The 144179-nt window shown below is 47.7% G+C and overlaps 1 protein-coding gene across 2 annotated transcripts; it reads left to right on the top strand.

Annotated features, from left to right (window-relative positions):
- The first annotated feature begins 30696 nt into the window (after positions 1-30696).
- On the top strand, positions 30697-137872 carry shisa10.1 (shisa family member 10, tandem duplicate 1). Of its 2 annotated transcripts, XM_038812645.1 has the most exons (5): positions 30697-31021; positions 55843-55897; positions 121506-121624; positions 129144-129452; positions 137311-137872. In XM_038812645.1, the coding sequence occupies exons 1-5, from the start codon at positions 30958-30960 to the stop codon at positions 137451-137453; spliced, it is 690 nt and encodes a 229-aa protein (XP_038668573.1). In that variant the 5' UTR covers positions 30697-30957; the 3' UTR covers positions 137454-137872. The 2 variants fall into 2 exon arrangements, with proteins under 2 accessions (XP_038668573.1, XP_038668574.1); XM_038812646.1 differs by lacking the exons at positions 30697-31021; positions 55843-55897 and adding an exon at positions 80933-81191.
- Positions 137873-144179: the final 6307 nt, after the last annotated feature.

Raw genomic sequence — 144179 nt, 5'->3', positions numbered from 1 at the left:
TCTTTAATGAGCTGGTTGTTGTCAGCAAATGGGGGATGAGTGGTTAGGTGGGGAGGGGGGAGGTTTCTGCATAAAGAAGGGACAGGTGGAGCTGGATTGAAGTGTAGTTTTATAAAAATTGTTTAAATCTCTTTGTCCTTTTTGTTAGTTGTAAAATTGAAACTTTCTTGAATAAATATATTTTAAAATTAAACATAATAATAATCTTTATTAGGCTTACATTAACACTGCAATGAAGTTATTGTGAAAATCTCCTAAGTCGCCACACTCCGGCGCCTGTTTGGGTACACGGAGGGAGAATTCAGAATGTCCAATTCACTTAACAGCACGTCTTTCGGGACTTGTGGGAGGAAGCCGGAGCACAGACACGGAGAGAATGTGCAGACTCCGCACAGACAGTGACTTATTGTATATATATATATACATACAAGGGCAAGCAAAGCTCCTAATACCGATGCCTGAGGAACACCACAAACCTTCCTCCAGCCCGAAAACTATCCACTGACCATTACTCTCTGCTTCCTATTGGGGCTTTTAAAACAAAATAGGAACTGAAAACCAGCTGGAAACCTTTGAAACTGCCCGAGGTCTGAAACAGCCCTTCCCGTTCTGGCAGTTCATGATGATTGAGGCAAAAGGGCACATGTCAGACTAAACCCAGTCACAGGAAGCTGGGCCGTTTTGAGAGCTCGGATGGAGATTTCTGCCTGCAGCTCCTGCAATAGAGGCACAGAGCAACCACATCAAGGATGCCAACACTTTCATGGTGTTGCCTTCAGAAAAGAAATACATGTCTATTTTTTGTTTAAACACCCTAAAGTTCAATCCTTATTTGTTTTCTCGTTCCTTGCTTCAGCAGATACCTTAAATCAGATTATGTATTTTCTCTCGCTTATCTTTAATTGGTGCATACGTTAGTCTGTCAGGGTTCAGTTTATAATTTTAATGAGAAAATATAATTATGCAAAAGGAGAACAATGACCTTTAAAAAGGGAACATTTCATTCCCTTTTAGCCAGCATAGAAAACAGCTTAATTAAGATTTCCTAGTTTTCAAAATTAAAATCAGTGTATAAGCTATTTAACGCTGTTGTAGCCCCCAAGAGACACATGGGGACGACCCGATTGATCGCCCTGTGGGGATTGTGACTACAAGCTCCCCCGCTGAGCGGCGGAGGCCCCCAACAGCGGGGCTTGTCAATTTCACCCGATAAAATCCAGCCCAGAAGGGAACCGATGACACCAGATGGTCGCGGCTGATCGTAGCCGTGCTCTCTGTTGTTGTACGGCTTTACTTTGCCACAATACTTTGCCTCGTGACCACAATATTGGTGACAACGACAAAATAGATCTACAGGTGGCACTGCTGGGCATCCAGACCACGACTGCATCTCACTACAGAGGAGTGAGGTTAATGCTGATTTTAAAATGCCGTTCTTCTGGAGGCTCGATGCGTTTGACACGAGTATAGAGACTGGGTCCAGTGCCCTGAGTGAAGGCATAACTTTTTCGGGGCAAATGCCATTATAGGGGACGACTGCCAGAAGGTGATTCTCCTGACCGCCTGTGGGGGCCCCCATTTTTAGCATCAAAAAAGAACCTAACCTACCCAACGTTCCCAAGCTCCAAGATGTTTGAAGAATTAGTGCCGCTCGTGGCGAACCAATATGGCCCCCAAATCGTTGGTCATTGTCCAAAGGTACCGGTTCAATATGGCCAAGAGAACCCCAGGAGAATCCGTTACTGAGTTTCTGGCACGGTTATGGCAAGCTGGCTGAACACTGTAATTACAGGCCATCCCTTTTGTAGATGTTGAGAGACCACCTTGTGTGCAGAGTTAACAATGTGGCAATCCAGTGGAAATTACTGGCTGAACCATTTTTGGACTTGAAAAGGGCCAGGGAGATCTCCCTCTCACAAGACAACGTGGAGAAGGAGGCCTAGGAGCTCCAGGGCACGTCAGAAATGGAGGTAAATAGCATTGGACACTCTCCATGAGAAGAACGGCATCCCCGAAGAACAAATCCCATGGGTCACCCAGACCTTGCGTGAACAACGTCAGGGCCCGACTAGTTGGCCAAGGGAAACTACAGCCAGGCAAGACATCTCCCCTGAAAGAGGACTCTCAGAGGTTCTGCACCTATGGTTGGAGGAACTGCAGGGACGAGGGACATTAAATCAACCAACAAGCGCTTATAATAGCGGTTATAACAGCTTTGGGGCTGGTTTAGCACAGTGGGCTAAACAGCTGGCTTGTAATGCAGAACAAGGCCAGCAGCGCAGGTTCAATTCCCGTACCAGCCTCCCCGAAAAGGCACCGGAATGTGGCGACTAGCGGCTTTTCATAGTAACTTAATTGAAGCCTACTTGTGACAATAAGCGATTATTATTATTATTATTATGGAAAATGACATGGGAGCTGCGGTCTCAGTGATAGGATGACAGACACTCCAAAATATCAGAATGGGAATCCCAATGCTTAAGCCTGAGGGACACTAAGGTGTGTTTGGCAACATACATGAGAGAACTGTTGGCCATCGTGGGCATGATAATGACCCCAGTTAGCTACAAACAGCAGTCCATTTGGTTGCCATTGATAGTAATACAGGGACACGGGCCTAGTCTGCTGGACCATGACTGGCTGCGGATGCTCCACTTGGACTGACAGGAGACTTTCAGGATGGGCACTGAGACATTATTTGCGTTCATCGGGAAATATCCAGAAGTCTTCCAGGGTGACCTGGAAAAGATAAAGGGTACCGTGGTCAAGATTTATGTAGGCCTTGAAGCCCAACCACGGTACTTTAGGGCCCATCCAGTTCACAATGTCTGAAGTTAAAAACTCACCACTATTCTTAGAATTCCCCCTATACCAAAAAAGGCCGACATTCTAAATGGTGAACAGGGATTCTCATCCCTGACACATGTACAGGCTTAGGTGGGTGCTATTCAGGTCAAACTATATTTTCAAGTTATCCCCCGGTATAACCCATACCCTCACAGAAGAATTTTACCAACTTACCATTTAGTAGCATCGATATCCTGGGCCCTGCATTGCTAAGTAAGTAAAGTAGGCTTTGTAATAACTACTGTTTCAGGGTAAAGCTTTTAAGTTATTTTATTATTATTTTTTTTTTCATTTAAAAGATGCAATCGCTGTCTTTACAGAAAAGTAAAAAGATCTTGCTTCTGGATTCTCCTGGTTGGTTGAAGAGACCTTCAGGCCCAACTTGACAATGAATCTTCTTTTTAAAATCTGGTCTTCTTTCGATGTATTCGCTGTTCTGCTCGGTTGCTATGCTCTATCTTTCCCATGTACCGAGATGTGAGAGCTGGCTCTGCGCTGACTCTGAGCTGACTCTGCCTCCTCTTTAAATTCTGGTCTTCCTTAGATTGTATTTAGCTCGGCTACTTTGCTCTGTCCCTTTCCCATGACCGAGCTATGAGAGCTGACTCTAAGCTGACTCTGCTTGCTTCTCTTGTTCCTTCTCTGCCTACCGTCCCCTTTCTCAGGGTTTATATATTTAAATTTTTATGACTTTATTGTAAAGTAACTTTTATTTCACTTGGATTGTAAAAGGTACCTTTAATCAAAATTTTTCTAACACGACTAAGTATTCATTTGAGCATGACCTCAGCTCATAGATCTCTGATTACATTGTTTCCTTTATGATGTTCAAAAATGCTTTGATTTCAAAGGTGGTGTGACTTTTGATTCCTGTCATTTCTATAGTTTTATTATGAAATGAAATGAAAATCGCTTATTGTCACGAGTAGGGTTCAATGATGTTACTGTGAAAAGCCCCTAGTCACCACATTCCGGCGCCTGTCCGGGGAGGCTGGTACGGGAATCGAACCGTGCTGCTAGCCTGCTTGGTCTGCTTTAAAAGCCAGCGATTTAGCCCAGTGAGCTAAATTATTATCAAATTGTGTCCGCAGCTCATAATTTTGACTTTGATTTGGGTCTAATTTGTGTTCTCGTAGACACGTTGTCTCCAGCTTTCAATATTCACCTGATGTCAGCAAAATTTCACACCTAGAATTGTCACCTAATTCAACTGAACCTCATCCATTCTTTTCCAGCTGCTTACTTAACTTCAATGAAGGTGTGAAATATTGCTTTTAGCTTTATACTAAAGATTCAATTGGTGGTGAGTTTAAAAGACTTGCCTCACATTTAAACATTTGTCACCTAATTCAGCTGAACCTCATCCATTCTTTTCCAGCTGCTTACCTAACTTTAAAAGGGGGTGTGAAACATTGCTTTTAGCTGTATACTAAAATTCGCTGATTGTGTCTTGAAAGACCTTGTTTTGTTTGCTGAGCCTGCTTGACCAAGGCTGTCTGCATTTTACAATCCTCTCCTGGCAGCTGCTGTTAACGCTTCGTGGGATTTTTCCCTACATTCTCTCATGTTTCTTAAATCAGGTATTATCAGACTTGCATGTTTCAAATTACATATCTTTCCATATTTTCAAATACATGTCTCACTGACAAAGGTAGAGGATGAGCTCAACTGTTTGGAAAGCCTGGGAATCATTTGGCCGGTACTATTTGCGGAGTGGGCAGTGCCTGTGTCCCAGTGCTGAAGCCGGATTAACCCTATGTGGGGATTACAAGCCAACAGTGAACAAGGCCTCTCGTTTGGAAAAATTCCCAATACCACGAATAGAGGACCTCTACCTCCACGAATAGAGGCACACTCTTTCTAAACTTGACCCGAATCATATAAATCTCCAATTGGAGCTGGAAGTGGCCTTCATTAAATAAGTGACAATTAATACCCATAGGAGCCTTTACGAATATACAAGGTTGCTGTTCGGGGTATCATCAGCTTGTGCGATATTTCATTCCACCTGATAATTTAGAATGGCACCCTGGTCTCTTCCTACTGCAGTAATTGAAGGTGAGTGAGGCTTCAGCCGGGCGTACCTCGCCAAGGCCAGAAAAAAAGAGTCCCGTTTGATGGTGGGGTCATTCTCGGCACTGCAGACAGTGAGAAGCGCCCCACTAAACGTGCCCAAAACTGGACTCTGTTTCCTCCCGTCAAATCACGCCCAAAGTTTCTTTTCCCTTCAAATGAACATGTCCAAAAGTATTTTATTTGTCCACAATTCTATAAAAGCTTTTGGACTAACATGACACTCTTTGAATCCGCCAAGGGTATAACCTGCATTTGTCACCCACAAAAGCTGAATATCAGATTTGTTGCAGTGACGACTTATCTTTTAATTCAAACAAGCGTGTCACTTTCAATACTACACAATCCAGATTTTCAATAACAACAAATCCCTATCATTAAACCTGTTTTCGAAAAATAAGTACACTTTTTTAAATTCTTGGAGGCGGGGGTGTAGCGGTATCGTCACTGGACTAGTAATCCAGAGACCCAGGGTAATGCCCTGGGAACCCAGGTTGGAGTCCCACCTACGGCAGATGGTGGAATTTGAATGAAGCCACTCAATTTAAGGGCAATTAGGGATGGGCAATAAATGGTGGTCTAGCCAGCCACATACTGTAAAATAAAACAAAATCTGGGACAGAAGGATGTGCTGCACACTAGCTGATTTGGCTGTACCGGTTTTGGGCCAACAAGTCTTCCTTTTGGAATATTTATAAGTGCAAGACACAATTTGGATTAGTTGCCTGTATTTATTTGGCACTTTCACCCAGGCTGCGAATGTACAAGTATAAATATTGCTTTATTCATGCAAATTTGCTTTACATCAGAGGTACGTGTTTGTACTCTTTAAATCAGATTGAACGCACACATTTGAGAAGTCACTATTTATTGATGCAATGTAGTAGACCACCTGATTAATTATATTGGAGTCCAAATACCCAGATACACTAGTTATAATTTAAATAACAACTTTTAGACATCGTCCAGCATTTACCAATGCAAAAAGGAATGTTGCAAGATATTGTGAACTGTACTTAAAGGTGAAGGTTGCTTGCGTCACATCAGTCTTTGTCAATACCAATTCTTAAATCAGCTCCTGTCTTCAACCCAAATAATGTTTACAACATTTCTGGAACTTTAACCCTCCATCGGTGTTGTCCCCTGTGAGTTTATTAAGTGCCACTTGTGCACGAACCTTACCCTCAACTGCACTTAGTAACATTTTGAAATGATCTTTACGCACTAATTGAAATAATCTCTAAAACTGGTGCAAACCAGAGTTAGTTTTTAACAAATAACAGCAAAATTCTGTGGATGCTGGAAATCTGAATCAAAAACAGAAAATGTCGGATAAAGTCAGCAAGTCTGACAGCATCTGTGGAGGGAGAAAGAGAATTAACATTTTGAATCCATATGAAGAGAGGTAGAAATGTAATAAATTGTAAAGTTTGGAGAGGTGGGTGGAGGAGGTAGGGAAGAAGAGAAGGGCAGGGATAGTCTGGAGCAAAGGAGAGATTGACAAAGGTGTCAAGGTCAGAAGACAAAGTGGGGGTGTTAATTGTGGCAAAAGGTAAAGTAGTAGAATGTGTTAATAGAGGAACAAAGGTCTGTGCTCAGTGGGAGCAAAACTGAACAACACAGGACAGGTGGCCATGTGGGGGAGGGGTGGCCAAGGTAAACAAAAAACAAAAGGGAGGGTCAAGATACAGGGGGAAGTTCACAGTCTGAAGTTGTTGAACTCAGTAGTGAGTCCAGAAGGCTGTAATGTGCCTAATTGGAAGATGAGGTGTTGTTCTTCCAGTTTGTGTTGGGCCTCACAGCAGGCCGAGGACAGACATTTGGCCATGAGGGCAAAATGTTGAGTTGAAATGGCAAACAACTGGAAGATTACATTCCTTACAGCTTGTAATAACTTCAAGAATTGGTTCCACTAGCTAATTTATCAGAAACAATGATTTATTCCTACGCTAAACAATTATTTACAGAGTTCTTTAAAATCACCTTTCCATTCTCAGCTCTAGGATCCAACTGCTGGGACAAGTCCCAACAGGTCAGAGTGCATTCCCAACTCCCCTCCCTGATTGGGCGAGTGGGTCACATGACCCCTCCCTCAAGGAACATCCCTTCAAGGGCCCAGCTACTACATCTTTAGTGAGCCAAAGTGATTTGAGTAAGCTGCCCAGAGGGAACATTTTTCTGCTGAACAGTTGGAGGCCGAGACTGTGGTGCCAGACTGAAGGTTTGCCTTGGGAGGCAAATGCTCTTGTGCTGAGCTTGCAAAGGACACATGATCAGTGAACAATGCGTTTTCTTGTTGAATCTTAATTTGAATTCCTCTACTTTGTAACTTGCATTTTTGCATGTGTACGTGTGTGTGTTGCAACAGTCGGGACATGCATTTACCTTTTAAAATATTTTAACATCTTTACCTGTGTGAGTTGTTGGCACAATAAAAACGAACCTCTTAGGTTTTTGAATTCAAGAAACCTATTGAACTGGGTTATTTGCAATCAACACATAATCGCTTCAGTGCATACATTGAATTAGCACTTTCATCCTTATCAATTTTTTAAATATTTGTTATGGCCAACCGAGGTGTGGGTAAAGAGGAGTTCTGGCACCTTTCCTCTGGATTTTTGTTCTGGATGGAACACAAATCTTTGCTCTTGGAGTCTTTTATCTTGCCAATATTGCACACAGGATTCTCCATTTGGGAAACTGAGGGCAGGACTCTCCGTTTTGAGGCTATGTTTGTGTAATCCACCTCTTCACTCACCTGATGAAGGAGCTACACTCTGAAAGCTAGTGATTCCAAAAAAAACCTGTTGGACTTTAACCTGGTGTTGTAAGACTTCTTACTGTCCTCATGGATGGGTGATAAATGCTGGCCTTGTCAGCAACACCTACAATGCATGAATGGATTAAAACAAAACACAGACAGCTACATTGTACCACATTATTAAAAATCATGGACTTAAAGATTACCCAGATCTCCCTTTACCAGTATAACTTTTGCTCAGTATTTGTGCTTCCTAGCCCTCAGTTGACCCAATATCATTGTTAACTCACAGGAAGTTGGAACCCAACCCTAAATTTTGGAAATCCAAATTCTACGTCCCTCTTTAATTTTCTGCCCTCTAATGGCTACTACTGTGTTTACATTTATCCTGATTAAACGATTGGTTTCTCTATGCAGCTTGTGTTCATGTCTTGAATAAAATGTTGCCTCACTCTCCCGAGGCACGCTAAACCATCTCATGTTGTGTTGTCATCAGGTAACTGAGCACGTCTGAGAGATGTCCTTCTGTGCATCTTCACTATGTGTTTCTACATGCTATTCACCTCACATGCAATGGATTACATTTGTAAACACAGACCCAAGATCATGTCATTTATGACATTAGATACAAGCCATTCTTGGGCTTTCAGGTTATCGTATCAATAGCTCAGGGGTTGTGTGGAGATCTTTGCTTGTTCCCTCCTCTATGGTCCCAAAGTACCGGGTAATGGTCAGGTTGTCCAATCCAGTTTTGTTACCATTCAGTATCGGTAAAGACAAAAACATTTCCGACTGAAAGTTCCCTTCCCTGATTTTCTCTCAAATGCACTTTGATGAATGGTTTGATATCTTTTGGTGGATTAGACCATGAGATGTAGGAGTAGAAGTAGGTAATTCGGCCCATTGATTGTGCCCCCATCGATTGTGCCCAAGTTTTAATCATGATGCACTCCTGAACCCCTTCAAATTGTTTCTGAATCACCCATCATAAGCAGAAAAAATGATTTTAGAAAGATTCCCATTTGGTGATATAATTTTCTTGTTTATATCTTACAGCTTCAAGCACTTCCTCTGATCCAGGTTTACAATTCCCAACAATTACCATTTCATCTCATTCATAACCACTGTCCATTGGCTTATCATCATTAGACTGGTCTTGAAATATCTGGCCGATAACAACCGACCTCTGGAATGTCACATGAGAGAGAGAAAGATGTGCTGGGGAATATCCACTACCCCCTCCTCCCCGCCTGCGCCCCACCTCACCATCACCACCTGTGGAACTCCCCATGTCAGGATTGGATGGCAATTTCCCTGGGTGTTCAAAATTCCATTGGGAAAATACCCTGCAGTGGGAACCATCTGATTCTCCAATTTAAATTGCAGTCTTTGGATGCTTCTGTATGTTCCGTATGTCTTACAGGAGTAATTACACAGGAAAGGTGAGAACATTTAGAACCATTTTGAACTCCTGGATAACTATAATACTGATTCCCCTCACCAGCCCCCCTCCACCCCCAGAGGACCTCTGAATATCCCCCACCGCTGACTACACCCTTCCCCCGACTACCACCTTAACCATTCCAACACCCACTGACTACCTTTCTGACCCTCCACTAGACCCCCCTGATGAACCCCCACTCTTCCTGACTACCCGCCTGCCCTCTCAATTAACCCCCGACTATCCCCATCTCCCCGACTTCCCTCCCGAACTCCCAACCCCCGGCTGCCTTCTGGACCCCCGACTACACCACCCCTCAACCGCCCAACTGTCCTCCTGACCCCTAGCTAACCTCACTGACCACCTCTCGCACTGACCACCCTCACCTCTGACCAGCCGCATCCTCTTGACCACCTGATCTTTTCAATGACCACTCAATGCTCCCAATGACCACCCGACCCTCCCACCAATGACCATCTGACCACCCCAAATGACCACCAAACCCCTCCACTGATCACCCAACATCAAATTACTTAACCTCAGGGCAGTATGGTGGCGCAGTGGGTTAGCCCTGCTGTCTCGCAGCGCCGAGGTCCCAGGTTCGATCCCGGCTCTGGGTCACTGTCCGTGTGGAGTTTGCACATTCTCCCCATGTTTGCGTGGGTTTCGCCCCCACAACCCAAAAGATTTGCAGGTTAGGTGGATTTACCACGCTAAATTGCCCCTTAATTGGAAAGATTTGGATACTCGAAATTTTTTTTTAAACTCTGTTTCTCTCCACAGATGCTGCCAGACCTGTTGGGTTCATGTTACTGTTTTTATACTATCGAGTATCATGCAAACAAGATTGTTAAACAAGCTGAAGTCACTTCATGTTATAATCTAAACCAGTGTTTTTCAAACTTTCTTTACGGTGAGCCATTTTTCAAAATGGCCACCTCTCGCGACCCACGCCACATTCACAATAGATTCTCCACAGTTACTTTTCAAAACATCATGTCCATTGTTGGCACTTCTGTATTATTAAATGTAAAAAAAAATTGTAAATGAAAATGTATTTTCTATTTTTGTTGTTATTTGATATCTAAATAACTTGTAATAAAAATCTCTGCACACATCAGTGTGCAAGGCTTTTGATTGCAGACTCCTGAGGCTTTTGAAGGGGGAATGAGGAAATTCTTGGAAACACGCCGTAATTTTGGGCTGTTGGGGAAGGAAGGTGACTCACAATTGATCGCAAAGTCAGTCTCACTGAGAGAGCGACAGATCTCAGAAAGTGAGTGGAAAGTGGCTCCCCATTTTAACTACACATCAAAACCCTTGTGCACACACAGCACAACTTTAAACGTAGATCTGATCGACAAGGTTAAGAGTAACTGAAACTCAATAGACATCAACAAGATTAACTGTCGCAGAAATTGAACCAACACTGACAACGTTAATGGTAACAGAAATTCACCATTAATTGGCAATGGTAACAGCGGCAGAACTTAAACGTGCACCTGATTCAGAACGTTAAACCTGAAGTCGGTCTCTTTTGTGATCATTGACACCCTGCTTCCTGTGAGCTGTACTTGAACAGATACATTTTCCCTCTGACAGAGATGGATGGATGGAGTTCCCAAACCCACTCCCGTCGCCCCAGAGCCGGGTTCAGAATGGTGCAAACATGGATCAGTTTTGTCACAATGGACCAAATGAAAGGTGGGCAGATCCCCACAGGAAACACAAGAATTATCTGTGAAAGCCTGCATATGTGGCAGTGCTCCAGCTACGAGTTACTGACTGGGGCACTTGTGGAAACATATTCCAGTCAGCAGTCACTTGGTATTGGTTGGGAGTTGCAGGCCTGGTAAAAATGAGCGCGAAGCACTGCTGCAAACTAACTTTGTGCAGAAGGATTATCTGCAGGAAATGAATTTAAAGATAAATGTTTTTTTTTTCTTTTAAACTCTTCAATTGTAGGTGCGGGCATTGACTAACCTGGCTGAGCAGCAGAAGTGGCAGTGGCTGCTGGAGGCTGTGTTGGTGGCAGTGACTATAAAAGTGACCCAGGGCGGCAGAAGATCGATGGCACTGGCCTCTATATCGGCCTCATATGGCCACGCACTGCACTGTAGCCAGAATTCACCCAAGGTGAAAATTGCCTTCTCAAACCGTTACAGTCCGTGTGGTGTACGTACAGCTCGGGTGCTGTTAAGAAGGGACCACATTAAACAATCCACCCTGTAAATCCAAATGTGGACACAAAATCAGTGCTAACAATGGACCATTGCTCATGTTGCGCACAAAGAAAAAACCTGTTAACAGGTACAACACCCTGAACACATGCACATGCACAGGTACTTTGTAGGAAACAGCACCTCAAGACCCCACGTTAGTGCGAAAATGAAAATGAAAAATGAAAATGAAAATCGCTTATTGTCGCGAGTAGGCTTCAATGAAGTTACTGTGAAAAGCCCCTAGTCGCCACATTCCGGCGCCTGTCCGGGGAGGCTGGTACGGGATATGTTAGTAACAAATTTAAGATTTGATGACTTCCGGTGGCAGCGATGACGTTGGAAGCCGCACATTTGGGAGCTCCCGATTCAAACGGACTTTTCGGCTCTTTTTAGATCCCAAAACGGAATTTTTTCGACGTCTCCCGGTGGGGGAAGGTGTGGTGATTAACTTTCTCCACATTTCATGACTCGAACTCGGAGTGGAAAGGGGGAAAAAATGGCAGCAGCTCCCCAGAAAAAACGGGGGAAGGATTCCAAGATGGCGGCCGGCGGAGCACCAGAGGAGTGGAGGCTGTGGCCGCCGGAGCAGCAAGCTGCTCTCCTGCGCTGTTTTGCAGATTTTAAGGCTGAGGTGCTGAGCTCTCTGCAGGAAACGAATAAAAAGCTTTCGGAGATTCAGACGACCCAGGGTGCTGCCATCCAGGCGCTGCAGGTGCAGGCCGCTGAACGAGAGGAGGAGGCCGTGGTCCTCGTGAGTAAGGTGGAGGGGCACGAGGCACTCCATAAGAAATGGCAAGACCGCTTCGAGGAGCTTGATCACCGCATGAGGCGGAAGAATCTGAGGATCTTGGACCTTGCGGAGGGGCTGGAGGGGTCGGATCTGACAACCTACGTGGCCACGATGCTGAACTCGCTAGTAGGGGCAGATTCTTTCCATCTGCCCCTGGAGCTGGAGGGAGCCCACAGAGTACTGGCCAGGAGGCCTAAGGAGAATGAACGCCCACGTGCGGTGCTGGTGAGGTTCCACCGGTTCAGTGATCAGGAGTGTGTGCTGCGCTGGGCCAAGAGGGTGAAGAGCAGCAATTGGGAGAATGGGGTAGTGCGGATCTACCAGGATTGGAGTGCGGAGGTGGCTAAGCGGCGGTCCGGGTTTAATCGGGCGAAGGAGGTGCTCTATAAGAAGAAAATAAAGTTTGGAATGTTGCAGCCTGCGCGCTTGTGGGTAACTTATTTGGAGCGGCATTATTATTTTGATTCCCCGGAGGTGACGTGGGCCTTCGTGCGGACGGAGAAGCTGGACTCGAACTAGGGGTTGGGGGTTGCGGGGTCGGTTGTAATGCTTTATTGCTGGTTTCTGCTGTTGCTGTGTTTTTTCTGTACTTTTGTAATTTTTATATGGTTATTTATTGGGGTGTTGTTCTGTTTTTTTTTGTTGGGGGGCATTGTTTGAGTTTTGTATTTTGCGGCGAGGGGTTGGGGGGTTTGTTGTTTTCTGTATAGGGTTGGGGGTATGGAGTGGGGCTGGTATTTGGGAGCTGCGTCAGAAGGGTGTGGTGGGGCAGTGCGAAAGCGAGGGGTTTCCTCTGGTTTCCTGCGTTGCGGGGCTGGGGGGTGGAGATGATGACGGGGGGGCGGGGCCTTAACTGGTTCCTCCCCGCGCTGTAGCGGTGCCTTGAGGAGTGACAGGATGGGGAATGATCCCACTCTGGGAGGGGTCGGGGTTTTGGCGGGAGTTTCCGGGGTCAGCAGAAGTTAGCTGACTCACGGAAGTACAATGGAGGACGGTTCGCGGCTAGGAGGGTTCCTAGCCTGGGGGGGGGGGGGAGGGAGGGGGTGAAAGGGGAATACCGGATTGCTGCTGGCAGGGTCAGGAAGGAGCTGGTGTGGGCCGGGGAGACAGAGGTGAGGTGTTGTCGCCGTGGGGATTGGGTCGGGCGGGGGGTGCTGGCCTGGGGCGGACAGTCGACGGGCTATGGCTAGTCGACGGGGAAGGGGGGCGGGACGCCCATTCTGATCCGGTTGGTCGCCTGGAATGCGAGGGGACTGAATAGGCCGGTGAAGCGGTCTAGGGTACTTGCTCATCTGAGGGGGCTAAAGGCAGGTGTGGCAATGCTTCAGGAGACCCAACTGAAGGTGGCGGACCAGGTCCGTCTGAGGAAGGGGTGGGTGGGGCAGGTTTTCCACTCTGGGTTGGATGTGAAGAACCGGGGAGTGGCGTGGGGAAAAATGTGTCGTTTGAGGCATCTGAGGTGGTGGCGGATAAGGGGGGTAGGTTTGTTATGGTAAGGGGAAGGCTACAGGGAGAGAAGGTGGTACTTGCTAGTGTGTACGCCCCAAATTGGGATGATGCAGGCTTTATGAGGCGTATGCTGGGACGTCTGAGGCGGGAGGTCTGATTATGGGGGGGGGGGACTTCAATACGGTGTTGGATCCTTCACTGGATCGGTCCAGTTCAAGGACGGGTAGGAGGCAGGCGGTGGCCAAGGTACTGAGGGGGTTTATGGACCAGATGGGAGGGTTGGACCCGTGGAGGTTTGTGAGGCCGAGGGCACGGGAGTACTCTTTCTTCTCCCATGTACATAGGGTTTACTCTCGGATAGACTTCTTCGTGGCGAGTAGGGGACTGATTCCGAGAGTGGAGGAGGCCGAATATTCGGCCATTGCAATCTCCGACCCCGCTCCGCATTGGATGGAGTTGGAGATGGGGGAGGTGCGGGACCAGCGCTCGTTGTGGCGGTTGGATGTGGGGTTGTTGGCGGAGGAGGAGGTGTGCAGGAGGGTCCGGGCAAGTATTGAGGGGTACCTCGAGGTGAATGATACGGGGCAGGTCCGGGTTGGGATGGTCTGGGAAGCCGAACAGGGAAAAGATGGAGAGGAGGGCCTTAATGACGGTCGATGTGGTCATGTCGGGGCAGGGAATGGCGAAGGGGAAGCGGGAGAATTCGTCAATTACCGCCAGGAAGTAAATGTTGCGGTTGTTAGAGGGAAGGGGCCCCTTGAAGTCAATGCTGAGACGTTCGAAGGGGTGGGATGCTTTGATCAGGTGTGCGCGCTCGGGGCGGTAGAAGTGCGGTTTGCACTCGGCGCAGATGTGGCAGTCACGGGTTACTGTCCTGACTTCCGCAATGGAGAAAGGCAGGTTGCGGGCCTTAATGAAATGGTAGAGACGGGTCACCCCTGGATGGCAGAGGTCCGCGTGGAGGGAGCGGAGGCGGTCTATCTGCGTGCTGGCGCAGGTACCATGGGACAGGGCATCAGGAGGCTCATTGAGCTTCCCAGGACGATACAAGATCTCATAGTTGTACGTGGACAACTCGATCCGCCACCGTAAGATCTTGTCATTCTTAATCTTGCCCCTTTGTGCATTATCAAACATGAAGGCTACTGACCGTTGGTCTGTGAGGAGGGTAAACCTCATGCCAGCCAAATAGTGCCTCCAATGTCGCACCGCTTCGACTATGGCCTGGGCTTCCTTTTCCACAGAGGGGTGGCGGAGTTCGGAAGCCTGCAGGGTTCTGGAGAAGAAGGCCACGGGTCTGCGCGCTTGGTTCAGGGTGGCCGCCAGACCAGGAAGGGGAGGGACTCATCGATGGCGCGCATCGTGGCCTTTGCGATGTCTGCTTTGATGCGGCTAAAGGCCTGGCAGGCCTCTGTCGACGGCAGGAAGGTCGTGGTTTGAATGAGGGGACGGGCCTTGTCAGCGTAATTGGGAACCCATTGGGCGTAGTAAGCGAAGAAACCCAGGCAGCGTTTGAGGGATTTGAGGGTATTGGGGAGAGGGAGTTCCATCAGGGGCGCATGCGTTCGGGGTCGGGGCCTATCACTCCTTTACGCACTACGTAGCCAAGGATGGCTAGACGGTCGGTGCTAAACACGCACTTATCCTTATTGTATGTGAGGTTAAGGAGTTTTGCGGTTTGGAGGAATTTCTGGAGGTTGGCGTTATGGTCCAGCTGATCGTGGCCGCAGATGGTGACATTATCAAGATACGGGAAGGTAGCCCGTAATCCGTACTTGTCGACCATTCGGTCCATCTCCCGTTGGAAGACCGAGACCCCATTTGTGACACCAAATGGAACCCTGAGGAAGTGGTAGAGGTGCCCATCTGCCTCAAACGCGGTGTATTTGCAGTCACTCACGCGGAGGGGGAGCTGGTGGTAAGCGGACTTAAGGTCCACAGTGGAGAAGACCTTGTATTTCGCGATATCATTTACCATGGCGGAAATACGGGGGAGAGGATACACGTCCAGTTGCGTAAACCGGTTGATGGTCTGGCTATAGTCGATGACCATCCGGTTTTTCTCCCCAGTCCCGACCACCAGCACTTGGGCTCGCCAGGGACTGTTGCTGCCCTCGATGACCCCTTCCGTCAGCAGCCTCTGGACCTCGGACCTGATGAAGGATCGGTCCTGGGCGCTGTACCGTCTGCTCCGTGTCGCGACGGGTTTGCAATCGGGGGTGAGATTAGCAAACAAGGAGGGGGAGTCCACTTTGAGGGACGTGAGGCTGCAGACAGTGAGGGGGGGGTATAGGGCCGCCGAATTGGAAGGTCAAGCTCTGCAGGTTGCACTGGAAGTCCAGTCCTAGGAGTGCCGATGCGCAAAGGTCAGGGAGGACAAGGAGTTTATACTTTTTAAAAAACCTGCCCTTGGACCGTGAGGTCCGCGATGAAGCACCCGGTGATGCGGACGGAGTGCGAACCTGAGGCTAACCCAATTTTGTGTTTTACAGAATGGACAGGGAGCGCGCAGCGTCTTACCGTGGCAGGGTGAACGAAGCTTTCCGTGCTCCCGGAGTCCAGCAGGCAGCCCGTCTCGTGGCCGTTGAGGTAGATCAGCGTTGTCGTTTTGGCGAGCGCGCGTGGACGTGACTGGTCGAGCTGAATGGCCGCGGGCCGTGGTGAAAATGCGTATTCGTCGTCGTCGTCCGAGTAGATGCTGGAAGAACCTTGTGTGCCAGTTCCGGAATGTGGTGCCCAGGATTCGCACGTGGAGTCGGGGCCCCAAGATGGCGGCGCCCAGGACCCGCACGTGGGGTCGGCGCACCAAGATGGCGGCGCCCGTGGGGCCCTCGTGGTTGCTGGGGGCGTGGGTTAGCGGTGCCTGCGAGCCGACCGGAGCGGCTGTGAGCGGGGGCAGAGAGGCGCGCAGGCCAGGCACCGGGGGCGGCGAGTGGAGAGCAGCACGGTGTGCTGGAGGGCCCGGAAGAGAGAGCGAGGCACGCAGGCCGGGCGCAGGGGCCCGGGGGAGGGGGGGGGGGGGGGGAGAGAGTTGCGCAGCGTCCAGGAGGGGACCGGGATGGCCCGGAGGAGAGAGAGAGACGCGCAGGCCGGGCACAGGGGCCCGGGGGCGAGGGGGAGAGTGTTGTGCGGCGTCCAGGAGGGGCCAGCAAGGGCCCGGAGGAGGGGGAGGCGCGCAGGCCGGGCGCAGGGGTCCGGGGTGGGGGAGAGATTGGCGCTGCGTACTGGAAGGGCCAGCAAGGGCCCGGAGGTGGGGATCCCTGGTCGCTGCGCGGAACCGCAGCGACCGTTTTGGCCTGGCAGACAGTGGAGAAGTGGCCCTTCTTCCCGCAGCTCTTACAGAGGGCGGAGCGGGCTGGGCAGCGCGGGTGAGGGTGTTTTGCGAACCCGCAAAAGTAGCAGCGGGGCCCCGTGGACTTGTCGGGGTGTCCCGCGGCGCAGGCCGGAGGGAGGTCGGGAGCGACGGATGGCAGTGCGGAAGCATGCCAGGAGGTCCAGGGCGCTGCAGCGCGGCTGGGGACATAGACGCGGGCGTTTAGATCGGCGACCTCCAGGGAGGTGGAGAGAGTCCGTGCCTCAGTTAAGCTGAGGTCGTCTTTCTCCAGCATCCGCTGGCGGATAGCGGGGGACTGCATCTCAGCCACGTAAGCGTCTCTGATCAGCAGTTCCATGTGCTCCGTAGCTGAAACTGCGAGGCAGGAGCAGTTCCTCCCCAGGATGGCGAGGGCCTGGTAAAATAGGTCTGATGACTCACCGGGGAGCTGTTGTCTGGTGACCAGCAGATGTCGGGTGAATACTCTGTTGACTGGTTTAAGGAATTGTCCATTCAGCTTTAGCATGGCGGCATCGTAATCTTTCTCCTCCTTGATTATCGCGTAGGCTGCTATACCCACGCTGGAGTGAAGGACATGCAGCTTCTGTGCCATGGTGGGGGAGCTGGTTGCAGACTCCAGGTGTCCTTTGAGACATGCCAGCCAATGTTAAAAAAGTTCTGCAGAGTTCGGAGTTTGCGGGCTGATGCGGAGGCATTCGGGCTTGATCCGGAACTCCATCTTCAAAAATCTAGCTTATTAAATTGATGAGCCATCAATTGCACGAGAGACGAGTTGCTACACAAAAGTTAGGCTTTAATAAGCTAGAACTTAGCCCTGCGGTCGACTACAATAAAATGGACGACCGCCGGGCGTTCTGACTATTTATACCTCGGTATGGAGGCGTGGTTAACTCAGCATCTCGTCCAATCGGAGAGCCGTCACATGACTGGTCTCAACCAATCGGTCGAGAGGCACATGACCGACCAGGGCCAATGGTAAGCCGGTGTTCTGCACCAATGGCAGACAGCTATGCAAATCATACCACCACATGGACCTAGTGGGCCCCTTGCTGGTGCGGACACTTAATGAGGCGTGGGAAGGGGGGACTTTACCCCCGACGATGCCGCGGGTGCTGATTTCTTTAATTTTAAAGAGGGACAAGGACCCCCAGCAGTGTGGTTCATACAGGCCCATATCTCTCCTTAATGTGGATGCCAAGGTGCTGGCAAAGATCCTGGCCACCAGGATAGAGGACTGTGTGCCAGGGGTTGTACACGAGGACCAGACAGGTTTTGTTAAGGGAAGGCAGCTGAACACGAATGTGCGGAGGTTGTTGAATGTCATCATGATGCCGGCGATTGAGGGGGAGGCTGAGATAGTGGTGGTGCTGGATGCGGAGAAGGCCTTCGATAGAGTGGAGTGGGGGTGCTTATGGGAGGTGTTGGGGAGGTTTGGATTTGGTGAAGGGTTTATTAGATGGGTGAGGCTGCTATAGGAGGCCCCGATGGCGTGCGTGGCCACGAATGGGAGGAAGTCGGAGTACTTCCGACTTTACCAAGGGACCAGGCAGGGTTGCCCCCTGTCGCCCTTGTTGTTTGCATTGGCAATCGAGCCGTTGGCGATGGCGTTGAGGGATTCAGGGAGGTGGAGGGGTTTGGTGCGGGGTGGGGAGGAACACAGGGTGTCGTTGTATGCCGATGACCTGCTACTGTATGTGGCGGACCCGGTGGGAGGGATGCCGGGGGTGATGGAGCTGCTAGCTGAGTTTGGGACCTTTTCAGGCTATAAACTAAATCTAAGCAAGACTGAGGTGTTTGTGGTGCACCCTGGCGACCAGGAGGAGGGAATTGGTAGGCTCCCGCTTAGAAGGGCAGGGGAGAGTTTTAGGTACCTGGGGGTACAGGTGGCCAGGGACTGGGGGACTCTTCACAAGCATAATTTCACCAGGCTTGTGGATCAGATGGAGGAGGAGTTCAAGAGGTGGGACGTGCTGCCATTGTCGTTGGCGGGGAGGGTGCAGTCCGTCAAAATCACGGTGCTTCCGAGGTTCTTGTTCCTCTTTCGGTGCCTGCCCATCTTCATCCCCAGGGCCTTCTTTAGGAGAGTGACTAGCAGTATTTTGAGCTTTGTGTGGGCACATGGGACTCCGAGAGTGAAGAGGGTGTTCCTGGAGCGAGGGAGGGATAGAGGCGGGCTGGCGCTGCCCAACCTTTTGGGGTACTATTGGGCGGCCAATGTGTCAATGGTGCATAAATGGGCGATGGGGGGGGGGGGGGGCGGCGTGGAAAAGAATGGAGATGGCGTCTTGCAGAGGTACGAGCCTGGGTGCCCTGGTAACGGCGCCGTTGCTGCTCTCTCCTTAGAGGTATACCACGAGCCCGGTGGTGGCGGCGACTCTAAGAATCTGGGGACAGTGGAGATGGCATAGGCGGGAAACAAGGGGCTCGATGGAGGCTCCATTAGGTGGAAATCATCGGTTCATCCCGGGGAACACTGATGGGGGATTTAGGGGGTGGCAAAGGGTGGGCATCAGTAAATTGAGGGACCTGTTTATTGGCGGGAAGTTTGCGGGCCTGGGGGAACTGGAAGATAAATTTGGGCTCCCCCAAGGGAACATGTTCAGATACTTGCAGGTAAAGGCGTTTGCTAGGCGACAGGTGGAGGAATTTCCTTTGCTGCCCTCGCGGGCGATGGACAGAGTGCTTTCAGGGGTGTGGGTCGGAGAGGGGAAGGTGTCTGACATTTATAAGGTAATGCAGGAGGTGGAGGAGTCGTCAGTGGAGGAGCTGAAGGCTAAATGGGAGGGGGAACTAGGGGAGCAGATAGAGGATGGGACTTGGGCGGATGCCTTGGAGAGAGTCAACTCTTCCTCTTCCTGTGCGAGGCTTAGTCTCATCCAATTTAAGGTGCTGCACCGGGCCCATATGTCTGTGACTCGGATGAGTAGGTTCTTTGGGGGTGAGGACAGGTGCACCAGGTATTTGGGGAGTCCAGCGAATCATGCCCATATGTTCTGGGCATGCCCGGCACTGGAAGAATTCTGGAAGGGGGTGGCGGGGACGGTGTCGAGGGTGGTTGGATCCAGGGTCAAACCAGATTGGGGACTCGCGATTTTTGGAGTTGCGGTGGAGCCGGGAGTGCAGGAGGCGAAAGAGGTCGGTGTTCTGGCCTTTGTGTCCCTAGTAGCCCGGCGGAGGATCTTGATGCAGTGGAAAGATGCGAGGCCCCCAAGTGTGGAGACCTGGATCAGTGACATGGCGGGATTTATAAGATTGGAGAAGGTCAAATTTGCCCTGAGAGGACCAGTACAAGGGTTCTATAAACGGTGGCAGCCCTTTTCTGGACTTTCTGGCTCAAGATAGGTATCTTGGTCAATAGCAGTAGCAACCCGGGGGGGGGGGGGGGGGGGGGGGGGAAAGGAGGGTGTTCTTAATTGTTTCTATTTTCTTTTTCTATGGTTATTTAACTTAATATTGTGTTAATTAAGTTGTTGTTAATATGTTTTGTTGTTCATTGAGGATGGGCGAATGTTTTATAACTGTTACCATTATTGTTACTGTTGGTATTTTATTGCAGTTCGTTGTTAGATAAATACAACATTTTTCAATAAAAATTATTTAAAAAAAAAACAAATTTAAGATTCAATCTTAAGGCTTGTGGGAGCATTGCTCGAAGAATGCATGTTTTATTACAGCTACAAAATAAGTTATCACAGAAAAAGAATTGAAATATTTACAGCACAGTAAAAGTGAGGTACAACCTATCAACATCTGTAAGGTTTCAAGGTGATTAGATTCAAAATAGTTTTGTGGGAGTATGTCCAGTTTTGCTCTGAGTACATTTTAACTAAACTAGGCTTATATTTTCCTTAAATTCATTAAATTACACTTCTATTATGGAAACTTGAACTTGCTTATGTACTTTAATGTCAATAGATTTCAATGTTTTCTGAAACAAAGTAGTCTCCTAACCATTCTCATAAATTCCCAGATAGGCAGGCAGTCAAACAACGTTTTTCATGCTGTGCTCCCATAATACAAGATAACCACAGGAGACAAAGTGTCTCCCGGTGTAGGTGCACAAGGACAGTTACACAAAGTGCTGACAACTTTGAATTTTAAAGGCCTATTAGAATCAGAGAAACCCGCAGCACACCCAGAGGCCTTTCAGCCCATCGCGTCTGTGCTAGCTCATCAAAAGAGCCATCCTGCTTTGTCCCACATCTCCTGCCTTTTGTCTACAACCCTGTAAGTTCCTCATCCTCAGATACCTGTCTAACTTTTATTTTGTAAATTATTTATCGGATCAGTTTCCACCACCTTTTCATATGGTGCATTCTAGATCTTCGTAACTCTTCAAACGAAAATATTTCCTCTATAGACATATTGCCAAAAGGGTAAATTACCACCTTTCTCCTGACATCAGTTCCTCCTGCCACCCTTCAAATTCCCAACCTCCCTCCCACCACCAAATCACTGGCTAACACTTCGCACCCTCCCCACATCTGATCTTCCGTGCTTGTTTCTCAGAAGCCCCTGGCACCCACGAGCAGAATTTCTTCGTGTCCAGGTGTGGTGCCCACACATGCCATGTGCTATAGATGCCCCGGCCCATCACGTGTCTGGCTCATGATAGGACACCGAGAGAAATTCAGGAGGGGGTGTCAGCGACATTTCAGCGAGTGCATAGCCAATTGGAGGTGTTCCAAAGGCTACGGGCACAGGAAATGATACCAACAATGAGTGGCCCCAAAGCCAAGATTGCTAGCATGGTGACCTCACTGGAAGGCCTGGAGCACGATGTCCGTGCTTTGAGTGGTGGTCCCAAAGGCATGGCTCAGCCTGTGATGATCATTGCTGAGGGCCTCAACATCATGTTCCAATCGCTGATGGTCATGTCCCAGACATGGAATGGACATTGCCGAGTGAAGAGGGTAATTTGGGCATCTTTCGATATTAGGTATTCCACTGCCACCAATTTAAAAACTCTAGTTCCATTATTTACAGGAGAAGTTAAAATCTTCAGTTCTGACTGCCAATTGTATAAGTTACCACAAGGACACAATCTGTCAGTGGGGGCCAGCTTCCAGACAGAAACGCTACAGGTGTTGAAACGCAATGTCTGAATAACAATGTGGGACAGTCTACCATTTGCTCTGGCTCCAGGGTGTCTGCTGATATTGATAGAAAGGGATGATGAATAGCATCCATACCTCGAGATGAGCCATTAAACAGCAGGGAGGAAGGTGATTAAAAGGCACATCCCAGATATCGGACCACCCATATCACTAATTGCAAGTCAACACCTTTGATATGATTGGTTAAATATTTTCAGATACTATGCATCATGCAACTTTAATCAATAGTCATGATTGGACATAGAGGTGGCGCAGCGGTTAGCATTGCTGCCGCACAGCGCCGAGGCCCCAGGTTCGATCCCGGCTCTGGGTCACTGTCCTTGTGGAGTTTGCACATTCTCCCTCGTGTTTGTATGGGTTTTGCACCCACAACCCAAAGATGTACAGGGGAGGTGGATTGGCCATGCTAAATTGCCCCTTAATTGGAAAAAATTAATTGGGTACTCTAAATTTTTTTTTTAATTATTTGACATAGATTTTTTCTTTTAGTTTTTCCAATTAACGGGCAATTTAGTCTGGCCAATCCATGTACCCTGCACATCTTTGGGTTGTGGGGGTGAGACCTACACAGACACACTGTGAATGTGCAAACTCCACACAGATAGTGACCAGGTGCTGGGATCGAGGCCTGGTCTTTGGCACTATGAGACAGCAGTGCTAACCACTGTGCCACCATGCCGCCCTCCTGACTGGACATAGATAACTAATAACAAATGATTGACAGATGCCAATTTCTTGTAACCAAATCTCAAAGTGCATCTGTCTGTACCATTCTGTGCTCTCTCTTGTGTCCCTACTTGGAATGCCAATAACGTCGACACCAAGGAGCAGACAATGGGGAGCCGCCAGGACTGGCAGAGCCAGGTGGCTCAGAGGCCTCTGGAGCTCATTCAAGCTGCCCCTCCATCCCATGAAGACCCCCAGAGCCCAATGGGTGCCGTCAGAGAGGAGGAAGCCCTGGAGACCAACCGGGGGACTGCCACCAAGGAGACAATGGCAGTCTCCAATTCTTCCGACCACCAAAGATCAAGAAGAGTGAGGAGCACTGAGTGAGCACGGGGGTGGGGGGGGGGGGGGGGGGGTGGCATCACTATCTGTAGCTAGGGGAAGTGGAAATATGTGACAGTAAAAAAACAAGCTGTCACCATGGGATGGTCCTCAAAGATGGGGGGGATCTCTGAGACTCCCAAGATATAGCTGTTATGCAGGCTCCCTAGGAAGGATGCACACACGTGCATTATCCAGAGGCAGTGGTCGCACATGGGTTGAACATTCAGGGAGTGGAACCCTTTCCAATTTATGAAGGGCACTCCCTGATAATCCAATGCGCGTAAGGTGACATGGGTGTCATCAATTACCTTCTGGACCTGGGGCATCCTGGTGATGGCAACAAATCCTGAAGCGGGACATCTTGAAGGCCGTGTTCCAGCTCAAAATTAATAAAGTCTCATGCCCGGGCATACAGGGCATCCATGCCCCCAGGGATGCACTTGTGGGCTGTCGCCTGGAACATGCCGCACAAGTCTTTGCTCGAACATTGGAATGAACCAATTGTGCAAAGGTTCAGGGCTGTGCGGTGACTTTCACGGCCATCGGGAGTGGGTGTCCTCCTCCTCCATGGGGTGCTAAGTCCACGAGGACGTGGCACAGGTGCCTCACTGTCTCTTTGTTGAGATGGAGTCTCCTGCAGCACATGCTGTCTGTTATCTCCTCAAAAGACCAACGATGCCTGTTGGGTTGTTGCTGCCATCCCCTTCTCGGTTCCTCCCCGGCCTGATGGGCGGCTGAGTCTTCAGGGTGTGCGATGGACCCCTGCATATGGGGTGCCGCCTCCAGCCTGCATCGATGCTGCTGCCTTCTCCGGTGTCTAGCCGCCTCGGCTGCGACCAATACCACAAGGGCAACCTCTGTAACAATATTATTATTTTAGAATTAGAATTGGAATTAGAACATTACAGTGCAGTACAGGCCCTTCGGCCGCGATGTTGTGCCGATCTGTGAAACCACTCTAAAGCCAATCGACACTATTCCCTTATCATCCATATGTCTATCCAATGACCATTTGAATGCCCTTAGTGTTGGCGAGTCCACTACTGTTGCAGGCAGGGCATTCCACACCCTTACTACTCTGAGTAAAGAACCTACCTCTGACATCTGTCCTGTATCTATCTCCCCTCAATTTAAAGCGATGTCCCCTCGTGCTAGACATCACCATCCGAGGAAAAAGGCTCTCACTGTCCACCCTATCTAATCCTCTGATCATCTTGTATGCCTCAATTAAGTCACCTCTTAACCTTCTTCTCTCTAACGAAAACAGCTTCAAGTCCCTCAGCCTTCCCTCATAAGATCTTCCCTCCATACCAGGCAACATTCTGGTAAATCTCCTCTGCACCCTTTCCAATGCTTCCACATCCTTCCTATAATGCGACGACCAGAACTGCACGCAATACTCCAAATGCGACTGCACCAGAGTTTTGTACAACTGCAACATGACCTCATGGCTCCGAAACTCAATCCCTCTACCAATAAAAGCTAACACACCGTACGCCTTCTTAACACCCTCTCAACCTGGGTGGCAATTTTCAGGGATCTATGTACATGGATACCGAGATCTCTCTGCTCATCCACACTACCAAGAATCTTACCATTAGCCTAGTACTCTGTCTTCCTGTTATTCCTTCCAAAATGTATCACCTCACACTTTCCAGAATCGCTAACACCTCCTCCTTATGAACCTCAAGCCCTTCTCGTCTAGTAGCCTGTATCTCAGTATTCTCCTCGACAACATTGTCTTTTTCCTGTGTGAATACTGATGAAAAATATTCATTTAGCACCTCTCCTATCTCCTGGGACTCCTCGCACAACTTCCCACTACTGTCCTTGACTGGCCCTATCTTACCCTAGTCGTTCTTTTATTCCTGACATATCTATAGAAAGCTTTAGGGTTATCTTTGATCCTACCTGCCAAAGACTTCTCATGTCCCCTCCTGGCTCTTTTTAGCTCTCTCTTTAGGTCCTTCCTAGCCAACGTGTAACTCTCAAGCGCCCGAACTGAACCTTCACGTCTCATCTTTACATAAGCCTCCTTCTTCCTCTTGACCAGTGTTTCAACTACTTTAGTAAAGCACGGTTCCCTCGCTCGACCACTTCCTCCCTGCCTGACAGGTACATACTTATCAAGGACACGCAGTAGCTGTTCCTTGAACAAGCTCCACATTTCCATTGTGCCCATCCCCTGCAGTTTCCCTCCCCATCGGATGCATCCGAAGTCTTGCCTCATCGCATCATAATTGCCTTTCCCCCAGATATAACTCTTGCCCTGCGGTATATACCTATCCCTTTCCATCACTAAAGTAAACGTAATCGAATTGTGGTCACTATCGCCAAAGTGCTCACCTGCCTCCAAATCTAACACCTATCCTGGTTCATTACCAAGTACCAAATCCAATATGGTCTCGCCTCCCGTTGGCCTATCTACATACTGTGTCAGGAAACCCTCCTGCACACATTGGACAAAAACGGACCCATCTAAAGTACTCGAACTATAGCGTTTCCAGTCAATATTTGGTAAGTTAAAGTCCCCCATAACAACTACCCTGTTACTTTCATCTGTGCAATCCTTTCCTCCACATCTCTGGAACTTTTCGGAGGCCTATAGAAAATCCCTAACAGGGTGACCTCTCCTTTCCTGTTTCTAACCTCAGCCCATACTACCTCAGTAGACGAGTCCTCATCAAACGTCCTTTCTGCCACCGTAATACTGTCCTTGACTAACAATGCCACTCCTCCCTCTCTTTTACCACCTTCCCTGAGCTTACTGAAATATCTAAACCCTGGCACCTGCAACAACCATTCCTGTCCCTGCTCTACCCATGTCTCCGAAATGGCCACAACATCGAAGTCCCAGGTACCAACCCATGCCGCAAGTTCACCCACCTTATTCCGCATGCTCCTGGTATTGAAGTAGACACACTTTAAACCACCTTCCTGCCTGCCGGTACACTCCTGCAACTTTGAAACCTTACTCATGACCTCACTACTCTCAACCTCCTGTATACTGGAGCTACAATTCAGGTTCCCAATCCCCTGCTGAACTAGTTCAAACCCTCCCGAAGAACATTAGCAAATTTCCTCTCCAGGATATTGGTACCCCTCTGGTCCAGGTGTAGACCATCCCGTTTGTAGAGGTCCTACCTACCCCAGAAGGAGCCCCAATTATCCAGGAATCTGAAACCCTCCCTCCTGCACCATCCCTGTAGCCATGTGTTCAACTGCTCTCTCTCCCTATTCCTCGTCTCGCTAGCATGTGGCACGGGTAACAACCCAGAGATAATAACTCTGTTTGTCCTAGATCTAAGTTTCCACCCTAGCTCCCTGAATTCCTGCCTTACATCCCTATCCCTTTTCCTACCTATGTCGTTGGTACCTATGTGGACCACGACTTGGGGCTGCTCCCCCTCCCCCTTAAGGATCCCGAAATATCTGTAAGGAATTGGAAAGGGAGATTCCAAAAATCAGTTAAGGCTTCCACACCAGGACCCTCAAATCCCCCCAAGCCTATCCCACCTTTACGTGTCCCACCTTTTCTCAAAGTTCCATCCACCAAGCCAGTTGTGCTGGAAAACCTCGCTCTGCACATTCACCCCGGCCACATCAGGAGCCCCGAGATCCCAGCCCCTAGCCGAGAACATTAGGGAGACCGTGCTCAGGTGCCCTCCCCTGATCCACACATTCACCCTTTAGTCGCGAGGATGTCTCCAGCCTTAAGGCCCAGCTCTTGAGTGTTTGATTGTTGGCTGCTGCCGCTATGTTGCTGCTGCTTCTGGAGTTCAGGCAAACTGTTCAGGTTTCGAGGTTTAATTGAAATGTGATGCAATAATCATCATCTGAGACATGGCACATGTACCCCGCGAGAAGTCACTTGAGAATATTTTGTTTATCAAATGGTCAACAGCAACAAAGATTTGAAAATCAACTACGTAACATTCCACGTATCACACTAATCATTAAACAACAAGGAAACATCACCGCTCCATATTGGTGCCAAAACAAAGCTATATCAGCTCTTTTTCATTTGGATCAATGTCATGCACCAGATCCCACAGCTTCATCTTGCTTCAAACCGGATTGCCTTCTGGACTCATTCATCCCGCTGCCCCTTAGCCCGGTGTTCCAGGACCCAGGTATCTTAGAAAAGAATTGTCCTTCTTTCAGGCTACAGAAAAAGTAGGAAACAGCAACATCAGCCTCCGGGCACCCGCAGCTACAAGCAGGAGCAAGCAGCAAACACAACCCCTGGCTGTGAAGTACTCTCACAACTAACAAGGCCAATTCTTCATTAGCAATAGCCGTTCCTGACACTATTTTGGAAGTGCTCTGCTATAAAATCTTGGATAATGGATTCTAGAATTTTCCCTACTACTGACGTCAGACTTACTGGTCCATAATTCCGTTTTCTCTCCACCTCCCTTTTTAAATAGTGGAGTTACATTCGGTACCCTCCAATCTGCAGAAACTGTTCCAGAGTCTATAAAATCTTGGAAGATGACCACCAATCCATTCACTATTTCCAGAGCCACTTCCTTAAGTACTCTGCGATGTAGATTATCAGACCCCAAGGATTTATCGGCCTTCAATCCCATCAATTTTCCCAACATTATTTCTCTACTAACATTGATCTCCTTCAGTTCCTCCCTCTCACTAAACTCTGCGTCCCTCAGAATTTCTGTTTCCTGATTTGTATCCCAGCTTCCAGCCACCAGCCCAGGAGCGACCCCCAACCTGGGAAGCTTCAGCCCCCGACCAGGCCCAGTCCCCCTGAAGGGTCCTGCTCCGGGCACTGGGGGAGCAGCTCTAGTGTCATTGAGCTGCAGGCTGGAAAATGGAAATGGCTACTCACCTTCCCAATCCCTCTCAGCAGCATTGCACCAGCTTCACGTTTTTAAAAATGAGTACCAAATGACGCCCACGTGATTACTCGCTGGGGTGCCAGTTAATTCCTGGGAGGCCATTGCATTCAACTTCAATCTCGCTAATGAGATGGAAATGAATACAAATGAGGGTTAATGATCTGCTCACCATACTTGGGTGCGATCTGGAACTCGCCATCGGGAGTCAGCCAGTTAGATATCAAATTGATTCGCGTCTGGCGTCAATCTCGATTTTGCCGTTTTCCACCATTCAAATGGCGTGCTGATCTGTGCAACGCGCAATGCAATAGCACCAAAATCTTTATACTTGTGGAACTGCAAATTGTGTTGTTGGTGTTTGCATCAGAATAATTAACATCAAATGTTTCTGCCCCGAGGATGCAGGGAAGTGTAGCCACCTGGGGTGGCCACATCCCGATTACAAAATGGACACTTTGCAAAGAGTGCAGGGAAAATGGACAATGCTGAGAAAATAAGCAGGTGCAAGGTTTGTCTGTTGATTGGAGCTGTAGCTCCCAGACAAGACCGATACTGCAAAGCCATTAGCATACTAATGAGCCATCTCCGGGGACAAAAGAGAAACATTTAGGTAAACGATACTAAAGCAGACATCCTGGTGCCAGAGGAGACTAGAACAAAGCAGGCCAACGGCCACCTAGGACCCGTCCAGCAATCAGGGCACCCACCCCTTTATTGGAGGAAATCGATACCGATGATCAGGATACGGTCCAATTAATTGGGACCAAGTTCAAGGACCGTCCAAAAGCGCACAAAGCCCCCTTCGGGTATAAGAAGAAGCTCCCAAGAGAGAATCGCCCTTCTTGACCTTGGCTCTCAGTGACGAGAGGCCTGCCTAGCAGCTGCACCAGAACAAGTAAGTCCAAAGCCAACGCATGCTATGGGATAGACGCTCCTAGCTACTATTCTGTACCAGCTCGACCCCAGCAGCCTCAGAACCAGACTATGGCCATTGTTCCTTTGACTGAGTGGGCACCCGAAGCTAAGTATAGGCTTTAGTAGTAGTGATAGTTTAGTTGGTAGAGTTTGTGCATGAGTATAATTGACTGTGTGTGTAAATAAATGAGCATTGATTTTGAACTTACTAACTGGTGTATCGAGCCTTTGATCAGTATTCGGTTTTGAAGCTTGTGGCAGTATCGAAAGATACCTGGCGACTCTTGAGCAAACGTAATTAGAATTAAGGAAGGCAATCATATTAACCGTCATAAACAGAGCCAATTAAAGAGAGAACACAACGAGCAACAGAAGCAGCTGAAGATGGTTGACAATGCTCAATACCATTCGGAACTCCTCAGATACAGAAGCAGTCCATGCTCACACGCAGCAAGTCCTGGACAACATTCAGGCTCAGGTGGTAAGTGGTATGTAACATTCGTGCCAGACATCCATTAAGCAATGACCATCTCCAATAAGAGAGAATCTAACCATCTCTCCTTGACATTCAATGGCATTACCATGACTGAATTCCCTCACTATCAATATCCTGGGGACTGCTATTGACAAGAAGATTACCTGGGTTACCAATATAATTTCTGTGGCGAGGAGACCAGGTCAGAGCCTTGGAATTCTACAGCAAGTAATTTACCTCCTGACTTCTCAATGTCTGCAGGACAGAAATTGGAGTGTGGTGGATACTCTCTACTTGTCTGGATGAGCAGAGCTTCAACAACACTTAGGAGCTGAACACCCTCCAGGACAAAGCAGTCAGCTTGATCAGCACTCCATCCACCATTTTATATGTTTATTCCCTCCAACACTGATGTACAGGGACAGCATTGTGGATCCTCTACAAGATGCACCCTAGCAACTGCCTCAGTCCTGCAACCTCTACCACTTAGAAGGACAAGGGCAGCAGGTGCATGGGAACAGCACTGCCTGGAGCTTCCCCTCCAGATCAAACACGAACCTGACTTGGAACCGTATTGCCATTCCATCACTGTTGTAGAACTCAAAATCCTGGAACACCCTGTCCAACAGCACTGTGGGTGTACCTACACCAAATGGACTGCAGCTGCTTGGGCGGTTCAACGCCATTCCCCTGATGAACGACAACCATTGGGTCCTGACAACGAGTCTCAGATCCCAAGACCGAGAGGGATGCCTGACCGAACTGTCTGCCCTTCTTACGCAGCTTTACTCAAAGAACAAAGAACAAAGAAAATTACAGCATAGAAAATTTCAGCCCTCCAAGCCTGCGCCGACCATGCTGCCCACCTAAACTAAAATCTTCTGCACTTCTGGGGTCTGTATTCCTCTATTCCCATCCTATTCATGTATTTGTCAAGACGCTCCTTAAACGTCACGCGGCTGGATGTCCCTGGAGAGGAAGCATGCGGTGTCCACGGGCACACACGAGGATTTCCCTGCTCGGTGGGCACCACAGGGGTTGGACTGCTGTTTCAACCCCGGGTCTCACATTTTGATCTCATGTTCTTAAGTTTCCGTTCCTCTTTTTCCTATTTTTTTGCGCCATTTATCTTTTAGGAGTGGCCCCTCAGTTAATTTCTGTTCTTCTATTTAGTTGAGTGGGCCCTCAAAATCCAACATTCTCACACCCCAAGAACGAATACAACAAAAAAACAATTTGCAGAGTCAAGAGGTGATGCGATCTGCTTCATTGCGGCTGCCGGCGATCAGCGTCGATTTGCTGAGCAAAATGAGATTGCAATGCTGGCGGGTGAGCTGTGGGAGGCGGTGTGTGAACTTTGCAGATGTTTCTGGAGAAGCCCTTCAGGGATGACTCACGAAAGGCTCCTCTCATGACTGGAAGCGAGTTCACCAGCCGAAGCCTGTGGTTCTCTCAAGCTTGGTGGTTCCGCTCAGCCCTCTTTGTGTAGCTGGCAAAGGGCAGAGAGGTGCGTGCCCGTTCAGCGGTGATTTGGCGGCAGAGGTGTTGTGCGCTGGCTGGGTTTCGGCTGTGTGCCCTTTAAGGAGCTGGAACTGTGAGAAGTTGAAGGGGTTGATCTGACTAAATGGCGCCTACATGCCTGTTCACTGCCAGCGTCCTGTGGTGTTCACTGATATTTATACCTCTCGGTGAGTTTTTAATGTCTAAAACATCCGCTTGTGATTAATAATACTCCACGTCGCCTCGCAAACTCTTTATCAGCTTGTCAAGAGGCGGGGTAATGCGGGGTTTTATTTCCCTGCTTTTAAGATGTTTAACTTTCTCTTTTCTAGTTGACTCAATTAATGAATTGATTTCGTTTTTTTTTAACCTCATCACTTCCTCTCCTGAATCTGGGTCATGCTAGAACATTTATCTTTAAAAATAAATGTGGTTGCCAAAATAGCTCAGGAAATGTGCCGATTCTTACAGATCACGGGGGGGGGAGGCCTTCCGTCCACTCCAACTGGACTGAAATCTTAACCAGGCCACGGGAAATGTCTGCCCCCGTCCAGGATTGTCATGTGTTGTGATGGCCCCTGTAGCCAAATTGCCAACACGTTCATGCCCGGGCTCCCTGCGCAAATGTGACCACTTGGGCGAGGCTCTGAACCGCGACAGCTGCCTCTACTTTTCTACTTCTCCATCCGCAGGATGTATTTGTTGCAAAATCCTCAAATTGTTTGGAGATGATGTCCAAATAGCAATTTGGCCAGCCTGAGCTCCAAGCCAGGAATGGCCTTTGTCCAGAAGCCAAGTTAAACAGCTGCATGTTTCTATCAATGTGATGGGGTCACATGCATTAATGTGAACTGTGCTATAACACAGGTAGTATGCTGCTGACTCACCAGTGAAATCTCTTGGCTGTTTTAATTTCCTGGCTTTCAGTAAATTGTTGAGTTAGCATCCAGAGTCCCGAATGCCTGCTTTATTACCATGTGCTTTTCCTTTGTAACTAAAATAAATGTTTAATCGCGCTTTTTGATTTGTCCCAGTGTTGCTGAGTTAAATAAAATTAAATGAAAAATGAAAATCGCTTATTGTCAAGAGTAGGCTTCAATGAAGTTACTGTGAAAAGCCCCTAGTCGCAACATTCCGGCGCCTGTCCGGGGAGCATGTTCAACTCTGCAACTTTTGACGTTCTTGCTCTCAGTGTTGAGTCTCTGAGTTCTGTTTATCTCTTCCCACTTGGTAATATAGTTCTGTTCAATTCTGTCATGATTTTGCATTCAATAATGTGTCCAATGTAAATGTAAGGAAATAATATGCAGACTTTTTTGCCACATCAAAATCCTTTATATTCAGTGAGCGTCTTAATAGATAAATGGCATAAAAAATCCCCTATATAATCTTTATTATTGTCACAAGTAAGCTGACATTAACACTGCAATGAAATTACTGTGAAAATCCCCTAGTCGCCACACTCAGGTGCCTGTTGGGTACACAGAGGGGGAATTCAAAATGTCCAATTCATGTAACAGCACGTCTTTTGGGAGGAAACCGGAGCGCCCAGAGGAAACCCCCGCAGACATTGGGAGAGCGTGCAGACTCCGCACAGACAGTGACCCAAGCTGGGAATCAAAACTGGGACCGTGGCTCTGTGAAACAACAATGCTAACCTCTGTGCTGCCCCAAAATCCCCAATATATTCAGTAAATAACCAAGTTGGGTGGGCATTGCATGTGAAAAAAATCGCTTATTGTCAAAAATAGGCTTCAAATGAAGTTACTGTGAAAAGCCCCTAGTCACCACATTCCGGTGCCTGTTCAGGGAGGCTGGTACGGGAATTGAACTGTGCTTCTGGCCTGCCTTGGTCTGCTTCCAAAGCCAGCAATTTAGCCCTGTGCTAAACCAGCCCCTAACCAGCTTCCTGATCAGCAGTATGTAAACCAGGGGCTGGTTTAGCACACAGCTAAATTGCTGGTTTTGAAAGCAGACCAAGGCAGGCCAACGACACGGTTCAATTCCCGTACCAGCTTCCCCAAACAGGTGCTGGAATGTGGCGACTAGGGGCTTTTCACAGTAACTTCATTGAAGCCTACTCGTGACAATAAGCAATTTTCATTTAATGTGATCAGGAAAATAACATTTTTGCCTCTAGCGCCTGAAATTTTATATAATCTGTGCTCAAAATAATATTCACCCCCCCCAACCACCCCACCCCACCCGCTCAGTGCAAGATTTAACATGGAAAAAAACTACCCAAAGTTTGGCACAACTTTAAAAAAACTAATTCACGGGTTGTGGGCCTCTGCTGGCTAGGCCAGCATTCATTGCCCATTCCTGATTATCCTTGAGAAGGTGGCGGTGAGCTGCTATCTTGGTGCAGTGTGAAAATTAAGAAAAGCATTTCATTTTGGCAAAGTAGAGAGTGGTTTACTGTGTAGCTTGCCACACAATACCTGATTTTGCCCCTTGGGCATCTGTGGCTTCAGATGTCCAGACCCTTTGCTCTGAAATACCCACCATTAATCTCTCTACTGCTCCCTTGTTTAAACCTACCTCTTTGATCAAGCTGTTGGCTCCCTGCCCTAATATCACCTTTGGCTCAGTGTCCAGATGTTGCCTGATAGCCCTGCTGTAAAATGCCTTGGAATATTTTACTCTGTTAAAGGTGCTCGATAAACAAAGGCTGTTGTTAGTCCATGTGGACACTGGGGAATACGTTTGGAAATTGAATTTACTTCCGAGTACTGGCTTCCCTCAACTTTTTTTTAAAATTTAGAGTCGCCAATTCATTTTTTCCAATTAAGGGTCAATTTAGCGTGGCCAATCCACCTAGCCTGCACATCTTTGGGTTGTGGGGGCGAAACCCACGCAAACACGGGGAGAATGCACTGGCTTCCCTGAACTTGATCAGAAAAAAAACCCTATAGTTTTCAGAAGAAAAGGATATTATCTTGAAATGTTCCTCTAAATTGCCGAGGACACATCAACATTTGGAAATGTTTTGTTTCCTTGCTTTGCTCAGGTGAAGGAAATACAGCCTGAGTGAGTGAGACACAGCCAGAGTAGGAATTGAAACTTGGTATTTTGGGCAGTGTGGTAATTCGGCGCGGAGTGGGAGGAGGTGCTGTTTCCCTTTTTGTTATGTTTTGTTTCCTTCATTTGGCTTTGTAACTGGTAATCAGCAGGGAGAGTGCATATCAGTTATATAAATGTGGTCACACCCAAGGTGCAGGCAGAGAAATGGGTGACCACCAGAACGGGCAGGCAGTCAGTGCATGAATCCCCTGTGGTTGTCCCCCTCTCGAACAGGTATACCCCTTTGGATACTGTCGGGGGGATAGCCTTTCAGGGGAAAACAGCAGCAGCCAGAGCAGTGGCACCACGGCTGGCTCTGATGTTCAGCAGGGAGGGTCAAAATGCAGAAGAGCAATAGTCACAGGGGACTCTATAGTCAGGGGCACAGATAGGCATTTCTGTGGATGTGAAAGAGGCTCCAGGATGGTATGTTGCCTCCCTGGTGCCAGGGGGTCCAGGATGTCTCAGAACGGGTAGCAGCGATCCTGAAGGGGGAGAGCAAACAGGTAGAGGTCGTGCTACATATTGGTACTAACGACTTAGGCAGGAAGGGGGATGAGGTCCTGCAGCAGGAGTTCAGGGAGCTAGGCAGAAAGTTAAAAGACAGGACCTCAAGGGTTGTAATCTCGGGATTACTCCCTGTGTCATGTGCCAGTGAGGCTAGAAATAGGAAGATAGAGCAGCTAAACACGTGGCTAAACAGCTGGTGTAGGAGGGAGGGTTTCCGTTATCTGGACCACTGGGAGCTCTTCCGGGGCAGGTGCAACCTGTATAAGAAGGACTGGTTGCATCTAAAGAAGCATAAATATCCTGGCCGCGAGATTTGCTAGTGTCACACAGGAGGGTTTAAACTAGTATGGCAGGGGGATGGGCACCGGAGCAATAGGTCAGAAGGTGAAAAAATTGAGGGAGAACTCGGAAATAGGGCCACTATGGCTCTGAGGAAGAGCAGACAGGGTGATGACTGGTGGCCTGAAGTGCATATGTTTTAATGCAAGAAGTATAACAGGTAAGGCAGATGAACTTAGAGCTTGGATTAGTACTTGGAACTATGATGTTGTTGTATTTACAGAGACCTGGTTGAGGGAAGGACAGGATTGGCAGCTAAACAAGGCAAATTCCGCGATCCTTGGATAACGAGGGATATTGTAGGCCTCGTCAAAAAGAAAAAGGAAGCATTTGTCAGGGCTAGAAGGCTGGGAACAGACGAAGCCTGTGTGGAATATAAGGAAAGTAGGGAGAAACTTAAGCAAGGAGTCAGGAGAGCTAAAAGGAGTCACAAAAGGTCATTGGCAAATAGGGTTAAGGAAAATCCCAAAGCTTTTTACACGTACATAAAAAGCAAGAGGGTAGCCAGGGAAAGGGTTGGCCCACTGAAGGACAGGGGAGGGAATCTATGTGGAACCAGAGGAAATGGGTGAGGTACTAAATGAATACTTTGCATCAGTACTCACCAAAGAGAAGGAATTGGTGGATGTTGAGTCTGGAGTGGGGTGTGTAGATAGACTGGGTCACATTGAGATACAAAAAGACAAGGTGGTGGGCGTCTTGAAAAATATTAAGGTGGATAAGTCCCCAGGGCCTGATGGGATCTACCCCAGTATACTGAAGGACGCAAGAGAGGAAATTTCTGAGGCCTTGACAGAAATTTTGGGCAGCACGGCAGCATGGTGGTTAGCATCAATGCTTCACAGCTCCAGGGTCCCAGGTTCGTTTCCCGGCTGGGTCACTGTCTGTGCGGAGTCTGCACGTCCTCCCCGTGTGTGCGTGGGTTTCCTCCGGGTGCTCCGGTTTCCTCCCACAGTCCAAAGATGTGCGGGTTAGGTGGATTGGCCAGGCTAAATTGCCCTTAGTGTCCTAAAAAATAATGTTAATGGGGGTTGTTTGGTTACTGGTATAGGGTGGATACGTGGGCTTGAGTAGGGTGATCATTGCTAGGCACAACATTGAGGGCCGAAGGGCCTGTTCTGTGCTGTACTATTCTAAAAAAAAAAAAAAAATCTTTGGATCCCCACTGTCTTCAGGTGATGTCCCGGAGGACTGGAGAATAGCCAATGTTGTTCCTTTGTTTAAGAAGGGTAGCAAGGATAATCCAGGGAACTACAGGCTAGTGAGCCTTATGTCAGTGGTAGGGAAATTACTGGAGAGAATTCTTCGGGACAGAATCAACACCCATTTGGAAGCAAGGAGTCATATTAGTGAGAGGCAGCACGGTTTTGTGAAGGGGAGATTGTGTGTCTCTAACTTGATAGAGATTTTTGAGGAGGTCACAAAGATGATTGATGCAGGTAGGGCAGTGGATGTTGTCTATATGGACTTCAGTCAGGCCTTTGTCAAGGTCCCTCTTGGCAGACTGGTACAAAAGGTGAAGTCACACGGGATCAGAGGTGAGCTGGCAAGATGGATACAGAACTAGCTAGGTCATAGAAGGCAGAGAGTAGCAATGGAAGGGTGCTTTTCTGATTGGAGGGCTGTGACTAATGGTGTTCCGCAGGGATCAGTGCTGGGACCTTTGCTGTTTGTAGTGTATATATAAATGATTTGGAGGAAAATGTAACTGGTCTGATTAGTAAGTTTGCGGACGACACAAAGGTTGGTGGAATTGCGGATAGCGATGAGGACTGTCAGAGGATACAACAGGATTTAGATCGTTTGGAGACTTGGGCAGTGAGATGGCAGATGGAGTTTAATTCGGACAAATGTGTGGTGATGCATTTTGGAAGGTCTAATACAGGTAGGGAATATACAGTGAATGGTAGAGCCCTCAAGAGTATTGACAATCAGAGAGATCTTGGTGTACAGGTCCACAGGTCACTGAAAGGGCCAACACAGGTGGAGAAGGTAGTCAAGAAGGCATACGGCATGCTTGCCTTTGTTGGCCGGGGCATTGAGTATTGGCAAGTCATGTTGCAGCTGCATAGAACCTTAGTTAGGCCACACTTGGAGTATAGTGTTCAATTCTGGTCGCCACACTACCAGAAGGATGTGGAGGCTTTAGAGAGGGTGCAGAAGAGATTTACCAGGATGTTACCTGGTATGGAGGGCATTAGCTATGAGGAGAGGTTGAATAAACTTGGTTTGTTCTCAGTGAAACGAAGAAGGTTGAGGGGTGACCTGATAGAGGTCTACAAAATTATGAGGGGCATAGATACAGTGGATAGTCAGAGATTTTTTCCAGGGTAGAGGGGTCAATTACTAGGAGGCATAGGTTTAAGGTGCAAAGGCAAGGTTTAGAGGAGATGTACGAGGCAAACATTTTACACAGAGGGTAGTGGGTGCCTGGAACTCGCTGCCGGAGGAGTTGGTGGAAGCAGGGACGATAGTGACATTTAAGGGGCATCTTGACAAATACATGAATAGGATGGGAATAGAGGGATACAGACCCAGGAAGTGTAGAAGATTTTAGTTTAGACGGGCAGCATGGTCAGCGCAGGCTTGGAGGGTCGAAGGGCCTGTTCCTGTGCTGTACTTTTCTTCGTTCTTTATCTGTTCACACATCTTGCTTTTAAATAGTTCCCTTCACAGACTAAAACATCCCAATGTGCTTTGCAAGAGCAATTATCAAATGAAACTTGACACCGAGGCTCATAAGGAGATTATAGGACTGTTGACTAAAAGCTTGGTCAAAGGGAGAGATTTACTGACAAAGATCTTACAGGAAGATCTCAGGACTTGGAATTGAAACATTTCTCAGTTCATTTGTGCCGGGTTAGTCGGGGAGTTTCCTGCTGGCTCTGCTGGCGAGTTTCCCAGCTATTCAATTGGGGAGTTTCTTCCCAGTTTAACCCACACTTAGCACTGGGGAACTCGGAGATCAGGCTGCCATTTTGAAAGAATGCCTGATCTCTAAGTGAGCTTGTGGCTCTCCCACACCCCCTACCCATGGACACTATCACACACACCCCCAAGTGAGGACACCCTGGTATGGGATGTCTGGGGTTTCCCCCCTCTTCAGGCCTCCTCAAGTTCCCTTACAGTACCCCCTCCCTTCCAGGACCCTCACCTAACCTCCCAAAAGGCCCTGGGTATCTGTCCTGCACACCTCCACTCTTAAAACCTCCACCACCCTCCTTTCATGGGCATGGCCTCCCAGGCCCTTGGCAGTGCCACACTAGCACCTGCCAGCTTGGCAGTGCCACATTCCAGGGGGAGGGCTAGGGGGCCAATCTGGACTGACCCTGACCACCCAGGGGTCTCCGATGGTCTGGGAGACGGCCTGGGAGACCCCACGGGTGCTGTACCTCCTGGTCCTCGTTTGAGTGGACCAGTACTGAATGGTGCCTGGATGTGACCTCACTATCTGACTCTGATGACTCGCAGCACCTGGGTGAATCCCGCATGGCTGAAGACTGCTTGGAAGCCCACTAGAGGGCTGTCCTGGCATTCACCGACCAAACACCGCGTTAATGCAAGGGTGCAACGTGGCTGGTGGATCGCGCCCTTAGAATTTCTTTTAGCACTGGGGAGCTGCACTTGGGAGCTGAACTCCGAGATCGGGCTACTATTTTGAAAGGGTACCCCAATCTCTCAGTGAGCTTCTGGGTCCCCCACACCCCCTACCCGTGGGCAATATCACCCCCACCCACATGGGCATGACCTACTTCTGTGAGGTTCATTTTGTCATGCACTAAGTTTCGAATGACGCTTCGCGGTAACTGGGTAAATCTTGCAAGGTGCAGAGACTGCCAGGAAGCCCATGAGGGGGCTCTCCAAGGCTTCTCTGGTCTTGTGCTCTCACTCAAGTGCAACACAGCCAGAGAATCACATCCATAGTGTTCAACACTGGTCGCCACACTACCAGAAGGATGTGGAGGCTTTGGAGAGGGTACAGAAGAGGTTTACCAGGACGTTGCCTGGTATGGAGGGCATTAGCAATGAAGAGAGGTTGGATAAACTTGGTTTGTTCTCACATGAACAAAAATGGTTGAGGGCTGAACTGTTAGAATCTACAAAATCATGAGGGGTATGTGATGTACCATCAATTGGACGCGAGACATGATGAAGATCCAAACTGTGGCTTTAATCAGCTAGTTGTTAGCTCGGTGGTCGACTACAGAGAAAAGCCGACCGCTGGGAAACCTGGGTACTTATACCCCGCCTCGGATGCGGGGTCTACTTGCCTCTCGACCAATTGGTGAGCAGTCACATGACTAGTCCCAGCCAATCAGACGAGAGACACATGACCAGCCAGAGCCAATGGGAAACCAATGCTCTGCACCAATGGCAGTGCTCCCACTCATATCGCTACAGTATGGGCGGAGTGAATAGTTGGAAGCTGTTTACCAGGGTGGAAGAGTCAATTAATAGCAAACATAGGTTTAAGATGCGAGGGGCAAAGTTTTTTACACAGAGGGCAGTAACTCGCTGTCGGAGGAGTTGGTGGAAGCAGGTACCATCTTTGAAAGTGGCTGCAAAAGTGGACAAGGTAGTTAAGAAAGCATAGAGAATGCTTGCCTTCATTGGATGGGGGATTGAGTATAAAAACTGGCAAGTCATGCTGCAGTTGTATCGAACCTTGGTAAGGCTGCACATGGAATAATGCACCCAATTCTGGTCGCCACATTACCAGAATGATGTGGAGGCTTTGGAGAGGGTGCAGAGGAAGTTTACCAGGACGTTGCTTGGTTTGGAGACTGTTAGCTATGCGGAGAGGCTGAATAGACTCGGACTGTTTTCATTAGAACGACGAAGATTGAGGGGTGACCTGATAGAGATGTACAAGATTATGAAGGGCATGGATAGAGTAGATGGGCAGGCATTCTTCCCCAGGGTGGAGGTGTCAGTCACTAGGGGGCAAAGTTTTAAGGTCCGTGGGGCAATGTTTAGAGGAGATGTGCGAGGCAGGTTTTTTTTGCACAGAGTGTGGTGAGTACCTGCAATGCGTTGACAGGGGAGGTTGTGGAAGCAGATACGTTAACGGCGTTCAAAAGCATCTTGACAAGTACATGGATAGGATGGGTATAGAAGGATACGGCACTCGGAAGTGCTGAGCATTTTGGCCGAAGGTGGTATCATGACCGGTACAGGCTTGGAGGGCTGAAGGGCCAGTTTCTGTGCTGTACTTTTCTTTGTTCTCTGGGAGAGAAGTGGAAAGGTTTAGGACTGGAATTCCAGAGCTCAGGTCCTCGGCAAAAGACATGGCTGCCAATAATGGATAGAAGAAAATGAGGAATGTGCAAGAGGTCAGAATTATAAGACTGGATAGATTACAAAGGGTCGTAGGCCTGGTGCCAGTGACTGGGATGGATTTCTGGACAGATTGGAAAACAAGGGTAAGAATTTCAACAAAGTGGTATTGCTGGACTGGGAGAGCCAATGTAGGTGACTGAGCAAAGAGGTTAAGAATTGAATCAACTAAAGTTTGGAGGAAAACCATTGCTGGTTTACTGGTAACATAACGATGGTCTAAACCTGAGAGTCTGAGCAACCTTCTTGTTGATGCTGTTGCAGAAATTAATTTTGCCATTTTTGGGAGGTCATGAGCAAAATGAAACATGAGCAATCAACTATCAGAGGCACAGGTGGCGCAGTGGGTTAGCACTGCGGTTTCACGGCGCCGAGATCACAGGTTCGATCCCGGCTCTGGGTCACTGTCCGTGTGGAGTTCTGCACTATCTCCCTGTGTTTGCATGGGTTTCGCCCCCACAACCCAAAACAAAATATGCAAGCTAGGTGGATTGGCCACGCTAAATTGCCCCTTAATTGGAAAAAATGAATTGGGTGCTCTAAATTTAAAAAAAAAAACTAGCAGAGGCACCATTTTTCTGACTTAACATTGTGGGACTCCTAGAGCGGATGGGGGCTGAACTTTAATGCTCCAATCCATTTGTGGTTTCTTTTTCTATTCCTTCATGGGATCTTGGCATCACTGGCCTGCATTTATTGGCCATCCCTAATTGCCCTTGGTCAAAGAGCATTCAAGATTCAATTGTTTTTTTAAAATAAATTTTATTCAAATTTTCAACAAATTTTAACCAACAAAACAAAGAAAAACAGTAACCCCCCCCCCCCCAATATAAAAGCAATAAATTAACAAAAATAATGAGCATGAAACCATGAAACCACACACCCATCCCCCCATAGCGAACAAGTAACCCCCCCCCCCCCGGGTTGCTGCTGAAGTTGACCACCCCCTAATGCTCCGCCAGGAAGTCTAGAAACGGCTGCCACCGCCGGAAGAACCCTTGCACCGACCCCCTTAGGGCAAACTTGACCCTCTCCAGTTTGATGAACCCAGCCATGTCGCTGATCCAGGATTCCGCGCTTGGGGACTTTGCATCCTTCCACTGTAAAAGAATCCTGCGCGGGGCTACCAGGGACGCAAAGGCCAGAATACTGGCCTCTTTCGCCTCCTGCACTCCCGGCTCCGATGCCACCCCGAAAATTGCGAGCCCCCAGCCTGGCTCCACCCTGGAGCCAACCACCCTTGACAAGGTCCCCGCAACACCCCTCCAATGCTGGACACGCCCAGAACATGTGGGTGTGGTTTGCTGGGCTCCCTGAACACACGCCTACCACAGCTGTCCTCTCCCCCAAAGAACCGGCTCAGCCTGCAAGACTTAATTGTTGTCGGTCTGAAGTCACATGTAGGCCAGACCAGGTAAGGATGGCAGATTTCCTTCCCTAAAGGGCACTAGTGAACTAGATGTCTTTTAAAAATGAAATTCCAATTAAGGGGCAATTTAGCGTGGCCAATCCACCTACCCTGCACAACATGGGTTGTGGGGGTGAGACCCACACAGACATGGCGAGAATGTGCAAACTCCAAACGGACAGTGAACCTGGGCGGGGATCGAACCGGGTCCTCGGTGCCGTGAGGCAGCAGTGCTAACCACTGCGTGACCGTGCTGCCCCATCAGACGTATTTTTAAAACAATCGACAATGATTTCATGGTCATCATTAGGCCTTTTAAATTCCAGATTTAGTGATAATAGCACTAAGCCACCACATCTGTCAGCCCATCAGGAATCCGGAAGCTTTTTAATGGCTTGGAAGCTTTTAGTGCATTTTTAATACAGCCACGACACTAGCACCTGACCTCCATTTTATCTGACTACTTTGAGTGAACAGGCGAGATGGTGACAAGCAGAGGCAGTCTATTCCAGCTGAACAATTTTAAGTAAACTGTACAAGGATCAGAGTATTCCGACAGAGCAAGAAGGTACAGGAATTGAGCTACCATAGCTAGGCAGCATTGAGCCTCAGTGATGCGCCTCCCGACAGTGTGCAGCATTCTATGAAAACAAGGGGAAGAAGCCTGTTTCCAATCACAAACAGGGAAGCGGCTCAGGAGATCAGCAGCAGGAGCGCTGTCCCATAATCGTGAATATTATGTCGCAGGATGTTCACTGACTGAAACAGGCCTGGAAAGGTGAGTGACCTGGAACATTTAATTGTGTTCTGATGTGCATCTAACTTCTTCACCTTCCCTTCTCTTACACCTTACGCACCTGAAGAAAAACAGTAACCCCCCCCTCCCCAATATAAAAGCAATAAATTAACAAAAATAATGAGCATGAAACCACACACCCATCCCCATAGCGAACAAGTAACCCCCCCCCGGGTTGCTGCTGAAGTTGACCACCCCCTAATGCTCCGCCAGGAAGTCTAGAAACGGCTGCAAGAAACCTTACCTGAAGACCGTCCCTTTCTGTCGAGTCACACCTTCACATCCCTGAGCTGACCAACCACGGCTGACACTCGCTCTCTTCTTATTGTAATACCACACATGTCTCTCACAGTGACCCTCCAGATCATTCCACAGCTCATTGAATTGTTCCAAACAGGTACAGAAAATAATCATTGAGGATAGTGGAATCATGGCCATTATATCTGGAGAACTAGAATACAAGGGATAGGAGTCATGTGCCAATTATATAAAGCCCTGGTTAGACCACACCTGGGTACTGGGTGCAGTTTGGATACCACACCTGAGGAAAAATATATTGGCCTTGAAAGGAGTGCAGTTTAGGTTTATTGAATGATACCTGGTCTCCGAGGGTTAAACTATGAAGACACAGTACACAAACTAGACTGTGTTCCCTAGAATTTGGATGGTTAAGGGATGATTTGATTGATGTTTTCAAGTTATTAAGGGGAACAGATATGGTAGATAGCAGGGCCAAGAGAGATTTGTCTTCCCAGCAAGAACTGTACTGGGAGTGATATGCTGCTTTGTGCACAACTATATCAATGGTTAATAAATTTAAGTGCATTTATCTCCGATGTCCTCAATTCCTAAAATACACCATATAATAATAAAAAAATAGGTGGGAAGGCAAGTGGAGAGGCTGGCACTACGTATACAAAGGGATCTGGACAGGATAGGTGAGTGGGCGAAAACGTGGCCGATGGAATATAATGCAGGAAAATTTGAAGTTATGAACTTTGGTAGGAAGAATAAAGGAGCTGAATACTATTTAAATGGAGAAAGACTGCAGCACAGAGGGATTTGGAGGTCCTTGTGTGTAGATCACAAAAAGCTAGCATACAAGTTCAGCCGGTAATTTGGAAGGCAAATGGAATGGTGGACTTTCTTTCAAAGGGAATGGAGCATAAAATTCGGGAAGTGCTGCTAAAACTGTACACGACACCAGTTAGACCACACCTGCTATACTGTGAACAGTTTTGGTTCCCATATCCAAGGAAAGATATACAGGCATTGGAGGCTGTCCAAGAAGATTCACGAGGTTGATCCTGGGTAGGGAGGAATTTTCTTATGAGGCGAGATTAAGCAGTTTGGGATTGCATTCATTGGAGTATAGAAGAATGAGGAGCAATCTTATTGACATATATAAGATTCTCGAGGCTTGACAGGGTAGATGCTGAGAGGTTGTTTCCTTTTGTGGGATTGTCTAGGACCAGAGGGCATAATCTCAGAGTAAGGGGTCGCTGAGGTAGACAGAACTGGGGCTGGTTTAGCACAGTGGGATAAACAGCTGGGCTTGTAAAGCAGAACAAGGCCAGCAACACGGGTTCAATTCCTGTACCAGCCTCCCTGAACAGGCGCCAGAATGTGGCAACTAGGGGCTTTTCACTCTAACTTCATTTGAAACCTACTTATGACAATAAGCGATTTTCATTCATTTTGAATCAGTAACGGAATCGAGGGTTGTGGCAATGAGGGGGGAAAGTTTTTTAAGAATAAATTTGGAGTACCCAATTCATTTTTTCCATTTAAGGGGTAATTTAGCGTGGCCAATCTACCTACCCTGCATATCTTTGGATTTGGGGGCGAAACCCATGCAAACACGGGGAGAATGTGCAAACTCCACACGGACAGTGACCCAGAGTTGGGATCGAACCTGGGACCTCGGCGCCGTGAGGCAGCAGGGTGAACCACTGCACCACCATGTTGCCCTTGGAAAGTGGAGTTGAGCTTTATTATCAGATTAGCCATAACTCATTGAATGGCAGAGCAGACTAGATGGGCGGAATGGCCTACTTCTGCTCCTATGCCTTACGGTCTTATAACATTTCTTTCAAAGCTCTATTATCACATCCTGACCATTTTTGCCTGCCACCTGCCAAGTGGCTTTCTACTTTGTGAAAAATAGAATGGGTCAAACCTAAGCAGTACATGAAAAGTGATGGATTTTTGATCATGAGATTGCTTTGTGCTGGGGACTAGGGGGTATCCAATGTGTTCTGCATATTGTGTGCCAATTGGCTGCAGTGCCACAATTTAATTGAAGCATGCCTGAATTAAGTTATCTTGGACATTCTTGGCAGCTACTCTGTTGCTGCTGCTACCCTATGAAGACACAAAACTTTCAGCACCTTCCTCCTGTTGGAGTTCCAGGGCAGGATTCTCCCATTCGGCGGCAGAGTGTCCACGCCGTCGGAAATGCCGTCGCGTTTCACGTCAGCGTGAATGGGCCAATGGGAGTACCGATTCTGGCCCCTACAGGGGGCCAGTATGGCGCTGGAGCGGTTCAGGCAGCTCCAGCCCCCCAACCCGGCGCGAACTATGCACAGCGCCAACCCACGCATGCGCAGTGGCACCAGCGTCAGCGAGGACATGCGCAGTGGTGCCGGCGCCAACCTGCGCATGCGCGGTGGCCACCCTCAACGCGCCGGCCCCGACGCAACATGGCGCAGGGGTTCAGGGACTGGCGTGTAAGAAAATAGGTGCGGGTAGCGAGAGGCTGGCCTGCCCTGCCCTCCCCCGGGTCTGCCCCCCCCCCCCCCCCTCCCGACCCTGCACACAGAGTTCCTGTTCCTGCCAGCTGCGACCAGGTGTGGACTCTGCCATTCTGGAGCATCCTGTTGCACGTTTTACTTGAGTGTATTACTCGTTTATTGGAGTGTATTAACACGCCTCCGTTTAAAGGCCGTGTGCTTAACACTACTACAGCTCTGTGTATGTATTTTCAGCTCGGAGTCGCCAGGTGCCGTATTTAGACACCTCACAAGTATTTCAAGGTCAGGTTCAAAGTAATAAAACTATACACCGATTAGTAAGTTCAAACAATTGATATTTATTATACAAATATAATAAATATGCATGCATACGCTAAAGACTAATACTTATTTCTACTATTTAAACGACTAAATACTTATCTAAGTAGGAACCAGCAAGGTCAGGGGACAAGGCCTTTGTTCCTTTCCGGACTGCACCTTCTGTTCTCTAATAGTCGGCTAGAGTAGAGGTAATGCCGGGGTCACGTAGCGAGCGTCGTTTGGCACTTACTGAACGATGGCTGGTGCTCAACGGCCGGTGATGAAAGACAGGATCTGGAGGCTGGAGTCGGAGTCAGAACAGCAGTCCAAGCCGGAGCACAAAAACAGCTCTGGGCCGGAGTCAACAGCAAGCCGGAGCAACAACAGACAGAACTATGTGCGGGGTCTACCTTTATAGGTCCCCCAATGTCCGTGCCTCTTCGGGGCGGGCCTTTTCCTGCCATGTATCGATTGGGTCATTTCCCAATCGATATCTTACAAACCCCCCAATCTGAGGGTCTCTTCTCGATGGGTGGGGCGGTCTCTAGGGTCTTTTGTGATGGATACTTCTGGTGCCGTTTCGTCTGGGCGTCCACTCAAAGTATCCATTCAAACTCAAATGTTGCTATTGTGTGGGCCCAGATCTGGATCGCCTCATTACTATGCAAAGCGTTGTTGCCATTTACACCTTTGGTTGAGATCTTGCACCTGGCCATAAACTGGTTTTGTACGTGCAGAATGCTAATTAGCCTTCTGCAGACTGCTTGTCCTGCTAAGGCTGTTTTCTCCCTGCAGCCTTAGCAGTTCTCCATTTTGGTAGCCCAGTGTCCATCTTAGGTGGCTACAGTCCGCGTGGCCCCTCCGGGCCAGAGAACCGGAAGCCCGGCCGCGTAGAGCGACCCGCAACCGGCGCCGAGCCAAATACGCCGGCGCCAATGGCACCGATTCTCCGCACAGGGAGAATCGCGTACCGGTGTTCGGGCGGCATGGCGTGGTTGCGGGGAGTCTCCGGCCCGGCGCGGTGCTGGGAGAATCCCGCCCTCAATCCTTACTGGTGCTTAATGTTATGCAAGGTGCAGCAGACCATTATAGTTCTGGATTCCCTGCATAATATGAAAGGCCACCCCCCAGAAGCGCATCTTCAGGGCGAAACGGTGGCACAGTGGTTAGCACTGCTGCCAAACAGCTCCAGGGTTCCAGGTTTGATTCCCCGCTGGGTCACTGTCTGTGCGGAGTCTGCATGTTCTCCCCGTGTCTGCGTGGGTTTCCGCCGGGTGCTCCGGTTTCCTCCCACAGTCCAAAGATGTGCAGGTTCGGTGGATTGGCCGTGCTAAATTGTCCCTTAGTGGCTAAAGGTTAGGTGGAGTTATTGGGTTATGGGGATAAGGTGGAAGCGTGGGCTTAAGTAGGGTGCTCTTTCCAAGGGACAGTGCAGACTCGATGGGCTGAATAGCCTTCTGCACTGTAGAGATTCTATGATTTTGCATCCCAATGGTTTTCTCTCCTCACAACTGTGGTGGGTGGTCACGTAGCTTCTTGTTGTACCAAGTTGCACAGTTGTTGGCTCCCTGTACCTGTGCAAATCTAGCCAAAGTGACAAAACTGAGTGCACACTTGTTTTTCCCCAGATGAGGATTTCCTGGAGTTCTGCTTTAATTAAGTCATAGCTATTTTAAAATTGAGTAGGAAAACTAGTACCAATACAAAGTAGATTGTGGTCTTGAAATCTCTTGACGATGCCCAGTTTAAGAAGAATGCAATACTCTGATTGGTTGATTCGACCTCACAGCACCAGGGACCTGGGTTCGATTCCGACCTCGGATGACTGTGGTGTTTGCACATTCTTCCCGTATCTGGGTGGGTTTCCTCTGGGTGCTCTGGTTTCTTCCCACAGCAGGTTAGGTGGACTGGCCATGTTAAATTGCTCCAAGATGGGGTTACGGGGATTGGGTGGGGGATTGGGCCTGGGTAGGGCTCTCTTTTGGAGGCTCGGTGCTGACTCGATGGGTCAAATGGCCTCCTTCTACACTGTACGGTTTCTGTGATACCACAAATTTCCCAAAGGATCTTCCGCTGCTGCCTGCCATGGCAAACGGGGAGACCCGCTGTTGGTTTGCATCACACTAATGGGATGTAGATGAAGGCAGGACCACTCACGCCCGATTCTCAGCAGCATCAGCAAGAAAATACGCCGGTGCGAAACATGTCCAGAACAACATGGCATGCGGACATTGGGCCTCACATGGGGCTGCCTCGTGGAGTGCAAAATGGAGGCTGCCAGCAACCCTGGATCCCAGAATACCACAGCAGTGGGTGGGAGGAGCACCTACAGACGGACCTTCCAAATTCATTGTCTTGTTGGAAGTCCATCTTCCAGCCTCAGAATGTTCTTGTAGATCCACCTTCTTTCTTCAATATTGGGTCAGTGATATTGAGCGCCTCTTCAATATGGCATCTGGATAGAATGATGGGACTACGCACCATCAGGTTTGTCCCGCTATGGAATACGGTGCAAAACACCTGGTTGCATGATTAATGTGGCCGGGGCCGGAAGATTTGGCATGTTTTCCTGCCGACCTCTGCAGCGATTCCGACCCCGCCACTGAATCTAGCCCCCAAATAGGAGAATTCCAGCCGCATAATTCAGCACGGCAGCACCTCTGACCAATAGCTTCATTTGAGGCAAACACAGGTTAAAATGTGGTGATATGCATCACTGTAAATAAACAGGGGGTTAATGTAAATACACTTAGACTAGATAAACACTAGAGGGAGCACCAGATACATCATGACACTCAGGCATTCAATCAATAGGCCAGTAAGATAGGACACGACCAATGGGCAGCCAAGACACACCCAGAGGTGACACTACCACAAGGGTCTACCCATGTAAAAGGACAGAGCACGCATGCTCTTTCTCTTTCCAGTGGAGACACTTAGTGAGTACAGACAGGGTTGATTGAAACACATCACACCCACACGTGGATTGGAGCAGACTGGTTAGTTAGTCTGAGTAGCTATAGCAGGATTAACAGGAGAGTCGAATCCAAGTAGGAGAATCGTTAACAGTTTAATAAATGTGTTAAAGCTAGCTCCAAGTCTGAACCTTCCTTTGTCAGAGTGTACATCAAGGAAGCAGCTTATGCTACGTCAAGAGTGTAACAAAACATAGAAAAGGATGCGATACCTGCAAATCTCCTTTCCATGGTCAGCCTCATCATGAACCTGCAGACTGCCAGGATTATCCTATCATTTTTAAAGTTTCTACAAAATTTAGCAGCGGGCTTAATCAGGCCTATGGAAGTACTTATTTTAAAAATACAAACAACTTATAACCATACCTCTGAGAAAATTCCAGGATTTGGAGCATCAGAGGGGGCGGGGGGAGCGTTGGGGAGGGAGATCGACAACATAATTAGTAAGGTGAAGTATTCGCCACTCTGTCCTTCAGTGATTTTTTTTGTTCAGAAGAAATAGTTTAATGATTTTAAGATAACTTTTGGAAGGAGAAGCATATGCCTGGATTCTTGAATTATGGGCTTTATCAGAGCTGCTGTTTTTCAACTTGTACAATACAGGAAGTGGGTCTGCTCAAAGTTACTTCCTGCATTTTGGAAGCAACAAAATGGCCTGACAAGCACCCTGCAATTGAATTTGGGCGGGGGCGCATAGTGTGTAATTGAAGACTTGTCCTGGCATCAGACTTAACTGCCAGATGCTAAATTACATCCTTTTTAAAAACTTGCTATTAGTCTTTCCTCCTGTTTTCTCGGTATTTGACTCCATGTGGAGTTGCAGATTGGGGGGGTGGGGGGGGGGGGGGGGGAGGGGAGGGGGAGAAAACTTTTAATGGACTCAACTGTGATACTCTCCCAGGCACCATCTGTGACAATTCACACCTCACGCAGTGCTGGCTAACTGGCTAAATAAGTGTTAATTTTTATGGCTCCCCTTTCTGGACCTCGATCTTGCGTGATTTGTGTGCACAGCAAAGCTGCAACATTGCAGAGTTCAGACTTTTCTAAACCGAGTGAAATGTTTTGCAGGATTTCTTGTGGGGTAGGTTTGTGGACCTGCTGTGAATACCCATACTGTAGAATCATCCAATGTGACATTTGTACTCGGAAGTCCCGGGTTAATCTTCGTTTTAACGTTTTTCTATTTGCACTGCAGTTTTCTCTGCTGTGTTTCGACTACAGTAAGATGGCCACAGAGCGAACCCCTCACCCTTGATTGGTAATCTGGAGTCCCAGAGTTTTAATCTTGCATGCACGGATCACCATTACCCTAAAAAGCAATGAAGACCATAAACGCTTGGTAATGGATATTTTATTCACCACCGGAAAGATAAAATGCAAATAATAAAAACTGCAAAGTGAGAGAAATGTTCCTACACCAAAGGGGCTGTGAATAGCAGGCATGCTGTATCCTCTCTGATGAGGACCATCCTCAGCATATCCTAACAAAGTGTATTTTTGTGATTTGTGAATTAGAGCTGAACATAAGGTTCCAGATTCCTTCTCATTCTAAACCGTGGAACTCTTGAGTCTCTGATTCATGCAGCCGCATGTGGTGGAGATTGCAGATTTGTGTTTGAACATGTCTGCACCAGGGTTCTTTGTGACAATGCACTTACCTTGACTCTTGTTTGCTTCCAGGCAGGGAGCAGGAGGGATGGAGGTGGTGGTGTAATTAATACTTAGACAATTGAAAGAAAGCAAATCAATCCCAGTCAAAGTTGAGACAACACCATACATGTGGGAGGGCATACATAAGTTCCCATTAGTCAAGTGTCTCCATGACAGTGCTTTTTCTGTATTTTCTGTCAATTTTACTTTTGAATCAATGCATCTGCAATATTCTACAATCTCCTTATCGGGGCCTCACAAATAGTTTGTGCCATAACCATATATTACGCTGGACAGTTAACTCTGCCCAAGGTGGTTAGGTTAGGTTCAGCTGGCACAGGGATTATATGTTGATCTTGTGATTAAGTTGATCTTTTCTCTACATCTTAGTTATGACTGTAACATTACATTCTGTAGTCCCTCCTTCCTTCCCTATGTACGATATGCATTGTCTGTGCAGCGTGCAAGAAACAACACTTTTCACTGTGTACTAATAGATGTGACAATAATAAATCAAATAAAAATATGTGCTGAACCATCCAACTATTGTTGCTTGGTGAACGAGGGAGTCAAAAGTTGTCAACATCACAGAAACTGCCTATTTTGATTTCCGTAGCACCACTCAACCTTGACCCAATTCTCAGCCCACCTGTTGCTGAAACACTCATTCGTGCTTTTGTTACCGTTACTATTCCAACGCACTGCTGGCCTGCTTTCCAGATTCACTCGGTAAACTTGAGTCGTCCAAAATGCTGCATGTGCCCTCCATCAGATCAAGGTTCCGTTCATCCATCACCTCTGTACTCACTGACCTACTTTCACTCCCGCTAAGCAATGTCCCCATTTTAAAACTCCCCGCCGTTTTCAAATCCCTCCCTGTAATCTGCTCCAGCCCCATAACCAGTCCGAGAGCCCACGCTTGTATACTTCTTGCCTGGTCAGCATTCTGACTTTTAGATCGCTGGCCGCTCTGCCTTCAGTTACCTCAGACTGAAACTCTGGAATCTCCTCACTTAACCTCTCTGCATATCTACATCTCTGTTCCTCTTTTAGGGCACTCCTTAAAAATCCCCCTCATGACAAAAGCTTCTGTCTTCCCTAATATCTCATTATGTGGCTGGGAGTCCAATTCTGAGAAGCTCCTTGAGACATTTTAGTCTGTTAAAGGTGCTATCTAAATGCTGTCAGTTGTTATTGGTGGCAGGGGTGGTGGATCTCCCTTTGCACCATCGAGGAAGGGCCTATCCTACAGGTGGGGTTTGAAATTCCTATTGATGTGCCAAAAGTGTAACAATCTGTAAAGTACACAAAGTTTAGCTGTCCTTGGGTAGGCTGGAGCAAAAAATAGATCAAAGCATGTTTGCCTTGGCTTAATACTGGTCCTCTTGAAAATACTGGAGGGGTTGGGAAATGGGGTGGGGAGGGGTGAGGAAAATGGGGCAGATGCGAGGTGAGCAAGGGTGGGGAAATGGGGTGGGGAGGAGGCAAAATTGGGTAAAAGGGTGATGGTGGCATGTGTAGCAGAGAAGAAGGAAATGATTAGAAACAAAATAGGAACTGTAGGCGTAAACTACATAATTACGAAACTCTCGCGCAGTGGGTAGCACTGCAACCTCATGGCTCCGAGGTCCCAGGTTCGATCCCGGCTCTGGGTCACTGTCCGTGTGGAGTTTGCACATTCTCCCGTGTTTGCGTGGGTTTCGCCCCCACAACCCAAAGATGTGTAGGGTAGGTGGATTGGCCATGCTAAATTGCCCCTCAATTGGAAAAAATGAATTGGGTACTCTAAATTAAAAAAAAATAAAATAATTATGAAACTTTCAAAAAGCCTAGGCTGCACAAAAATGTTTTTTTTGAAACATTTACGTTCAAAATAAGATTATGACTTTATCACTGGGCAGGTTAAATCTTGTAAGCATTCCACATGCTGTCTGGAATTATTGTGACAATTTGAAACAACCCTGACACTGCAGAACAAGTATGGCTTGTGCCTGCACATGTGGTCATGCGATAGTCGAAGAGCTTTGAATTTGCATGCCTGGTCTATTGAAATTAGTTTTCTCTCCATAATGATTTAGGTAGCACATTGCCCGAGAAGTATTGCTCTTTCAGTGTTCCTTTTGAAGAAACTTAGCAAACTCTTGGGCTTGTTCAGTAATACAATCATAGAAACATTGAAAATAGAAGCAGGATGAGCCCATTCGGCCCTTCGAGCCTGCTCTGCCATTCATTATGATCACGGCTGATCATCAAGTTCAATACTCTGATCCCTTTAGCCCCAAGAGCTATGTCTAGTTCCTTTTTTAAAAATAAATTTAAAGTACCCAATTACTTTTTCCAATTAAGGGGCAATTTAGTGTGGCCAATCCACCGACGATGCACATCTTTGGGTTGTGGGGTGAGACCCACACAAACATGGGGGAATGTGCAAACTCCACACGGACAGTGAACCCGGTTTCTCAGCGCTGTGAGGCAACAGTGCTACCCACTGCACCTGTGCTGCCGCGTCTAATTCCTTCTTGAAATTACACAACGTTTTGACTTTCCATGGTAACCAATTCCACAGATTCACCACACTCCCGTTAAGAAATTTCTCCTCACCTCAGTCGTTATCCTCAAACTATGACCCCTGGTTCTGGACTCCCTCACCATCGGAAACGTTCTTTCTTAATCTATCCTGTCTAATCCTGTTAGAATTTTGTAAATTTCTCTGAGATCCCCTCCCACTGTACTGAACTCTAGTGAATATAATCCCAACCGATTTAGTGTCTCCTCATATGACAGTCCCACCATCCCAGGAATCAGTCTGGTAAACCTTTGCTGCACTCCCTCCATAGCAAGAACATCCTTCCTCAGATAAGGACATCAAAACTGTGTGCTCTATTCCATGTGTGGCCCTGCCAATTCCCTAAAAAATTGCAGTAAAACATCTCTATTCCTATACTCAAATCCTCTCACGATGAAGGCCAACATACCACTTGCCTTCTTTACTGCCTGCTGTACCTATGCGCTTACTTTCAGCAACTGATGCATGAGTATCGCTGAGTAGCCACCTCTCAATTTACACCCATTCAAATAAAATCTGCCTTCCTATTTTTGCTGCCGAAGCGGCTAACCTCACATTTATCCACATTTATCCAGCATCCGCAATGCATGTGCTCACTCACTCAGCCTGTCCAAATCCCACTGAAGTATCTCTGCATCCTCCTCACAGCTCACCCTCCCATCCAACTTTGTATCAACTGCTAATTTGGAGATAATACATTTAGTTCCCTCGTCCAAATCATAAATATATAATGTGAACGATTGGGGTCCCAGCACAGATCCCTGCAGTACCCCACTGGTCACTGCCTGCCAATCAGAAAAAGACCCATTTATTCCAATTTTTTGCTTCCTGTCTGCTAATCAGCTTTTTATCCATTTCAAGACACTACCTGTAATGCCATGTGCTTTAACTTTACATATTAATCTGTTATTTGAGATCTTGTTGAAAGCCTTCTGAAAGTCTAAATAAACCACATTCACCAGTTCTCCCTGGCCAGCTCTACTAGTTACATCTTCAAAGAATTCTAGTAGATCCTCCCCCCGATGGAAAAAATTAAATTCCTCTTCTGCTGTGCTGATTAGATTAGGAAGTTCTCAGTTTGGTTCCTGGTCTCTGCCAAGTCTGATGTTCTGGTCTGTGCTGGAGGAGGGTTGTTACAATAGACTGTGATATCCCTAGGCGAGGGATACAGAAACATAAGGCCGGGTTCTGTTCCAGTCACCCATTCTCCAAGTGTGTGAACATCTGGGTGAAGATAACACTGGTCCGTGCTGTGATTTCTTACATCTGCTTCTGTTATTGCTCAGTCGCACACCTGCAAGAAAGAAAGTCTCCCGTTTATACACTGCCTTTCCCACCCTCTTGACTTCTCCAAGTGCTTTAGAACCAATGGAGTACTTTTGAGATGTGGTCACTGCAGCAGCCAATTGGCACACAGCAGGTCCCATAAATAGCTGTGAGGCTCCGAGTACTCTTGACGCTGTGCGCAAGCAAGAATCAGGAAATTATGGGGGGAAATGAAAACAAAAACAGGATAATTGTGAGAATCAAGTCAACCTCTGGCATGGGTAGAGGATTGGCTAACTAACGGGAAGCAGCAAGTAGTGATAAGGGAGTCTTTCTCAGGTTGGAAGGCAGTAACCAGTCGAGGGCCACGGGTTGCTGGGACTGCAACTCTTCACAATATACATTAATTTGGAGGAAGGGACAGAGTGGACTGTGGCCAAATTTGACGAGGATACAAAGATGGGAGGGAAGACAGGTTGTAAGAAGGATATGAATAGTTTACAGAGAGATATTGACCAGTTAAGCGAGTGGGCTGTGGAGGCCTTGAACATTTTCAAGGCTGAGATCGATAAGTTTTTAATTAGATGGGGAATTAAGGGTTACGGAGATGAAGGCAGGAGAGTGTTAGATCAGCCTTGATCTTACTAAATAGCAGAGCAGTCTCGAAGGGCTGAATGGCCTACTCCTGTTCCTATTTCTTATGGTCTTCTCAAACTTCGAACAGATATATTGTTGATTTAGGACAAATTCTAAACATAACCAGGTTAGTACTAAACCAGTTAGTACAGGCACAGTGTCTCAAAGCCAGCAACCTCGGGACTGACACTATGCTGGATTTCTGATTTTGCCAGACTTCAGGTCGGAGGGTTTGGACTATGCGCGGTTTGGGCCCAGCTGGATTGTGTGGGGTCAAGGGTCGCTCGGAGTATGAGAATAGACTGGTGCGCAAACAATTAGTCCAGCACCACGCTGCATCAATGCAGCGCCTAGCCATATTTCCCAGATAAGTTTTATTTTATTTTACTCAATTAAAATTGTTCCAAGGCAAATTCTTGAAAGTGCCTGGTCTTTGGACAACTGGATTTGAGACACTTGTTGCACCTGCTGAGGAAATCTTCAATAACTGGGATAGAAACACAGAAAGTATGTGCAGGAATAGGCCCTTCAAGCTTTCCCTGCCATTCAACATAATTATGGCTGATTCTCTATCTCCATGCTATACTCCCTCCCCATACCCCTTGACACTATTTGAATCTAAAAATCTATCTCTGTCCTTCTTAAATAAACTCAATGACTTGGCCCTGCAGCCATCTGTGGTGGAAGACGTTTTGCCTCATCTCAAGCCCAAATACCTATATACCCCTGAATCTCGAGACTGGACCTCTTGTTCTAGACCCCCCCCCCCCCCCCCCCCCCCCCCCCCCCCCCACTACCAACCCCCTAGCTAGAGGAAGCAACATCCCTGCATCCAATCTGTCCTGCCCTGTCAGAATTTTAGACCTTCCAATTAGATCCCCCCTCATTCTAATAGATTCCACTGAATATTGGCCCAGCTGACCCAATCTCTCCTCATACCAGAAATCAGTCTGGTGAACCTTCGCTGCACTCCCTCTGTGGTAAGTTTTTCCTTTCTTAGATAAAGAGATCAAAACTGCAAACAATGCGCCAGGTGTGGCCTCACCAAGGGCCTGTACAGCTGCACTGTACTCGATGTACACTGAACCTTGGACATCTCCAGTGGCAAAGAAATGTGGCCTTGAATTATGGTTGGACAGAGCAGGTTCAGTGTGGATGAAAGCCTACTTGGCATTACAAATGGCCATAAATGTCACCAACTCTGCCTGAGATTAAAGAGTTGGAGGAACCTGAACTGACCATGAGAATCATAATCTAACATTAAAACCTTTTGAATAAATGAAGCATGGAACAAAATCATGGATTAACAAGCTCCTGTGTGATCAATCTTGTGAAATGGCTTAGTCACCTGCCACACTTTCAGAAATATCCATTTTGATATATTTTTCTTCTTTTCATTACCCCCAGCTTCGGCGTTCCATTGTGACGATGACGATTCACCAATTTGTCACCAGCAGAGTCAGTGAGTATTTTGATTTCATTTCAGCCTTCTTTACGCACCAGTGGTGTCATTTTCCAATCTAGTCATTTGCTTCAGAGCGGGTTGTACCAATTAAGAGTGGCAGTCACCAACCGTTGAGCTTGTGGTTGTGGGTTGCTGGCCCCAAGCTTGTGGTCAGAGCACCAACGAGAGTTTGCAGCCAGTTGGGGTGGCAGGCGGGGTGGCATTGGGGTAGGTGCTGCAAAGTGAAATTCTCAACGGAATGCAGGAGGTTTTCCTTTGTTCTCCCTTATGATCTGCTGCCAGAATTGCTGGAACTTGGAAGTCAGTGAATTTCTCAGACTGCAATTTCATGGGAAATGTGTCTGAATTAAAAGAGGAATTTTATCCCTGCGGTGATTTGGCTACAGGTAAATAGAAACCAGGTCACTGTGCACAGTTAGGACATAGGAGGAGAGGAGCGACATGGTGGCCCAGTGGTTAGCACTGCTGCCTCACTGCGCCTAGGACATCCTGGGTCCGAGTCACTGTCCATGTTGAGTTTGCACATTCTCCTTGTGTCTACGTGGGTCTCACAACCCAAAGATGTGCCGGGTAGGTGGACTGGCCACACTAAATTGCCCCTTAATTGGGAAAAAAAAGAATTAGGCACTTTAAATTAAAGAAAGACACAGGAGGAGGCCATTTGGCCCCTCTGGCATGCTCTGCTATTCACTTAGATCTTGGCTGATCCTCTACTTCCACTCCACTTCTTCCATATCCCATGATTCTCAGTGTTCAATAATCTGTTATTTTGGGGCAGCACAGTGGTTAACACTGCTGCCTCACAGTGCCAGGGACTCGGGTTTAATTCTGGCCATGGGTGACTGTCTGTGTGGGAGTTTGAACATTCCCCCGTGTCTGCGTGGGTTTCCTCTGGGTCCTCCAGTTTCCTCCCACAGTCCAAAGGTCATGTGGATTGGCCATGATAAATTGCACCTTAGTGTCCAAAGATGTGCAGGTTAAGTGGGGTAATGGGGATAGGATGAGGGACTGGCCCTAGGTAGGATGTTGTTTCGGAGGGGGGAGGGGGGAGAGGTGCAGACTCAATGGGTCAAATGGCCTCCTTCTGCACTGTGGGGTTTCTATGATATCCATCTTGCATACATGTACTCGATGACGGAGCCTCCACAGCTCTTAGGTAGAGAATTCCAAAGATTCACAACCCTCTGAGGTGAAGAAATATTTTCTTCCTAATTGGCTGACTGTTTATCCTGACACTATGACCCTTCTCCTAAACTCGCCAACCATGGGAAACAGCCTGGAACCCTTTTGAAATTTTATACATTTCAATGAGATCACCTCATTTTTCTAAACACCGGCAGAGACTATCGGCCCAATTTACTAAATCTCTCACGTACAACTCTCACATCTCAGGGGATCAATTAAGTGAACCTTTGTTACACCCCCTCTAAAGCAAGTCTACCCAATTGGATAAGAGATCCACGAATGTACACCTTAACTCGAGCCGTTGTCTTGCAAAAGTCCTGTGTAATTGTAGTAAGATCACATTGCTCTTGTACTTAAACCTTTTGCAATAAAGGCTAAAATGGCATTTGCTTTCCTAATTGCTTGCTGTGTCTCAAGGTTGACGCTTTGTGATTCCCATACAAGGGCCCCTCTAAACGATAGCATTCCTCAGTCCGATATGATAAAAACCAAATCTGCTTTTCTGTTCCTGCTGTAACAGAAAGGTAAACTGTACTCATTGCCTCCGATCAGCTAGCTGTCTGTGAGCAGAAGGTGGTTTGAATTACTTTTAAAATATGAAGTGGCGTGTGTTCCAGTCCCTCAGTTTGTGTGTATCAATTTTTGAATAACCTGGAACAAACTCGGAGGTTAGTTTATATCCCATTCCAAACCCGGTTAGAAACCCACAACTTCCCACACCATTAACACATTCAGATTACACCCTCAATTTAGATTAGGAAACCAAATGAGAAGCCCAACTATTTTTCAATTTGTAAATTGTGAGGAAAGCATACTTCGCTCCAGGAGCGATTCCACTGACAACTAGGGATCTACAAACTCGATTATTAACACAGAATTTACCCGGTTAACATCCAAGAAAATAACAGCTTTTCATTTAACAGTTAAACAGTTCTAGAACAAAAATAAAGGTCTTTGAGCTTACTTTTGATTGCTTGATTGATATTTATTGTCACATATATCGAAGTACAATGAAAAGTATTTTTCTGCGGCCCAGGGAAAGCACACAGTACGTACATAGTAGACAAAAGAAAAATCGACAGAGTACGTTGACAATGGTGCATCAACAAATAGTGATTGGTTACTGTGCGAAACAAGGGCCAAACAGGAGCAGCATAGGGTGTCGTGAATAGTGTTTCTACAGGGAACTGAGCAGTCCGAGGGAGAGTCGATGAGGAGTCAGGTAGCTGTCCATCTGGTAGCTTTTCCATCTACTAAAATTTCATTGAAGCAAATTCCACACACAGGTCAAATGCCACTTATTAACAGTTAGCACTCAGTGGTTTACAAATTTATGTGCAAAGTCCTTGGGAGAGAAGCTTTCAGAAGTCAGTCTGAGAAACACACCTCCTTTCCTCAGTAACCCAGAGCAGAATTCTAAAATTAAACTAAAAACAACAGACACAGGGCAGGGCTGAAAATGAAACTAAAATGGACCCAGTCCCTCCCATGAGTGACATCACAGCCTACCCCTGTTAACCCCTTAATCATAGTTTAGTAGATATATAATCTGCCTGCCAGATGCACAATACAATATATATAAATATTTCCTAAATTCATCACAACACCGCTACACATACACGTGCACACACAAACATGCAGGCATTCAGGCGCACACACAGGCATTTACCATTGTGCACACACAGGCATTCACCATTGTGCACACACAGGCATTCACCATTGTGCACACACAAGCATTTCCAGCGTGCACACACGGACATTCACCAGCGTGCACGCACAGGCATTCGCCAGCGTGCACACACAGGCATGCGCCAGTGTGCACACACACACAATCACCAGCGTGCACGCACAGGCATTCACCAGCGAGCACACACAGTCACCAGCGTGCACACACAGGCATGCCCGCGCTTGACACAGAGGCATCCATACACACTACGCACAGGCATTCATGCACACACATGTGTTCACACGCAAGAATGCACACGGGTATTCTTGCAATCCACATGCATTCACATGTACCTATGCATTCACTCGCACACATGTGAAGCATGCACACATCCTTGCGCATGCATTCACACACTCGCACAAATTCACATGCATGCACATTCTCACTTGCACAAATTTGTACACGTGCACATTCACATGCACACATTCACGTATGCATGCAATCACACAAATATGCACTTGTGCACATTCACTCATGCGCCCATACAGGCACACATGCATGCATGTAGGTACATGCACATACATGCAAGTACTTGCACATGCATGCACACGCACATATTTGTGTGCACACACACACAGTCAAGCATGCCCCGCTCAGTCCCGCATGCACACAATTCTCTCACAAGCACATATATATGCCTATGCATTCATGCACATGTGTGCCCACTCGTGTGAAAGTGCATGCCCCCGCAGACGTCCATGCATGCTCACGTGCACAGTCATGTGCATGCAAGTACATTCATGCATGTGTGTACATTCACACAGACGCACACTCATCTGCTTGCACACAAATACACGCATGCCCACACATTCACGTGCACACACACATTTGTACGAGTGTGCACATTCTCACTTTCACAAATTGAACATTTGCACATTTACATGCACATTTACACGCACAGGCATTCCCCCTATATCCTTTGATCGCCTTGGTTCAGCAGAAAGTCCTTTTTAAAAAGAGCAATAAGGATAAAGTTTTAAACATACAGGGCTGAATTCTCCGATCCTGCGGTTATATCTGCAGGATCACCAGAAAGTCGGTGCCGCCCCCTCACGATCCTCCGCTCGGTGGGGGGCTAGCAGCTGCGCAGTGTGAAGCCCCCAGCTTTACCTGCGGATATGGTCAGAGAATGGCTAGGTCCGTGGCCGCGCATGCGCACAGCAGTGGCCTGCGGCAGACACGCCATGCAACATGGATCCGGCCGCGCGCGGCTACAGCCTGCCAAAAACTGCCCCCCTGTAACCATCCTCGCCACGCCCGGAGGAGTGATGAATGGTGCTCCCACATAATGATCTAATAAACAGGGCAGCATGGTGACTAGCACTGCTGCCTCACGGCGCTGAGCTCCCAGGTTCGATCCCGGCTTTGGGTCACTGTCCGTGTGGAGTTTGCACATTCTCCCCGTGTATGCATGGGTTTCGTTGCCACAACCCAAAGATGTGCAGGGTAGGTGGATTGATTGGCCACGCTAAATTGCCCCTTAATTGGAAAAAATAATTGAGTACTCTTAAAAAAAAAAATTTAAAAATCTAATAATAATCTTTATTAGTGTCACAAGTAGACTTACATTAATACTGCAATGAAGTTACTGTGAAAATTGACCATGTTGGAAAGAAGGTCATTGATGGAGCAGCTGAAGATGTTGGGCCGAGGGCACTACCCTGAGGAACTCCTGCAGTGAAGTTCAGGAGCTGAAATTACTGACCTCCAACTACCATAATCATCTTCCTTTGTGCCAGGTATGACACCAACGAGTGGAGAATTTAGCCCTCCCGATTCCCATTGACTCCAGTTTTGCCAGGGCTCCTTGCTGTCATACACAATCAAATGCTGCCTTGAGGGCAGTTACTCACACCTCACCTCTAGCATTCAGCTCTTTTGCCCATGTTTGAACCAAGGTTGTAATGAGGTCAGGAACTCCAGTCGTGCACCCGTTCCTGTGCCCTCTTATAGTCCCAATGCCAACTCCAAAGGTCTATCCCAGTATCCACCATGGCCAGACATCCAAAGCCATATTGAGATGAAAGAAGCAAGCTTTTAATAATCTAATACAGCTGTCCTACACACTTGATAGTATAAAAACAACTCCCATTCATAGAACCCATTCAAAACATTGAAATCTCAAGAGGTTCATCTCTTATATAAAAAAACACAAACAAACATATATTCAGACACAATGGATGAGATCCTTTGGCCTCCCCGTGGTGGTGTATTTCTTGGTGGCTGTGCCATTGGCTGACAGCGGGATCTTCTGGTCCTGCCACTGTCTATGGGATTTTCCATTGAATCCATCCCATGCTGCCAGGAAATCCGCCGAGGGATGCGCTGATGGCAGGACTGCAAGATCCCACTAGTGTGAATGGGCCAGAAGATCTTGACCTACATCAAAGACAGCTAATAACCTCTTAAAACTTTGAATCAAACTGTGAACGCAGAAGCTCTTGCTGAGATAATCGTAGCTTTTGGAACTCAGCCAAACACTCATAATGACACAATAACAGCCCTTGTGGAAATGAGCAAAAAGCTCATTGAAACTACATAACAGATGGTGCTGGGTTTTTTTCAACCTATGCAAGCTATCCTTTTAATCAAATAAGTCCAGCAGAGGGCATTTTACATTCCTGCGACAGCTTCAATCTGTTTTTTTAATGTTTGAAGAACAGGACATTTTAATAAAAACTTCTGACCTCCTGACCACTTCGGACACTATCCACCCCCTTCTACTCCCATCAGTTTGTGACTCTGACACTATCAGTTAAGGCCCTTGCAGCAGCAAGCATAGGGGACTGGATTCTCTGATTTGCGGCTAAGTGCCGACGACGGCATGGGAACAGTGGCGTTTTACAACGTCAAAATCAGCGCTAAACCCTCACTGATTCCGGGACCAGTGAGGGACTAACAGCGGCGCCAAAAACGGCTGGAAAATGACCGGGCCCATGGCCACTCATGCGCACGGCGACGTCTTGCTGTGGTCATGCATACAACAAGACGCCGAATGCGTGGATCCGACCTGCCAGATAGTGCTCCCCTGGAACCCCCCCTCGTCATTCCCGGACCAACCCCCACCAGTTCCCCCCCACCGGCCACCGCCGAAACCCCACCGGCAAGCGGAACAGCACCCCCCCCAACTGTGGCGGCACTGGACACAGTCCGCAGCCACCTCACAAGGTTAACAAAAACTCAGAGCACAAGTGATCCACGCCATTATGAACTTGGCCCATCGGGGACGCTACATCGGGAGATGGCCTTCAGGTGATGTCCTGAGGCCGTCCCAACGGCGTGCGGCATACACCCCGATGACGCCATTTGGGAGGGGTGAGCATCCGAAAACAGACGCGCACCTGATTTCAACATCAAAAGGAATTCTACGCCCGATTGCCGAATACGATATCGGTGTTGGGCAATGGGGAATCCCGCCCAGGGTCTGTTTGAACTCAATGGGTAATGTTCATGTTCTAGTATTGAGTGCATCCAAAATACCTTGTCACATATTCAGTCAAGCAAGATACTAAACCCCAACAATGTCTTACCACCTGTGTGAGGTTCAACCATTGGTAGCTTTGTTCTGTGGAACTGAAAAAGGACTGTTCAGATCCGTCCAATTTTCAGGACCTTGCAGGAGAGATCATTCCAACAACCTGATCTGGAATGTAACCAAGATTCCAGAGGTCAATTTACAATGCCATGTCTGCCATTACATCAGAAAATATAATTGGTATTCAGGGATGTAAAAGCTGCCCAGAGGAAGGTGATGCTGTGGCATTGGGTGGAGACAACCAATTAAGCGCGCTCGCCTAACATTTAAAGAATGAAGAGTTGCCAATGGGTTTGTAATCGCAGTTTCTGGGTAAGTTATAGGTTGACATTACAAAGTTAACACATACTTCCAAGTTGCATCAAACCTTCTGGTACAGTATTAACTGTCCAGCAAACATCACTTGTGTATTCAGCAGTGAATTTTAAATGTCACAACAGGATATTTGAAAATGAAGTGTAAAAGGGCAGAGTGCTTTGTCTTCACTGTCATTAGGGCGTTTGCACATACTTGAAAAAAAACCTTAACATTTACAACAAAGAGGATATTTTCAAAGATCTTTTCACAAAAAAATGGCATGTATAATTTCACAAGGGCTTTCTAAGCATTGGCTCAAAATTGCTTTTCAGTTTGATTCCCTTTACTCTAATGCACTAAATCTGGTAGCTCCCCCATCGTTAATCCATTACAAACTGGGAAATAGACCTGGATGTTGTGGTCAGCAGCGAACAAATGACCCTCAAAACAGTGCGGCATCCCCAAAGTGGGCAGCACGGTAGCACAGTGGGTAGCACTGCTGCTTCACAGTGCTAGGGTCCCAGGTTCGATTCCCGGCTTGGGTCACTGTCTGTGTGGAGTCTGCATGTTCTCCCTGTGTCTGCGTGGGTTTCCTCCGAGTGCTCCGGTTTCCTCCCAGAAGTCCTGTAAGACATGCTAGGTTATTTAGACAACTGAATTCTCCCTCCGTAAACCCGAACTGGCGCCAGAATGTGGCGACTCGGGGTTTTTCACAGTAACTTCATTGCGGTGTTAATGTAAGCCTACTTGTGGCAATAAAGATTATTATATTATATGGGAGCTGTGTCCTGTGTAACCAGGACAAGCTGCTTGTGTCTCAACCACTCAATGAAGAAGCCTTACTGAGGTCTGCAGAGTCTAAATCTGTAGGTTTCAGTTAAAACATTTAATTCAGTGTAAAATCAAGTACAGAAAGTGAAATAAAGGGAAGGAAATAAATATTGGATTATGAGAGATGAGACAGACTGGAGAGACAGGAAAAAAAAACTTTTGTAAAGGCAACTTTATAAGACCTCCAATAATAAACATCTGAAGCAATGGGGCTCCATGTTTGTAAAAGTAATTTTCAGTGCCACAGATATTGTTTGGTAATAGCTAAGACTGGAGTATTGTGTTCAGTTTTGGTCTCCTTACTTGAGAAAGGACGTACTGGCGCTGAAGGGTGTGCAGAGGAGGTTCACTAGGTTAATCCCAGAGCTGAAGGGGTTGGATTATGAGGAGAGGTTGAGTAGACTGGGACTGTACTCATTGGAATTTAGAAGGATGAGGGGGGATCTTATAGAAACATTTAAAATTATGAAGGGAATAGATAGGATAGATGCGGGCAGGTTGTTTCCACTGGCGGGTGACAGCAGAACTAGGGGACATAGCCTCAAAATAAGGGGAAGTAGATTTAGGACTGAGTTTAGGAGGAACTTCTTCACCCAAAGGGTTGTGAATCTATGGAATTTCTTGCCCAGTGAAGCAGTTGAGGCTCCTTCATTCCATGTTTTTAAGGTAAAGATAGATAGTTTTTTGAAGAATAAAGGGATTAAGGGTTATGGTGTTCGGGCCGGAAAGTGGAGCTGAGTCCACAAAAGATCAGCCATGATCTAATTGAATGGCGGAGCAGGCTCGAGGGGCCAGATGGCCTACTCCTGCTCCTAGTTCTTATGTTCTTATGCCATCTAAAAATGTCCTTGCATGTGAATGGACAATCCCTGAATTTGTCCAGCCTGTTTAGTGGACAACTGCCTAAGTGTGTTTATTTGCCATATCTCTCAGCCAGATACTGGCTTGAGCTGAAATAAGGCAGGTTGGACAGCAATTTCTGATTTAATGAGGTCTTATAAGGTGGTTATATTTTGAACTGTCTGTTTTAATTTGAGGTAAAAAGGGCATATGTGCATTCATTCTGCTACTTCTGCACAGTGATAGAATGATCAAAGAATCATAGAATTTACACTGCAGAAGGAGGCCATCCGGCCCATCGGGTCTGCACCGTCCCCTGGAAAGTGCACCCTACTTAAGACCATGCCTCCACCCTATCCCCATAATTCAATAACCCCACCTAACCTTTTGGACACTAAAAGGCAATTTACCATGGCCAGTTCACCTAACCTGCACATCCTTGGACTGTGGGAGGAAACGAGAGCACCCGGAGAAAATCGACGCAGATAGGGGAGAAAGTGCAAACTCCACACACCGGCCGGGGCCGGAATTGAACCCGCTGTGAGACAGCAGTGCTAACCACTGTGCCACCGTGCTGCCCCTGGGGCATGATGTGGCCTGATTATCATGAGGACATGGAGCCCAGGTCACTTCCTATTGGAATTGTAATGCCAGGTTTAACACCTGAAAACAAAGGACAGAACAACTGGTTTTGCCATGGCTAGACCTCGAGACATTCAGTCTGATTTAAAATAGACCTGGACACAAAGGTAGAGTTCTGGAACGAGGGTAGGGACAGCATCTGCTGCAGTCAGTAGAGGGGGAAATAGTAATTTTTTTGTGGGTGAGGAGACAATCTCTGGTCAAAGTTAGACAGAAGCCGTTAAAATTTCAGAACATTGGAAGATTTGTCCTGGTATGACAGGGAGAAGGAATCGCCGAGTAAGCCATGCTGCTGTGGTCGATTCCGGATTTCTCAAGGCTGAGGGAAAAGACCTTCGACAGTGACTGGAAATTACAACTCTGTAAAATGGAGATGTGATCCCATTGGACACTGGAAGTAGCTTTATTCTTGTCCCTGTAATGTCTGAAATTCTGTAGACAGCTGAATGTATAAATGTGTCCTGGGGTTTTCAACTGTGTATTAAATGCAAAAAATGGGTACCTTTTCTGTAGTTTAATGTATTAGTTGCATACTGAATATTATTTTGTCTATGTTGACTTTAGTTTGTTATCGTCAAAGTCTGAAAACGTCAAATCGTGTGAGATCGTTTGAACCAGCCACTGGGAATTTGAACTTCTTTTTAAAAGTTATCAATCTCTACGATGATTGTAACAACTCCTTAACAACAGAGGGCAGCACGGTGGCGCAGTGGGTACCAATGCCTCCTCATGACGCCGAGGTCCCAGGTTCAATCCCGGCTCTGGGTCACTGTCCGTGTGGAGTTTTCACATTCATCGTGTTTGCGTGGGTTTCACCCCCACAACCCAAAGGTGTGCAAAATAGGTGGATTGGCCACGCTAAATTGCCCCTTATTGGCAAAAATGAATTGGGTGCTCTAAATGTATTTTAAAAAAACAACAGTGGGTGCTGATGACTTCACCGTTGTGTTCACTTCAAAACCTGAGCTAATTTCTTGAGCAAACATGTATTTTAGTTTTCACTTCAGAGTCCAATCAGTTTAAAACAAAGTGAAGAGTTTTCTGGAGTTTCCATGACTTGCTGTGAGTCTAATGTGCAGGTAATCCAATGTATTTGATTTGATTTGGTTTATTGCCACGTGTACTCAGGCACAGTGAAAAGCATTGTTCTGTGTAAAGATCGTTCCATACATGAAAATACATAGGACATACATAACTATGCAATATGAATACATAGACACACATCGGGTGAGAATACGGAGTGTAGTGCTACTCAGTAGAGAATATAAAATGAAAATCGCTTATTGTCGCAAGTAGGCTTCAAATGGAGTTACTGTGAAAAGCCCCTCGTCGCCACATTCTGGCGCCTGTTCGGGAGGCTGGTACGGGAATTGAACCGTGTGGCTGGCCTGCCTTGGTCTGCTTTCAAAGCCAGCGATTTAGCCCTGTGCTAAAGAATATCAGTTCAGTCAATAAGAGGGTCCACTCAAGAGTCTGGTAACGGCGGGGAAGTTGTTTTTGATACTGCTAGTGTGTGTTCTCAGACTTTTATATCTCCTGCCCGATGGAAGAGATTGAAAGAGAGATCAACCCGGGTGGGAGGGGTCTTTGATTATGCTGCCCGCTTTCCCAAGCCAGCGGGAGGTATAGACAGAGTCAATGGATGGAGGCGGTTTCGGGTAGTGGACTGAGCTGCTGTGTTCACGACTCTCTGTAGTTTCTTAGGCTGAGCAGTTGCCATACCAGGTTGTGATGCAGCCAGATAGGATGCTGTCTATAGTGAATCTGTAAAAATGGGTAAGACGTGGACATGCCAAATTTCCTTAGGTTCCTGAGGAAGTATAGGCGCTGTTGTGCTTTCTTGGTCAAAGCGTCGACGTGGATGGACCAGGACAGATTGCTGGTGATGTGATTATAGGTAATCTTAAATGAGCTCCGTGTGGGAGGTTAGCCACCCTTTCTGAAAAATGCACACAGCTTAAATCTGAACTGTTTTACAATCTCTTTCCACAGCTCTACACAAATAACGGTTTTACTTATACTTAATCTTCTCCACCCTTTAATTTGACACATTGATTTGATTGAGATTTATTGTCACGTGTACCGAGGGGTAGTGAAAAGTATTGTTCTGCGTACAGTCCAGACATATCATTCCATACATGAAAAAGATAGGACATCTGAGCTTTATGCAATGGGTTGGTACAGGTTACAATCAACAGCTGATGTTGCTGGATAATATTTGAAACTTCAGTGCAAATTGCTGCTGCTCTACAAGAGACTGGATTGACTGAAACATCTGACTACTATAGAGCAAGTGGGAGGAATATTGTTTTGTAACCGTCATGTGGAGCATTACTTTGCAGTCTGAAAGAGAAGTGTTGGCAATATTTCAATGGACATAAGTTTTGACTTGCAAACTTATGACAAATTAATGGAAAAATGGAATTTATGCTGACTGAAGACAGTTGGTCTTCTTATGGATGTCCTTGCTAGCATAGAAGAACTCTGTTCACGTTTTTCAAATGATAGTTTTCTCCCTCACAGCTCTTTTTGACAGCACATTTGCAGCACTTTTGAGTAACGGGTTGCAGCTTTGTAGGGCCGAGCTGCCTCCGAGCCCACCCCTGGCATGATCACCATGTCTGGTTTCTGCATTTGGAAAACAGTATTGATTAGCGCTGCTTCATGCTGCACTGGTGGGGCCAATGAATCCCAGAAAGCCGGGAGACTCTTGCACTGCCAGCAGAGGTGGTGGAGTCTGAGTCATTAGGGACATTTAAGCGACTCTTGGACAGGCACATGGACAGCAGTAAATTGAAGGGGTGTACGTTAGATTGACCTTAGATTAGGATAAATGGTCGGCACAACATCGTGGGTTGAAGGGCCTGTACTGTGCTGTACTGTTCTATGTTCTATGTCCTATGTCCTAAAGTGTTTCTGTTAGAGTGTTGAGAAATGGAAGGTTAGAGAGGCAGTCCCAGAGTTTGAGCCAAAATGCACCTCTCTCATTTAAGATGTTAAAAAAATGCAAAATGTCACTTGTCCTGGGCCCTGGGGATTGTCTCACCAGATTAGCCCATACTATGGGCGCAATTCTCTTACCACGTTGTGCTAAAGTGAGAGCACAACGTGACTGGAGAATCCTGGGAGAGGCCACCAGCGAGCTCCCCAACAGACTCCGTGCCTCGCGAGATTCACCGAAGTCCCGTAAGACTACTTACGACCTCCCTGCCCAGGATTCACTGGCCCCCCTCGATTCTCCGGCCTCCCCAAGGGAAGCTGCAGCCGGGCGCCAATCAGTGCTGTTCCACACAAATGTGGAACAGTCGGAATGGCACCCAGGGGGTCTCCCGGATTCCTGGGTGGTGAGGGTAAGTGCAGGGTGGTTCCCTGGCCCTCCACTTGGAATGTGGGCGCCTTGGCACTGCCCAGCTGGCATCTTGGCACTGCCAGCCTTGCACTGCCAAGTTGTGCAGGTGACACTGTCAACTGGCAGGAGCACTGCCTCGGTGCCAGGGTGGCAGTGCAAGAGTGCCCAAGTGCCAGGGTGGCATTGTCAAGGGACAGGGGAAGAGGGGGGCCATGCACATGAAATGAGAATGGAGGGGTGTTTGAAGGGTGTGGGAGTGCAGCGCAGGTATGTTGGGGCCTCTGGGAGGTTGGAGGGGTGAATGGTGGGGGGCTTAGAAGGGAGGGGGTGCTGCAAGGACGTTTGAGGGGGCCTGAAGAGGGGGGACCCCATAGTGGGGTGTCCTCACCTGGGGGGTGTGGGGTGGTGTCCATGTGTGGGGTTGACATTGCCCATGGTTGGGGTGTGTGGGGGACTCTCAAACTCACTTGGAGATCAGGGTACCCTTACAAAATGGCAGCCAGATCTCTGAATACAGCTCCCCAGTGTGAAAAAGAATTCTTTAGCCTGCCAATAACTGCTCCTCTGTACCAGCCTTGCCACCCCTGGACCACCCCCCCCCCAGCCCTGCCACGGCCCCCCGGCCAGTGGAACGACTTCCCCCCGACTGTGGCAGTGCTGGACTCAGTCTGCAGCCTCCACTCGAGGTCCCGAAACGATGTGAGCGCACGGGAGCGATGCCGTCGGGGACTTGGCCCATCGGGGGCGGAGCATCGGGGTAGGGCCTCGGGTGGCGTCCTGAGGCCGTCCCGATGGCATGTGGCGTACTCGAATAGGGGCGGACCATTCCGACGTAAAAGTGGATTCTCCGGCCGATCGCCAAATGTGATTTTAGCGGTGAGGAAATCACCGGCGGGAAACTGCCTGACAAAACCACAACAAATTAAGTTAGAAATGCTTTTGAGAGAATCGCACCCTTAGAATCTTCTTTATTATTGGGGAGCTGAACTCGCTGGCCAGAGCGACTCCTCAGAGATTGGGCCGCCATTTTGAAAGGGTCCTGGTATCTAAGTGAGCTTAAGGATCCCCCACCCGTCAGCAATATCTCCCCAACACCACCCCCACACACTAATGGGCATTACCCCACAAGTGAGTATACCATGCTATGGGGTCCCTGATGGGCCTCCACTCTTCAGGGCCCCCCCCTTTCCAGGACCACCATACTTCCCCCCCCCCTCCCCCCTAATTTACCAGAAGCCCCTACGTACCTGTCCTGTACCCCCCTCCATCCTTCATACCTGCACTCCACCCGCCTTTCTTGGTATGTCCCCCCCTCAGGTCCTGACCCTTATCATTGCCGCCACCTGGGCACCCTGCCATCCTGGCAGTGCTCCTGTCGGCTTTGCAGTGCCGCCCGGGTAGCTTGACATTGTCAGGGTGGCAGTGCCAAGGTGCTGCATTCCAGGGGGAGGGCCAGGGGGCCACCCTGCACTCTCCCAAGTCACCCAGGGGCCATGATGGCCAGGGAGACCCCAGGGTGCCATTGCACCTGGTCCACATTTGTGTGGAACAGTACTGAACGACCCCCATCTGGGGCCTCCTTGAGGAGACCGGTAGATCCCGGGAGGCTGGTAGATTCAGGCAGGCCAGTAGATCCCTTGGTCGTGCCCATTATGGACAGGATGCCTCGTGAGTTCTGGATGGATCTCGCGAGGTGTACTGTCTGCCGGGAAGCTCGTGGGAGGTTTCCCCCAGCATATAGGTTCCGCATCGCGCTCCCTTTTGAGTGTGTTGCGGCCAGTAGATCACATCCAAAGAATTTAAATCTGACTCGCTGGTTAATCAAAAGCTCTCCCGATTTAAAAACAGCAAAGACTTGCATTTTTATGGTGCCTTTAATGTAGTAACATGCCCTGAGGTGCTATATTGATGCGCTATACTGATGCATTATCAAACAAAGTCTGATGCCAAGCAATCGACAAGATATTAGGAGAGATGGCAAAAAGCTTGGGCAAAGAGGTAGATTTTATCAAGTTCCTTAACGGAGGAGAATGAGGGTGAAAAAAGGTTTTTTTTCATGACCACGATATCCCAAAGCACTTGGCTGCCAATTAAGTACTTTTGTAACGTAGGAAACACGGCAGCCAGTTTGTGCAAGCGAGCTCTCACATACAGCAATATGCTAAGGATTTGGTCATTTGTTTTTGTGTTGTTGATTTTGAGATAAATATTGGCCAGGACATTGGGGGTGACTTCCCCGTTATTCTCCAGATTAGTGGCGAAGTATCTTTTACATCCGTCTAAAAGGGCAGACGGACCCGGGTTAACGTCTCATCCGATTGAAAGCTTTTCCAAGCGTGCAGCATTCCCTCAGTACTGCACTGGAGTGTCAACCTTGATTCTTGCGCTCTAGTCGAGGAGAAGGTCTTGAACCCGCAACCATGTGACTCGCAAGTGAGTAAGCTACCAGGTGATTCACAGCTGATATTCAAGAGGTTTAGGGAAGAGCTCCTATCACTTGCGCCCAGGCAGATGAAGGCAATATCATTGAAACGTGTTGACAGCATGGCTAACAATCTCTACTTGCTCAAATATTTAAATAACCTGTGTTTCAAGACCATCTGGGGCGCAGGGGATTCATTTGGTCATATCTCACACAAAATAGATGGATCTGCGTGGGGATTGTGCATCATTCCACTCCACAGCCTTGGTTAGGACCAGCTCTGTAGTTGCACCTTTTGCTTTATCACTCTGAGTGGCCTTTTTGTTCACTAATGGCAATATAACTTTAGTCAGAAAATATTTCTCTGGGTTATTTATGCCCCTTTATAAAAAGGTATTTTTTTGTCAGGGCCACAAAGAATCCAGCACGAGTTTTCAGGATACAAAGAAGTAACATTTATTTAAAATAACATATATATATATACAACAGCAGCAACAACTTCCCCTGCTGCTCACTCCTCACTCTCTGCTGGTTCCAAACTGGCTAGCTCTATTTATGCAGGGAGTCTGCTAATGATTTCTCCGCCCCCTCATTGGTGAAGCTCATACTCCCATAGGATTGTGGGATTGTCATTAGTCCCCAGCCAATGGTAAGCAGGCAGGTTATAACATCCCTCCCCCCCCAAAGTCCAAGGAATCCACCGAAGACCCTGGCGAAGGAGGACGTCGGACTTGTTTTGCCGCAGGCCGGACATCGTTTGCACGAGGCGCTGGATCGGACGGCATGTAACGAGACGGAGACCGGCGCTTCCATGATGAACGGCGTAACGGTTGTACATCCACGGCCTGTGGGCCCGAGGATTCCCCCTCTGAGGTGTCTTGTGTCTCCATCTCGGAGTCACAGTCTGCCGCCTCCTTCAGCTTGGCGTCTTTATCTCCACGCGGTTCTGTCACGACCTGCGCAGGCTTTGAGTGAAGCACCAGAGGAAGATTGTGAGGAATACTTTCCATTGTGTCTGGTCTCTGTGGCTGTAGAAATGAGCTCCTGGGGCGGGGAATCTTTGGAAGGGATAGTCTTCTGGACCGAACATGGTCCACATGTTTGCACTGGAGACGACCCTGGGCTTGCACCTGGTAAGAGATAGGGCCCGTTTGGCGAAAGATAACGGCAGGGACCCACTGGGCACCACCAGCAAAATTCCGAATGAACACTGGGTCACCGGGCGTAAACTGCCGAACCGGCCGATGCCGAGAAAAACCATGTCCCTGCCGTTCTTGTGAGCGGCGTACTTTTGTGCCAATGTCCGGGAAAACCATACTAAGGCGGGTGCGAAGTCTCCGGCCCATTATGAGTTCTGCGGGAGCTACCCCAGTCACTGCATGGGGGGTGGTCCTATATGAAAACAAAAAATGAGCCAGTCTCGTATCCATCGACCCGGAAGACTGCTTCTTTAGGCCTCGTTTGAATGTCTGCACTGTGCGCTCCGCCAACCCATTTGAAGCCGGGTGGTAAGGGGCAGTGCGGAAATGGCGTATGCCGTTCACCTTCATGAACCTCGCATACTCCTAACTTGTGAACGGAGTGCCATTGTCCGTGACCAGCACCTCGGGGAGGCCATGCGTACTGAAAGAAAAACGCATCTTCTCGATTGTTGCGCAGGACTTTGTGCCTACCATCTTATGCATCTCCAGCCATTTAGACTGGACGTCGATTAATAGAAGGAATATGGATCCTTGGAAAGGGCCGGCAAAATCTGCCCATTGCAAGCGCGCCCAAAGCCGCCCTGGCCGTTTCCAGTGATGTAGGCCGCGGACGGAGGAAGCTTCTGATGCTCCTGGCAAATGGAGCAGTTTGGGCCACCTTCTCAATGTCCTTGTCGAGGCCTGGCCACCAGTCATAACTCCAGGCCAACATTTTCATTTTGGTCACACCTGGATGCCCATTGTGAAAGTCCCTTAGTATCAGCTCCTGTCCTTTTTCCGGGACAATCACACGCGTCCCCCACAAAAGGATGCCGTCTTCCACGCTGAATTCGGACAGCTTGGAGAAAAATGCCTGCATCTCATCTGGGAGCTGTCTATGCTGCCCACCATGCAGGACTATGTGCCGAACCTTTGACAGGACTGGCTCCGTCTGGGTCCATTCATGGATCTGTGATGCCGTGACAGGCAACGTGTCCATAAAATTTAGGGTTGCAACCACCTCACCGGTCGAAGGGGTCGACATGGGGCCGGTCGATAAAGGTAATCGGCTCAGTGCATCGGCATTCCCTATCTGGGTTCCTGGTTTGTGCTCCAAAGAATACTCGTATGTAGCGAGCAACAAAGCCCAGCGCTGGCTCCGTGCGGAAGCAATGGGCGGTATTGGCTTATCCTCTCTCAAATGTCCCAGCAGAGGCTTATGATCAGTCACAATAGAGAAGTGGCAGCCATATCTTGCCTCCTAAAGTCCAAGTGGTTAATGATTTGCCACCGGTGGGAAAGTGGGTAATGATTTGCCTCCGGTAAAGTCCAAGTGGTTAATGATTTGCCACCGGTAGGAAAGTGGTTAATGGTGGAAACGTTTCACCACAAAGACAACTGCCAGGCCCCCCTCCTCGATCTGCGCTTACTTTTTTTCCGCTGCAGTCAATGTGCGGGAGGTGAAAGCTATCGGCCGCTTGTCCCCGTTCTCCATCTTGTGGGACAGGACGGCCCCAATACCATACGGGGATGCATCACATGTGATGAGCAAAGGCTTTCCAGGATCATAGTGGGTTAGTAACCCAGACGACGACAATTGTTGTTTTACCCGCCGGAAAGCGGTTTCTTGCGGCTGACCCCAAACCCAGGTGTGATTCTTCTTTAGCAGAAGGTGCAACAGAGCCAGCGTGGTTGCCAGATTGGGGAGGAACTTTCTGTAATAGTTTACGAGGCGGAGAAACGAACGAAGATGCGAAGTGTCAGTCGGGGCGGGGGCCTGTTGAATCGCGCGTACCTTCTCTGCGATGGGGTGCAAACCTTCGCTGTCCACCTGATAACCCAGGTAGACTATTTTGTTCGCCTGAAAGACGCACTTTGTGCGACGTAAACGGACTCTAGCCTCCGAAAAGCATCCAAGGACAGCCTCCAAATTTTCCAAATGTTCCTGCTCTGATGTCCCTGTGATCAAAATGTGATCTAAGTAGACACAACACGCGGTAAACCTCTCAAAATGCCCTCCATAACGCGTTGAAAAATAGCGCAGGCAGAGGATACTCCAAAGGGCAAACGTGTATGTTCATACAGGCCCCGGTGTGTATTAATCGTTACATATGGCCGGGAGGCAGGGTCCAGCTCCAACTGCAGGTAGGCCTGACTCGTATCTAATTTTGTGAACGAGAGTCTGCGTGCAAGCTTCGCGTAGAGGTCCTCTATGCGAGGCATTGGGTATCGGTCGAGACAGGAAGCCGTATTCACTGTACGTTTATAGTCGCCGCACAAGCGAACTGTGGCATCTGACTTCATTACAGGTACAATTGGTGCTGCCCAGTCAGCGAAACGGGCCTGATGGTACCCAAAGTCTCCAAACGAGTGAGCTCCCCTTCTACCTTCTCGAGCAAGGCGTAAGGCACCGGGCACGCCCGGAAATAGCGCGGCATGGCTCCTGGTTCGACTTGGATACGGGCGACTGCCCCTTTCATTTTCCCCAAACCGGGCTGGAATACATCTGGGTATCGTCCTAGCCCCTCAGTCAACCCTCCAGAACCTGTTTGGAGGATGTGCTGCCACTGCAGCCGCAAATGGCGCAACCAGTCCCGACCCAACAGGCTGGGCCCGTGGCCGCGCACCACGATAAGTGGGAAACGCCCCTCCTGGCGTCCATAAACAACAGGGGTCATCGTAGTTCCTGCAATGTCCAGTGGTTCCTCCGTGTAGGTGGCCAGCCTGGCCTGTGTGTTGATTAATGTAAGGGTCTTTATACCCTGCTTGATGCAGTCGAATGTCCTCTGGGCGATCAAGGAGACCGCTGCGTCAGTGTCCAACTCCATCTCAAGCGGGTGACCATTGACACGTACTGTCACCTTAATGGGGGCCACACGGGGAGCTGCCACAAAATGCAGCTGCAGGCAGTCATCCTCCGACTCCACGTCCTCGGGATTAGTCGCCGCAGATTCATCCAAATGAAAGGTACGGCCCCTGGCCTGGCCCCAGTTTCGGTCGGATGACGGCGCCTCTGGCGCCCCCAGGACCGGCGTCCATGACGGGGTCAGCGCCTACAAGTCCGACACGGACATGGCTCCTCATCCATTCTGGAGAGGTCTCCTTTTGGGGAGGAATGTCCGACGGCCACTGGCGTCGATCCGGACGTCGCCTCACCCAAGGTACCACAGGGGTGCAGGCAGACGCTTTTGGACGGAAGGGGTTGCGCCCCAAGACATGCACCTTCATTCCCTGTAGCTCCTGCACTCCTCGTTCTGCGCTCTCTCGGGACAATACTATTTGAATGGCCTGTTGAAAAGTCAATGTAGGCTTGGCTAACAACTTTCTCTGGGTGGCCGCATTGTTAATACCGCAAACCAAACGGTCGCGTAACATTTCTGACAAGGTCTCACCATAGTCACAGTACTCCGCAATCCTGCGTAGCCTGGATAGAAAGTCGGCAAGGGATTCTCCTGGGATCCTCTCAGCGGTATTAAACCGGTAACGTTGGGCTATCGTGGATGGGGTTGGGTTAAAATGTTGTCCCACTAAGTTCACAAGTTCATCAAACGTTTTGGCGTCCGGCGCAGCTGGGTAGGCAAGGCTCTTAAGCACCCCAAACGTATGCGGGCTGCAGGCAGTGAGCAATATGACCACCTGACCCTCATTTTCAGTGATGTTGTTTGCCCGGAAATAGTAACGCATCCATTGTGCGTACTGGTTCCAGCTTTCCAGCGCAGCATCAAAAACATCCAAACGTCCATACAGAGGCATGGTGTAATAGAAAACAACTTCCAACCTGTATCCAACAAAAATCCAGGGAGGTGGCTTCAGCAGTGTAGACAGCTATTCACCTTAACCCTCGTCGCCAGTTTTGTGAGGGCCACAAAGAATCCAGCATGAGTTTTCAGGATACAAAGAAATAATATTTATTTACAATAACATATGCAACTTCCCTTGATGCTCACTCCCCTCTCTCTGCTGGTTCCAAACTGGCCAGCTCTATTTATGCAGGGAGTCTGCTAATGATTTCTCCGCCCCCCTCATTGGGGGCTCATACTCCCATAGGATTGTGGGATTGCCATTAGTCCCCAGCCAATGGTAAGCAGGCAGGTTATAACAGATTTACAACCATAACAGAGCGGACAGCATGAATTGACCAGCACACGCTAGCAAAGATCGGGGAATCTTGTAGCTGGAATGATATCCAGTGGAGCAACAAAAGGTTAATACAATGTTCATGAGACGCTTTTAGAATTTATGAAGAGTTTTGATGGAGCGAATAGGAAAAGACTATTTCCGAAGTGTTGAGGAGTCATCAATTGAAAAATTCCCACTGACAGAGTGAAATGACTAGTTAAGAGAAATGATTTTACTCAGAATATTTTTGCAACATGCTGGTATCAGCAACCAAAACCATTACGTCCATTAAGGGATATATGCAAGAAATTAGATAAGCATGTGAAAGGGAGGGAGATGCAGGGCTTGGGGGAGAGCTTGGGGCAGGGAGATTCATTTTGAAGCCCAGATATGATGAGCTGTTTGGCTTATTCCTGCACTGTAAACCTTTGGTTCTATTTAACACAAGAGGGGGGGGACCTCTTTAATTGACGGAGCTGGTTCTGTAATTTGCAACAGAATGTTTCATGCAAAGCAAAGAAGGGAGTATACTATCCAGGATCCAATTTTCTCTTTCTGCCCGACTAACTCCATGGGCGGGATGTTTCAGTCCCGCCCATCCCGGGACTGGAAATTCTTGCCCGAGGTCAGTGGACCTTTTTGCTCCTCTGCCAAATGATACGTCCCGCCCTCGATGTTTCCCACGGTGGGTGGGACCAGAAGATTTAGGCCCATGTTTTCTCAATCAACCATCCGAATTACCTATCCAGGAGCTCAGGCAGGAATCCAAATAAGCAGTGAAGGCCACATGTAGAGGGAGGACTTAGCATTCCTCCCCCTCAACCTGAAGGAAGTGTAAAGGTTCCTTTGATTTATGCTGCCATGCGCAAAGCAAAAGTGGTTTGAAGTACTTTCTGTAGCTGCCCTCACACAAGTTATCTGTAGTCAATGGATGGGGTGTCATATAGCCCAATTACACTGCATTGTTTGCATTGACACAGTGCTTTAAAAAAATGCTATCCTGCACGGATGCGGTCTATTTTTAGTTTAACTGGTATGCTAACTTCACTTCAGGCTCTCACACGGCTGTGGTCAACAACTCCTGAAGACTAATTCTGTCCCTACCCTCAACAAATAACTTCAGGAGAAATGACAGATCAAAATTACATTTATTTTCAGGATCATACTGAGGGACATTGCTGAATAATTTAAGTTGCATAATACTCATTGGTTTGGCTTTTGATCCCACACTAATTAATTGGGTGCGTGTGGTGTTCAGATAGTTTAAACATAATGGCAGTGAATATTTGACTAGGGTGTCAGCAGCTCATTAGTTTCAATATCTAATGCTGTTGTACAGTTGTTCTTCAAAAGCTCCTTTTATGCAGCCTCCCATGTTTAGGGAGAGCAAGTTAACCAAACTCACTTCAGCATTTTGCCGTTTGTCGTCTGCTGCCAGCCCTCCTGTGCTTTGGGCCTCTAAAATCCTCATTCCCCCATGCCCACTTTGCTGGGGTCTCCAATGTCTGCCCCCCTTTGCTGCGGTCTCCAACGTCTGCCCCCCTTTGCTGGGGTCTCCAATGTCTACTCACTTTCCAGGGGTCTTCAAATCCCAGCCCAGCTAAAATACCCAGACGTATTTACGCGGGAACGAAACTGTTCCTCGATGGACTGGACATGTCTGTCGAGGGGGATGATAGGCACGGGGAGCTGGAAACACCAATAGGACTGGGAGAGATAATGGAGAGTATCAACTCCATGCAGGCGGGGAAGGCGGTTCCCGGCGGACTTCTACCAAAAATTCGGACCAGCTCTGGCCCCACACCTACGGGAAATGTTCGCAGACTTGCTAGCGAGGGGCACCCTGCCTTCAACGCTAGCACAGGCCACAAGATCGCTGATATCCAAAAAAGACGAAGACCCGATGGAATGCGGATCATATAGACCCATTTTGCTACTCAATGTGTACCTGAAGATACTCGCAAAAGACCTATAGACTAGAGAACTGTGTATCAGCGGTGGTCGCAGAGGACCAGACAGGCTTTGTCGAGGGTAGACACCCAACTGCGAATATCAGGCGGCCTTGAATGTAATAATGGCCCTGTCCGGGGAGAGAACACCAGAGGTGATTAGCTCCCTGGACATAGAAAAGGCCTTCGACAGAGTCGAATGGAAGTACCTCATTGACATACTGGAGCGGTTTGGGTTAGGGACGGGGTTCACCTCATGGGTGAAACATCTGTAAAATGTCCCCATGGCGAGCATTTGGACCAACACCACCAGCTCTGAATACTTCCAGCTGCACAGAGGCACGAGGCAGGGATGCCCGCTGTCTCTGCACTTGTTCGGCAGCAATCAAAACCCTGCCGATCGCTCTGCAAGACCCGAAAGTCTGGAAGGGCACCAGAAGAGGAGTCAGAGAGCACAAAGTCTCACTCTGTGCGGATTACCTGCTTCTCTACATCTCGGACCCACAGAAGGGCCTGAAAGTAATTATGAAGCTCCTGGAAGGGTTCGGGGCTTCTCAGGCTACAAACTCAACCTGGGCAAGAGCAAGGCTTTCCCAGTGAACGTGACCAGGGGAGGACAGAGCGGGAGGGTCAACCACAACTAGCCCCAAAGCAAAATCCGCTACCTGATGGAGCTCAGCAGAAATGGGAGGACGAACCCGGAACAGACGGGGGTTGGGTACTCTGGAGCGAAGCACTAAGTAGGGCAAACTCCAACTCCTCCTGCGCAAGGCTAAGCCTCATGCAGTTTAAAGTGGTGCACAGAGCTCACCTAACCATAACCCAAATGAACAGTTTCTTCCTGCAGGTGGAAAATAAATGTGAACTGTGCCAGGGAGGCCCGGCCAACCACACCCACATGTTCTGGGCCTGCCCCAGACTTGTCAGGTTCTGGACATCCTTCTTCGAGGTGATGTTTAAGGTTGTGGGGGTGAGGGTGGAGCTGTCCCCGAGAGTGCCAATCTTCGGGTTATTGGACTGACCAGAACCACATGTGGGGAAGAGGGCCGACGCCCTGACATTTGGTTCTTTAATTGCATGCCGGAGAATCCTGCTTGGCTGGCGATCAGCGGCAGCACCCACAGCTGCAAACTGGCAGGCAGACCTGTTGGAATTTCTCCACCTGGAGAAGATTAAGTACACCATCCGAGAGTCGTACGAGGGCTTCCGCAAAGTGTGGGGGCTATTTGTCAGCCTGTCCCAGGACCAGTTCGAAGCCAACAGTGACTTGCAAGAAAGGTGGGAGGGGGGGACTGAGGAGAGCAAAGAAGAGCACACATAATGGAGAGGAGCAGAGGGGAGAGGAGCAAAGGGGGGAGGGGAAGGAAGGCAAGGAGGGACCGCAAGGGAGTAACAAGAGAGGCATGGGGGGGGGGGGAAGAGAGGAGGTGAGGGGGCAGGAAGACCCCTCCCCCCTTAACAAACCCACAAAGACAACAACAGGAACTGCAGAAGAGAAGAGCTGAGTACAGCAATAGGGCACCCAGGGTGAAAGGTAGTGCCAGGAAGGAGCCAGGCTATCAGGGAGGGGCACGAATAATTTTTCCACACAGTCTTATAAAATAAACCACAATATTGGAGTTTTGGTCCAGTATCCTAGCCACTGTTGGGGTCTAGTCTGGGATAGTAATAATAGGTATCCAGGATGCCACACCACTCACTACTGCACAATATTCTGTGTACCAGCCAGCAATGGATCAGTCCGCAGCACATGAGATCAGGGAAATACATTTGATGTCAGCTCCAGCGTCTGTGGAAAGCAGTGCGATTATTTTAAACTTATGGGAATCACAATGCGCAGCAGAATGGAAAGTGAAGTTGAAGCCAAATGTCAGTCATGTCCGTATTTAAGGGCGGAGAAGACTCGAGCAGCTGGATGGTCTATTCCTGCTCCTATTTCTGGGCTTTATTATGAAGCTGGGAGGGCCAATGGGAGACTGTCCCGCTCAATAGCGGGTAAGTAACAGAGGGGGGTGCATCAATGTGGAGGTGCACAACTTTATTTAAAACCTGCCTCCAGGCGGTTGAACTGTCCCCTGTCACGTTGGGAGACTGGAGTTGGCCCCCTCATGTTTTACAGTGGAGTACATCTGTGTGGCACAGTCTGGTTGCCATTTATTTGATGTCATCCGAGCATCCCCATGATGAGTAATTATGATGTACTCCACGTAGCTGCTGAGGAATGCCATGCTCTTTGCCTTTCCCAATACTTGCCCGGACCTGCAAACGTTGGAACATTAATCCCTATCTGCTGATAGCCAGGAAATGTGATGTATTCATTTTCTGTTACCAAGTAGTTGTACTATGTGACGTGTGAGACTCGGTTGACAAGTTATATTTGTAGTTGTTGTATTTTTGCCAAAAATATAAACAGCCAGATGTTAAAGTGATCCCGTCTGGCTCCTGAGCATTTAATCTGAGAAAGAAATCTGCTCATGGAATGAAAGGGCAGACTTCCACCCCTTTCCAGCACTAAAGAATATCCAGATCTGCTGCTGCTGCTGTGGTTTTGTTGATGAAAGAGCAGACACGTGAACAGGAGTGATTACATAGTTCATCCAGAGTGATAAATGAACAAGTTTCTCCGCTCGGAGGACGGATTTGTTACTCTGAAGTCTGCCAATATCACTGCAGCTTGAGGAATCGGTGAGCTGGGCGAGGAGGAAAGTGTTGAAAGATTTGTCCATTCTTGGGAAGAGTGTTTCACATTGTCCCCTCTCATTCAGCAACCGCTTTTCAAAATGACATGATTTTTGTTTCAGAACGAAATCAAACGTTTTTACAAAGCTGTTGGCAGAAATTTTATTTCCAAGCCAACTACATTTTGTTTTTTCATGAATGTGAGGAAGGGCTGCCTGATTTTAACTGGCTGATACCCATGGGTGATGCAGCCAGAAGCAGGCGTGGCTAAGCTTGTTATTTGTATGCTGCCAACGTAGCAGCAGTGTCTGTCTGTATGCTGCTTCTAGTCTTGTTAATGCTTCAGAACACCATGAACGCTCATTATCTGAATGGCGTAATAGCCTGGATTTGACCACAAATGAGCTTGCTGAGTTTGTACCATCGATGCTGTTGCATTTGACCGAGCTTTGTGTACAGTACGGAAAGCCCAGACACAAAAGGATTTCAGATACTGTACTTGGCTGCTTTTGAATTTGATTCAAAATGGGCTTTAGGTAAGTTTAAACTTTTCAAGCGTTTGCTCCTTTTGTCCTGTGTGTAATTTTCAGCAACATGTAATGCTTGAACATGAGGTGTTGTTTAAGAGGAACATACAGAGGAACAAGCTTGTGACAAAACAAAGAGGCATTCATTGTGATTTCCTGCAGTAAAAGGCACCTTTTATAGAAGCTGAAACCCTTTTTCAAGATGTATACATTTAATCTGTACGTGTTTACATTTAAGTTTACTCCCTTGCTTCAGCGCTTTGCTATTTTCTGTACATTTTTTGGGTGAATTCTTTTGTTTAAGGGCTGGGACCAGAATACCTTTGTATCACCCAGAGCTCACTTACCACACCTCATAGTTGGGCACTGTAGGAAAGTAAAATCCACTGTCCTTGGCAATGTTTCCCTTTGGGATTGCAAACATCGAAGTTTGAATGAGAGCAGTGCCATTGTTTCTGTGTCTCAAGCTGCTTCCTGCTGTTGGAGGAGGGGTAAGACTAGCATCAGCTGACATACTGCAGAAATCAACAGCATTACGTGTCCATTAATGGGCAAATTGGTTTTTACTGGATCTTACCAGTGGTGGACTGGTCTCTGCTGAGGCCAAAACCTAGCTGATGGCTAGAGGCTGCCTCCCTGGGAGGTCAGCATTCTCTCCTATAATCTCTCCCCTCACTCAGAGCTGTGGGTGTAAAAGGGTCACAGGCCAGCTTGTGATGGTGTTCCCCCTCCACAATGATGGTCTCCGGTAGCTGTAACCACAATTTATTTTTAGGATTTGTTGTCGGCTTCACCCCCCATGTTAAGGTGCCCACAGGGTCTCCCTCCTACAATAGCAGTGCCACCATTCTAGGTGAGGCTGCCGGCTCCCAAAGCCTTGGGCTCTCTCATTGGTCTATGCAATTCACCTGACGCCTGATTGGATGAGTCTTCTGGAAGAGGCCTGTTAATTAGCCAGGCAGGCTGATCACAACGTTGTCGGGGTTGGGATCTGGAAATAGTCTTGACCCTGATAGAAAAAACTAAGGATGAAGATTCTGCCCATATTGTTCGAGGTCCCATCCTTCAGATGACATATTGAATTGTTGGGAAGCGATTTCTATTTGTGTTGGTAAATATGATATAGTTGTAAATGTGTTTAACTTAATGTTTCTGTGCCTGGAAGAATAAAATCTGTAGTTAGATTCATGCTGGCCAAAGGTTTGTATGTGTGGGGTTGGTTTCAATTCCAACTGTATGGTGTTTACAGAGGGCTACAGCGTGAAGGATAAATACACCAGCAGTGGCTGCTAATCAACTGAAGCCTTGTAAATTAGAGAGGCTTCTAAATTTTAGTTTCGCTAATTTGATTGCAGTTGGAGCTAGGTAATGAGAGAGAGGGCATCTCTTGCAGTTCTGTTAGAAGCAGGCAGTTTTGAATGAACATCTCTCTCAGACTTGCTAGAACAAAAGTCATACAGTGGAATAATGGTCCAGAAAACAGGTGCCAGAAATTTAACGTTCAGCTAGTTAAGGAGACTAAAGAAGTGAAGAGAAGTTTTCAAGAAGTCTGCAGTTAACGGAACAGAGGAAACTGGAAACCGGAACAGATTACTGTTCAGTAAAATCACGGAGAGTTGAAAATACATTGAATAATGGTAGTATCTGCAGTAGTGCTAAGGTTTGTGAGAAATTACTACAGTTTGGAAGACATTATGTGAAATAACTGTGGAAATCGGTGGTCGGATCTCAAAGTTTATATGAAAATCTTTAAGAAAGAAGAGGTGTAAAGCATGAAAGCAAAACCTTGGTAGAAGCAGCGAAGGGAAAGCATTATTTAAAATTTTTAAAGTGTAACTTTTTGAAGCGGAATTTGAAATCACTTGTGTGGAAGTGGAACTTCAGTGAGACAAGGTGACTCACGGTATAAGAATCATTTGGGAGATTCTGAGGAAAAATCCAGACTTTCACTTGGGTTCAGAGAGGTGTGTGTCTTAACACAGCCATCTTGCGTGTTTTCGAGACCACTGTAGTTTAAGATGTATTTTGTAATCTGTGTGTAATTGTTCAGATAAGGGGTGAGTAAAGGAGTATTGTACCATAATCCAATTTTTTGCATGTTCAATAATTTTATTTATTGTTAAAACTATTTAGCAGTCATGTGACACTGTTCTTCCACATTTTGTTTTTAAAAAGTTAAAATTACAGTCTTTTGAGCCAGAATCCTATTCTGGGATCTTTCCGTCCAGCTACAACACCAACTGGGACCTCAACAGAACCAAAGTCCTGTCTGCCTGTTCCACCCCCACCCGGCGACCGGAAATTCCAGCCTGAGGTCAATGACCTTTATGTGTCCGCGTCCCACCCATGACGATCTTGCGGGGTGCGGGGCGGAAGAATCCAGCCCCAGGTCTTTGCACCTTTTGACCAACATTCCTTCCTCAAACCAGTGCCACCAAAACTGAATATTTGTGCAATTGTGGGAGTATGCTGCATTTATCCATGGAACAACAGTGCATCTTAAAAGTAATTCATTGTACATAATGTAGGTTTAGACATTTCTGAGAGGAGTAATAAATTGCGATGTAAGGATCATTTCCTTTTCAACTAGGTTGCCTTCTAAAAGAGAACACAATAGGTTTCTGAGTAATGCGATTGTTGCCAGTTTCATGATGAGGAATTACTTATTATAGTCTCCCGGAACTTTACTCAATGCCTTTAGGGGGTTCAGAGAGGAATTTCCCAGAACTTTCCAACAGGTTGGCCATAGCGTTTTACATTCACTTCTCCCACAAGAATGCTTCTTCAGCAGGGCAAGGTACACGTGTTAATATAATATGTATTCGGGTTGGGTTTGATGGCTTTATGATTCCGCACTGTCCTTCCGTTTGTCAATTAACATAAACATCTACTTTTGGATAAAAGTTTACTTTAGCGTCCTACCAGTTCAATGCTGTGCTCCCATCCGCCATCTGTGCAATCAGACGACAGTCAAATAAGAACGATCACTGGGTTGTAACACATTGGCATTGGTGTTAGTTATCACCACAGAGGAGTTGTGTATGAATTTAGGCAGCTTGACATCAGTTATGATGTGTTAACTGCACTGTGAATATAAATGGCCACCATCTGCAGAAGGTTGTAGCAGTGTGAACCTTTCAAAAACGTAGGTTTACGAATCAGCTATTTGAAGAAGTATCTTCTGATTCATTGCACACACTGACTGTCGGAATGTGGTCTTGCACACCAACATTCTCTACAGTCAACGTGACAAACTGGGAGGCACATACTGTTCTCCAAAGATTGGCACGCCACACCTTGAACTGATGGAGAGCAGAGGGCTCTCTCCCACACTGGGATAAAAATGTGACAATAAATGTTTTTGTGCCCCACATTTTATCAAATGAGACAAAACAAAAGTAGCGGCCACGATTTTTCGGGTCCGTTAGCCACAGTTGTAAATCATATTCTGGCCACTAAATTTCATGAGAAGACTATAATGAAATTTGTGGCGGCAAGATTTTGGTTTGTATATTTCCCCCCCCCCCTCCAAGCCAGTGATGCGTTCAAGTTCACATCCGTGATATCGGCTTTATGTTGTAGCATCTGGCACTGTGGAATGCTTCCCCCCCCCCCCTCTTCATGACGTTGTGATGTCATGTCGCCATGAATCACTACTGGATTTCACAAACCAGTCGCGATTACTACACCAGGGGTGAGGGGCTGCCTGGAGACCACCGGTATTGAGCGATGAAGCTGGGCATAGCCCCCTGGCATAGCCCCAATGCCAGGGGGCACTGAAGTGTGCACTGCCGGGGGTAACCCTCTTCCATTTGGGGAGGAGGGCCTTCCCCTTATGTGGAGGTGAAGAGACGTGCACTGACAAACGTGTGGTACGGGAGGAACGTGGGAGAGTGCCCGCCAATATTTATGTTTTTGTGGGGAGGGGGTTGCCCTGAAGCTTGTGGAGGTCCTCCATGGCCATTGGAGGCAAATTAGTTTTTGCGCAGGTTGGGGCGGCCTTTAATGATGGCGCCCCCACCTCCTGTGTAGCCGGGCTTGCCAGCTCAGCCCCGCTCCGCCCCGCCAGATTGGAGGTAAACTGACATTTCCTTTGACAGCGTGTCAGAAGATCTTGTCAGAAAACCTGGCTGTGATTCTGCAGAGAAACACGACGGTTACAGTCAGAACCTGATGCTTTGCCATTTTTTCGGGAACTTTCCACCCAGTATTTCTTCAGAGAAAGCTGAGAAACTGCAGAACTGAGCCCTAGAAACTTGTTAACCCTTTCAGCTAGGAAATAACATGAGACAGCAGGAACCTAAAATGAAACAAAGTCGAGGGTGGCACAGTGGTTAGCACTGCTGCCTCATGACTCCAGGGACCCGGCCTCGGGTGACTGTGTGGAGTCTGCACATTCTCCCCATCTCTGCGTGGGTTTCCTCTGGGTGCTCCGCTTTCCTCCCACAGTCCAAAGATGTGCGGGTTAGGTGAATTGGCCATGCTAAATTGTCCATTAGTGCCCAAAAGGTTAGGTGAGGTTAGTGGGTTACGGGGATAGGGTGGTAGATGCTCTTTCCAAGGGCTGGTGCAGACTCGATGGGCTTAATGGCGTCCTTCTGCACTGTAAATTCTATGATTCTATAAAGTAACCACAAATATTTTATGTTTGATTTAAAGCCAAGTGAGATGAAAAGTTGTGTGGGTTGTTTGGTCAAATGGTATAATGCATTGAACAAGTATAATTGCTGTGGGCGCCTCATGCCTTTACATGGTAATCCTTGTCCTTGAATTTTGACGGGATGTTTCTTCCGATTACAATGCAGCCTTTTATGAGCTTTAAACCACATAAAATGCTTCCCTATAACCCAAAGTATGGATTATCATTTTAAAAACCTCCGATAAATCCCTCTGCTCTTTTTGAATATATGGATGGAATTTTGCTATTGAGGTGGTAGTTCAAGTAAGGAAATTATCCGACTTGACTTGGGGCAGCAGGGTAGCATGGTGGTTAGCATAAATGCTTCACAGCTCCAGGGTCCCAGGTTCGATTCCCGGCTGGGTCACTGTCTGTGTGGAGTCTGCACGTCCTCCCCCTGTGTGCGTGGGTTTCCTCCGGGTGCTCCGGTTTCCTCCCACAGTCCAAAGATGTGCGGGTTAGGTGGATTGGCCATGCTAAATTGCCCGTAGTGTCCTAATAAAAAAGTAAGGTTAAGGGGGGGGTTGTTGGGCTACGGGTATAGGGTGGATACGTGGGTTTGAGTAGGGTGATCATGGCTCGGCACAACGTTGAGGGCCGAAGGGCCTGTTCTGTGCTGTACTGTTCTATGTTCTATGTTGACAGACCTGCCTTAGTAAAAGGTACCGTGAAACACATTTTTACTCCAGAAGGGCAGGCGCAGGATACAGTTGGACCCACAGACAGAGCAGAGGCGGACGAGTGTCGAGGTGGGCTTGTTAGAAGGTGAACTCAGTTCTGTGGGACTGGTCCCAGATGTTTTATAAGATGTTAGACCCTCTAGCTCACACCCCGCCACCACACTCCCCAGCCCATGGACCTTCATAACCGCCATGTCAACTCAATGTTAACTCAATTGCCACTCAACCAGCAGACACCATGGGCAGACCTCAAGAGCCATGCAGAGATGAAAAGAAACTTCGAACAAACTAATACAGCTCTTACTCTGACGCATTTGGTCATGAAAATAAAACACTCATTTATCTAACTAATTCAGAGCTTTTAAATCTCTTCCACTGGTTACCTACATCAAAGACAGCTGATCCTTTACGGACTCCAAACTGTCAATCAAAGTGTGAACTCAGAACCCACTGCTGAGATAATTGTAGCACTTAAAACTTAGCCAAGCATTAGAATGACATAATGATCATAGTCCTTGGGGAAACGTCAACAAAGAACTTTATTGAAACTGCATGACCCGATGCTCCTGATTTTCCCTAATCTGTCCTATCAAATAAAGCAGTCCAGCAGAAGTTTTTACTTCACTACTCACTAACAGCTGCAGCTTTTTTTAAGTTTAAAGACCAGGTGAGTTAAAAACTTCAGATTATGATAGTTACACAAACCTTATCCACCCATCTAGTCTATCAATTTGTGAGCCCCACACTGTGGGTTAAGATTCTTGGAACAGCCAGAATGGGGTTTATTTGAAATGAGTACCGAGTTCAAATGCCCCTGCTGAATTTGGGTTTCCCGCCTGTTTGAGTCACATTCTGTCCCTTTCCCCCGACCAGGAAAAATTGGATTATCGACAGTGAGGTAATGAGGGGTGGGATGGGAGGAGTTTCTGCATCTAGGTCCCGCTCACTAATTTTAAAGGTCCAGGGAGTCGTTCTCAATCCACGGAAATCTCTCCCTGTGATACTCTTGAGTATGCGAGGCAGTGCTGACTTTGCTCACTCAGTACAGTGTATTGGGCATGATCTGCCCGACACGTCACACCCCAAAGGAAGTATAATGTGGCCGGTAGGTCTCGGGTGAAATTTCTCAACATTCATGACGCCTCATGGGATCTACCCAAGTCCCGCGAGACGTCAGGATCAGAACCGTGCCCACAGTGGGCGGGCCAAGCCATGCTCGCATAAGTAGGCCTTAATCCTATTTAATGCCTACTTACCCGGTATCTACAGGCCTCTTGGGAGCTATTGAACTCCCCAGGGAGGCCGCAGCTGGGCACCGTTCAGTACTGGTTTACACAAATGTGGACCAGGCAGAATGGCACCCAGGGGGTCTCCCAGGCCATTAGAGGCACCTGGGTGGCCAGGGATGGTGCAGGGTGCCCCCCCCCCCCTGAATGCAGGCACTTTGGCACTGCCAGGGTGGCACCTCAGCACTGCTACCCTTGCACTGCCAATATGCCTGGATGGCACTGCCAAGCTGACTGGAGCACTGCTAGGGTGGCGGTGCAAGGGTGGCATGTACCAAGTGGGGATATGCCCATGAAAGGAGCATGGCATGAAGCATGGGGAGAGTGCGCAGGGCAGGTAAGAATGGGTCTCTGGGAGGTTGAGGGCTGATGAGTGGGGCCGTGGAAAAGGGGACCAGTAAGGGGTGTGTTGGGGGCCCAGGAACCCTATAGCAAGGTGTCCTCACTGGGGGAGTGGGGGTAATGCCCATGAGTGAGGGGTGGCTTTGCCCACGGCTGGGGGTTGTGGGGGACAGTTCGCTTCGAGATTGGGTCACCCTTTCAAAATGGCGGCCCGATCTCTTAGTTCAGCGCCCCAGTGCTGAAAAAGTGTGGGCTAAACTGGTGAGAAACTCCCCGGGGCCCAAAAAAGTGACGAAGTGTCATTAGATTGCGGTGGGGAACTCGCCAGCACAGCCGACGCAAAACTCCCACCAAAACCCGCCACATATGACACTTAGAAACACCCGTCGAGTCAGCGCAACTGAAACATGGGTAGAAAATGATGTGAAAGAAAAAATGTGGAATTTGCTAGATAAAGGACATGTCTCTTACACATAAAGCCATTGTTCTAGTTTAAGGTGATTAAGAGCAGTGTACCATTGATCCACTATCCTTCCCTACGCCCAAGTTAGTATGTTTTATCGTAAAGCTTAAAAGGCATTTCAAATTTTGTATATCTACAGAAATAGTAATTTGATTACACATATAAAAATGGTTCGGAAGGATGATAAGTACATGGCTTGGGACTGCTTTGAAGGCTATTAATGGAATTTGCCTCAAAAATGATTCTTCTGCTTAGTACAGTTGTATATTGAGGTTTTCTTTTAAAAGTCTGAGTACATGTGCATATTTATTCCGATGGAATTATTTTAAGAATCCGATTATGCTCCCATAAATCTCTCCCGTCTGGGCTTGACAGGGTAGATGCGAGAAGCTGTTTTGCCCTGGCCTATGGAGGCTCGAGAACTGAGAATCATAGACGGAAATGTTTCTTCAATTAACAGTGCTTCTGGTGATGCTACACAGACAGCATTGATCCCTTGAGGGCTGACAGTGCTGCAGGCCATTACCTGCACAGCCCTTGCAGCAATCTTAGCAGATGATATCCGCCTCATGAGAATCGAGGCAAGTTTTACACAGACAGAATTTTGTCCCCCGTAATCTCAGGATAAGAGGTCGGCCATTTAGAGCTGAGCTCGGGGAAAAAAAATTCTTCACTCCATTGTTAATGTTTGAAATTCTCTAACGCAGAGCAGACTGAAGGCCCAAAACCTGAGACCAGCAGATAGGGGGCATCAACAAGGGGTTGGGCGAGACAGTGGAGTTGACGTACAAATTCAGCCGTGATTTTGTTGAATAGCTGAGCAGACTCGAGGGGCTGATTAGCTTACTGTTACTCATGCTCCTGTTTCTTCTGTTCCCCCTGCTGTTCTGAACATGGGACAAACTGTAGACTTAATTCACCGAGCATGATATTCCCATTGCAAGGTGCGTTCTGAGTTCACGGTTTGAGTTTCACCAGATGAGTGCGCAAGTGCTGAGCAATTTTCCTTCTAGTTTCCCTGGGCTATGTGTGACCTGTCTTGTTTGTTGCAGTCCTTTTAAGACTGCCCCACATGTGTGCATCGTAGATGAACCATTACTCGTGCGTGGCCTCCTTGCTGTCTGCAGAGCGCATTCCCGATTCCTGTTGGCCTTGCACTCCAGAGGGAACGTTGGTACTGAGGTAATGCTACATTGTCAAAGGTGCTATCTTTGAGATGAGGCCCTTCGAAATCCTCTTAATATCTTGGCCAACCAATGACATCTGAAAGACTTCACTCTGCACAAATTACTTCAAAAGGAATTCACTCTTCCTTTGGCAGGGCCTGAGGATGTGATACGTGTGAAGGTGCTATAGGAATGCAATTCTTTTTTTCCCTATTAACTTTCTTACCTGAAACAATACTCTAGGTCTGTTACCTGTAAACAATGTTTTACAAGGAAGATCTATGTTACTTATGCCTGGGAAAGATTTTTTTTTAAAAACATGCATTAAGATGATAAAAGCAAAATACTGCAGATGCTGGAAATTTGAAATAAAAGCAGAAAATGCTGGATAAACTCAGCAGGTATAGTAGCATTTATGGGGAGAGAAAAACAAAGCGAGTTAATGTTTCAGGTCTCAATTCCCCTTCAGTCCTGTAAAAGGGGCAGGACTTTACACGCCACCTGCTTCGTGTTTCGCAACAACAGAGGTGGCCGACCATTGGCTGGCGGCGGGATCATCTTGTCCTGCAGTTGTCAACAGGGTTTCCCACTGAATTCACACCTCGTCGGCAGGACGGGAAGATCCTGCGGGCGGGAATGGCTGGAATGGTCCGGCTGGTCACTCCGTTTCTCTCCACAGATGCTGCCAGACCTGCTGAGTTTATCCAGCACTTTCTGCATTTATATAATGCCTGTTGTGATCTTGAGAAGTCACAAAGTGCTTTGCAGCCAGTGAAGCACTTTTGAAGTGCAGCACTTGTAAGGTTGGGGGCGGTTTTAGCTGGTTCGTGATGCAGAGCAAGGCCAGCAGCGTGGGTTCAATTCCCGTACCGGCTGAGGTTATTCAAGGCGGTCCCACTCTCAACCTGACCCCTCGCCTGAGGTGTGGTGATCCTCAAGTTAAATCACCACCAGTCAGCTTTCCCCCCTCAAAGGGGAAAGCAGCCTCTGCTTATCTGAGACTATGGCAACTTTATTTTTTATTTGTAAGGTAGAGTTGGATTTTGATTGCATTACGATGCGTAGAAATACATCAGCTAATGGAAGGTTTTCCCACTATAATTACTGAGGGAAATCATATAATACTGTAGCACATAAGAAGGAAATTGAATGATGTGCTTTTTAAAAATTCTATTTCTTTGTCATTATTACCTTCTCATGTTACAGCATATATGTAGTGATAATTTTGTCCCTATACCTTATGATGAAGAGAAGCAAAAGTGTGAACATGAATAAAGATTTGGAGTCCGTTCTTCTCATGGAGACTGGTTTTCAGACATTTTGATAGATGAAATGATGAAAAATTATTTGACTTTCCCGATGGGAAGTGGACGTTTTTGAGTTATCCTGGGAATTACTTGCACCATCCAGTATCTAGTGACAGACTTTGAGAGAGGCCCGAGAGCTGGGTCATTAGTTGTCTATTCTCGTATACTATATAGTGTGAGGAAATCTAACTGAGGAGCAGCGAGGAGATAAAAGTGTTTTATGTGTTTGAATATTTATTGGAGCATCCATCATTCAAACACAGAGAGCTCTATTGATTGTCGTAGAATTGTTCATAGAATTTACAAGTGCAGAAGGAGGCCATTCGGGCCATCGGCCCACTATTGGCATTAGTGTTGCTTGTTATATCTTGTTAAACCAGGTTGGCTGGACAGCTGGTACATGATTCAGAGCGAGGACAACAGCACGGGTTTAATTCCTGTACCGGTTGAAGTTATTCATGAGGGCATCCACCTTCACAACCTTGCCCCTCATCTGAGGTGTGGTGATCCTCGGGTTAAATCACCACCAGCCAGCTCTCTCCCTCAAAGGGGAAAGCAGTCTATGGTCATTTGGGACTATGGCGATTTTACTTATATCTTGGTGCTTTCCATATCTGTCCATCATGTTCCTGTGCAACAGCATGACTGGAAAAACCAGCTTGTCTACTCAATAGGAAGGTTTGTTGCTAAGTAGTTAAATCAGCCCTTGGCCTTGAAATTGTTAAAGGACTGATGGTCTTACTGAAAATGGATATTAACGTTCCTGCATATCATGGTAAAACCTCCACTATGTGTCCGGTTCGAAAATGGAATTGATTAACAGCCCCCAAATTTTGGTCATGCTTTCATGGTTCAGCAGCTTGATGCAGTTGTACCAGTGGTCTCAGATGAGTTTCTCTCCATGGTCAAAGAGTCGGGGCAATTGTGCAGTAAAATGCACTTGAAACGCCAAAGCATACAAAGTTATGGAACAAGTGCTTGCCCCATTCCATTGTTGAAGGCTGTTCCTAAACAAAAGGGACCATCAAAGGCATCTGTGAATGTGTCCCTCTGTGCAATTTTCCACCTGCTTGCTCTTAGTGATTCATTCTCTTTTAACTTTTAGAAGAACCAAAGGGGGAACTGGCGAAATATTGAAACTGTGGGAAAGTATTGAATCTTCAGAGTGATACATTGGCTTTTAAAACCAAATGGCAAACAAGACAATGTAACAATGTAAGCACAGTCACCAATAAGTTAGACACAAGTGTAAATGCCTGGTATAAAATGCTGACATAATATAGGTATAAAATGCAGAGATTGGGCAACACAGTGGCACAGTGGTTAGCACTGCTGCCTTACAGCACCAAGGGCCCAGGTTCCATCCCAGCTCTGGGTCACTGACCGTGTGGAGTTTGCATATTCTCCCCTTGTTTGCGTGGGTTTCACCCCCATAACCCAAAAGATGTGCAGGGTAGGTGGATTGGCCACGCTTTATTGCCCTTTAATTGGAAAAATGCATTTAATAGGTGCTCTAAATTTATTTTTAAAAATTAAATGCAGAGATGGAGTGCCAATCAGGAGTCACAATCTAGGATTACTAAGCCAATGGGGAACAAAGAGGGGGTGTTACCGAAAATATGCATGTTGAAGAAAGCTTGACCTTCAGTGGGTAACTTTCTTTGTTCTTTTGCTTCTTTTTTTATACCTGAATTTGTACTAATTACGTTTTGCAATAAACTCAATCTATACTACCACCGGACTTTGACTCTTATTGGGAAGAGAATTGGAATGGAACCTGAAAATGTCCCATTTATCCCTACTCTCAGTTTTCTGTCCATTGACCAATCTTTAATCCATGCTAATGTATTACTCCCGACCCCATGAGTCCTAGTTATCTGTAATAAAAGTCTTGTGTACCATTTTGTTGAATGCTGTTTAAAAATCCAAATATGCAGCATCAACTGCTTCCCCCTTATTTATCCTTGTACTTCCATCTTCAAAACCTCAAATTAGTTTGGAAAATCTAGCAGCCTTTCTCACAAATCAATGTTGACCCCACATAATGATATTATGACTTTCACAATATTCTGTTCTGCAATTTTTGCAAAACACTGATTTTAGCCTAACTGGCCGATATTTCCTCATTTTCATTTTTCCTCATTTTTGAATAGTAGGGTTGTTTAGTACCTTCCGTTCTTTGAGGAATGTTCTACAATCAAAAGAATTTTGGAAGATCAAAATCCCAGATAAGACCTCATAATGGATGTTTTTTGAATCATTGGAGAACTTAAACAGTCTTAATAGTTTACTCAGTTGTATCTTTTTCAAACAAAACATTCCTGACCTGGCTGTTTTTGAATCCTCGGAGGAGTATTTTTATTGATAGCTTACCTTCACACATTCCTTCCTCTGCTAAAGTTAATTAATCCCCCATCCTTTGTTTGTTGTATTAGCCATTGTTATGATCTCCGTTGAGAATAATAAATTTAAAAATAAGAAATCCAAAGTCCCCGTTATTTCCTGCAAGAATGAAATCACCAAATTCCTTGGATTCGGAAAAAGATTTCTTAATGTACAAGAGTCAAACAAAATAAATACTAAATACTATTTTAGGTACCCTCCTACACCCTCAAGCACAGCACTAACATATGTTAAAATGAATTATCAGGCAAATTGTGGTCCATTATGAACGATTAATTACAAATTAAATGGCAGATTTGACTAAGACAGATCTTACGAATTGGCTTATCAGTTTACTCAGACGCAGGTCATCAAACTTAGTCGCAATGTCCTTCGAAACTCTGTCTACCGAACAAAGAATTTCAGATTCTCTTCTTCTAGGATGTAGCCGGCAGCAGCGCAAACCAACCTCAGTTCCACAGGTATGGTTTTCATCAAAATTGGCAGTGATAAAGGCTGAACAGAGACGGAAAGAGAAAGCAACGTCTTGGACACTAGATGTGCTTGAATGGGACTGTGCTGCCTCGCTCTGATTTTAAAAACCGGGTCACCTGGAAGGGCGAGAGCAGAGGAATGCAGGTGAGGGTGAAGCACAGGCAGAGGGAGCGGTCAGACAGCAGGCATAAGATAGGGGTGCGATCATCTCCGGGAGGGGGCCACCACACTAGCAGGGATAGCTGGCACAAGAAGAAAGACAGCAGTGATGGCTGGCACGAAGATGAACCCACCCCGCGCATGTGTGGGGATGACATCAGCAGACGCTGACACTCCCGTGCATGCGCGGACCCTCACCGACGGCTTAGCCCCTGAAGGTGTGGATGAGTCCGTACCTTTAGGGCGGCCCCAATGCTGGAGTGGTTCCCGCCACTCCACTGCCCCGTTTCTGTCTGCCCCGCCAATTCCCGGAGAATTCCGCCCAATATTGCTATGGAAGCAGCCCTCAAACCTGATCGACTGGAACTCGACCCACAGGCAGCTGAAGCCAAAGGAATCTTTTTGCACTGGCGCCGCTGTTTTGAGGCCTAGCTCGCAGCCTCCTCTTCATCCGCGGTCACCGAGGAACAGAAACTGAGTCTCCTCCACGGCCAGAATCACAGAATCTCCGTGCTGATTGAGGAGGCGACCACATACGCAGATACGGTCGCAATCCTGAAAAGACATTATGTGAGGCCGGTGAACGAAGTGTTTGCGCGGCATCTCCTCGCCACTCGCAGTCAACGCCCCGGGGAATCGCCGGAGGAATACCTACGCGACTTGAGGGTACTCACTCGCAACTGCAATTACAAGGACCTCACGGCCTCGCAGCATATGGAGCTCGCCATCCGGGACACCTATGTGGCTGGAGTCCGGTCCAACTATGTCAAACAGCACCTGCTCGAAAAGGGCGCCCTTGACCTAGAAGAGACGGTAAAACTATCCACCTCCTTAGAAGTAGCGTTTCAGAGCCTCGATGCTTTCCCCTCCCACCCAGCGATTCCCTCGTGGACACCCGACCAGAGGGTGTCCCGGCCTGTGCCGCACGGCTGCCCGCCCAACCCGGGGGCTGCCCTGCTATTTCTGCAGCCAGAGCCAGCACCTCAGGCAATGTTGCCCGGCTCGGAATGTGACCTGTAGCGACTGCGGCAAGAAAGGACACTTTGCCAAAGTCTGCCTGGCCAGATCCAAAACTTCTAAATCGCAGGCTCAATTGACAGACTCACAGGCCCGCAGACCCCGCAGCGTGGCTGCCGGTACCGCCCCCTTCAGACGTGTCATCAGCCTACTGCTATCCGTGGTGTGCTGTGTTGCAAACCTCTCGTTACAGGGCGCCGAGTACGCAATTTTAAACTATATGTCCTTCCCCATCTCTCCGCCCCTCTCCTGTTAGGACTGGACTTCCAATGCAACCTCAGGAGCCTGACCCTGACGTTCGACGGGCCCCTACCCCCTCACCATATGTAGCCTCGCGACCCTCAAGGTCGCCCCCACCTCGCTCTTCGTGAACCTCACCGACGACTGTAAACCCACCGCCACCAGGAGCAGGCGGTACAGTGCCCAGGACAGGACTTTTATCAAGTCAGAGGTCCAGCGGCTCCTGAGGGAGGGGTCATCGATGCCAGTAATAGCCCCTGGAGATCCCAAGTGGTGGTCGTCAGGACCAGGGAAAAGACCCGGATGGTTGTAGACTACATCCAAACCATAAGTTGGTACACACAACTCGATGCGTACCCCCTTCCCCGGACAGCCGACATGGTGAATCAGATTGCACACTACCGGGTTTTCTCCACGGTAGATCTGAAGTCCGCATACCACCAGCCTCCAATCCGCCTGGTGGATCGCGACTACACGGCCTTTGAGGCAGACGGCCGCCTCTTCCACTTCCTCCGGGTCCCCTTCGGCGTCACCAACGGAGTCTCGGTTTTTCAAAGAACGATGGTCCGAATGGTGGACCAGTACGGGCTGCGGGCCACGTTCCCGTACTTGGACAACGTCATCATCTGCGGCCATGATCAGCAGGACCACGACGCCAACCTTCAGAAGTTTCACCAAACCGCCCAAGCTGTCAATCTCGCCTATAACAAAGAGAAATGTGTTTTCCGCAAAACCCGACTGGCCATCCTCGACTATGTCGTGGAAAACGGAGTCCTAGGCCCGACCCCGACCGCATGCGCCCCCTCCCCCACTCCCCCAAGATGCCTCGGGTTCTTTTCATACTATGCCCAGTGGGTCCCCAACTATGTGGACAAAGTCCGCCCACTTATCAAAGCCACCATCTTCCCCCTGATGTCTGAGGCCCGCCTGGCTTTCAGCCGCATCAAGGCAGACATTACCAAGGCCGCAATGCACGCGGTGGACGAGTCCATCCCCTTCCAGGTGGAGAGCGACGCGTCAGATGTCGCCCTGGCCGCTATGCGTAACCAGGCAGGCAGGCCCCTGGCCTTTTTTTCCCGTACCCTCAACGCCTCCGAGATTCGACATTCCTCTGTCGAAAAAGAAGCTCTAGCCATCGTGGAAGCTGTGCGGCATTGGAGGCACTACCTGGCTGGTAGGAGGTTCACCTTCATCACATACCAATGGTCGGTAGGTCATCGGCCAAGAAAGCAGGCAGCCACGAGGGAGATAGCGCAGGTGAACAATAGCAGAGGCGGACTGGTAGCTGAACCAAATTAGGTCAACCAAGCATTTGTGACCTTGTACCGAGGACTGTACACCTGTGAGCTCCCCAACAGGGACGTGGGATGAAAAAGTTCTTCGATGGACTGGACAGTCCAGTTGTGGGGGATGATAGACGCGGAGAGCTGGTGGCACCAATAGGACTGGGAGAGATCATGGAGAGTATCAATTCCATGTAGACGGGGGAAGGGGCTGGGACCCAATGAGTTTTCAGCAGACTTCTGTGAAACATTTTCACCTGATCTGGCCCTACGCCTATGGGAAATGTTCGCCGACTTGCTAGCGAGGGACACCCTGCCCCCAACACTAACAAAGGCACAATATTGCTGATACCCCAAAAAAACAAAGACCCGATGGAATGCAGATCATATGGACCCACCTTGTGGCTCAATGTAGACGCAAAGATACTTGCAAAAGTCCTGGCTAAGAGACCGGAGAACTGCGTACCAGAGGTGGTTGCAGAGGACCAGAGAGGCTTTGTCAAGGGCTAACTGCGAACATCAGGTGGCTGCTGAATGTAATAATGACCCCATCTAGGGAGAGAACACCAGAGGTGATCGTCTTCCTAGACGTAGAAAAGGCCTTCGACAGAGTCAAATGGGAGTACCCCATTGTGGTACTGGAGCGGTTTGGGCTAGGGCCAAGGTTCACCTCATGGGCGAAATTCCTGTACAACACCCCGCATGGCGAGCATTCGGCCCAACACCACCAACTCTGAATACACCCAGCTGCACTGAGGCACAAGGCAGGGATGCCCCGTGTCCCCACTCTTGTTTGCCCTGGAAATCAAATCCCTGGTGATCGCCCTGCGGCACGCGAAAGACTGGAGGGCACCTGAAGAGGAGGCAGAGAGCACAGAGTCTCGCCCATTACGGATTACCTGCTGCTCATGCAGTTTAAAGTGGTGCACAGAGCAAACCTAACCAGAACCCGAATGGGCAGGTTCTTACTGGAGTTGGAGGATAAATGCAAACGGTGCCAGGGAGGCCTGGCGAACGACGGCCACATGTTTTGGGCCTGCCCCAGACTTGTCATGTTCTGGACAGCCTTCTTAGAGGCGATGTCCAAGATTGTGGGGTGAGGGTGGAGACATGCCCGAGAGTGGCAATCTTCAGGGATTCAGACCAGCCAGAACGACACATGGGGAAGAGGGCCTACTCCCTGGTTTTTGCTTCCTTAATGGCACACCGGAGAATCCTGCCCGGAGGGCGATCAGCAGCACCCACAGCTGCAGATTGGCTCGCTGACCTTTTGGAATTTCTCCACCTGGAGAAGATCAAGTACATCATCCGAGCATCGTACGAGGGCTTCCAGAAAGCATGGGGGCTTTTCATCAGCCTGTTTCAAGACTTGTTTGAAGCCAATATTCACTAGCAAGGGCTGGGGGGTTTGGGGAGGGGGGGGGGGGGGGGCGGTTACTGAGGAGGGCAGACAAGAACCACACATAATGGAGAGGAGCAGAGGGGAGGGATGAGGGAGCTCATTGGAGTCGCAAGAGAGGCATGGGGGTGAAAAGGGAGGAGGGGAGGGGCAGGACACCCCCTCTCCCATGAACCCACAAAGACAACAACAGGAATTGCAGAAGAGAGGAGCGGAGCACAGTAATATGACACCCAGGGTGAAAGTTGGTGCAAGGAAAGAACCAGACTACCAACGGGGTAGTCTTTATCACCCCTCCCTTCTTTATCACCCCTCCCTTCTTTATCACCCCTCCCTTCTTTATCACCCCTCCCTTCTTTATCACCCCTCCCTTCTTTATCACCTCTCTTTCTTTATCGGCCTCCGCATTTGTCAAACTCACCCTTTTAAGAGTCTGTCTCAAAAAATACAAGATTTGCACAGATTCCATCACACCATTACATTAATATTCTACTGACTCATAGCCAATTTTACCCGTCATGTATTTCCATGCCACCACATCCCTGTGTTTTCCAGTTTGTTATAAAACTTGTTGCTCTAAGATAGAAGGCAGTTTTATGATTAATCCCTTACTCTCCAATGTTCATAGAATTTTCAGTGCAGAAGGATGCCATTCGGCCCATCGAGTCTGCACCGGCTCCTGGAAAAAGCACCCCACCCAAGGTCAACACCTCCACCCTATCCCCACAACCCAGTAACCCCACCCAACACTAAGGGCAATTTTGGACACTACGGGCAATTTATCATGGCCTTTCCACCTAACCTGCACATCTTTAGACTGTGGGAGGAAACCGGAGCACCTGGAGGAAACCCATGCACACACTGGGAGGATGTGCAGACTCCGCACAGACAGTGACCCAAGCTGGAATCGAACCTGGGACCCTGGAGCTGTGCAGCAATTGTGCTATCCACAATGATACCGTGCTGCCCCAAATATGTCTGATATATATGTCTCCAAATTGTCAAACATGCTCTCGCAGTGCCTCAGAATTGTCTCATAGGGCTTCACGTTTGGAGTCCTGTAAATACCCCCTAATGTAATTTGTTTTGACATTTACCATAATGTAAACAATTTAAACATGTTTACCAACCAGCACATCCAGATCCACTTTGTATAATTATCCATTCCTCTCTGTCTGTTGTCTTTTCTTTTTGCACTTACTTCCTTTCCGTGCTGAGCACAGTTGCCGCTCACTTATTTGCCCAATTTGGTATTAACAGAATGTGACTACTTCCCCACATAATGTTGCTGAGGTCATTTGTTAAGTAAATTGGCTCAGAGAAAATCCTATTTGTGATCCTGACCATAATTGCAAATGGATTTCTTGGTGAATCTGTAAGTTTTACACCTGTTTTCTTTATTTTAAATTGGCGGTTTTCTTTTCCAAATGTTGACCCAATTGTCCGAATTAGCATTTTCATGCTGTGAATTTGGAAGCATCCATTGCTCAGTGATGTAATGGTTTTTCGTGCTGAATCCTTCAACTTCAGTACTGTGCCAGACATTACAATGAAGTTGAATTTGAAGGATATAAACTGGATGCACAGCTCTCTAGTCTCATCTGAAGCTTCAGCATCAATTAGTGGTACTTTGGGTTTATTGCGCTGATTTTTGCCAGGCATCCTTTGAATGATTCCTTGACAAAACAATCCTGTGGACAACATTATAGCAGGTCAGTAGTTATCAGGATTATGCCCTTGATCCCAAGATTACAAGCATATTAACTAACTTGTCTTGTTGGCCTACATGGTGCGGACAAACTTGCTTCCACATACAGGAGGAACAACATCTCATCTTCCGGTTAGGCACATTACAGCCTTCCGGCCTGAACATCAAATTCAACAGCTTCAGATGATCAGCCCCACCTCGACCCATTAGTTTTCATTTCATTTTAACTGTCTTTTACCATTTCTTTCTTTCTTAATATACATTTAATTCTCCCCCCCCCCCCCCAATCTTATCAACCTTTCCTGCACCTTTCTCCTCTTTGCTTCCCCCTTCCCCTCCCCCCACACCTATAGTTCATCCTCTGATGTTAGTTTCCCTGCTGTTTGACCTTTCACATCTTTTGCCCTCTCTGGGGACTGCCATTAACATTCAGGTATCTGTGGTATCCTTTGGTACCCTTGGTATCTGTGGCCATTAGCACCCAGTTTCCCTGGGTTTCTGTGGCTATGACTCATCTTTCATTCTCACTCAACAGTATAAATACTTCCCACTCTCTCTCTGTCTGTTAGCTTTGACAGAGTCATTGGACTTGAAACGTTAGCTCTTTTCTCTCCCTACAGATGCTGCCAGACTTGCTGAGATTTTCCAGCATTTTCCCTTTCGTTCCACATACAGGTCTTTCCTCATTTCCCTCGGGACATAAGGTCGACTGACATTTCATATCGCACCTTTTAATGTAAAGAAGCATTTCAAAAAGAATTGGGGAAGAGTGCAGGTAAATACTGCGAAGAAGTTGAGAAGAGATTTAGAGAATATTACTGGAGACATGGTCAAAATTCCAGGTTTCGAAAAGGCTTTTGAAAATGGAGAGCAAGGCAGCAATGCAGAGCAATGTGAGGAAAAAGTGGTCAGCGGGCGCAGGGGCATCGTGGATGCACTCTCGGCCTAGCTGGTTTCAAGCTGACACGTACACAGCTGGTCACTGACCCTGAGACTGGAATATTTGTTTTTCACCCGCAGACCGTCCCCAATCATTCACTGCTCCAAGTCGCTGTTATCACATAAACTGTTCGGACTTGATTATCAACAGGTGCTCAATGTAAGGAAACCTGAGTAGTACTGTATAGTTAAACTCATGTTATGATCCTCAAGTGGCAAGTGAAAGAAAAATATCTTGAAATATCAGCAAACTTTGCTGTCATTGTGGGAGAGAGGGATTCCTGTTTGGCAACACCAAAAAGTCCTGCCAATTGTTCACGAGATAAGTGCTGAAGACAAATTGCAAGGATCACTGGTAAGGATGGGTTCTGTTGCCAACCGGTGAATTTATTTTGCAACTAAAGGCGCAGTGTTTAAGCAGCCTCTTGAGATTCTTTCTTTGTTTGAAATCATGCAGTCATGCAGTATATGTGCTGCAGGTGAGCAATTCCTAACACAGATTGGCAGGTCCTGTGTAAAGTCTGATAACTATAATGACCTACACCAGTTGCTGTAAAGGGATTGAAGATTTATCTAAGTATGGTTGCATCTGTTTTTGCTATTTTTTTTCCTATCTGTTACTTCCACTGCTTGTTGTCTGAGGAGACAAGCAGATGCCTGTTCTTAATCCCTAATTTCTGGCTGAGGGGCAAGATAACAGGCCAATTCTTACACCATTCACTAATACTATTGAGCTGGTGCACGGCAAAAGCAGCACGAGGTGGACATGCCTTCAGCTCTACTTTAACTTTCTGTCCCCCAATCGGTGCTGTGGCCTCTCAGAGCCACAAGTGGAAGTCTCTAATTTTGAGACTAAGTTTGCCACCGGGCTGTAGAGAGTTTCCCACTGCAGAGGCTGGTGGGAAAACATGCCAACTCCTCTTGCCCTGACCTCATTATTTTTGCCCTTGGGTATTTTGCGCTGTATGCAGTGGTGGGGCAGGCCTGGATGGCGCGTAGTCCGCCATCATGTCCGAGCACCATGTTGAAAAGGTGACCCGCCATTGGGGAAAGAAGGTGGGCCTCCTAAAAATGAAGATGGAGCTCCAGGAACATTCTGAGGCTGGAAGACAGACACCAAATCTGGAAGGTCCGCCTGCAGGTGCTGCCATGACCTGTTGGTGTGGTGATCCACGGCCCAGAGTTGTAGCCGGCCTCCATCTTGAAATCTGGAGGCAGCCCCAGACGTTGCTCAGATAAGTCGCGACATCTGCGCGCCATGTTGTTCCAAGCGTGTTTCATGCCGGCATGCTTTGCCGCCGGCATCACGGAGAATCCGTCGTGGGGGCTTGGGCTTCATCTGTGTTTCATTAACAGGATGCAAATCTGATTCGCGCTGGCCTCTGGTGGGTTTTTTGCCCTGCCATGGCGAGCACCGACGGAAGATCCCGCTATAAATTCATGAAACAGATTTCTGGGCCTTCCGCCATGTTCTCCCCCCACACTCGCCATCAAACGCACCTGTGAAGGTTTGGAAGAATTCTGCCCATTCTTTCCGCTGTTAGATTAAAATAATGGTGTGATTTTTGCACGAATCCATTGATGACAAATCAAATGGGTCTGCAATTTCCTTGTGACTGCTGGCTCCACTACACAATGTGACTGACCGTAACAGTTGGCTAACGTACTGAGTCACTTTCCACACGAGGTTTCCTCTGGTTCCTGATATCAGTGGCATTGTTCTGCTTCTCCGAAAGTGGCTATTTTATAAAAGGAAGGAAAAGTGTTTGTAGCGTAACCAATTGTGTTTTCCACAGAGGAAAATGTCTAAAGCAAAAGCTTTTTTGAAAACATACCTTTGAAGGTTGGGGGGAGAAGTAAAAACCTTAATAAATCTAGCTGAGATGAAACGAACTGGCAACAGCAATTTATATTGATGCAAGCCTTCACAGGCAATTTCTGCAAGTCCTTCTCGTGATTCATTTAGAAAAAACCTGGCATTGCAATCTAAACACTGTAAGGGGTGCTAAATCTGGAAAGGCAAAAGGATATAAATTTAGTGCAACGTCCGAGACATTAAACCAATGTGCTGTAAGGGTCTCTTTAACCTTCATTGATTACGTGGTGGTAGCTGCTTAGTCCGTTTTCGGTGCCAGAGATGTTGGGGTTGATTCTCTGGGACCACTAGCCCCATGTGGGATTCCCGATGGCCCAATTGCACGTGAGGGACAAATCTGGATTCTTGGCAGGCGTCAAATCTGTTGCAAGTCTCCCGGTCCGTTTCCCCCCCCTAGAGAGATCAAGTTCCCACCAAGAGAGGGTGAGAACTTGATCCAAACGAATTGCAGCTCATTCCCGCAAGCTGGAAGTCACACGCCATGAAACACTAATGCTCGCTAAAATCAGGGACCAGGCGCCACAGAGACCAAGGGGGCAGATGCCCTCTCTACACTTAGCTCCAGGGTGCCGAGGGTGGGACGGGATCCTTCAGGGGAAGTGGGGGTCTGGGGAGTCCTGGGCTGCGCTGGGGAAGCTAAGGTCAGGCGTCTTTCCTGGGCTGGGGATCGTGTGGCAAGTCTTCCCTTGCAGCTTTGAAAACCTTTAACTCAGCATGTCAATTTCAGAGATCTGTCAGATGAAGGTAAAAGTCTTCCCTCCCTCTGGTTTGTTAATAACATTTCAAGTGCTTTTTTCACATTCAATTTCATTCCCCGTTAACTTCCCCAAGCCTCTGGGCTTGCTGAGTCGCCTAAAAGCTTTGAACTGAATTGTTTACATTTTTTTTCTTTTTAATAAATTTAGAGTACCCAATTCATTTTGTCCAATTAAGGAGCAATTTAGCATGGCGAATCCACCTACCCTGCACATCATTGGGTTGTGGGTGCGAAACCCACGCAAACACGGGGAGAATGTGCAAACTCCACACCGACAGTGATCCAGACCCCGGATCGAACCTGGGACCTCAGCGCCGTGAGGCAGCAATGCTAACCACTGCGCCACAAATTGTTTACGTGTAATGTTACAGTTCATTACCTTTTACAAGCTTCCTGATTGACAGGTCCAGGCTACTTAAAAGGAGACATTAGCATTGTTTGTTTGTGTAGCACTTCACGGTCCATTTTTGAGCAGGTGTTGTTTCTAACCACAGTTCTTTTTTAAAAGGGCTGTTACTTTGTTCGGAAGAGCTTCTTAGAAAGACCAGGAGTGGGTTTCTTCCCCCCCCCCCCACCCGCCCCTGCCGGGTGGGAGAATCGCCGGGGCGCCGCGCAAATCGCGCAGGGCCGTTCGGAGAATCGCCGCAAACGGCGAGCGGCGATTCTCCGGGCCGGATGGGCCGAGCGGCCAGCGAAAAAAATGACAGTCCCGCCGGCGCCTTTCTAACCTGCTCTCGGGCTGCCGGGACCTGGGGCTTCAAGGGCCGGGAGTGGCCTGTGTGAGGGGGGTTCCAGCCCCAGGGAGACCCTCTGGAATGGCCTGGTACGTGATCGGGACCCACCGATCGGCGGGCCGGCCTCTCTGTCGGCGGGCCACCTTTCTTCCGCCGGCGACCCTGGATCCATGCGCCATTTTTGTGCGGGGCAGCCTGGGGGAGGGCGGCCACCGCGCATGCACTAATTGGCGCCGGCTCAACTGCGCATGCACGGGACCCAAGGTGCCATGTCTTTTACGCCGCGCCGGGTCTCTGACGCTGCGCTGAAGCCCCGCCGCCGTAAATCGCGCGACGCCCCTGCTAGCCACACGGAGGGGGAAGAATAGGGGTCTGGGAACGAGCGCCGATGCCGGAATAACACACTCCGGTTTTCACTCCGGCATCGGCACTTCGATTCCCGTTGGGTGAATCCCGCCCCAGCTGCCTTGTCTTGAGTGCTACACCTGGTCCGGGAAAGACCCCTGACCTGGGAAAGACCCCTGACCTGGGAAAGACCCCTGACCTGGGAAAGACCCCTGACCTGAGCCTCTCAAACACTGCCTGAGCCCCCCTCCGCAACCCCCCACCTCCCCTGAATGACTCCTCAACACCCGGCTGTTAAGTGTAAAAAAGGTACTCATCCCCTTGCTCTCCCTCTGTGTCCATAGTGCCAGGTTGGGGCCTTAAGAAGCAGGGCTGGAGGGGAAGCGGGGACTGCAGTAGGGGGCTGAAGGCAGGAGGGGGCCTGAAAGGGGGTCATTTGGCAAACCCATAACGGGGTGTCATTCACCTTGGGTGTGTGGGTTGGGGGACCTTGCCAGCGATTTGCGGGGGGGAGGGGGGTGCAGTACTGCAGTGTTATTCTGCACCCTTTAGAAATGATGGCCCGATCTCGGAGGAGTGCAACATGTCAGTATGTTTAGGCCCCGCCTCCCTCAAGGCCAGTGTAAAACCTGCCCCTTTCCAAAAAAATGTTCAATTGCCGCTGCATAACACCTGATTAGCGCTGCCAGGCCAGTGGGAAATGCGTCCATTCTCCCACTGTCATAGAACATGTCACAGAATTTACAGTGCAGAAGGAGGCCATTCAGCCCATTGAGTCTGCACCGGCTCTTGGAAAGGGCACCCTACCCAAGATCAACACCTCCACCCTATCCCCATAACTCAGTAACCCCACCAACACTAAGGGTAATTTTGGACACTAAGGGCAATTTATCATGGCCAATCCACTTAACCTGCACATCTTTGAACTGTGGGAGGAAACCGGAGCACCCGGAGGAAACCCACGCACACACGGGGAGGATGTGCAGACTCCGCACAGACAGTGACCCAAGCCGGAATCGAACCTGGGACCCTGGAGCTGTGAAGCATTTGTGCTATCCACAATGCTACCGTGCTGCCCACTGGCGGCAGCACTTTGATTTTTTGGAGAATCGCGACTGTTATTAACTTAGATGTAATCTTTGTTCATTCGGTTTACCTGGGCTTTTCACAAATTATTATTAATCATAATCTTTATTGTCGCAAGTGGGCTTACATTGAAGTTACTGTGAAAAGCCCCTAATCGCCACATTCCGGCGCCTGTTCGGGTACACAGAGGGAGCTTTCAGAATGTCCAAATTACCTAACAGAGGTAGGTTACCACAAGTCTTTGGACTTGTGGGGGGAAACCGGAAACCACGGAGAAACGGGGAGAACGTGCAGACTCGGCACAGACAGTGACCCCGCCAGGAATCGAACCTGGGACCCTGGTGCTGTGAAGCCACAGTGCTAACCACTGTGCTACCGCGCTGCCCATTATTGTTTCGGTGACTGTGAAATGTCACGCAGGATTTTTCAAAGAGCAGTTTGGGCTTCTCCTGCTTTCCCTGGCTAGCATTGCACTCTGATCAAGGACACTTCCAAACAGAGTATCTGCCAGTTCAACCCATTTGCATTCCAGGTGGAAATTCTCTGCCGCATTTGCCTTCAGAATAGTCGTTTCTGTACTTCCACATTCATTGTGAAGCATTTTGGCATGAGCCGAGGACGGAACGGGATAGAATGTGAGAGCACGTTTGTTTGCCCTCTTGTTTTTCACATTGTTTCATTGTTAACGTGCAAACTATCTATCCGAGGCTGTTGTGTCTGATGCCCAGAATCGAGGACGTTCGCAGCATGGATCCTCATCCACTGCAACTTCAGAGACAACCATGATGTCTTGAGCACCTGAAAGCAGCGAAAATTATGTGATGTGTAGCAAGCCCTTGGGTGACATCCATTGGTCGAAAACAGCTGATAGTTTAGCTAGTTTTACTTTTAAGTTTTTCTTTGGCTGCCTAAATGAATAGCGAAAGAGTTTTGTTATGGAGGGTTTCACAAATCATGTGACTGGCTATGTAGTTATGTAGTTACTATGATAATAGGGTGTACGGTATTAGTTATTGAAAGTAAAGTTTATTTAAGTGTGTACTAAATCCCACTTTCTAATGCATAGCATCAGCAATATGCAGAAAACAGCCTTGGATTAAAAACATTTTTAAAATCTAAACCCCCCATTAAAGGCCTTACGCACAGACCTCCTCTAGATGGAACAAGTTTTGGGGAATTAAGCCAAATTTCTGAGTGTGCGCCCACAGTGTCAAAATGTCCTTCAATTACTTCAAGTTGTACATCTTGGCAGTCTCACCTAAATACATCATAAGGACAGCCTGTGTGGGAAATGGAATGTATGACCTGTTGTTGAGGAGGCTACAGAAGTGTATGAGGAAATTTGCTCGGCATCTGGAAAAGCTCGCTGGTGTGTGACGTATATTTCATTCCCCACTGTTGACCTTCCATAATCTGGTGAATACAAGAAGTCATTGAAAATACTTGATCAAAGAAAGCAGAAACTGTCCGCTGTTTTCAGGTTAGAAGATTTTGGTGGTTGTTGCTTATTCTCGTGTTGTTTTACTCATTGTGTCCCTTACTTTCAATATCAGATTCTTGTTACTATTTTTCTCGGTCATTTTTGCTTAATTTGCCATTTTTCTCTCCTTAATCTACCCAATTGTTTTTTCATAGAATCCCTACAGTGCAGAAGGAGGCCATTTGGCCCATTGAGCCTGCCCTGGCCCTCTGAAAGAGCACCCTACCTTGGCCCACTCCCCCACCTTATCCTGGTAACTCCGTCTAACCTTTGAACACTAAGGGACAATTTTAGCCTGGCCAATCCACCTAACCTGCATGGCTTTGGACTGTGGGAGGAAACCGGAGCACCCGGAGGAAACCCACACAGACACTGGGAGAACGTGAAGACTTAGCACAGACAGTCACCCGAGGCCGGAATTGAACTCGGGTCCCTGGTGCCGTGAGGCAGCAATGTTAACCTCTGTGCCACCGTGCCATTTTGTCCTTATCCTCGCTGCGTTGCAAGTCCACGAGGGACACCTCCAGTGCCTTGTCCGATGTGTGAACCTAGACATTGAAGAGTCGCCTGACTATTTCAATTGCTTAGAGCACCTAAACTGGTTCTAATCCTCGCCTTGAGGAATGATTCCACTTCCACATTTTCAAGCAAAGGGTCAAGTGATCGGGAATGGGAAAATCCTTGCTAACTTCTGTTTTTGGCCTGGTCTTGGAGCATAAAAGCCAGTATAGACCAATTGGACTGAAGGGCCTACTTCCGTGCTCCAAATAACATTTTATTTGGGCAGATTTTTCAGCAGGTCTGACAACTTCTGTGGAGAGAGAACGGGGCTAATGCTTGGAGTCTGGATGGCTCTTTGTCAAAGCCTTGCACTTGCCGTGAACATAGGCTGTCTCCTGATTTTACTTGTTCCCCTGATCAGTCATTTCAGCAACAGGGAGAATCCCACAGTGTGTCAAATCATGAAGCATTAATAGGCCTGACTCAGACGAACAGTCTGGGGGGAATTAGCTTATGCATTGCCACGGGTACACAAAACAATAAACAGAGACAGCCTCTGTATTCATGTCTAGTCACAGCTGAGAGGAAGTTCTGCGCCAAAGATAACCACAATTGCGCGAAACCAGGGTCTGTCAATTTGTAGCCTGAGGGGAATATGCCCCGACCCTCTAAATCTCAGAAGTTCAGGTGACTCATTTGATTGATCGATATTTATTGTCACGTGTACCGAAGTACAGGGAAAAGTATTTTTCTGCGGCCAAGGAAACGTACAGTACCTACATAGTAGACAAAAGAATAATTGACAGAGTACATTGACAATGGTACATCAACAAATAGTGATTGGCTACAGTGCGAAACAAGGGCCAAAGAAGAGCAGCATAGGGCGTCATGAATAGTGTTCTTACAGGGAACCGATCAGTCCGAGGGGGAGTCGTTGAGGCATCTGGCAGCTGTGGGGAGGAAGCTGTTCCTATGTCTGGATGTGCAGGTCTTCAGACTTCTGTACCTTCTGCCTGATGGAAGGGTCTGGAAGAAGGCAATGCCTGGGTGTGAGGGGTCACTGACAGTGCTGTCTGCCTTCCTGAGGCAGCGGGAGGTGTAAGCAGAATCAATGGGAGGATTCCCATTTGTATATTTCTCATTGTTGGTTTGTCCAGTTTTGAAATTTGTGGGTCTGCATGTTTGGAAAGAAAAAGGGTGTTCTTTCAGTGCTGTTGTCTCATTTAATGCGGAAGAACAAGAACCATTAGCAGCAAGAACTTTAGATACAGGTACGGTCATAGAAATGTAATTCAAAGAGTGACACCTAAATCCGCATTCCCAATCATTTGCATATATCTTAAATCCCACATGTTAGTAAAATTCCCCTTGGGGTTTGTAACTAGGCCTCCTGTGATACTATGGCACTGCCTAGGCAGCTCATAAAGACAACATATTGGATAGTCCTGTGTAGCGAGTGCAAATAGAGCTTTCATTTTAATTCAGGGCCTGTCACCTCTTTTCTCTGTTTGCCATTTTTCAGCATTAATTCTGATTGCCCATGTAAGGATTACTAAATAGCTTGCCCCAAATTCCAAACCAGTTGTTTAAACAAGCTTGAATCAATATAAGCAAATGCACATACTCCCATTTGCACAAAACATTGACAAACTATAACTTCACAATTTTTGGTTTGGTGCTGCATCCCTGTCCCCATTATCAGGCAGTGCTGCATCCCTGTCCCCATTATCAGGCAGTGCTGCATCCCTGTCCCCATTATCAGGCAGTGCTGCATCCCTGTCCCCATTATCAGGCAGTGCTGCATCCCTGCCCCCATTATCAGCGAGTGCTACGTATCTGTCCCCATTATCAGGGAGTGTTGCACCCGAGTCCTGATTATCAGAGAGCGCTGCATACCTGTCCCCATTATCATCAAGTGCTGCACCCATAATCAGATAGTGCTGCGTCCCTGCCCCCATTATCAGAGGGTGCTGTGTCACTGTCCCCATTATCAGAGAATGCTATATCGCTGTCCCCATTATCAGACAGTGCTGCATCCCTGTCCCCAATATCAGAGAATGCTGCGCCACCGTTTCCATTATCAGATAATGCTCTATCACTGTCCCCATTATTAGAGAGAGTTGCATCGCTGTTCCCATCATCAGAGAATGTTTTATCGCTGTCCCTGTTATCAGAGAGTGCTGCGTCCCTGTCCCCATTATCAGAGTACTGCGACCCTGTCCCCATTATCAGACAGTGCTGCGACCCTGTCCCCATTGTCAGACAGTGCTGTCTCCCTGCCCCCATTCTCAGAGAATGCGATATCCCTGTCCCCATTATCAAAGAGTGCTGCGACCCTGTCCCCATTGTCAGACAGTGCTGTCTCCCTGCCCCCATTCTCAGAGAATGCGATATCCCTGTCCCCATTATCAAAGAGTGCTGCGACCCTGTCCCCATTGTCAGACAGTGCTGTCTCCCTGCCCCCATTATCAGAGAATGCTTTATCGCTGTCCCATTTATCAGAGAGTGCTGCGTCCGTGTCCCCATTGGCAGACAGTGCTGCGTCCCTGTCCCCATTATCAGAGAGTGCTGCGACCCTGTCCCCATTGTCAGACAGTGCTGTCTCCCTGCCCCCATTATCAGAGAATGCAATATCCCTGTCCCCATTATCAGAGAGTGCTGCGACCCTGTCCCCATTGTCAGACAGTGCTGTCTCCCTGCCCCCATTATCAGAGAATGCAATATCCCTGTCCCCATTATCAGAGAGTGCTGCGACCCTGTCCCCATTGTCAGACAGTGCTGTCTCCCTGCCCCCATTATCAGAGAATGCTTTATCGCTGTCCCCGTTATCAGAGAGTGCTGCGTCCATGTCCCCATTGGCAGACAGTGCTGTCTCCCTGTCCCCATTATCAGAGAGTGCTGTGACCCTGTCCCCATTGTCAGACAGTGCTGTCTCCCTGCCCCCATTATCAGAGAATGCAATATCCCTGTCCCCATTAGAGTGCTGTGACCCTGTCCCCATTGTCAGACAGTGCTGTCTCCCTGTCCCCATTGTCAGACAGTGCTGTCTCCCTGTCCCCATTGTCAGATAGTGCTGTCTCCCTGCCCCCATTATCAGAGAATGCGATATCCCTGTCCCCATTATCAGAGAGTGCTGCATTCGTATCCCCATTGGCAGACAGTGCTGCGTCCCTGTCCTGATTATTGGCCAATGCTATGTCCATGTCCCCTTTATCACACAGCGCGAGTGAGAGCATATCAAATCCTTTGTTACACCGTCTTAATACTCTACGAATTTGGTGCGATCAAGTATTGAGAAAGCAGCTTTTAATAGGAAAACGCATTTGAGGTCACTTCACAGGCAGGGGTGTCAAACAAAATTTGACAATTGGATAAAGAGATGGTAAAAGAGGTGACCAAAAGCTGGCTGAGACTGGTTGGTTTTTAAGGAGGTAGTGAGGTAGGCAGGGCAAGAATGAAATTCCAGAGTTTGGGGTTCAACAGAGAAAGACTGCTGCTAAGAGATTGGGATTTCCTGTTGTAAATTGGGATTTGGATATTATCTGTCCCTAAGGTGCACCATCTGTAAGCAGACTGAACAAAGTCACGCATATAGCGAATGATGGCTACACAGGGAAACTGGACTGATTTAAATTGAGCTTGAGGCCTTGACTGCATGTTTTAATTGATGATGAAAATTAAGGGTTGTTGCATATTTTATGCTGGTGTAATGTATTAGCGGTTGTTCGATCGTTTTCTTTGAGTTCCTGTCTTTCTTCCTCTTTCTAGTCATTTTTGTACATCCTTGTGTATTGGGAAAGGGTAACTGTAGGTCCAACAGTATGATTCAGCTGTTGGAGATTGATTTCAGTTAGAAGTCTTACAACACCAGGTTAAGGTCCAACAGGTTTGTTTCAAACACGAGCTTTTGGAGCACTGCTCCTTCCTCAGGTGAATGGAGAGGTATGTTCCAGAAACATTTATGTAGACAAAGTCAGAGATGCCGGACAATGCTTGGAATGCGAGCATTTTCGGGTAATCAAATCATTACAGATCCAGAGGGAGGGATAATCCCAGGTTAAAGAGGTGTGAATTGTCTCAAGCCAGGACAGTTGGTAGGATTTTGCAAGTTTGCAAGATTGATTTGATCATAAGATCGTTGACTAAGTTGGATGAAGTTTGCTGGGTTTTTTTCTCCACTCGATGGGTTGAATGGCCTCCTTCTGCACTGTACATTCTATGATTCTGTGATTCCCCTCACATCTCACCCTGCACAAAACCTGTATGTCCTCTTTGGCCACGTGCGTTGCACACAAATGCCACCAACTACAGACCCCTCGTGTAACTCGCCTCCATGCAACTCACCATCCCTTTTATGTGTCCCCTAGGAAAAGAGAGCCCATAACTGAAGGGAGCAGGAAAAGACCAGAGGGAATGTCCTGGACCTCCGGACTCACTCCCACCAAGCGGAAGGCGATGACATTATCCGGGGAGTGCAGACGAAAGACAGCATGCGACAACCAAGTGAGCCCCAAATGCAAAATGATGTCCCTTTGGGGTACCTCACCCCCAACCACAATCCCAGCACACCACGGAGGACCAGTCTGGCCATGACAAAAGCCTTCTCGGCAATGCATTCACCTGCACCCTCCAACATCACCTCAGTGGGGCATTTTAGTGATGAGGCTCCTGGGTCACCTCCTGGTGCGCACGCCACATGTTGCAGCACATCAGGTGGAGGTAGGGACTCCAGAGGGAGCCGGCGGTCGGAGGGCTGCCCAATCCCGGGAATCAGCCGGACAGGTATCACACTTCTAGAAAGTATGATCCCATCACTGGTGGAGATGAAGCCGCAGAGCCAGGATCGACAGGAGGGGGTGGCAGCAATGTTCCAGCATCTGCTGTTGGAGATGTCCAGCTTCCTTTAGGAGCAGGAGATGGTGCTGATATTGCATGGTACCCAGGCCAACACTAAATGGGTGGCATCTGCGGTGGAAGCCTTGGGTCAAAAATTTACAACCAAGGGTCAAGATGTCCAAGGTTTGGGGCACACTGCACAGTTGATAGCTGAGGCTCCGAGCAGGGGAGCCCAGTCACAGGCAGGTATGTACCGGGACCACATGGACATTGCTGCGGTGCTCCAGAGCCTGGCCTAGTCACAAAGGGCCATGGCTGAGAGCATCGAGAGTTTGGCTTGGTGCTGACTAACCTGGGCCAGTCAGGCACAGAGGGACATGACCGAGGCACAGAGGGACATGACTCACTCGCTGAGGCATGTGGCCCAGTCTCTGCACTCCATGGTTGAGGGCAGCGAAACCAGGTGGAGACGAGAGCGGGCCTTCAGACCTGGCAGTCAGGTGATGGTGAAACCTCCAAAGCTCACTTTCGGTTGCTGCATGGCCATCATTGTAGCCGTTATCTGCGTTGACCTGAGGCCTCTGCCCAAGTGTCATTGGCCAAGACCTCTGCAGATAACCCTTGTCATCCAAGAGCCAACCTCTCACCAGAGAGAGCGCCTCAAAGGTGCTGGGGACCGATCAGTGCACCAGGATGTACGGCTGGTGGTCACACCGCTAACTGCACATTCAAGGGGTGGAAAACCCTTCCTATTGATGAAGAGCACCCCCTATTGAGTGGATGTTTATGGGGGACATGCGTGCCATCAATCAGCCTCTGGACCTGGGGCATGCCAGCGATGGCAGCAAATTCTGCTGCCCGGGCATCCTGGCTTGGGCCAGGTTGATGTCAACAAGACTAATGATAAATGCTGGAAACGGCAAGATTTTAGTCCACGAGTCACAATTTACCCCAAAAGGTGGCCATGTTATTGGTGATCTGTCACAGTGCGGATGTACCTGTGTGCGGATGTCTGAGAGATCCCAGACAGGTTCCCACTCGGCCCCTGGAAAGATCTAGACACCATCACGTTGATGGCCACCGGGAGCGGGTATCTTCCTCCAAACCCCCGCAGCCGGCACTGGAGCCTCACCGGCTGGCTCTTGCTGTCATGGGGCAGGCTCCTCTTGTGCAGGGTCCTTCCCGAGCAGGCCCTCTGCCTCCAACCTCTGTGTGTCTGTAATGACAGCTGTGGTAAGCATTTCTGGCTGTATTCCAAAATTCATTCTCTGCAGGGCGGTAAAGAGAAGGCATGTTAGCAAGATGAGTATTCCCTTCCCCATCCAAATCCAACCATGGTGACCCTGACTTGCGCTTCAGTTGCACCTTCCGCATGTCCCCCCTCAAACCCACACCCGATCCTCGGCCTTCCACCTCCCCCCCCCCCACCTGTCCCCAGACGTGAGTGACACCGGAAAACCTCTGTCCTCACCAGCTGTCCCTGTCAACAGGGTTACTAGTGGCTGCCACAACCTGTGTCACCGATAGGCTCTGCAACCCCTGTCCTGTTTCTCAGTGGGGTCCACTGTGGGTGTCCTCATTGGGTGGGCCGTGTGTTAGCCTGACAGCAGGGTTGTACCTCATTGTGCAGTGAAGAAGGTCACTGTGTGACACCAATCGCCTCCATTCTTAGAGGCTTGTGTATGGGCAGGTCCTACAGATGGGGGTGAATGAGGGAAATGTACACCTGCTGGAGCTGAGCCGCAGTGTGATGTGGGTCCTGGGTGTGACACAGGTTGTGACAACCTGGGAGCAGGGTGGATGGGAGCGGGGCTGCGGTGGACAGGCAGGGCTTGGAGACAGCTGGTGGACCTGCGGAGTGGGCTAGCTGATAGAGCAGCCAGAAGCCTGTAACTTGTACCAAATGGGTGCATTTAAAACAGCAATGGCAGCCTGAGCCATTTCTTAACCATTACTCTGTGGTATGGCTTTTCTTTTAGCAAAACTGAGAGAGATGCTCCTGCTCTAGCCTTCTAAATGAACTGCTTCTAGAAGAGCTTTGAGAGCTCCTTCTTTCTCAATATTTATCGTCAACTGCAATCAAATTAGCTAAACATAAACCTAAAAGCTTCTCTACCTAACAAGGCCCCGGATGCTAAGCAATCACTGCTGGGTTATTTACTCTTCACACCATAGCCCTCTCTAAGCATAATAGTAGCACAGTTGAGTTCCCTGATCCCGAAGGGGAGACAACCGGAATCCACGAAGCGGTGAGCAAGCCACTACACACCCTAGCCAAGGCAGCCACACCCCAACAGGCAGAGCAATTTTTAACATTTTTAAAACTTTGCTTACCTTCTCTCTCTCTCTCTCCTGGCGCCCAGTCCCTGTTTGTAAATAGCTAGAGTAAACGCGCCCGCGTGACTTGCACCAGAGAGGGGTGGAACATCGCAGAGGTCTGGACCGTAGTGAGTCAAGTACACTAATCAAATCTGCCACCCCTGCCACGGACCGCAAACCTCATTATCACCACCAGTGAGGGACCGGAGCATGGCGCCTGAATTGGCGCCAGTCACGGACCTCCATTTTGGCCTGTTGCCCGATTCTCTGCCCGAGGGCAGTTCATGAGGTGGAGAATTTCGCCTTTGTTTCTCAGAGTTGCATTATTCTGTTCGAGAAAATGAGTGACGTGCTTGCCTTGTTCTGGCGACAATAGACTATTGTACATAAAACATTTAATATGCATCTCACATTGTCTAATGTCACACCATAGCTGCATGATTTAGTTAATGACAGCAGTGACATGTAGAAAATTTTAACATGGTTGTGAGCAACGATGCTTCAACCCCAGCATGCATTATTGACCACCACAACTTCAGTGCAAGCATGGCGATTTACTCTGTCAGATTGTTAGGAAAATAAAGGTAGTTTTAAAGGATTTATATTTGTATTGGTAAACATTAGAAATTAGGTATAGTTTTGGGGGGGGGGGGGTTTAATTTATTGTTTCTGTGCCTGGAAGAGTAAAATCTATAGGTAGATTAATGCTGGACAAAGGTGTTTGTATGTGATGGGGTTGGTACAGTTCCAACTGTGTTTCCATTATGCTTAGAGAGGGCTACGGTGAGAAGAGTAAATAACCCAGTAGTGATTGCTTAGCATCTGGGGTAAAGAAGCTTTTATGTTTATGTTTAGCTAATTTGATTGCAGTTGGCGATAGATAGTGAGAGAGAGGGCAGCTCTCAATCAGTTGGTTTAGAATGCTAGATGAGGAGCATCCCTCTCAGTTTTGCTAAAACAAAAAGCCATACCATGGAGTAAGCAAGTGCAGAGATCTGAACAGCAGCTAGTTAAAGAAACCAGAGAAATGAAGAGAAGTTTCCAAGAAGTCTGAGGTTAAGACCAAGCTGAAAATAAGGCTGAGACACCAGAGAGATATCTGAAGTGAATATCAGGTTTGTGAGATTTTATTACAGCCTGTGTAACATGAGATGAAAAAACTATGGAAATTGCTGGCTGGATCTTGGGAGTTTGTGTAAAAGCAGTTAAAACGAAGGAAACCTGAAGGGATTGGTCCCTTCCATCCTAGACTGGATTCGTTGTTAAAAGTGGAGTGGAAGCTTTGTTTAAAAGTGTCACTTGGATAAGGTGCTCTGGATTTCGGAATGCAAACCACTATGGGAAAGCATGAGTTTGAGAGAAGATTTTAAAGCATGTTTTAGGGAGTGGAATTTGAAAACTCTCACATGACAGTCATGTGGGGGAATTTTGAGGAGAAATCCAAAAACATTCATTTGGGGTTCAGAGTGAAGAGTGTATTTCCCAGAAACATTTTATGTGCTTGTGTCAGTGAGACCATTGTAGATTAGGATGTACTTTATAATCTGTGTTAATCCTCCATCTTCTGTGTAATTGTTAAATTAAAGGGAAATAAAGGCGTATTGGATCCTAATCCAATTTTTTCATGTTTAGTATTTTTTTTCTTGTTGTTAAAACTAATTACCGGTCCCGTGACACTCTTTCTCAAAATTTTATTTTAATAAGTAAACGTTCTTGGGCGTGATTCTCCGCCGGCGGGATGCTCTGTTTTGCCAGCGCTCGGGGGTTTCCCAACGGCATGGGACTGTCCCACAATGGGAAACCCCATTGACCAGCCGGCGTAATGGAGCGTCCCGCCCATTGTCTTTTGAGCCAGGGTTCAATTCGTACCAGTTGTGCCATTAACTGAGATTGTCACAGGATCAGCCAGCTCAAATGGATTTGGCATCTCAAAACACGGCAGGTGCAACAAGCACAAGGGCTGGACAAAAATGCTGCCTTACCCCCAACACTGAGAAATCCACTGAGTTCAAAAATTCTGGTCGTGATTTAGGACATACTGGCTTATGTGTGTTTTTTCATTCCATTTTTGTTTTTAATATTCTAGCATCTTCCCAGTGGTTAAATAGGATACGCTCTGAAAATCCTCCCATGATTTCAATGCACCAATTGATAAACAACCCTTTGCTTTGCACACAGATCAGGGAGGAGATTGTGAATTTGACTATGTGAACAAATAGAGGGAAGAAAATGTTACATTTTTACAGCACCATTCACCACCTCAGGACATTCTAACGTGCTTGACAGTCAATTAAGCAATTTTGAAGTGCAGTTAATAATCTTGATTATAATCTTTATTGTCACAAGTAGGCTTACATTAACACTGCAATGAAGTTACCGTGAAAAGCCCCTAGTCGCCACATTCCGGCGCCTGTTCGGGTACACTGAGGGAGAATTCAGAATGTCCAAATTACCTAACAGCACATCTTTTGGGACTTGTGGGAGGAAACCGGAGCACCCGGAGGAAACCCACGCAGACACTGGGAGAACATACAGGCTCCGCACAGTGACCCAAGCGAACTTGGAACCCTGGCGCTGTGAAGCAGTAGTGCTTACCACTGTGCTACCATGCTGCCCACTTTGGGGATGCCGCACTGTTTTGGGGGTCACTTGTTCGCTGCTGACCACAACATCCAGGTCTATTTCCCAGTTTGTAATGGATTAACGATGGGGGAGCTACCAGATTTAGTGCATTAGAGAAAAGGAAAACAAATTGAAAGGCAATTTTGAGCCATTGCTTAGAAAGCCCGTGTGAAATTATACATGTCATTTTTTGTGAAAAGATCTTTGAAAATATCGTAAAAGCTCCTCTTTGTTGCAAATGTTTAGGTTTTTTTCAAGCATGTGCAAATGCCCCAATGACAGCAAAGACAAAGCGTTCTGCCCTTTTAAACTTCATTTCCAAATATCCCGGTGTGACAACATTCAAAATTCACTACTGAATACACAAGTGATATTTGCTGGACTGTTAATACTGTACCAGAAGGTTTGATGCAACTTGGAAGTATGTATTAACTTACTGTTGCAATGTAGGAAATGTGGTACAGCGACCTCCCACAACCAGCAATGTGATGATGTTCGTGTTCTTGATTGAGGGATAAATATTGGCTAATCCACCAGGGACCAGGGATAGTCCGCCTCCTCTTCTCCAAAATAATGCCATGGGATGCATTGGTGTGTCAGCCTAGATTGTTGCACTCAAGTCCTGGAGTGGGACTTGAACCCTCAACTTTCTGATTCAGAGACCGAGTATTGGTCTCCTTATTCAAGGAAGGATGTAAATGCACTGGAAGGAGTGCAAGAAGGTTTATCAAAGTAATACCTGGAATCGGTGGGTTGTCTTATGAGGAAAGGTTGGTCAGACTAGGTTTGTATCCATTGGAGTTTAGAAGAGTAAGGTGACTTGATTGACTTGAATTCTGAGAGGTCTTGACAGGATCGATATGGAGAGGATGTTTCCTCTTGTGGGAGAACCTAGTACTAGGGGCCATTGTTTAAAAGTAAGGCATTGCCCATTTAGGACAGAGATGAGGAGAATTTTCTCTCTCCGAGTTGTGAGCCTTTGGAACTCTCTTCCTCAAGAGACAGTAGAATCAGAGTCTTAGAATATTTTTAAGGCAGAGGTAGAAAGATTCCGAATGAACAAGGGGGTGAAAGGTTATAGCGGAGGGGGTGAAATGTTATAGTGAATAGGTGGGAGAGTGGAGTTGATGTTACAATAAGATCAACCATGGTCGAATTGAATGGTGGAGCAGGCTTGGAATGGCTGAGTGGCCTACATCCGAATTCACATGTATGTAGGCGTGTTAAGCAACTGGGCCAAGGCTTGACACTTTTTTTGTCACAGTTTACACAATTATGCACAGTGAAACAAGTAGACTTTGTCCACCTTTCGTTTTGGTGTCGGTTGTGTCCATGGGCAGGATTCTCCCAGCCCCGCGCCAGGCCGGAGAAACCCCACAACCGTGCCCCGATGCCGGCATGCGATTCTCCGCGGAGCAGAAAATTGGCGCCGGCGCATTTGGCACGGCACCGGTCGCGGGCCACCGATTCTCCGGCCCGAATGGGCCGAGCGGCCGCTCTAAAAAGGCAGTGTCCTGCCGGCACCATCCAAACCTGGTCGCAGCCGGCTGGAATTCTGCGCGCAGGGTCAGGGGGTGGCCTGTGCGGGGTGGGGGAGGGGGGGGCTCCGACCCCAGGGAGGGCCTCCGATGGGGCCTGGCCAGCGATCAGGGCCCACCAATTGGTGGGCCAGCCTCTTGCACCCTGGGCCTATTTTCTTATGCGCCGGCCCCTGAACTCCCGCGCCATGTTGTGTCGGGGCCGGCACGTTGAGGGAGGCCACCGCGCATGCGCGGTTGGCGGGGCACACAGATCGTGCCGGGATAGGAGGCTGGAGTGGAGTGAACTGCTCCAGCGCCGTGCTGGTCCCCTGTAGGGGCCAGAATCGGTACTCCCAGCGGCTTGTTCACGCCGTCGTGAAATGCAACGGCGTTTCTGATGGCAAGGACACTCTGCCGCCGAATGGGAGAATCCCGTCCCACATACTTTTAAGATTGTAGAGTATGTGTTGAACACTAATAGAATCATAGAGAATGCAGTAGGCCTTGATTGTCCGGTGCCTACAGCGAGAGCATTTTTTTGGCCTAGCTGTAGCAGTTTGTAATTCTGGACAATGTTCCTTTTAATGCACCGGAACCGTTGTAGATGAAGAGATCGCCGCCTATTTAGTGGATGAAATAATGAGTGACAGGTGGCTTTTAATGTGATAAGTGTCATGTCATCCAAATATATCAAGGTTTTTATATTTCTCTTCCAATCTGTGGGTCCCATTTTGCATTGAGCCAGTGGGTTATGGTATTGGGTGCAACTCAGTCTCGTGGAATACAACGGTTGCCTCCCCTTACAGCGATGTCACCACCGTTAATATGTGCAGGCCTGACACATCCAAAGTCTTTATCTAATCCATATGAAAGTAGCAACACTGAAATTAAAACAGTAAATCAATATAATTATACAAAACAAATTATATGTTACCAATGAGACAAAGGAAACATTCAATGTGCTGGCAGATACAGGTCATTAGTATTCCAGGGTTATCCAGGTGTTTACTATAGCTCTAAGCAGAGGCAGTGGGAGCCCTGTCTGAAATCCTGCTCATCTTAGACCCATGGAAGTCAGGCTCAACCAGGTCCAGGATCAGATTCATCATGGGGCCCTTCACTCTTATGCTCCATGTTAGCAAAAATAATCGGGAGAGACTAAAAAGACTGGGTGCTGGTCAGAAAAAGATGCATGTGATTGTCATCTATTAAATTTTTAAAAATAGATTTGAGGCTGCAGGGTTGTCATAAAATGGGTTATAGTGATCTTCCCATTGAATTTACAGGGCAATATATTTAGAATATTGAATGCATTTATAGATGCCTTAACTTTGTAACAGCATTGAATCCTGAGCGTTACGGACTCTGGTGATTTCTTGCGAGAGGAATTGTTTGGCATGTAGATGAATCAGATCGTGTGTCCAAGTAATAATTTCACACAACTGTTGAATGGTCAGTAAGTAAAACAAGCTCTCATCAAATCAAATAGTTTATATTGTGATCGACTGTTTTTAAAATAAACAGTTGAGCATCCAATAGCCGTATAATGTCCCATAGTTCAGGTGGTACATATTGCTGGTGGGAGCAAAAGAATGTCGTCTGTAGAAAGCCACCTAATCAGAATCGAGGTTTGTTACTTCAGCAACTTTAGAATTTTCACAAAGATTTTCCATGGTCATGTTATCTTTCAGGAAGGTAAATCTAACGAGACATCGTGATCTGGGTCTCGCCCTCACTGGCGGGACCCAGATTTGCAGATTTAAGAGAGCAGTTAGCCTCACTTAAATATGTCTGTGCCAGAGTCTCGCAGGGCCCAGGATTGAACGCCCACAGCTGGGAGACTTCACCATGATGCCATTTAGCACTGATCCACACAAACGTGGACCAGGCGACAGGGAGCCCCCGGATGGCCGGGCTTTGGGCTGGGTGGTACCCTGACCCTCCTGCACCTGGGCAGCCTGGCACTACCACCTGGGCACCCTGGCAGTACCACCCGGGCACCCTCACCGGGGTGGGCCGGGGGGGGGGGGGGGGGTGTGTGGTCCGGAAGCCATAGTGGGTGATTGAGAGATCGGGGCGGCATTTAGAAATGGTACCCCAGGGGTGGCATGTCACGCAGTGGTTAGCACTGGGACTGCGACGCTGAGGACCCGGGTTTGAATCCTGGCCCTGGGTCACTGTCCGTGTGGAGTTTGCACATTCTCCACATGTCTGCGTGTTTTTCACCACCACAACCCAAAGATGGGCTGGTTAGGTGGATTGGCCATGCTAAATTGCCCCTTAATTGGAAAAGAAAAATAGTTGGCTACTCTAAGTTTTTTTTTTAAAGAAATAGCACCCCGATCTCTGTGGGAAATTAAGGTAAGTGCGGCCTTGACGGGGCACACCTTGTCGAGGTCTGAAAAAAGAACCCCATTTGATAGCAGGGTCATTCCTGCCGCTGTAGGCGCTGGGAAACACCCTCCTAAACGCACCCAGAATGACATTCTGTTTTTTTCACCATTAAATGGCTCTCAGTGTCTACATCGTGCTCGTACTATACTGATGTTCTGAAACTGTAAATATTTTAACATTTTAGATTTTTATTTTACAGCTTTAGTCTTTAATAGACTCGAGAAATAAATGTTGTGCTTTACAACTAATTCTTCACAGTGATGATCCACAATTCCTTTGCTAACCTGCTGTGTTTTGCTTTTCTTTCAGTTTCGGCTCGGTTGTTGCAATCGGAGTGAGCTTTTTCGGGATTTTCCTTTTCTCGCTGGTGCTCTGTTTATGCTGCCCTTGTTGTCTGCTGTATAAAATGGCGCGAAGAGGACGTCAGCGTAAGTATTCCAGAATTATGGTTAAAGGGAGTTCCTTGAACTTGTTGTTGTTTAGCTGTAGATATGCTTTTTCACCAAAACTACAAAGAGTAATGAGAAATATACAGACAGTGGTACGCTGGACATGATATATTCTCTCTTATATCCAAAACCACAGAATACCTTATTTCTATTTGGAATAAAGTTGAGCGTAAAATTGTAATGGATTAGGATGGTCATTTCATCCGTCTAATTCTTCATCCAGGTAGAAAGGACAAAGCTGCAATCAAGAAAAGAGTGTTGAACTATATAATCAAAACAACAGAATTGCAGCTTTGCGTTGGCTGCATATGTTCAGCATTGAGTGTACCAAAAGTTCTAGATCTCTTTCAGCTTCATCTTTCACCACTCCAGCTCTTCGTGGAGTATATATGTCACCTCTGCTTTCTCGCTTGAAATGCAACAAATCCCTACGCCTACATCCCCCGAGTTCTAGAAGAGGTAGCCGCAGAGATGGTGGATGCCCTGGTTATGATTTTCTAAAATTCCCTAGATTCTAGAGTCGTCGCTGTAGATTGGAAGTCAGCAAATGAAACACTTGTTAAGAAAGGAAGGAGAGTGAGAACAGGGAACTACAGGCCAATTAGTCTAGCATTAAGTGACGGTCAAATGCTGGCTATTATTATTAAGGACATCTTAACACTGCACTTGGAAAAGAGTATGGTCATGCAAGGTCTGCATGATTTTCCTATTGGGAAAATTTAAGAGAATTTTATGAAGATATAACTCATAAATTAAAGGTAACTGGTAGATTCAACTAACTTGGATTCCCAGAATGCATTTGATGAGGTGCCACATAGATGATTAATATATATAATAAGGACTAGTGGAGTTGGGGGTTATATATGGCATGGATAGAGGATTGCTTAATGGGCAGGCACAGTGACCTGGAGATTAATTGTTTATTTCTTTAGACCTCGGGACTGTCCTGGAGAGTTGGCAAGCCTAATTTACACTGATGCAAATCTGGCATTATGGCTGCACACTTACTTCAAATATAGGGGGTTGGATTCTCCAACCCGCCACATCACATTTCTGCCCTGACTTGCCGGCGGGATTCTCCATTACGCCAGCCGGTCAATTGCGTTTCCCATTGTGGTGCAGCTCCAGGGTGCCAGGAAACCCCTGGGCGCCGGCAAAACGGAGAATCCCACAGGCAGAGAATCCTACCCAGGCTTTTTTGTCACATTTGTCTCTTTACTGTACATCATAGAATCCCTATTGTGCAGAAGAAGACCATTCAGCCCATCAAGTCTACACTTGAGGCTCAATCTCCCACCCTATCCCTATCCCTATACCATAACCCCCACCTAACCATTGCACATTAAGGGACTAGAATGGCCAATTCACCTAACCTGCACATCTTTGAACTGTGGAATGGAACCAGAGCACCCGGAGGAAACCCACTCAGACACGGGGAGAATGTGCAAACTCGACCCAGACAGTCACCCACGGTTGGAATCGAACCCGGGTCCCTGGCGCTGTGAGGCAGTGGTGCTTGCTACTGTGGCGCCCAATGAATTCATTCAATTTTTAGTATCACTGGCAAAGGGAATGATCGTGTTCCCCACACTGATGAAGTCAGGAAACTAAAACATTTTATGAACAATATTTGTCTAAAGTGTAGGCTTCCCGGGGGATTACTTTCTGTTGCCAATGCTACATATGGATCAGCAGGTTTTCGTGCTTGCACAGAGGAAGCAGTTTATATGAGGGTCAAGTTACAACGCCAGATAACCTCCCATGTATACAGGGCGGAACTTTAACCGAAACCAGAAATTGTGTGGGAATGTTGAATAGTAAACATTTAACTTTCAATAAGGATAATAAAACAGGATGTTGGTGGCTTTGGGTTTATAAAAGTGGAACAAGAGAATTCCTTTGTTCCTGATCATGATGTGGAGATGCCGGCGTTGGACTGGGGTGAGCACAGTAAGAAGTCTTACAACACCAGGTTAAAGTCCAACAGGTTTGTTTCAAACACGAGCTTTCGGAGCACGGCTCCTTCTTCACCTGAAGAAGGAGCCGTGCTCCGAAAGCTCGTGTTTGAAACAAACCTGTTGGACTTTAACCTGGTGTTGTAAGACTTCTTACTTTGTTCCTGATGGCATCAATAGGAGCCTGTTCTATACCCCTTAAAAACAACCAAGCTGTATGACTTTTTATCCCGAGCACTCTCCATATTTCCAAATGTTTTGGGCCGTACTCATGGGGGAAAACATTACGTCACTGAACATAGTGGATCACAAGCTGGTGGCTTCCTGAATGGGTGACTCATTGTGACTCATTCAGCTGAATCTACGTATGCTGCTTCAGTTGGCATAACCTGGAAAATATTTCACTTTAGTAGGAGCCTGTGAGAACTGGCACAATTTTCAGGAATAACATTCCATCTCATTGATCCATTTTAATTATTTAACCAAGAGGAATATAGTACAGAAGTTCAGTTGTACTCTAAGAAGTTCAGATGAAGAAAGGTTGAGTAGATTAGGATTGTTTTCGTTGGAAAGACGGAGGTTGAGGGGGGACCTGATTGAGGTCTACAAAATTATGAGAGGTATGGACAGGGTGGACAGCAACAAGCTTTTCCCAAGAGTGGGGGTGTCAGTTACAAGGGGTCATGATTTCAAGGTGAGAGGGGGAAAGTTTAAGGGAGATGTGCGTGGAAAGCTTTTTACGCAGAGGGTGGTGGGTGCCTGGAACGCTTTGCCAGCGGAGGTGGTAGAGGCGGGCATGATAGCATCATTTAAGAAGCATCTAGACAGGTATATGAATGGGCGGGAACAGAGGGAAGTAGACCTTGGAAAATAGGAGACAGGTTTAGATAAAGGATCTGGATCGGCGCAGGCTGGGAGGGCCTTGTATTATAATTCTTCAAAGTATGCACAGTAATAAAGTTAAACTAGGTGCCTGTTCTTTATTGGTAACATTGGTTAGACTTGCAGTGCAAGAAAGAATTCTCTCTCCAAGCATTGAATTTGTCAACATCTGACACCTTTCTTAAACTTGTTCTTGGACACTGACGATGAAAGAGCTTGGTCTCATGGTTTTCATAGCTTCAGGACACCCAGAGGACTTCTAAACCAACAAAGTATTTTTCAACTTTAATAACTTTTGTGATACACAGTCAATTTTCACCAGGCATTCGACCCATAAATAGCAATAAGAGAATCTTTTAATTTTTTTTAAGGAACAATTTAACGTGGCCAATCCACCTAACCTGCACATCTTTGGGGTTGTGGGGGTGAAACCCATGCAGACACGAGGACAATGTGCAAACTCCACACGGACAGTGACCCGGGGCCGGGATGGAACCCGGGTCTTCACCGCCATAGGCAGCAGTGCTAACCACTATGCCACCTTGCCGCCCGCAATAAGTGAAATAAACAGATGATCTGTCTTTAGTCAGGTGAGATAGAGCAAGGGGAACAAGCTACATTTTAAATGTGGAAGCAGGGTCTTTCACCAAAAGCCTCAATTCCACCTCCCAAATATTACTTACATTTCTGCCTGCCTCACCCACTTAAACTTTCAAGTGCACCCTGCTCACCTACAGATTGGGTATATCTCGCCAAACTTCTAAATTCCATTCATTCCAACCACTCTAGATTTCCACTGGCCATATCCTCTCTCACACAAAGTCTCAGCTTCCGCCTCAGCCTTGTACCGGTTAACACATAATGCTTCCGCTGCTTCTGTGCAACACCTGCGACCTTGCTCTACCCTAGCTCTGTACCTTCCTTGAGATCTGCTTCACTGCTTGCACCCTATACTTTTGTTATTTCCCCCTCTTTCTGTTTCCTCCCCACTGCAGCATTGGTGGAATAATGTTCAGCCGTTTCACTCTGGAACTTCCTTCACACACACCTCCCACCTTAATTAAGTTACACCTTCAGTTCCCGTAACAGCCTCCCCGAACAGGCGCCGGAATGTGGCGACTAGGGGCTTTTCACAGTAACTTCATTTGAAGCCTACTCGTGACAATAAGCGATTTTCATTTTTCATTTCATTTCAGTAGCTTCCTACAATAAAACTGTCTCCTAAACAGCATTGCCAGCCACTTCTCTGAACTTCCTGTCTTTCTGAAACTATCCGCTGCATCTAGGGTGCAATATAAATGCAGGTAATAGTGGGGCAGTTCATGAATGGAATGTGAATTGCCGAATTTAGGGGCAAAGGGTAGTTTGAAATTGTTTAAGTCAATGGCCACAAAATTTCAATCGGGTCATTCTGCCAATGAATGTGTAGTGGGGTGAGCCGTGAATTGAGAGAGTGAGACCCTTTCTCAAATTACCCAATCATTTTTTTTTTCAATTAAGGGACAATTTAGCATGGCCAATCTACCTACCCTGCACATCCTTGGGTTCTGGGGGTGAAATCCATGCAGACACAGGGAGAATGTGCAAACTCCACACTGTGACCCAGGATCGAACCCAGGTCCTCAGCGCCATAGGCAGCTGTGCTACCCACTGCGCCACCGTGCCGTCTCTTTCTCAAATTATGGGGGTCAAGATTATTTGTATATAGGTAGCAGATGCATCAGCAGTACACATACACCGACAAAGCTATAGGAGGCCAAACATTGGTAAAGCCAAAGTACGAGATGTAGTGGACTACATTGGAATCAGGATTATGCTTGGGAACAGAAGGAAGAAGTGAGGAATATGATTGTTTTATGGGCTTTTTGTGACTCCTTGGAAGAACAAATCAGGAGCAATAAACTCTTTTAGGATCCATTCAGCTGGTAATCATCTTCTCAGCAGGGCGGAGCAGCAGATCTCATTTAACCACAGCGCAGTTGCGTCCCGCCAGTAAATGGCTTCAAGAGTAAGTTTGAGCACAGACTAGTGTACTGTAGGTTGCAGTTGATTACGAGGAATGTATGCTATGTCGTAAAGTGCAGCTTAGCAACTTGCATTAATTATGGACACTAACTTATGAAGAAACAATGGTCACTTGTTTCGAAAGGAGTGGAGTGGGGGGAGGGGTGGGATGTTTAAGAGGGGGTGGGATGTTTGGGGAGTTGGTGTGGATTATTAAAGATCCTGTGTACATTTAAATTGGGTTAAAATGTTGCACCGACCACAACAGGGGTGATTTTCTATTTCAGTGAAAGGAAATAGGAAGGCGTGTGTGTTTTGTTTTGTAAACTTTTATTATGTAACCAGTTGGTTTAGAGACATTCTATTAACTCAGTTTGTCTGCTTGGTAAGCATTATGAAGTCTCGTCAAGGTTAATTTCTATTGCTGTGAATCTTAAGAGTCATTGCGACACCATAAACTTAGCAAATGAACATATCAACCAAGCTGTTACATCAGTAATTCCGGAATAGAATAAAAACAGAAAATGCTGGGAGAACGTAGCAGGTCTGGCAGCATCTGTGGAGAGAGAAACAGACAAGTCTGCTGGCTCTTCCTATGTGATCGTCAGCTTTTTGTACCTTTTGTTAAGTATTCCCTGGTGTGGGTGGATTGTAGTGTTTTACGCTCAAAATGGACACTTCTCAGCCACTTTCAATTAATAAGGTGAACTTTGAACTCATCATAAATAATGATGTGCCCACTGAATATAATGAAGGGAAAATAGAACTGAATCACCATTTTGACAGGGCATGCATAAAATTAAATAGAATCCATGGGAGTGCGTTCGAGGCTCACTCAGAATTTAAATGATTATTTTTAGTGGCTATAGGATTACATTTGAACACCATGGTGAAATTTGAGATTTAATCCAGTGTATTTGTTCATGCGATATAGACTAACCACATTGCAGTCAGAAACTACTCCTTAATCCTGGATAAACCTGTGGCAATTATTTGGATCACAGTTCTTGTTCTCTGGTTGGACGTGATTACTCATCAACAAGGCAAACAATTGATATTCATCGGAGCAGCCATAATCTGATAAATCACTTTGAGCTCTATGATCCTGTAGCTTTTTAACATCTTGACCTCCAGCGACTGGATGCAAATCTAGTCCACGTGGATGCTGGCTTGAAGCATACTGTTTAGCAGTTTGAATCCCGTTTCTATTCAATTTGGTCCACATCACAAACTGTTACTTTAGCTCAAATTGATATTAAACTGTCAGTTTCACCTATGTACTTTTTTTTAATACCAAAGGTTTTGGTGCCATCTCTACTCTGCATTCAACTAAAATTTAGTACACAAAACTGTTGAATCTCTTCCCACTCAATCTTTGTCCATGGCTATGAACCATGACCAGATTGGATAAAGATAGGGCAGCACGGTGGTGCAGTGGGTAGCATTGCTGCCTCACGGCGCCGAGGTCCCAGGTTCGATCCCGGCCCTGGGTTACTCTCCGTGTGGAGTTTGCACATTCTCCCCGTGTTTGCGTGGGTTTCGCCCCCACAGCCCAAAGATGTGCAGATACATGGATTGGCCACGTTAAATTGCCCCTTAATTGAAAAAAAATTGAATTGGGTACTCTAAATTTATTTTTTTAAAAGTTGGATAAGGATAGGAGATATCCGGGCGGCATGGTGGCACAGTGGTTAGCACTGCTGCCTCACGGCGGCGTCGAGGATCCAAGTTCAATCCCAGTCCCGGGTCACTGTCCGTGTGGAGTTTGCATATTCTCCCCGTGTCTACGTGCGTATCACCCTCACAAACCCAAAGATGTGCAGGGTAGATGGATCAACACACTAAATTACCCCTTCATTGGCGGGAAAAAAAGAATTGGGTACTCTAAATTTATTTTTTTAAAAGTAGGCTCGTGACAAACTTTGACCCCTGGAGAGAGTTGACATCCAGAAGCCGAAAAATGCCAATTCTAATTCAGACTACTAAAAACTGGTGAAGGGGAGACAAATAAACAAGTCCTTTCCACTGAATTTAGTGGACCAAGTAAGATGCAGCACAGTAGCATTGTGGTTAGCACAATTGCTTCACAGCTCCAGGGGCCTAGGTTCGATTCTCCGCTGGGTCACACTCTTTGCGGAGTCTGCACATTCTCCCCATGTGTGCGTGGGTGCTCCGGTTTCCTCCTACAGTCCAAAGATGTGCAGGTTAGGCGGATTGGCCATGCTAAATTGCCCTTAGTGTCCAAAATTGCCCTTAGTGTTGGGTGGGGTTATTGGGTTATGGGGATAGGGTAGAGGTGTGGACCTTGGGGAGGGTGCTCTTTCCAAGAGCCGGTGCAGACTCGATGGGCCGAATGGCCTCCTTCTGCACTGTAAATTCTGTGAACTATGAAAAAAATGCTCTTAAATCTACCGTAGTTGCAATGCTCTGTCTAATGGGGCAGATTGAAAAGGAGAGATTGTAACATGGTTTGAGTTAACAGCAGCCTACGCCCCATCCCTGGCTATCTTTTATTTTTGGGAGGAATGTTTTGCATTCAACATGACTGTGTTCTTCACCATTCTCCAGGACCATTTTCCTTTTAGCAAATTTGATGATAAAAGCTTCATTTTACTTTTAACAAACTAACTGATGATTTTGTCTATCGTTCTCTGTAGCTGTTGTTACAAGTTCAACTACAACTACGGTGGTACAGTCTGCGTATCCACAGCAACCACAAGTACCAGCACAAGGTTTTGTTCCATATCAAGGCTATACTCCTATGCCAGTTCAGCCAGCATCAGCTACAGGCCCTTATCCTGCAAGCGGACCTTATCCGGCAAGCGGACCTTATCCGGCAAGCGGTCCTTATCCTGCAAGTGGTTCCTATCCTCCAAGCGGTCCTTATCCTGCAAGCAGTCCCTATCCACCACCATATCCAACTCCATACTCTGGCCAGCCACCTTCATATCAAGATACTGTGGCAAGTGAGTAAGCTTAATGTAGCAATATGCAGGAATTTACTCATTAAATGCAAGTTTTGTGATGCAGATGTCTGGTTTGTGCACTGGAGAATTTCACTGTACTTCATGGGCAGTGATGGACTTTGTGTTTTGCCGTGGAGTCATTTAAAATACATGCACTCAATAAGTGAGATTGTTAACAGGTTGGCACAAACATGGGCTGGATTCTTCGGTCCCACTGCCTCGTTGTTGGATTCTTTCCTCCCGCCGCTTGTCAATTGGTTTTCCCATTAAAGTCACGCCACACCACTGGGAAACCTGCAGGCAGGGGTGTGCTGTCGGCGGGAACAGAGTCGCAACGGCCAGAGAATTGCGTCCCATGTAAATTTGAAGGACAAGACAAGAGACCAAATATGAACCCAGTTGAATTTTATGTTTTCCACAAGTGTCTATGCTCATATAACTTTGTGTGTTGTGAGTGCAAGCAGAGTGTGACAAATTCCATCACGGTTGGTGTTTTCTGTTATTCATCTTCCTGGTCTTTGCCGCTTGACTTCCTCACAAAAAAACAGCACAGCTTTCCGACTGTTGATCCCCATTCCAATTCTCTTCTCATACCTATTGGTGCATTAAGACAAACCTTCGCACCTTTCCATAGCTAGTAAATCTTGGAACAGGTCACGAGTCTGTCACCAGGGGCTTAAAGTTTGACGGGCACCTCTCCACATCAAGTGTGCCTGACCAGGAGTCTCTGCCACTCTCACCACCAGCCATTGGCATGTTGGAAGGATTTTCAGGTTGACACACTTGGCCATCAAGTCCTGGGAATGGGACTCGAACCAAGAGCTGCTGGCCCAGAGGTAGGGACACTACCCACTGTGCCCCAAAACCCCTTCCCTAATGTTGTGGCTGCCATTTAATATAGTTAGTGATAAGTGGCTGGAACATGAGTACACTTGATCAGTGGTGAAAAGATCATGTGTGAGGCCAAAACTGGGTAAGATGTGAATGGAAAAGCACACTGGGCAGAAAACTGAACTGTATCATTCTGAGATCTTATGGTGCTTATATGTCATCCCATTACCACAATTGAACTGATTGGCTGTAAATATTTCTATTATTGATGTCAACTAATTTTCAACGGCGAGAGAATGTGGGAAAGTTCTAAAATATCTCCAAATGGATGTGTGAAGATTCTGCCACAATGGGCAGCACGGTGGTGCAGTGGGTTAGCCTTGCAGCCTCACGGCGCCGAGGTCCCAGGTTCGATCCCGGCTCTGGGTCACTGTCTGTGTGGAGTTTGCACATTCTACCCGTGTTTGCATGGATTTCACCCCCACAACCTAAATGATGTGCAGGCTAGGTGGATTGGCCACACTAAAAAATTGCCCCTTAATTGGAAAAAATGAATTGGGTACTCTAAAATTTTTTTAAAAGATTCTGCCGCTATTTATGGTTGCCTAAATACATAGTTTGGCCTGGGTCATGAACCCTTAAAGCATTCATTGGAATCTCCTTGTCCACTATTTCAGCAGAGGCATTAAGTTTTTTTTATATGAGATTTCAAACAATCACCTAATAGTGGACAAGGTGTTTCATACATGCTGTTAGCAGGTATAATGGCAAGGTCTTCGCTCACTTAACTTTTGACATTTCCAAAGCTGGATTTAATGCAGCCCGTTGCGATGGGTTAGATGGAGCCAGCCCACTTGGTCACAGCAGCGACCCCAGCTCGAATTCACCCAAGGGTGGAAGGGGTTAACACAGGATTCCCAGCTGCTGGAAGAAGGATGTTGAACAGGGTTATTAATGAACCAATTGGCACCAATTACCTCTGAACACAATTGAGTGGTGGCGCTAGATCAGATGGAGGTCATGTGGCCTTCCTACAGTCTTGGAAGGCTGCCTAGCAACCCCTGCCCGGTTTCCCACTCTGCCGGACTGGGGGACTCCACATTGGTGGGACGGTGATTGGGGTGGGTGATCGCTGAAAGCCACCCCACCAGCCTTGCCTCTGAACTCTCCCTGCTTTCCCCTGGTGATTCTGGTCTTAATGGGTCCCTTGCCACTAGCTGCCACATACCCCTGCAGTTGGCAGCATGAGGATCTGCTGACCTCTGATTGGCTGGCAGCTCTTGCAGGCGGGACTTCCACCACTGGGGGCCTAAAACCCGGGGAAAGACCGACAGTGACCACTTAAGTGCCAGATTCCAAATGGGGCCTCCCACACCCAACTGACGGGTAGTCCGTACCGGTTCTTTGACCAGTGAGCGAGACCCTCATCGTCCCGACAGAATCCCCACCACTGATTCAGTGCAAGTTTTATAATTGTAGTTTCTCTGGTTTTGCAAACTATCAAATGCAAATGCCCCAAATGTCCAAAAGTATTTGACTACATTCCGGTGCTATACACTCTAGTTGCACACCAATTCAATTTGGGGATCTGATTAAATTATGCATTGTGGCAAATCTTTACAAAGCAGCACTCAGCAATGAGCAATGATTATACCTTCAATTTTCCAGCTTAGTGACCAGTTTACTGGATTAATTTGGAAGCATTTATCTATGAACAAAAGCTTTAACATTGATAATATAGTTTTTTTTTAAAGTCATCATAACTAATTTTTCTGAGATATTCAAATGTTACCAAAATAAGATTTCTTTTGGTGTTGGACTTTTTTTTGGTCTAGATTGCCTTGTTACTTTAAACACCAGAGTATACACGGGTAATTGTAACAATGCAGTAACGGGTCTTGATTTTTATTTTTTAAATAATTTTTATTGAAAAATTTTGAATTTATACAACAATAACGCACCATAGTAAAATACCAAAAATAACAATAATATTAACAATCATAAACATTCGCCCCACCTCCATGAACAACACACCATTTTAACAACAATGCAAATTAACACAATATAAAGTTACAGAATAGACACTACGATAAGGAACACCCCCCCCCCCCCCCCCCCCCCCCCCCCCGGGCTGCTGCTGCTATTGACCAAGTTACCTATCTTTGAGCCAGGAAGTCTAGAAAAGGCTGCCATCGTTTATAGAACCCTTGTATTGATCCTCTCAGGGCAAATTTGACCCTTTCCAATTTTATAAATCCCGTCATGTCACTGATCCAGGTCTCCACACTTGGGGGCCTTGCATCCTTCCACTGTAGCAGAATCCTTCGTCGGGCTACTACGGACGCAAAGGCCAGGACACCGGCCTTTCGCCTCCTGCACTCCCGGCTCTACCGCAACTCCAAAAATCGCGAGTCCCCAACCTGGTTTGACCCTGGATCCAACCACCCTCGACACCGTCCCCGCCACCCCCTTCCAGAATTCTTCCAGTGCTGGGCATGCCCAGAACATATGGGTGTGGTTCGCTGGACTCCCCGAACATCTGGTGCACCTGTCCTCACCCCCAAAGAACCTACTCATCCTAGTCCCGGACATGTGGGCCCGGTGCAGCACCTTAAATTGGATGAGACTAAGCCTCGCACATGAGGAGGGAGAGTTGACTCTCTCCAAGGCATCCGCCCAAGTCCCGTCCTCTATCTGCTCCCCAAGTTCCTCCTCCCATTTAGCCTTCAGCTCCTCCACTGACTACTCCTTCACCTCCTGCATTACCTTATAGATGTCAGACACCTTCCCCTCTCCGACCCACACCCCCGAAAGCACTCTGTCCATCGTCCCCCGCGACGGCAGCAGAGGGAATCCCTCTACCTGTCGCCTAGCAAACGCCTTTACCTGCAAGTATCTGAACATGTTCCCTTGGGGAAGGCCAAATTTATCTTCCAGTTCCCCCAGGCCCGCAAACCTCCCGCCAATAAACAGGTCCCTCAATTTGCTGATGCCCGCCCTTTGCCACCCCCTAAATGTAACGGGTCTTTATTAAGACACACATACTTCATGATACTGCTGTATGAAGCTCATACCCACTTCATATGCTAATTTTACCTCGGAGCTTTACATTTTGCTACAATCAGGTGAGGAGGGTTCGACTGGCTCTCCTTTTAACCCACTCCTCGTTTGACTGTAACAGGTTTTTTGCGACAAGGATATGTTTATCAATTCAGTGAGTATTTAACTGCTTATGTGCCATGATCATGAACAGAGCAAATCAAGAAGGTTTTCTTGAGTTTAACAAAGAAAGGGGTTAGCTTCATTGTGTTAAATCCGGCCTAACTAAAATAATAAATACACTCCAACTTTCATGTATACGCACACACACTTTAACTTCTCAAAGACACACAAACAAAGTGAGGAAGGGTAGATTAATCGAAGTAGAGTTCAGAGAAATAATAAGGGTACACGGTCTATGGAGTTTGATGGCTTTGGGATGAATTTAATGGCCCTGCTGTTTTTTGTCATGACTGGAATTGAAAGATGTAGCCGGCTGATATGGCTGTCTCTGGAGACAGACGTTGCAGGGTTGATTTTCTTCAAGCTGTTTCTGTCTGCAGCAGAGATATCTCTGGGTGGTCATTTATTTATTTTTGAATTTAGAGTACCCAATTCATTTTTACCAATTAAGGGGCAATTTAGCGTGGCCAATCCATCTAGCCTGCACATTTTTGGGCTGTGGGGGCGAAACCCACGCAAACACGGGGAGAATGTGCAAACTCCACACAGACCCAGAGCCGAAATCGAACCTGGGACCTCGGTGCCGTGAGGCCACAGTTCTAACCCATTGTGCCACCGTGCTGCCCCTTCCCTGGGTGGTCACGGTCAGCCAACAGGGTTCGAAGTTTCCAAGATGGGTTGGAGACCGAGAGGGAGGTAGAGGAGGCCCCCACTCTGAGGGTTTTCTCTCGTCAGCGTCTGAACTGCTAAGGTTTCTTACTGCAAAGAAAGGCGAAGCTTAAACACACACGCACACACAGGTTGGGCCTGTCACATTACCGGCACCCAGTGATTCAAGTATGGTCATTACTGGTGTATTTCCCCTTGTAACCTAAACAGTTTGTGCCTGGGAATTCCCCCCCTTTTTAGCAAGGGACCCATTGGTCAAGTGATTGGATTTAAGGTTTATTGCTTGATGAGTTCATGTCTGGAAACCCTCCTCTGCCCAGGGCACTTTTACTCATTGTGTGTTGATCCCAGGACATTGAGGTAGTTGGGTATTGTGAACTCCCGTTCCTATATCTGGACCCTTAAGCATTTATCACCCGTCCGAACCATGTCTGCAAAGGTGACAGTGGGCAACCATTTTGAACCACTGTAGCATGTATATTTTTTTAGAGTTCTGGGCCGGGATTCTCCCCTACCCGGCGGGGCGGGGAGACCCAGCGTGATGGAGTGGCGTGAACCACTCCGGCGTCGGGCCGCCCCAAAGGTGCAGAAGTCTCCGCACCTTTAGGGGCCAAGTCCTAACATTGAGGGGCTAGGCCCACGCCGGAGTGGTTGGCGCTCCGCTGGCTGGCGTGGACGGCCTTTGGTGCCACGCCATCCGGGGCCGAAGGGACTTTGCCGGCAGGCGGAAGTCCGCCCATGCGACGGAGCGTCAGCGGCTGCTGATGACATCTCCGCGCATGCACGGGGTGAAGACCATGGCGAAGACAGAAGGAAAAGAGTGCCCCCACGGCACACAGGCCCGCCCGCCGATCAGTGGGCCCCGATCGCGGGCCAGGGCACCGTGGGGGCACCCCCCCAGGGCCAGATCGCCCCGCGCCCCCCCCCCCCCCCCCCCCCCCCCCCCCCAAGGACTCTGGAGCCCACTCATGCCGCCTGCTCCTGCCGGTAAGATTGGTGGTTTCATTCACGCCGGCGGAAGAGGCTTGACAGCGGCGGGACTTCGGCCCATCATGGGCCGGAGTCCCGCTGGGGTGGGGGACCCGTCGACCAGCGCGGAGCAATTCCCGCCCCTGCCGAATCTCTGGTGGCGGAGAATTCGGGACACGACAGGGGCGGGATTGACGCCGGCCCCCGGCGATTCTCCGACGGGGGGGGGGGGGTCGGAGAATCCCGCCCCTGATACAAGACAGTGACTTGCTTGGGAAATGGTGGCGTAGTGGTATTGTCACTGGACTAGTAAACCAGAGGCCCAGAGTAATGCTCTGGGGACCTAGGTTCAAATCCCGTCACTGCAGATGGTGAATTTTGAATTCAATAAAACAAATCTGGAATTAAAAGACTAATGATGATCATGAAAACCCATCTGGTTCACTAATGTTCTTTAGGGAAGGATATCTGTCGTCCTTACCTGTTCTGGCCCACATGTGACTCCAGACCCACTAAATGTGGTTGACTCTTAACTGCCCCCTCAAGGGCAATTAGGGATGGGCAATAAATGTTGGCACGGCCTGCGGTGTCCATGTCCCATGAACACATTTTTTTAAAGTTGTGAGTCAGTCAGCCACATCGGTGTGGGAGAGGAATCACAGGTAGATCCGGCCGGGAACAAGGTTACAGGTTTTCTTCTGTAAAGGACATTAATGGATCTGTTGAGTTTTTAGAACAACATGAAAGCTTTGTGGTCACTTTTATTGATGCCTGCTTTCTATCTGCATATTTCTTTTGAAACTCGATTCAAATTCACAAACTGCTGCTGTGGAATTTGAACTTACCTCCTCTGGATTGCTCGTCCAGATTTTTGAATTACCAATCCATTAAAATAACTAGGAACCTTAATCACCGATCAGGTTGGAGCAACAGTTTGATTACTGCTCTTGCTGCAGTGTGTCCCCAGTGTACTTACAATCACGACTGCAAGTTCCAATAATATTTAAAGGATTTTGGGTTGGGGCGTCTTTTTGAGGATTCATGAAGATTTATGTTCTCCCACGAGTTCTGTCTTCCTGCTCCCCACTGACTGTCCTTGTCGCGAGATATTTTGAGGAAATTGAGTGCGTAGCTTTTCATTTTTCTGTTTAACAAGCCCGTAGGGAGCACAGCGGTTAGCACAGTTGCTTCACAGCACCAGGGTCCCAGGTTCGATTCCGGCTTGCGTCACTGTCTGCGCGGAGTCTGCACGTTCTCCCCTTGTCTGCGTGGGTTTCCTCCCACAACTGCCAAAAAACATGCTTGCTCGGTGAATTGGACATTCTGAATTCTCATTCAGTGTACCCGAACAGGTGCCGGAAATTGGTTACTAGGGTATTTTCTTTCTTTTTTTAAAATAAATTTAGAGTCCCCAATTCATTTTTTCAAATTAAGGGGTAATTTAGCGTGGCCAATCTACCTAGCCTGCACATTTTTGGGTTGTGGGGGCGAAACCCATGTAAACATGGGGAAAATGTGCAAACTCCATACAGATAGTGACCCAGGGCCGGGATCGAACCTGGGACCTCGGCGCCGTGAGGCAGCAGTGCTAACTACTGCGCCACCGTGCTACCCAAACTAGGAGATTTTCACAATAACTTCATTGCAGTGTTAATGATAGCCTACTCGTGATAATAAAAAAGATTATTATTATTAACAAAAACTTGAACTGGAAGGAATCAACAAGTTTACAGTCTGAAAGCCCAGTGTTCTCTGGGATCTCTTTTGCGTTTGGCTGAAGTGGGGTGTGAGCTGGGCAGCAAGTGCACTCTGAATACGGAAAACGGACATGAGTACCCTGCCAAACAGCTGCAAGAATAATGACGCCACGTCAAAAGCAAATGAATATATTGAGGACAATAGGACTGGCAACAGACGAAACAATGTGACACGAGTATTGAGGCTGTGCATTGCACTACTGGAATTGATGATTTTAAAGTAGAAACCATGTTTACTGATAAAAAGAGGTTAGATAAGTGGTTCAAGGAAAAGGGAATAAAGGGTCATGGGAATGAGGCAACAGCAAGAAATGATTGGTCTGAATCACCTGTCTCTCAGTAGTAATTTTGACAGAGAAATGCATTCGCTATATATTCAGCACCAATGTTCTCTTCCCTTCTTATTTCAGCTAGTGCGAGTGCACCATATCCAGGACAACCATCCTACGCTGCCGCACAGCCACCGTACAATCCTGCCTCTCAGCCACCGTACAATCCCGCCTCTCAGCCACCGTACAATCCCGCTTATGGAACTCCAGAGAAGTTACATTAGTAAACATGTGGCCAATTCGATTTGTCAAGTGCATTTACTGATCTCTCTTAGCCTGTAACTATTTTATACAGGGTGAACGCTGGAGAGGAATTATCTTGTAAGCATTTCAAACATGTTCAGCAGTTAACTGTAAATTAGTTATGTTTAAAAGAGTTTATTTTTTTTCTCCCCTCCTCATTTCCTTGACCGAGGAGATGTGAAGTCTGTTTTACCTCGGTTATCTTAATTTTTCCAACACTTTTCGATAAACCAGAGGTAGCACAACTTTGTTTTGTATATTCAAAAAGAAAGAAAAAAAAAGGTTGCTTGGAGCTATCTTTCATTGCAAACATAGGTGTTTTGATATCTGCTTTATTTCCCCTTCTATGAAGGCTACCGCTTCACTACTTGCCATTAAAGATGTCTCTTTTGCGAGTGGCTGCTTTTGCATCATTTCTTTTAAAAGAGAGGAAATTAAAATGTGTTGTGGCTCGCATTATTTTGTGTTTGCTGTTTGGTTCTCATAGATTCTTGTCTGTATACTGGAAGCAGGGATAAACCACAGCTGCGTGACTCTTATTCTAAAAAAAATAGGGAGAAAGGAAAGGCTAGCCTTGAGGATTTCCATTTTCCTTTTGTAAGTTTACCTCTGCCTTTCCTTCCTTCTTCCTGGATGCGTGTGGCACAATTCTCTTTGGTGACCAAACTGAAGAGCAGTTCTTTGTAAGGATATTCTGCTTTTCACATCTCGGGCTTTTTGATTTTCTGCCCAAGCAGAAGGATCCAAACAGTTGTTGGTAATACCTGAAAGTGCAGACAAGCAGACAGCCCTCATTGGTTGGACCTCATCGAAGTAAAGCAGGCTGAGGCTCCAAACTGTTGCATATGTGCCCCCCCCCCCTCCCCCCATCGCAAGCTTAGTTGTTGCCGCACAAGGATGGAGGGCAAATGAAAGAAGCAGTGTGGCAGGGATTCTCGGGTCTCATCCGTGACGGGGCCCGTTTCGAACGAGAATGGAAAATTTGGTGTTCAAGCCCAAATGCCGTTCACTCTCAGCGGGGCCGGCAAGTCCCTACCGCAAACGAGGAGGGAAGATTTTGGCCGCAGTAGCAACTGAACCCGCTCCACTTCTAGCAGTGCGCTGTAAAGTAGCACTGCAGTACCTTTCAGCCTGATCTCTCAAGGGAGCATGACGAGCTGCACAAGGAGGCTGAAAACGGAAGAAAAATAATTGCTCCGAATAAATAAAAACAATAAGGCGGCATGGTGGCACAATGGTTAGCACTGCTGCCTCACAGTGCCAGGGGCCCGGATTCAATTCCGGCCTTGGGTGACTGTGTGGAGTCTGCACTTTCTCCCTGTGCCTGTGTGGGTTTCCTCCAGGTTCTTCAGTTTCTTCCCACAGTCCAAAGATGTGCAGATTAGGTGGATTGGCCATGCTAAATTTGCCCCTTCGTGTCCAGGGAGACGCAGGTTAGGTTACGAGTATAGGGTGGAGTGGATCGGTGAAGACTCGATGGGCTGAATGGCCTCTTTCTGCACTGTAGGGATTCTATGATTGCCAGGTTAGGTTACCGGGATAGGGCGGGGTGGACAACGGAGTGGACCTGGGTAGAGTGCTCTTTCAGAGGGTCGGCACGGACACGATGGGTCGATCGGCCTCCTTCTGCACTGTAGGGATTTTATCAATATCCATGTGCATGAACTGTTTTCAACTTCATGCCTTTTACCTCCACAAGGATCATTGAAATTGCTTCTAACACGCCGACCATGTTGGAAGCAAATTAGAAGTGGAATCGCTAAAGAATAGCACGTGTACTGGCAAAAATCATGCTACCGTCTTATTTCCTCATCACTTTAAATTACCTCCACAACCACACTATTCACCTCCTCTCCCACCCTCCACCAAACCCCACAGAGACAGGCGATCGGATTTTCCAGCCCTGCTTGCCGCTGTTACTGTCCCTTCCACTGCTGAAAGTCATAGAATCACGACAGTGCAGGAGGAGGCCAGTTGGCCCATCGAGTCTGCACCGACCCTCTGAAAGAGCGCCCGAACTAGGTTCCCGCCCTCTATCTACAATCCTACTTAACCCGCACACCACTGTACACTTAAGGGGCAATTTAGCATGGCCAATCCCCTAACCTGCACATCTTGGAACTGTGGGAGGAAACTGGACATTTTTCTAAGCCGCTAAATCTCCCACAGCAGGTCCTGCCATGAGGGAATGGGAAAATCCCTCAGAGGGGGAGCGCTTTTCTATATAATTACATTGTAGCCGTAGTTTAAGGACTTTATTTGTACATTATCAGGGCAATTAGTATAATTAAGATGCAGTATCATTTGAACAATATTTTAACATCATGTGTAATGAATAATAATTGTACAGTACAATAAAATCCGCATGTTCTGTCAAATTATTCTTGGTTGATTTATTGTTTTAAAACTGTAGCCAAACTTTTTTAAATCAGCACAAACCAGTGTTTTTAAACTGGGAATATCAGTGTTTGATATTGAACTTCATCGCTCTCGCACTCTCACTTTTATGTCTCATCATCGCAAAACATTCCTAAGATGGATATCAAAAAGATGTTCCCATATTCTGTATCAATTCCAAACTTGAAGGACTACCCCTTTCTCCTGAGGTAATTTTCAATGTGGCCTATCTCTTAACTGTACTGTCAAGTAGTCCTTTGTTGCGCTTAAATTTGTGCTGAGAAATTGCCCCAGCAGAAGATGGAATCTTGCTCGAACTAATTCATCAGAAGGCAAAATATTGAAAGAGAAAGTTGAAGCAAAATACTGTGGCTGCTGGAACCTGAGATATAAATGGAAATGTTCAGCAGACCAGGCAGCAGAGAGTTAGAAGAACAAAGGAGCAGTGGTTAGCACTGCTACTTCTTGGCAACGAGGACACGGGTTTGATTCCAGCCCCGGGTCACTGTCCGTGTGGGGTTTGCACATTCTCCCAGTGTCTGCATGAGTCTCACCCGCACAACTCAAAAAAGATGTGCTGGATATGTAGATTGGCCACTCTAAACTGCCCCTTAATTGGAAAAAAAGAATTGGGTACTCTAAATTTGTCTTAAAAAATAACAAAAGAGCCTGGCCAATCTGAGTCCCAACATGCATCCAACTCCACCAGTGGCAGCAATCAGAGGGATATCCGCCAAAATACAATCCTTCTGTGGAACTTTTCTCTGGCCCACTCCCTGAAATTAGTCCACTCCTGCAGGTGACACCAGTCAACTGCAACTGGTCTTCTTTCGATGACCATGTCCACAATCCCCACTTTGTGAGCAGTATTTGCACACCGTTGTGCTGACGTTTTTCAGTAGCAACGTTCTTTTGAAACTTTTGACGGCGTCAGAGAAGATACTTTGATTCAGTCAGCCTGAGTTGGATTCAGAGCCAGCTTGCCCAAAAGTCAAAGATTGGTTTTCCAACTGTATTTTCCAGCCAGGAATCCTCAGTTGGAACTAACCTGGTGAAATTTAGAAAGATGGGAAGTGCTCATTTTCAATGTTTTATTGGCACTCAGGACAGCAGCTGGCATTGATAGACCACCATGTTTTTCATTACGAGTGGCATGAGTACAGAATATGCCGTTAACATTATATACAGCTTGCACTTTAATGGCATCATGGTGGTAAAACATGTCCTGGACCTTCACAAAAGCATTATCAAATTTAAAAAAAATAAATTCATAGTACCCAATTCATTTTTTTCCAATTAAGGGGCAATTTAGCGTGGCCAATCCACAGGGTTGTGGGGGTGAAACCCACGCAGACTCAGGTCGGACGTGCAAACTCCACATGGAGAGTGACTCAGGGCCGGGATCGAACCCGGGTCCTCAGCTCGTGAGGCAGCAATGCTAACCGCGCTGCCCTAGCTTTATTAAATTTGCCACCGAGTCACATAAGGAAATGTTAGAACAGATGATCAAAAGTTTGATTGTAGGGGTAGGTTTTAAGGGACGTCATAAAGGATGAACGTGAGGCGGAGTGGTTTTGGCAGTGAATTCCAGAGCTTGAGGCCTAGGTAGCTGAAGGCATGGCTGCCAATGATAGAACTGTTTAAAATCAGGGCTGGGATTCTCTCCTACCCGGCGGGACGGAGTGGCGTCAACCACTCCGGCGTCTCCGCACCTTTAGGGGCCAGGCCCTCACCTTGAGGGGCCGGTGAAGAACCCTTCGGCCCCGACTGGCGTGGCGCCAAAGGCCGTCCATGACAGCCCGTGGAGCGCCAACCACTCCAGAGCGCCGGAGTGGTTGGCGCTCCGCCGGCTGGCGTGGACGGCCTTTGGCACCACACCAGTCGGGGCCGAAGGGACTTTGCCGGCTGCCGTAAGTCCGCGCATGCGCCGGAGGGTCAGCGGCTGCTGACGTCATCCCCGCGCATGCGCTGGGGAGGGGGTCACTTCCACCTCCGCCACGGTGAAGACCATGGCGAAGGCGGAAGGAAAAGTGTGCCCCCACGGCACAGGCCCGCCCGCCGATCGGTGGGCCCCGATCGCCCCCCCCCCCGGGGCCAAATCGCCCCGCGCGCCCCCCACAGGACCCCGGAGCTGCTCCTACCGGTAAGGTAGGTGGTTTGATCCACGCCGGCGGGAGAGGTTTGAAAGCGGCGGGACTTCGGCCCATCGCGGGTGGATTCCCGCCCCTGCCAAATCTCTGGTGGCAGAGAATTCGGGACACGGCGGGAGCGGGATTGACGCCGGCCCCCGGCGATTCTCCGACCCGGCGGGGGGTTGGAGAATCCCGCCCCAGGTATCGCAAGAGGCCATAATTAGAGGAGCCAGATTTCTCAGAAGAGGTTCAAGAGATGGGGGAGGGGTGCGTTAGGTTGAGGCTAGGGTGGAATTTGAAAACATCTCTGTTTATATAATTGAGAGGCTTAACCATATTAGAGCTTCTGTGAACTGATGGGTGGGGCTACTTGGTTCTATGGATACAGAGACTTACGCACTCTGTGGCTTTGATGCGGTGAGTCATCTCTAGTTGCTGTGGGCAATGATACGTTGCATTGAAAAGACACCTCTGCTTCAGGAAATGATATAATATTGTTTGAATTTGTTTAAAGTATTAATGTATGTACCTGGGAGTAAAATTGATCTAGGTTTTCAACATTTTTTCAAGTAACATTTAATGAGCTCTTAACCTTTAAACCTCCAGTTTCTGTTTTGGATTGAAAGCCTCATGCCTGGGTGTAAGGATGCACATTTACAGACTTCTTTAGCAATACGAAAGCTATTTATTCATAAGAAAAACTGTACAGAGGCCAGCAGCCTCTCAGCTGCCCTAGAGCAGCACACTCGCTATCCCAGTCCCTGCATGTTTACTACATGTCTTCTGCCTGAGAGAGGACTCCACCCACCGGTGTCCGAATTGGTCCCTCAAGTCAGGTGACCCTTGTCATGTTCTGTAGACTTGCCGATATGAATGATGAACAACATAACATCTAGTTTAAATAATTTATTAAGAAATAACTGCATGGACTCCAGATATAGGGCTTTTAAGGGAATGGTGGAGGCTACAGGCGGAGTTCGGCCTGTTAACTACAGGGTGGGCAGTGGAACAGCTCAGAAAGGCGAGGGGGGGCGATCTATGAGCATGGAGAGAAGGCCAGCAGGATGCTTGCACAGCAGCTCAAAGAGGGAGGCTAGAGAAATAGGGAACGTTATTGACGGGGATGGGAACTTGGTTGGGGATTTGGCAGGGGTGAGCAAGGCATTTAGGGATTTCTACAGCAGGCTGTACAGGTCGGAATCCCTACGGGGCCGGTGGGGGTGAGGCACTTCCTGGAGGGCTGACTTTCCCGAAGGTGAATGGGGAGCTGGTAGAAGGGCTGGGGCCCTGATCGGGTTGGAAGAGATAGTGGAGGGCTTGAAGGCCATGCAGTCGGGTAAGGCCCCGGGACTGGACGGGTACCCAGCGGAGATCTATAAAAGGTTCTCCGGGATATCGGGACTGGTGCTGATGAAGATGTTTAATGAGGCACGGGAAAGAGGGGTTCTGCCCCAGATGATGTTACAGGCCACGATTTCGCTTATCCTGAAATGGGACAAGAACCCACAGCTATGTGGGTCCTACAGGCCGATATCACTGTTGAATGTAGACGCCAAGCTGTTGGCCAAAATTTTGTCCTCCAGGATTGAGGATTGTGTACCGGACATTATTGTGGAGGATCAGGCAGGGTTCGTTAAGGGCAGGCAGCTGGTGGCCAATGTAAGAAAGCTGTTAAATGTGATAATAATGCCCACAGAAGGTAGGGAGGTGGAGGTAGTGGTCGCAATGGATGTGGAAAAAGCTTTTGAGTGGGATTATTTATGGGGGGTTCTGGAGCGGTTCAGATTTGGGCAGGGCTTTATTGACTGGGTCTGGGTGCTGTACCAGACTCCTGTGGCAAGTGTACGGACGAACAGGACGACTTCGGACTATTTTAGACTGCACCGGGGGACGAGACAGGGATGTCCCCATTGCTGTTTGCGCTAGCTATAGAGCCATTGGCAATTGCTCTGAGAGCCTCAAGGGGCTGGTCCGAGGGGGAGTGGAGCACAGAGTCTCGCTTTATGCGGATGACCTGCCCTTGTATGTTTTGGAATGCAATTGAGGGGATGGAAGAAATCATGGGAATTTTAGGGGAATTTGGCCGGTTCTCAGGGTAAAGCTTAATATGGAGAAGAGCGAGATGTTTGCAGTCCAGGCAAGGGGTCAGGAGAGGCGACTGGGGGAACTACATAAATT

The sequence above is a fragment of the Scyliorhinus canicula genome, chromosome 11 (assembly GCF_902713615.1).
Source record: "Scyliorhinus canicula chromosome 11, sScyCan1.1, whole genome shotgun sequence".
Classification (NCBI taxonomy): Eukaryota; Metazoa; Chordata; class Chondrichthyes; order Carcharhiniformes; family Scyliorhinidae; genus Scyliorhinus; species Scyliorhinus canicula.
Note: the sequence above shows the minus strand (reverse complement) of the source record. Positions and strands in the feature narration are given on the sequence as shown.

Excerpts from the sequence above, each read along its gene's own strand:
- shisa10.1 (XM_038812645.1), top strand. The coding sequence starts at position 30,958 with ATGGCGCCTACATGCCTGTTCACTGCCAGCGTCCTGTGGTGTTCACTG. Across the intron at positions 55,898-121,505 it reads ATTTGTCACCAGCAGAGTCA|TTTCGGCTCGGTTGTTGCAA; the intron begins GTGAGTATTTTG and ends CTTTTCTTTCAG. Across the intron at positions 129,453-137,310 it reads ATATCAAGATACTGTGGCAA|CTAGTGCGAGTGCACCATAT; the intron begins GTGAGTAAGCTT and ends TTCTTATTTCAG.